At 36.0% G+C, this 105,312-nt stretch overlaps 3 protein-coding genes across 4 annotated transcripts; all 3 read left to right on the top strand.

Moving 5' to 3' along the window:
- The first annotated feature begins 76 nt into the window (after window positions 1-76).
- foxb2 (forkhead box B2) lies at window positions 77-1,009 on the top strand. The gene has a single exon (XM_088911883.1). It carries the CDS (start codon window positions 77-79, stop codon window positions 1,007-1,009), a length of 933 nt encoding a protein of 310 aa, XP_088768009.1.
- A 26,097-nt stretch (window positions 1,010-27,106) lies between these two features.
- Window positions 27,107-30,015, top strand: LOC148837477 (C2 calcium-dependent domain-containing protein 4C-like). The gene has a single exon (XM_088912052.1). The coding sequence runs from the start codon at window positions 27,147-27,149 to the stop codon at window positions 28,488-28,490; it is 1,344 nt and encodes a 447-aa protein (XP_088768178.1). The 5' UTR covers window positions 27,107-27,146; the 3' UTR covers window positions 28,491-30,015.
- A 2,071-nt stretch (window positions 30,016-32,086) lies between these two features.
- Window positions 32,087-103,542, top strand: vps13a (vacuolar protein sorting 13 homolog A). 2 transcript variants are annotated; one of them, XM_088910682.1, is made up of 72 exons: window positions 32,087-32,222; window positions 39,621-39,664; window positions 40,188-40,230; window positions 43,143-43,238; window positions 43,865-43,966; window positions 44,182-44,291; window positions 44,385-44,444; window positions 45,769-45,828; window positions 46,208-46,288; window positions 46,748-46,805; window positions 49,537-49,664; window positions 49,891-49,997; window positions 50,142-50,313; window positions 50,437-50,499; window positions 52,480-52,612; window positions 53,692-53,786; window positions 54,035-54,177; window positions 55,202-55,403; window positions 55,684-55,798; window positions 57,198-57,334; window positions 57,577-57,709; window positions 59,582-59,699; window positions 60,585-60,729; window positions 61,179-61,263; window positions 61,476-61,648; window positions 61,917-62,073; window positions 62,908-62,987; window positions 63,487-63,546; window positions 63,931-64,099; window positions 64,900-65,016; window positions 65,959-66,062; window positions 66,158-66,325; window positions 68,152-68,459; window positions 70,086-70,233; window positions 70,534-70,684; window positions 72,562-72,686; window positions 72,769-72,938; window positions 73,886-74,112; window positions 74,683-74,915; window positions 75,608-75,700; window positions 75,953-76,306; window positions 76,995-77,096; window positions 77,525-77,677; window positions 78,213-78,474; window positions 79,109-79,269; window positions 79,389-79,492; window positions 79,584-79,869; window positions 80,617-81,015; window positions 81,149-81,253; window positions 81,756-81,902; window positions 82,298-82,429; window positions 82,644-82,777; window positions 83,876-84,002; window positions 84,176-84,405; window positions 84,864-85,017; window positions 85,111-85,257; window positions 85,700-85,781; window positions 87,592-87,661; window positions 88,561-88,675; window positions 90,754-90,867; window positions 91,632-91,777; window positions 92,137-92,218; window positions 93,015-93,128; window positions 93,417-93,492; window positions 93,791-93,954; window positions 94,064-94,109; window positions 95,243-95,366; window positions 97,440-97,554; window positions 100,718-100,803; window positions 101,143-101,266; window positions 102,032-102,106; window positions 102,355-103,542. In XM_088910682.1, the coding sequence occupies exons 1-72, from the start codon at window positions 32,123-32,125 to the stop codon at window positions 102,403-102,405; spliced, it is 9,594 nt and encodes a 3,197-aa protein (XP_088766808.1). In that variant the 5' UTR covers window positions 32,087-32,122; the 3' UTR covers window positions 102,406-103,542. The 2 variants fall into 2 exon arrangements, with proteins under 2 accessions (XP_088766808.1, XP_088766809.1); XM_088910683.1 differs by lacking the exons at window positions 100,718-100,803; window positions 101,143-101,266; window positions 102,032-102,106; window positions 102,355-103,542 and adding an exon at window positions 99,209-99,678.
- Window positions 103,543-105,312: the final 1,770 nt, after the last annotated feature.

Raw genomic sequence — 105,312 nt, 5'->3', positions numbered from 1 at the left:
ATGCTTCATGAACTTCAGATACATGTAAAGTTACTGAGATTCACGCGGTCCTGTTGTCTTTGTTAGTAAAGTCACAATGCCTCGTCCCGGAAAAAATTCTTACAGTGACCAGAAACCTCCATATTCTTATATTTCTCTAACTGCCATGGCTATCCAGAGCTCTCAAGAAAAGATGCTGCCACTCAGTGACATTTATAAGTTTATAATGGACAGATTTCCTTATTACAGGGAAAATACACAAAGATGGCAAAATTCTTTGAGACATAATCTTTCTTTTAATGACTGCTTCATTAAGATACCCCGAAGACCCGATCAACCTGGAAAAGGGAGTTTTTGGGCCCTGCATCCTGACTGTGGGGACATGTTTGAGAACGGTAGCTTTTTGAGAAGGCGAAAGAGATTTAAATTGATGCGATCTGATCACCTGGCATCCAAGAACTCTCAGATGCTCCACTATTTTCATCACCAACACCACCAGGCCAAACTGGGCATCGGGACTCCAGAGACTGCCGGAGGTGTTGGACGGCTTCCACAGTTCCAGACTTACAGCATTAACGGGGGACAGTCAAGTGGGTTTAAGCATCCATTCGCTATTGAGAATATCATAGGAAGGGACTATAAAGGTATGATGGCAAGTGGATTGCCTATTGCTTCAGTTATGCATCACCTTGGGTACCCGGTGCCAAGTCAGATTAGCAACATGGTCAATTCCATGTGGCCTCACGTCGGCATGCTAGAATCTATGGCTCCGATGCCGATTTCTTCAGACTATGGACCTTTTGGAGTACCCATGAAAACACTCTGTCATACAACTGGACAGACGATGCCAGCTGTTCCTGTCCCGATCAAACCAACCCCTTCTCTTGGTCAGGTCTCTGCCATCCCGACTCTCACGGGAAACGCGGCGCACCTCTGCCCTTCATCTGCTTCCTCACTGCTTGAAAAAACTCTTCCAGACATGACCGAGGGTAAAGGCAACTCTTTGCATCCAGCTCTCATGCTTTCTTAGAGGGCAACAAAACTGACGAACAAGGTGCAGATATTTTTAGACAGATCAAAGAACGTAACAATGTTTCTGCTTCGAATGGAGTAAGAGATAAACGGTAATGTGGCGGTCTGGGTCATATTTATAGCAAATTTACTGTAGCCCATTACACTGCAGGTAAGGCGATTCATTCTGGGGGAAAAAATAAACGGGAAGGAGTTTATTAAAGATGTGACTCAAATGTTAATTAAATGACTGAATGAATGGTAATTTAATGCTTTTTCCTGTACTTTATCTGTGCATTTCTTGCACATTTAAACGTTATTTATTTTTTTATAATGAAATGTATCTGAAGAGAGTTTTGTTAAGCAACTAACATTTTCTGAAGAAAATTATACTTAAGCAGAACAAAGTATTCAAATAAATAAATGTAGAATTATGTAAACTTTTAGAAGCTCAAAAGCCGGTCCACTTTTTACTATTTAACAGACAAATCGGATTCGTGTTTGGAAGGTGGGTTCCCATGAGATTTTAGGGGATTGTTTCTCATTATTAAATTAGTGCTGGAGGAATATGAAATTTCGATAGTATTTTGTAAAAAAGTATAAAATATTTAAAATGTGAAGTGAAGGTTAGGGTAATATGTAAAAGACACTTTAATAATGAATAACATTAGCTATACCAATTAAAAACTCATAATGCATTGTAATAGTTTATTATGAGATATTTCAAAGAGCACTTTAATGTTAACCTGGCAATCTTAATCTCATGTACATATTTTACTTTCCTATGGGAGGGAGGGTATAGGTAGGTGGTGTGAGCGATTTATACAAGAAGACTTTCTGATACAGTATGTTTACTGATTGTTAGATTTTCGTGTTTGCTAACTCGTTTGTGAACATAATAAATAATTTTGTGTATGTTACATAAACGAATTTTTTATTAAAGTGCTATGAAATCATCTTAAATCAGTGTGATTTTAATTTAAGTGGAGGTTAGAAGGACATGTTATCTTTATGCTTCATAGCGCACGTGCTCTGCTTTTAATATTAATATTATTAGTATCGATTTACTGCAAATCTATATTTTAAAAGTGTGTCTTAACTGGAGTAAATAATAATTATTTTAGCAGACACTTGTTGCACAGAAGGTCTTGAAACAATCCACGGGAAATCGCTCTTGTTTCATCTTCGAATTGTGTTCAAATGTGTTCATTGTTAACCTACTGTATATTTAATTTACGTTATTGGCGTTGTAATGTTCTAGAATCACATAGTTCTTTTATAATTGTATAGTTCATTTTTATTACGCATTACGTAAATAATAAATAACAATAAAGCATATTTAGCTGTATATGGAACAACATTTTAAACATTAAATTATATTATTATAGAAAAATATGGGGTACAATATGGGGTAGTTATTTAGCTATATCCCAGAGTTTTATACTTAAAAAGACATCTAGAAGTTTTGCTTATTTATAGTGATTTATGTGCAACGCGGATCATAAACCACGTTCCAGCAAAGCGTAACTGGTGAATAGGGATATAGTAAGATTTTGCTTCCCTCTTCACAAGCTTTATGATTAGCATGAATCATGAATCATTTATTGTATTTATATTTGTATCGTACCTGCTTTATACCTAAATATAATGCCCACTCTCGCTCCAAAAAGGGCGGCATATTTTCCTTTTCGTACGGTATATTACGGGGCAAAACAAAACTTGCTTGCTTCCTCCATTCAACAATTCATTCAGTGCGTTATCTGACGCATTCCGCAGAGGGGAAGTGCTTCGAACTGAAAATATTTTTTAAGGAAACAATACTTGGCCACAAGGTATTCTAAACGTATGAGGTCATAAAACAAAATCACTCAATTCATATGTATTCTGATTCTTTTAACACGTCACGATTAAGTGATGTGAGATCAAACGCTATATATTCTCAACACCCAGGCATTCAAGCACTAAAATCAGTTAGATAAACATTCACCATGGGTTGAAATGTTCTGTATATATTTTGCATTAAGACCTTTCACAAAATGACTAAAAACTAAAGATTCCACGATTAAAATATTTCATTAAATAAGGGACATTATTGTCAAATATTTAGGGATTTTCACAATCTTTCTGTCATATAATGCGCATTTAATATAATGCGCACTATCTGTAGCTGATCTCGTTTTTCTTCTCTGTAATAAGTTTGTATTTGGTTTTATTTTTGAAAATTTTAAATGCATTACTACATAAATGGTGAAACTTAAATTTAAGATAATCGAGATCAGTACGCCGAGTTGTGCCATTATTTCTGAGATTCTGCTAAAAATTAATTATAATTAATATAATTAATTTATATTAGGCACACATCTGTGAGACACTTCTTTTTATATTTAGGAAATAATGTTTTAAAAAACACATGATTAAAGTGATGTATCACAGCATCAATTTCCTTGAGATATTCTTTCTAATGAATGAGTTAACTTAGATTTGGTATTTTTGTTTGGGGCAGGAATTATTTTTCTCTTTTTCCAAAATGTATGCTTCAGGAAATCGGTTTTGACACCCTATTTAATTTGCAGATTTCATTGCTATTCTATATTAGGGATTCATTTCGTGGCAGTGAAATCTCTCTTTTTTAATTTTGCTGCTTAAACATTGTGGACTAATGCATCGCTGAACTTTAGGATGGGATTACTTAATTCATTCAAACAGTAAGATTAAGCTCTGGGTCTAAAGATGTTAAAAGCTTGAAGGCACACTAAATTACCTTGCTCTGCCATCTGCCACTTTTATAAAACTGTTAATATATTTTCCTATAGACATGTGAGATTGTCAGACTAGACTTGTTTAAATACTAAGTTTCTTGCAGCATTTTTACAGTTTAATATAATATGTGCATGCATGAATGTGTATAATGCATAAATATATAGAGACAATTTGATGCTGAAAAAATAAGGTTGAATCTAAAGAATCAATAAAGGTGAAATTGTTGCTTGTAGGTTCTTTAAACCATCCCTTTAGAGCTTATAACCAACATTAAGAACCCATTACGGAGAATTACACCTTTAGAAGTTCGGTTTTGGAGTGGCAGGTAAGATGTATGACTAGTCAAATGTGGAAATCCTAAATTATAATGTAATGTGTAGTGTAATGAGACAAGGGTTGAGGATAATACAATTTTAAGGAATTCAATCATTTCATGAATGAATTCCATAGAATTCAAATATATTGCATCTGTGAGCTTAACACCAACTCCTCCTACGATGTGTACACTATACACAGTGATAAAGATGTCATTCTGTAAGTAACGGAGGTGTGTGTTAATTGCTCAATCAACTAGGAAATAATACTTGGAAACAAAGTATTCTAAACAAAAGATAGAACGGAAGTTTTCAGATTATTGTTTGAAAGCTTTCAATATAAAGTTGCATTAATGTAGAACATAAAATCAGATACAAGCTTAAATTAGATCAATTTAAAATAATTACACTATAAAACCGTTGAAGAACTCTAGAATTCTGCATTTTTCAGGCAGGTCATTCGAGAAAAAGAAACTTGTCTTTTTCAGAGAATTTACCATCCTTCTCTTACAATTATCCAAAGCTATTTATCAGACAAAACTCATGCCTTATCCGGGTGTTGACATTTCTAAGAAAAAAGGAAAAATATGGGACTGCCAACCCAGTTATAAGTCAATGGTAATTGTTCAGTTAAAAACAAGTCTAAACTACACTTTTTATTTGTATTCTCAAGTCCAAAAGCCAATAGAATGGCATATATCCTGTCAATAGGAATTTGGAAACTAAATGCTAAATATACAGTAAGCTTCAAATATGTTGTAACTCTAAAAAAGTCCATAAGATCTACAACAGTGTTATACTAAATATGGCACAATGGAATATTCTTTATCCCCCAAAATGCCAGAAATCAATTCAAAATGGACAAGTCTGGATGACTGGTGGTGGATTTCTTTATAGAAAATATGATGAGATACGTATTTCGGGGATATATACAGTACATACAGGTAGTGTGGGATTCAGCTTGTGCCACTGGATGGTTATACAGTAGCTGATAGGCAGTGAAGAGCTATATTTTCAAGATTCATACCACCTGTTTAATGTAATGATGAAAAGAGTCCAGATAGCACGACTGTGCCGTGGACTATCCAACAAGTGGGTCTGAAATCCATGAAGCATGTGTTAACTATCCTTGTCCCTGAAAAAGTGTCACAGCAAGCATCGGATGGAGCAGCAATCAACTGAACCAGGACTGCTGATATCATCTACACAGTGTGCAAGCATGTTCCTGCCTCTCCTGAACCTCTAGCTCCACTCCTGAGCCATCACTGTTTCTAAGAGTTTGTAGTCTGTAAGGCCAACAGATAGCTACTGTAACAAGCCAGTTTTATTTGAATGAAATTCAGTTTTATTGGAGACAACAGATGGTGTACCACAAATGCGCAGTCATGGTGTTCACCGTAGCTGGTTCTACCACAATGGTGGCGCGGTCAAGGTAAGCAAAATGAGTGGACACAGGATTTAGGAGAGTGGAGCTAAGGAACAGCTACTGTATGCAGTCAGGAGGTGATATAGACAGAATAACCAAATAAGAGATTTTCAGAACAGTAGTAACTTTTGACAAGGTGATAATCAATAAACAAGGACATACATAGTTTTTAATTCTGGATTCTGACTTTTTCAGATGTCAGCAAAGAAGGAAGGTCAAACTGATGAATGAGTCTAGAACTCAGAAGATGAATGGATGTATCAAGTTGACTTGGCAAAGTGCCTCCGAGAGGACATTTTATTGGCCTTGGTTTTTCCTGTGGAGAAGGCAGAGAAAATCTGCAGAGATAATATACCCTAACTAAAGATGCTTCTCTCTACCTTCTTTTACATACAGAGTTAGAACTTAAATAATGTATTTCTCTTAATACATTTTGAGCCCTCCCCAATGAACAAATAATGCATGCATTGGGTATTTCTAAAAATACTTTTTCTTTATACATTTCTTTTTCATAAATGCATCTCCTATGTAATCCGTGGGTGGAAGGAATCTGATTTACATTAGTGGCCAGTATTTAAGAGAAGTAATAACAGAAAGTTCACTAAGGCTAAAGAGTTCCAAACTGTAACCAAAACAAAAATATAAAAAATACTGCTGCATAAATAAACTAAATGATTATAGCAACAAATTAACAAAGTTACAAAGCAAATTAGTATTTTTTGTAGCATCTGCACTGTCATTTTATTTAACAGACATGACATTGATGAATTCATTATGCTGATTAACATTTGTCATCAACAAGATCAATCACCTGGGGGTGTACTGTGGAGGTCACAGGCTAATAGCATGTGTGGCCATGGTTGGTAGCAATATAAGCTCTACAGAGACATGCTTTGCACCAAGTCACAGAAGCTGTTCTATAAAATTCTGTTCCATTTCTCTTATACAACCCAGGCAAGCACATGTTTGGTCACTGGTCTCTCAGCCTCAGATTCCACATAACATCTCAGATCACCTCTCAAATGTGTAATGTGGCTAGTTTAGCAAGTAGGACACTCAGCTTAACTGTTATATCTCTGTTATATCACACAAATAGCATGAGGATGTGCTTTATATTTCTGGAATTGTGGACTTCAACCACTAGATCACCAGATGATCACCCCACCAGTCTTGGTGAGATATCACAACTTGAAGTCCCCCAGATCATGGTCTATCATTGATGGTTCATGTTTGATTGCAATGTCTTGACAGGTTATGAACTGCTGACTGGGAAATCCCCAGACAGAGACAGAGAGAGCAACATTGCGCTGACTTAGTCCACTTATCCAGTATATTAATGAATTGAAGGCATTATTCCCTAGTCTAGAAAACCCGACTGGTATCTCTCAATATTTTTCTTTTTGATTTTCACTGGGTTTGACATCCAAAAGATTTAATAACCTCATCACCTGTGCCTAATCAGCTCTCTCACCATTGAGATGATTTAGTGTTTAGGCAACAAAATCAATCAAGAGGATCAAAATGATACCAAAAACTTTAATCAAAATACAAAATCTACATATTTTATTTTTCTAGAAACATATATAAATAGAATGGTAGGTTTCTTTTGATGTGCAGTATACTACTATAAGTATTGGAATTCTAGCATGCATTGAAAGTAATCTGACATATGAAAAAAAAAGATCAGGCAAATGTAAACCTTCATGCCCTGAGTCAGTCAGTCTTTTATGGCTGAAATTTCAAGATCTAAATATTTATAAGCAGTTAGGATGTTGTATTTTTCTTTCTGAGTGTTTTAGTGTTTAGCATTTGGCTCTGAGTAGATTTCTCATGATTTTTTCATCTTTGATCAGATTCTGAGTAGAACCATTTTTGTCATCACAGCACACACAGCACCTCAGTAACAGGCAAAGGTTTATTCCCTGCTGAAAGGAAAAGAAAAGAGACGCAACGTTTCAGCTGTGGAGCCTTCTTCAGGTGTCAAATTCACTCCTGAAGAAGGCTCCACAGCGGAAACGTTTGTGTCTATTAAATCTTTGCCTGTCCCTTTGCAGCCTACGCATGCTGACGCAGCTACCTACGTGAACTACCTCAGTTCCTATATGCACCACCAGCCATTGATGGATGTCAAATTGACATTATTGTGCAAAGAGTTCATGATAGTATTCACAAACCATTAAGAAAACTCTAGAAAAATATTGTTCCTCTGTCAATATTGTAGCATTATTACTCTAATGTGGAGAACTGAATTATACATTCAGCTAAGGTCCCCATGCTTACAGCCAAAATAGACACTGCTTTAAACAGAGTTACTTGTTTGGCACCAGCCTTCACATAAAGTGAAATTCTGTTCAATTGTTAAAGAAACAGGTAAACAGGAGAGGAACAGTTAGCCCTCTTGTCTGTAACTCCTCATATTTTTATAAGTGCGTACCGAACATACAGTTGCTTGCCGGGATAATCTCAGGCTCTCCCACGCCCCTGTATTGGATAAAGAGGTTAGAAAATGGTTGGACTAATGCATGGATGGATGAATAAGAACATATTACAATGAGAGGAGGCCACTCAGGGATAGCAGCAAGCAAGGATGGCATTTTCCCATTAGCTTCTATAAGGGCTTTAGACCTTTAGACCTCTTTAATTCAATCTAAATAGATACATTCCAACTTGTCAAGATTGCCAATAATGGCATTAATTTTGAAAAGCAAATTTAACTTAAGATGAAGACACAAGGCAAACAAGTTTATCACTCTATCTAGCTTCAGAGAACTGTCATTTCCCCTTTTCTGACAAAATGTATTCAACGGAAAGCAAACACTCTCTGCAATTTGAAGACAGAGATTTTTGCCATTACAGCTTTCTTCTGCGTGAAGTCTGCATGTTAGAACTATAGCAAAGGAATGTGTTGCTTGGCATTAAGTTCAGTTTCACAGATGGCGTATGATTAAAGTTCACATGCATTTATTGACATTATATTTTGTATATTTAAGTATTTTATGGAAATCTGTGGAATTCTAAGTTTGTTATTTAAAGGGAGTTTCAAATATGCTGACATGGCAGCATTTGAGCTGTACATTTGTTATAATCTGTTTAATATGCAGAGTTGGACATCATTCTGCAGACACTGCAATTGTTTCAGAAAGCACTGTTGAAAATAACTACATTTGTAATATCTACAAGTTATTTCTAAACTTCAAAACAATATAAATGGATTGACTTTGAGTTTTCCAAATGCATCACATTTTAAAATGATTGCGAATTAATTTATATAAACCCCCAAATACATACAGTAAGTTAAACAATAATTATGAGTAAAATAGTGAATTAAGTAAAGAGACTTTTTCATAATACTTTTAAGGAGTACAACATCATCAATAGCTTCTGTTCCTTGGAACAGCAATTAATGTACTGTAGCACATACTTTTACCAGAGAAGAAAGCAAAACCTTTACTTCCCTTAAAAATGTGTTGTCATGGTTTAATTTTATACAATTAAACTATAAATAACAGTCAATAACTGTTAAGGAAAGTAAAAAGATAAAGAAAGGGAACCTGCCAATTACTACATCAAAAGAAAGGAAGTTTTAATCAGGCCCCTACTGTGGAAAACAAGTGTTGAATGACTGAATGTAACGCAAATAGCCTAAAAACACATTGACATGATCCCCCGTTTATCACAACAACTAAACCCCAGTGACTTCATTGTGATGTTAATTGTACTTTTATCACTTAATGCAGGTGTCATCACTTTCTGTTTCCTTTTCTTCCATATAACACAAAAAGTCGAAATGCAACAATAGAAATGCCTTGTCATATGGGATCAATTTGGAATTGGAGGCATAGTATTTTAGTAACATTTTGGACAATTATTTTCAAATGTCACTATCAATGGTTTTCATCAAGAATCTGAAGATAATTTACACCTCATATGAAGAATTAGAAACTTTATACCACTTAGTTAAATTTTAAATATATTGGTTGCCATGGTGCAAAATTAGATGCAAAAATGTTCTTGGAGATTTCCAGTTCATATGGTTATTATCATGAGACTCCATGAACAGTTTCTTTATCTTCACTGACAGGTGAACACTGTATACGTCCAATACAAACTATATGAATATATACAAAAGGTAAGAATGAATAAATTATAACAATTGAGTTAGCTAGAATGTATATAAAATCATAAGAGGGTTCTGAATAGATTTCTATGGTAAAGACTGCACTTTGGGGTGTTATTCTGTGTGTAGAAATATTAAAAAAGTGGGAAAGATGGTGTATAGAAGACTGATGCCACCAACAATGACTGGGGACCTGAGATTTTAATCAAGGATCAGCCAGTGGCACGCACATTGCAGTGGAGGTTAGTACAACTGCCTCAAAGTGCTATGGCTTTGACTCTATGATGGGGCATCTGTGTGTGTAGATGCATGTTGTCCTTGGGGACATGGGGTTTCAGTGGGTGCACTGGTTTCCTTGAAACTCCCATAGGGATGATTACATATGTTAAATTGCCCTTTTGTTGAGTGGAGGCATCAAGGGAATGTCATACTTAAGGCCTGTACAGACTGTGTTAGTACAGTATAAGATAAGATCACTTTTTTAACCCTATACAATTTCTTGCATTAGGAATTTTTCTTTTCGCATACCCCAGCTTGCTCTCCATGAGAATAACACAGATAGAGAGAGAGAGAAGCCGGGGGTCAGAGTGCAGGGTCAGCCATTGTACAGCGCCCCTGGAGCAGTTAAGGGCCTTGCTCAGGAGACCAACGGAGTAGGATTCCTCTGCCAGCTGTGGGATTTGAACCAGCAACCTTCCAGCCACAGGTGCAGATCCTTAACCACAGAAAGCCACAGTGTCACCGTTCCGCCCAGTAGTATGGTACTATAGAAATACAACCAGATACTGTAGTCTTCTCTCATCATTCACAGCATATCAGCCATCCCAATATTCTGGAATATTAGGTTTATGAGTGTAATAATAACAGTCTGGAAATGCTGTGTTTTCAAGTAATCGGCATGCCTCTCAGCCCAAGAGTATGTAAAATAAACAACACCTTGAAAACAAAAAAAACAAGAAAAACAACACCTTGTTTCTGTGAATTTTAACATCCATGGACGATCACTGTAATGTATGTACAGTTACCATGTCACAGGGTAATATAATGCAGTTTAATGTTTTTTTGATTATCCTCATGCAGTGATTAGATTTTCTGTGTCTTGATACATAGTTTTGTTAGTAAATGCCCTTTTCTGTCTGAGGAAGAACACATTTCCTAACTGAAAATAAAATAAACTACAACGGTAAACATCTATGATAACATAAACTTACACAGTGCAAATCAATTTTTCCTCTTGTTTGAAAGTCTTTTTCATAGCAAAAGTCATTTAGAACTTTCAGTTAGTCCTTTGGTAAACACAACTGTGCTTCAAAACCCCCAAAATCAGGAAATATGAATAAACCAAATATAAATATTTAAAAACCAAGGAAGGAAAAGAAATGTTATTCAAAATTATGGAGCAATTTTTAATCATTTCGCAGTGGTGTTTTTGTACAAAACATTTTTGTTTCTCTTCAAAGAGACACTACAATAAAATTCACTTCTGTGAAACATCTGCTTTTACAAACAAGTTTTACGTAAACAATCAATTACTAATTGGATGAGTTAAAATATTGTAAAATTTGGAAACTGATGTATTTGCAAAATTACATTCACAACCTTAAAACATAATGTCTGATTAAAGGGCAGATAATTTGTCTTCTGAACACTGGAAGATATCCACTGTCATTACTCTGAATTAGAACTTAAAGCATGTCAGCATTATTCACTATAACCTAAGCTTTAAATGATGTAAAACTAGAAAGTCCCTCACAAATATATAAGCAGACAACAAAATTATACCTACTTTCCACATTGATAAATTCTGTCTTGGATTTAACCAAAAAAAGCAATATAAATAAAAATGCACATTAACCCAAACAGTATCGTCTAGTTGTATTTTTTTCTAATTGATCCCATTGCCATTTAGTATACTATCCTGAACATAAAGTGTGTGAAATCTCATCAAAGAGATGTCTTAAGTATGTGCATGATAATTGTGTCAAGTTTTAAGCACTGACTAAACAAATTGATTTGCAGAACAAAGTAAGCAGTCTCACTACAGACCTTTTTACACTTTTGGGGGGAGATTACTTGTGTGCTAATATACTAATCTTACTTTCCTTTCACCCAAATACCCCAGTTCTCTCCACAATACACCCTGCACCTGGGAATCAGCTTTTTTTGTTGTTGTTGTTGCTGTACAAGTAGTAAGGGTTGTTCTGCATGGGAGAGGGACATTTCATGACTTCAAACGCAGACATTAGATCAAGTTTTTCTCTTTTTTACATAATCCCGTCTTTGATGTCAGCAAGCCGAAGCCTCTCAGAATAGAAAGGGAAAGCTGTATAAAGAGGCCTGGTTAATTTATAAATGTGTAAGTGTTGCTGTTCTAATTCGCCTGTGTAGCATTTGCATTGTCTTCTGCTTTGCATGCTAAAGGCAAGCTTATACCAGGCAATTATAAATGGACCCTCTGAACAAATAATTGAAATGCAGAAGTTGTGGGGTATGGAGGTGTTAGGTCATACATATTCTTAGAGTGATTATTAGGGGAGGAGGTTCTCCTTCTATTTGAAAGTGTCCTGCTAGGGGTCTATCTGGAACATGTGTGCTGCTGTCCTGCAGAAACTAAGCAAGTAAACTGCGATGGATCAGAAAACATTCATACTTTTTTTGCCACCAGCGTTCTTAGTACCTTTAATGCTGCTGACAGGAAAAAAAAATGAGAATACACTTTGACGTGAGTGTCAGGGATTTTATCCTTGACTTCGGCAACATATTTAGACTTTTAAATCCTGATGTTTATTTTTAAAAAGCAATTAAGCATCGTTTATGTGTAGTCCACTATAATGTCCACAATAATAAACAGGATTTAAGCATAAAAAAGCTTGACTAAGAGCACAGATGACAGAAATCAGCAGCTCTCCACTCCTTGACTTGCTTTACTGTGTTTATGTCTCCAAAAACCAATTATCACAGCTCCTATGAATAGAGCACATACAGTACATCAGCTGCTGTAATTGCTTGTACAAAACCATGTGTTTCTCCATGTGTGTGTTTCTCCATAGCTGATATAAATATTTAATAAACATTGTAAGCATTTTCTTTTTTTCAAGTGGTTCTGAAACCCAAATTGGGGGCTCCTTAAAATATACTTTCTCTCCCTTTTCTGCCCATTGAAGACACTGTCACTGATTGTTTCACTTTGTGCCCTTATGGGTGGGCATTTTCCCTTAATAATTTCACCAATAAATCCTAAAAACCAACTGTATTTTCAAAAATCACACTGAAAATCCAACACCTCCTTAAATGCAAGAAACTACTATATAAGATGTAATACTTAACAGTTGTATAAGAAAAAGTCAACAAAAACATTTCCAAGTAGTTTTACATACATTAAACTCCTTGTTTAAAATCCAGGAAAAATCTGTCAGAAAATCACTTAAAATTGAAATTAATTGAAATTGAATTGCGGTCTTAAATTGCATTAAATATGTGCACTTTCTTATGCACCATGGTATACTCTTTTAAGTTTCCTTTGTAATATTTGGTTATATGGTTTGACCAGAATAATGCAGGTGTCTATAAGATTATTTCTCTGCTTATTATATTTGGTAAATATACTTTGTATATTGATTGAGAGATTAAATTAATACAGGTGATAAAACAATAATTTATCCACTAAAGCCAAGCACTTTCAAAGAGATGGTGTTATTGTAAGATGTTAAGGATATACTGTATTTCAGAAGAGAGGTTTTGCAGGAATCTGTGTTCATGGTTGTTCACAGTCATCCCTGCTGTCAGGCAAGATGGATGACATTGTCAGAGTGGGTCTGGTTAAGGTATAATGATGCCACACAATTAAAACAGCTGTACACTATATTTCAGATGAACATATCTAGAAATAACCCCCATGCCTCATGCTTATACAAAGCCAGTTGTTCAAGAAAATGTGGAGTTTACAGTTTGATCTGATATTTACATTTACAAAATGCAACAGTTATCTCTGTATGACAGTAATTTAAATTGTGCTGTAACATTCACAACACCATCACATGACAAAATCCATCAGAACTGTACACTACATATTCTACTTTTGTATACATCTCTTAGTCATAACAATTTTATAATGCAGTACCTGTATTTGAACAAATAATTTTAAATGGTAATCTATTAATTTCAGTTAGTATTATTAAATTGTATTCACAATTTATAGTTTATAAGTTTTTATTAGTAGTATTTTACTGGATTATTATGTACCTGACAACAAATCATATAAAATGTATTTTAAATAATCCCCCACACACCTGAAGAAAGCCGAAACATTGTGTTTCTTCCTCTTCGTCCTACAGCTCAGCATGAAATTTACTAGTAATTGTTCCTATATAATCATACTTTTTTCAAGATGGATTTCACTGTCCTAATGGAAAACTTATCACTTAAATGTTCTGGCTATGGTATATGGGATAAGACTCTGTTTTCATAATTTAAAACATAATTGAAAGGGGTTAAGGATGGGCTTCAGGTGTAATAAAGGGAATTAAAGGCTTTTATTTTATGGGGAACAAGCTATCAGCTAATTACATTGATAAATGAGTGATTTATTCATTCTCAGGGGAGTTTTTCTCCTTCAGATTAGCATACATTTGGCATGTGTTGGACCGCTTGCTATAAATTCCTGATGTTCGTATTGTTGAAGCATTCATCATCAGCTCCATGATCATGTAAAACACTGCAGGCATCAGGGGCTTGAGGGGTGATCCCCACCGAAGATTCTGCCCCACAGGATTCTTCCAAGTCAGAAAAACCTGTACTTCACTTTGATAAATGATCTGTTTGCTGCTCTTTTGATCATTCCTTTTATCAAAAACAGATTGCCTCGGTTTTAGTAATAGAAACGGTAAGACGAAAGGTTGAGTCATTTTCAGCAAACACATGCAGGAGATAAAAGTAGCCCATTAGTATACTGAAAAAGCATCATATTAGGGCAATTATTCACTCTCAGGTATCTCTCACACTAGTCACAACATCCACAGCTTACCAATAGAGTGTCTTAGGTTGTTACTGTGATTTGACTTTCACATGACTAGTAAGATTCCTCCTGTCTTTGGTTCTTCAGTTGAAACCCGTGTCAAGGCCCATGTCTTTTATGAATTAGAGCGTCACGTTATGGACGTTGAATGTATTATGATCATTTTACGTTTTGAACATTTACCATCTGTCTCTATAGGCGGTCGTAGTTCAGGTGGGTAGCTGCGTCAGCATGCGTAGGCTGCAAAGGAACAAGTAATAGGTTTATTCCATGCTGAAAAAAAGAAGAAAGAGAACACAACGTTTCGGCCGTGGAGCCTTCTTCAGGTGTTCACACCTGAAGAAGGCTCCACGGCCGAAACGTTGTGTTCTCTTTCTTCTTTTTTTCAGCATGGAATAAACCTATTACTTGTTCCTTATCTGTCTCTATAGACAACCCCGTGCAAAAAAAAAAAGAAAGTAAAAAATGTTGACAAGAAGTCTGAATCTGGGGAATTACAGGAGAATTGTCTGTGTTTTGATAAGGCTGGTAGACGCCTTTATTTTATTTCTATGTCAGAATTCCATCATGCTAAGGAAGCAGAAGAGATCTGAATTATAAAGATCCCCCTATTCTTTTCTCAAACTGCTTCCTTTGGATCGGCATTTTTTCCCTATCGGTAGGGCGGTAAAAGTTACGGTTCTATTTTCTTAGTGTTTCTGAAAATGTTCTTAATATTATGTGGATTATTTCTTTTTCAATACTGACTATTCTCTGCATCACTATCCTTCCATTTTCTAACTGCTTTATCCAATAGAGGGTCATGGAGGTGCCGGAGCCTATCCCTGCAAGGGATGGGGTACAGGACCCCAGTTCATTGCGGAGCACACACACTCACACCATGGCCAATTTTCCCAGAGGTCTGTATGTCTTTTGACTGTGGGAAGAAACCGGAGCACCTGGAGGAAACCCATATAAACACAAGAAGAACATACAAACTCCACACAGACAGCACCCCAGGAATTGTACCCAGGGCCCCACCGCTGCAACAGTAACCACTGCACCACCATGCTGCCCCTAGCATTACTCATTTAACAACAGCTGCAATTGTGCTGTAATGAAGACATCAGTACTGTCTTGATTTTCCCTTGGCTCTTTGTGCTTTTTGACTGTGAAGCTAAACTTCTGATATAACTGGGTCACCTGAAGCCCGTCATCCACATCATCCAGCCAGTGTGCTGTTTCAGCAGGTAAAAATTTACTGAGTCAAGATGTTTTAATATATCACTTTTTTTTATATATCACGTTTAAAAATTGGGATTTTGAGTCTTATGCTTCCAGATTGTCTAATTGTGCCATTTCCTTAGACTTAGACTTGAATACAGGAGACTGGTGTGTATGTGGCTTTAAAATAATTAAACCTCCGGGTGCTATCTGCATTTATTACGTAACAGACTAGTATACAGTATTATCACCATTATACATTACTATTTCTCAAGAGGGATACATTTTTTTAACAATTTTTCTAATGAATGAAAAGTTGCTTTGATAAGGAAATAGTGTCTGGATTTTAGACTGTTCAAGAGTCTAGGACCACAGCAAGAAAACTGGTCAAGGAATGCATAACACAGCTGGAATACAGTTGGATAAGAACGTATCCCTTGTATTTCTACCATGGTGTTCATAGAAAAAAATCAGAAGGAAGAAAAAGCAAAGTGAGGCTGGAAACTGGAGATGTGTCTGTATGTGCTCCTGTGTCCATTCAAGTATTGTTATATTTGTGAGGATCAAATTGTGTGAGTGTGGGAATAGTAAAATCTTTTCTTCTTTTTTATGTGCTTTTTCTGCGCTTAATTTTATTGTTTTATTGCATATTGGGAAATAAATGTTGAATGCCACCTATTTTTAACTTAAAGTGGACTAAGAAAATCCCCATCATATTACATTTATAGATTTAGATTATAGATTCATTTATAACATTTAGATATAGGAACTAAGGAATAAACTCTGACCATACTACTCTTTGCTTACACAAATGTCAGTTTTAGAGAAAGAAAGATTAGTTCACCTTCAGACAATAATAGGCAAAATACATAAAAGGTATTCAAACAAATTCAAAGAAATCTTTATTATAATTACTTTATATCATTTTTAAATATTGTGCCTACCATTTGTTTTCAATAATAGCAGAAAATATGTTTACAAATAGGCTCATAAGTCTTTAAGAACTGGAGACAAAGAACTTTTGTTTTCTATGGAAATCTTTTAAATATGAATGTAATAATGAATAAAATATGAGGTCATGAGCTGATCAGAGCATCTTCCTGAACCCTGAACACATAATAGAAGTTGCATTTGCTCCAGAGATGTGAATGAAGACTGAATCATAGATGAGATATTAATCATAATTAGACTGTCTATGATAGGTCTGGGGTGGCAAATTCTACAGGCTACTTAACGACCAACAAGAGTGCACCTTCATAATGAACTGCTTAATTCATTAATTCCCTCATTACAGGAAGGTCTTCCATAACAAGTTTAATAAAAAAAGTTACTATAATATTGTATTCTATGGCCTAGGTTGTAAATTTAGCCCTGATTGGTAATATCATTGTAAAAATTATCCTAATTGCTTAAAACACATAATTGCATTGATATATTCATACTTTAATTCCCCAAGCAGTTGGACTTGTAAGTATGCATATTACTAAGGTGTGCCCTTAGGCTTCATGTTTATTGAGTTTTAGTTTCTTTCATGAAAACAGGTTAAAGTATATGCTTGTTGCCTTCCTGTTTCCAGTTTTGTCTTTGAAACATCTTCTGTACATAAAATGCATTAACAGATAAATGCAATTAAAATAGCAATGCTTTTTTTCTGGTTATATGTTTTGGTTTTAGTGTGTTATACGAAAGCACAACCAGACACAATGCCTTTAGTAAATGAGAAAGTACAGGATCTGCAAGACCTAAATCTGGCTTGCCCTACCAATAGAAATTTACAACAGGTTTGAATTCCTAGATGCATAATTAGTCTGTTGTCCTTACGGCTTGCGATAGCTATTTTATGAACCTATGGGAAGGAATCATCAAGGGTTGTAAACTAAAATGTATATTTTTTGTCTTTATTTTGTCCTGTGCTTGTCAAAAAGCACCAAGCCAATTACCCTTTATATACACTTTACAGATTGACAAGATTCAGACTCAAAACTGTATATCTGCAATAAACCTTATATTAACTACAAACGTGTTTCTCAATTCAGATCATTCCAAAAACAGTTAAAAAGGGAGATGTGTCACAAGTAAGAGAGCTACAGTAAATAGCAATGTGATAGTGTTGTGCAGACATATGTTTATCACACATAAAATTAATATAGGGACTAACAGGGAGGTTGGTTAATTACCGCATTTATGATTAAACATCAGTATGTATTTTAATGTTTTACCGTTGGTGCCGCTTTGTAGTAAGTACTTTAATTTAAGGATTTTGGCAAGTATTTTAACTCCTCATCACATGTAGGACTATAATGAAAATTACATCTGAGAAGCATTATGTTAAATGGTGAAAATGAAGGTGTCAGGTATTTCCAGCAAATTAGAGGTCACTTCAGGAAATTGGAAGATAATAAATCTAACTCTTGAGTTCAGGCTCACTGCATTTTCCAGAGGGCTCTTCTATGTCTCCTGTCCATTATCTTGTCCAAATTATTCATGGGCTTAGTTTATACTCAATGTACTTCAGACAAATTACAATTTCTATGGGTCATCGTCCTTAATGCACCTTTGCACAGCTTTCACACCTTTTGGGATAACTGATAAATGCACGTCTGCTTGAGTTCTATTAAATTTTGTTCCGTTGTCTTTTAATTGCTTTCCATGTTAAATTTTTCAGAGTACTGAAAGTTATTCAACTAGTCAGGAACCATACCCATAGAAAATATATATTCAATTTAATGCCACTACTGTAATATATGGTTACTTGTGTAGTATATTTTCAGATAGTGTAAAGAAACAACTGTAAACAAACACCAAGAATGTACAGTATTTCCCCATTCATAATGGTGTACAATACATACACATGGTAAGCTTTTCCACAGTTTGCACAATGTAGTTTGTATTTAACACAAGATCCTGAAAACACTACTAGCTGCAGTATTCTCCATGTTAAAAAATAGGTGTATAGAGAGACAGTAAAGAAAGAAAAAACATTTACTGTATATGTCAGGAAAAATGACTTGTTCACAATAATCTCTCCAACAATTTGAGAAAATGTTTGTAACTTTACAGAAACTGTTATCCTGGCATTTACTTTCACACCTACTCCCTTAAATGAAGGTGATCACCTTAAATAAAATGTGAAACTATTATTGTTGCAATTGTGCTTCAACAAGTTCTTGACATGAAAGAAAGCAGAGCATTATGTATGACATTTAGCTTGTCCAGTCCAATCCAGACACTCCACTCAAAAATAAGTAAATGAGAGTTTATATTTTAAAGGGAATTAAATCTAAGAAGATGCAATTATGATGGCATATCTTAATGGCTTATAATTAAGGATCTTCCAGCTTGAATCTGATAGTTGTGTTTAGAAACCTGTAGGTGTTCTTTGCCTCCTAATTAGTTAGCTCCTCAGCACGCTGGGATTTCAGGATCAATTGATGTCAATGACCACAGTTCTGTGCTGGCATATGCAACATTAATAATGTGTTGTTAGTGAGAAGTACAGGCTTCTCAATTCCACATTTAAAAAAGCAGCTAACGGCAACGGGATTATGTTGCTCTAACTGAAAGGTGACACGAAATTTGATGACAACTGGTTACTACCATCATGGAAGTAGCTGGAGCACTTGACAATATGGCTCCAAGAATGACAAAACAGCCCTGTCTTCTTACTGCCCAGAGATGCAGTGTTTTTCGCCACAGTTTTTAATTAGGAAGGTAATATTTATCTGTCAATGTCAGGCGTCTGTTTAAATGAAAAAGAAACAGTGAACATGAGAAGACGCAGAGACTCAGTGGTGCCTCTGGCATAGTTGTTCCTGCACCCCCAGCCCCTGTCCCTGGTGGCAAAGTATGTTCATCAGCATCTGTTAAGACAAAAACACTCACTCAAGGTACTTCAAGCATTATAGATTGCAGATCATGAATCTGTTATACTTTTACATCATACTGAGAAGTTCAGATTTCACTTCTCACCGGGCTAATATTGTAGATGAAGAGATGCTGTCCTCTTACAATAAAGCCAAGAGACTTCAGTTCCTCGCAATCCCCAGCTCACATGACAAAGCACTGCTCCACCATTTACATTTGATAACAGCTGTGGGCCAGTACAAATGTCCTTTATTAACTAGCATACATTTATCTTTTCATTACAGGAAGCACTTAGTTATTTAGTGGAGCAGTAATGTCTTTTAATTCCCTCCAAAACAACTTGACCTAAACCTCTGTATACCAAACCTGCCTGTCAATGCCTGAGAAGCACTGAATAGTATTAATAGTAAAAGTACAAAACAACTAGGGCAAACATTTCTGTTTTTAAGGCTTACATATCACCTGGTTCGCAAAACCTGGGCTACTGTTACTGTCTTTAAATTCAGTAAACAAAGCGTGGGTATTTCTGACAAATTTATGTTTCGAAGTCAAACATTTTGAAAAATAATTAAAGAATATATCAAATTGGGTTCAGGCTGGCTGCCTTGCAAGTTTCAAGATAATTATCAAGAGGTGTTCACACCCTTGTCACTATAACTCTAAGCAAGCCCATTACTGCTGAAACAAAGAGTCAGGCCTGCTAACAAGTGAATCCCCAGCCTATTCAATACAGTAAAATTTAGACTAGATAAAAGATATGGGGAACTGAGAGATTATTGTTTTACCTGGAGTACTGCCTGCTGTAAACCCAATTTTTTTGCAGCATGTTGTGTACTGTTTACATACTGTAAGTGCCGTGTCAGTATTTGTGTTTTTGAGCTTTTTAACTCTTTTTAGGAAGCACACACTATAATTCTTCACCACAGCCAGATAACAGTACAATAATACTGTAGTTGAAGACGTTCAAGGTGTGTGGCATAAAACACATTTTTACAGCAGTAAAAATGAAAAGCCAAACTGATTTTCTTGCATAACAGGCATTTTGTTTTTCTAAAGCGAGAAAAAGTTAGTATTGTTCTATCAACAAAGCCCCTGCACATTAAAACATCCCTTTATGTCAAAAATTAAGAACTGTTAAAAATCCCTTCAAACGGCAGTAACAATTATCTACACCCTAAAAACACAAATTGTACTGAGACACTTCAGAAAAAAAGCACCCCAAGCTTAAAGAAAAACAATGAATGACATGAAGATGGGGTTATTATTTGGTTGTAAGATTATTTAATTACTTGTAAAGAAAAATGAAAGCCATGTGTAACATGGATCACATCATCCTAACTCACTCGAAGTGCTCAACAGTGGGACCCATACTGAAACAGAAAATCCTGGGCAACTCTTGAGAGGACAAGTGTAACTTTACTGAAAGATAAAGGGATTATGTTGACATTGCAATTATTACCAAGGGCAGATCACAGATTTCAAAAACTTCTCAAAATAGCTTTAACTATAGTGCTGTTACCATTGACAACAACAGGTCACTACCTAAAAGTGGTATTAATGGTCCCAAATCATTATGCTATACCACCACCTAAACATTGATGTTGCCCTGTCTAGCTAGTCTTAAGTAGTTTCTGGTGGGTATACATGCTCTTCCAGTGCTGGATGAGATAGAGCTACAATTTATCAGAAAACCTATTTTGCCAGAATCCAGTAGTTATTTATCAATTCTGATGTACAAGCTAATTACACACTCCATTACCATTGATCCACGATGTTGACATTCTCAGATATCCACATCTCACATCGGTTTGATTACCTTTATCAGGTTTACAGGTGTTATGTGATGTGCAGTTATTTTATGCTGAAAGCTGTAGAATCTGACAGGTCTCTCCTGGATTTTTAAATGCAGTTAAGCAGGTCTGGGATAATCACAGGTGTTTGCTGTCAGTAAGTAGCGCTGTTGGACTGGGGTGAAGGTGGATGAACCCCGAATGCCCGGGTGCCTTGCGCTTTGCCTGCTCGTATCACCAGTACACGTGCAAACTCCAAAGCAAGTTTCTAAAAACGGATGATGGCACGCTTTTTTGTCATCTCATACACATAAGATGAAGGAGACTGCAAACGGCAGGCACAAGACCTTCAATTTTCAATTGATACCTGTATATCAGTTTCTAATAATGCCAACATAAAAAAAAGTCTGGGTTATAATATGTGCCATATTTCCGTAGAAAAAGGCCCATTCGTGAGAAAACGTATAGTACATTTAAACTTCATTGTTTCTAAACATAGTGTACATTTCTTTAACTTAGAAACAGCTCTGATTTATATAAATACATACCCAGATTACACCTGTGTATCATAGATGAGGTCTGCGATCCTGGTGATGCGGAGGGTTATAATCCTGCATATTTTATAGAAAGATTTAAAATGTCAATGAGAAGAGATCACAAAACATGCTAACTTCTACTTATCAAAGAATTAAATGATCTGGGTGAGTCGTTACATCTCATCTGGAGCCGAAACCAGAAACCCGCCGGGCTACCCAGGAACAGAGCTGCAGACCACAGCGTTACAATATTCTGTTTCAGCTCGTGGAAACATTGTGCATCTTGCAGTGCCCTCTAGTGGCTACGGACGTAATTCCTTTAATTTACAGTACAACTCTCCTCGTTCTAAGGATCCCTCCCTAACTGCTGTACTGTACAAATAGGCAAGGATCCGTTTAATTCACCACTGAAGTACAGCACTAAGATGTGTGACCCGCGGCAGCCTTAAGTCTTATGGCTTCCGATTTTAATGTGTGCATTGAAATGCCAGTCATTTGTGCAGAAATAAAATGCCCAAACTATTAAAATTGTTTTTTGCTGCAAAGGTTAAATACAGAAATTAATTAGAAGACATTCTCTGTAAATCGACCCTTGTATGTTTTTTAAACTTGTGATTTTATAAAACTTTTTCAATTATACTGAAACTGAATTTGGCTCTTAACTAACTCCACTGACTCTAACTAGACTGGAACTAAATTGAAGGATGTGTATTCATTATGAACGGAAGCGCGGTAAATTGAAATAATTACTGTACAATTCCTCCTTGTTTGTTAAAAACCACAAAACATACTGTTCATGAATACAGTAATAAATTGTACTTCTAAACTTAAAATAATCATGGAAGAATATATAAGATAATACAGAAGGTGTAAATACTGTACTCATCATAAGGAGAAGTAAACAACAAGAATATATCTCGAAACAATAATATGTTCTCTTTGCTGTATTTTATATGGATAACTGAAAATGTAGTAAGATTAAGAATCATTCAAATAGTGATATAAAATTCTAATTCCTACTTTCTGCCACAAGGTGACAGTACCTAACTACGGACTTCTCTTGCTGCATGTGATATAGGGCAATAATGATGTAATGTATCTGGAATTATTTTATATATACGATTGATTATTGTAAAAAGACAAAGGAGAACTGTATTTCAACTTACAGAAATACAGTGGCAGCTGTTTAATTTTCATGATAAAACACGTGATAAAAGCTTTATACTTGTAAATATGCAGTTCAAATTTTTGATGGAAAAACATGATCGTCTTAGGATTGTAGCAGTAGTGATATAAAGATTCCACGACTTGTGTGATTTCTTGCCTTTCGCATTTCGCATTTGTTCTTGGCAAACTTCTGTTTCTGTTGTTTCAGAAAACGCAATTAATTACCATGGGAGAAACATACTAACGAGCTTGTTCTTAATAAACGGGCTTCGAAGCAACGTGACGCATGCTAACTGTGTCAGCATTTGTCAGTGTCAGCACTGTGTCAGACGTCGATATTTGAGTTGTCATTGAGGTTATCTTTCCTGCGATATATTTATGATGGACCACTAAAATATGCTCACAATACAAATATAAATGGCAATAGTATAGTAACACAGCAGAAAATCAGGGACCACACATTTATTCTAAACGCAGCCACTGAAAAATGAATGAGCAGAAAAATAGAACACAAAGCCTGTATCACACAAACTCGTCTGTATGGAGAAAGCAAACAGAGAAACTGATCTATGACAGAAACATGTAGAAATAAATACTATCACAAAATGGCAATTTCTCTTATTTCTTTGAAAACGTGAAAGGCTTGATTGCTAAATCTTCTGTGATTTTGAAGAACAAATGAAACATCAAGTGCCCCCTGTATTAAGTTACCTTTGTCAATTTACTTTAGTAATGGAGTTCAATGTGCAAAGTATTTCAGGAGGCACTCTAACACACTGCTATGGGGTATCATCCAGTGGAAGGAATACACACACCTGACATCTACAATAGTACAGTGCCAAGAAAAGGTCAGCTGGTCTGAGAAAAGTTACACCATGCTCATGAGCCTCAGAAGCTGGGAAAGACTATTATAAGACAAGACCCAAATTTAGGAATGATTAATTAGAGAAGCTTCCAGCTGTTCATTTTCGCTTAACAAATTTGAATATGCAAATATTCCCAGGTAGAACTGCCATTCTGATTAATGAAAAATGTAAATGTACGCCTCTTCATTGTCACTCCCAAAGAACAGCGCAGTTGTGTTGTCAATCTTTGCCTCACCGTATCTGGGCTGACCTAATAAGAGCAGTGTGGAAGATCTGAATGTATACATGAATGGTACTGCAAAGTACAAGCAGATTGTCTTGAGTCCCAGATCCTAATATCCTCAGAAAAGCCTGAAAAAAAGTCCAGTTATAACATTCCAAAGTGCTCAACAGGAATTGCAGTATAAGCTATTGTATCCCTCATGTTAGGGAATTGCTGCTTCAATGCAAACATCATTGAATTAGATTATCATTAAGCATCTGAAAATAGGTTAGCTTATTTACACTATTTGTGCAATAATTTTGGAATTATACAAATAAAGACTCTGCTCTAAATTACTTATGTACTTTAGAAAAGTACACTACACTTTACACTTAGGGCCCTACAACCTGTCATTCTATTAGGGGTTTCACCTAGGAAAATATTACAAGGAAGAAGAATGAAAGAAAGAAAAAATAATTATTATATATACGCAGTAAGGGCAGCACAGTAGCGCAGTGGTTAGCATCACTGCCTTGCAGGGCTGGGGCCTAATCTGGAATCCTGAGGTGATACTTGCATGGTGTCAATATGTTCTCCCTGTGTTTGTGTGGGTTTCTGCTAGGTGTTCTGGTTTCCTCTTACAGTCCAAAGTCATACTGGTACTGTAGGTTAGTTGGCTTCTGGGAAAACTGGCCCTAGTGTCTGTGTGTTTGTCTGCCTTGCAATGTACTGGCATCGCCTATAACATAATTGCAATATACTATATTGCACCCATTGCTTGCTGGGTGTACTGGCATCGCCTATAATATAATTGCAATATACTATATTGCACCCATTGCTTGCTGGGATAGGCTCCGGCTCCCCTGCAACCCTGAACTGGATGAAGCAGTTAGAAAATGGATAGACGGAAGAAGCCATCTGGGCAAAAAACATATCAACATTGCAGGGACATCTGCACACCAGCTGTTTTTTAGGATTTATTTTTTTTTGCTGTATTTCCAAGGACATTTTCTTTAATTTTGTCCCCACATTAACCTACATGTTTCATGCCCTCACAGGTGGACAGTGTAGATGCACTGTATGTATAGAAGGATATATACAGATCATTTCTGGGCATTAATATACAGAATATACAGTATGATATTTGGCATGTTTCCAGTATAACAGAAAATATACAGCAGTGAGAAATGATAACTGTATAATACACTACTCTAGAAGGTCACACTTTGAAACAATCAAGGTGAAAGAACCCTTTAAAGGTCTTTGATATGGATTTAGTTTAAGGGAAGTGTGCTGTCATCAAAAGCATCACACTTATGCAGTTCTACCTCTTTTAAAGACAAAACTATAAATAAAATGTATTTCACTGCAACATTCAAATCTGGCCTTTATTTTGATATTTTTTTCCCATGGATAAAACATTTTGGTCCACATTAAATGATCAATTATATTTAGCAGGCATCAATAGAATGAGTTTCGTTTTATGTGTACTGGTATATTAAATCAGAAATGTGGAAATACGTCTTATTTGACTATGATTATGATACAAAAAAATTACTGTAGAAATGCATGACTATTTTGTGATAATCAAAACCACTGATTCCTTTATTCCTTAACCACATAAAATGATCCATTTGCAGTCACTCACCCTAAGCTCCTCTGTGAGCTTTCTGGTTGGCTACAGGATGTGTTGGCTGAGTGACGCACAGACATTAGGATGCTATAAAAACACTTTAGCGACCTGCAACCTGTCATTCATTACACAGTGGTGCACCACTAATGCTCTGCCAGCACTCTAACCTAGAAGATTCCTTGACTGAGGTAAGCACACCTGGTTTAATTATTTATGTAGCCTTCAATCGCAATAAATAGGTTAGGCCTTCTATATAAGGTACAAATACACAAAGTATCTGACTAAAAAACCTCAAGGTTACATGCAACTTTAGCAAGCTCTAATTATTTATATAATATATTACACTTGGAAAAATGTAATTGGAGTGCAACACTCTGCTCAGTGTTCTGTAATATGGAAAGCATTATCCAAAGCTTCTGTTCTTTGATTGGAGCAAACTCAGTTAACTGATATAACTGAACTCAGTTAACTTAACTTATACAATCCTCAGGAACCTAAAAGTAATGGTCCATGTTCCTGAAGACTGTATATGAATGTAATCAAAATCTATATGTTCTAAATCTCCCAGTGTCATCAGTGTCATATAAAATACTATTTTGAAAAGGATGCGTTCTTAAACTAAAAATTCATTCAACAGCACAAACAACATAGTGCAGTGAGTAAGTTGCTTAGATTGCTTATTTTTGTTATTTGTTTCCATTATTTTTAATAAAACACTGTTCAAGACATAGATTTTGTTAGATCATCCCACAACAGAATGGTAGTGGTGTAACACAATTACGGTGTAATATTACAATCTAAAAATAACAAAGTACCATTTTATTATTGTTGTTATTTTTCAGACTTTTTGAATATTTATTTTGTCTTCTTAATGTGATGAGATTTATTATGTTTTTCCCATTAGTTAAAAATTATCTTGCTTTAAAAATAATAAAACACTTTAGCTATTTTTTCATGATTTTAAAAATGGTCATGGTCAGATTATTGGACAAAATAAAAATCCAGAAATTTATATTGCATATATACATACAATAACACAACAAAATAAAACAAATACAGTATAAGCAAACAATTTTCAGCTATTTTTAAAAGCTATTTTTAAATGTACTATACAGCAATATGTGTCGCTTTTTTATACTCTATATACTATACATACTGTACATATGACTATACAGTACATACTGAATATATACTTATCTCAGTTCTCTTGTTTTGCAGAGTCTCTTGATAATTAATTCTCAGAAAAGAAGACACTTTGGGTGAAATGTGGTTAATTGATAGACTTCGAGAAAGAGTTGAGAACATTCCCCTTGAAGACAACCAAGCCTTCTCGTGTGTAAAAATGGATAGCCCTTCGAAGGCAAATCTCTCGAGCAAGCTGCACAGCAATGTCTTGACTCCTGACACAATTCCTGATTTCTTTATTCCACCAAAGTTTTTTAAACACACTGGAGACGTGGAACATCTTTCAGCTAAATGTAAGGTCAGCCTCTCAACTTCTAAAAACAGTCTTAAGAATTTAACGAATACCCACATCTTTCATGTGAAGCCAGAAAGTTCCTGCAAAAATAATGAAGGCAAGGACCTTGTGAAGCTGGCTAATCAGCTTTTTATACAGATAGAGAAAGCAGACGACTGCACTCTGGAAAATATGGAGAACACCAACAAAAGCAAACAAAGAGACCTAATTTCTTCTTTTCCATCAGTGTTGTTTCCTCACACAGCAGCATGTTTCAGTCTGACAGGCTTATATGAAAGTCCTAACACACGCAGAAAAGAGTCCTTGTTTCACACAGACTTTGCAAGCTACGCCTTACAGAGGAAACAACACATAGCCAACAAAAAGTTTGCGGCTCCAAGATCAAGCAGCCACACACGCTCTACAAATATTACACACTCACTCAAGAAGCAGGGGACAACAGAAAATAACACGCCTTCCTCCAGTGAATCCTCACCCCACAGCTCCCCTGTGCTACCTCGATCATTTTCAGGCACCTGTCTCTTCAAACTGTTTGGGCAAGAGAGTTTTCTCAAGGATATTTCCAGATCCAGTTCTAAGCAGTCTCTGGGAGGGAACAGCTCCTTTTCTACTGATGAAGGTGGCTCTGGTGATACAAGTCCAGGCACTTCAGAAAAGTCTGAATCTGAAGGAAAATCAGTAGCTCCAGGTTGCTCCCTTTCCCCTCCAGTGCTGTTTCCCCTTGACCTGTTACACTGCCAAGAAAAACTACGGAGAGAACATATCATTCCTCTTCAGGGAAGGGGCTGCATCCGGCTGTCAGCAGAGTATGATTCTGGTAGCGCCACAGTCCGAGTCCGCGTGGTTTCAGTGGAGAACCTGTATGATTGCAGCTTTGAGGCAAAACACATTAATTGCTGTGTCATTGTCTGCCTCGTCCCAGGCAAACAGCAAAAGCAGCACAGCACCATAATCAAAAACAGCAAAAACCCCATTTTCAACGAGGACTTCTTTTTTGATGGGGTTACAGAAGAAGATCTCCAAAGTATGTCCTTGAAATTTAAGGTCATTAACAAAGCCTCCAGCCTCAAGCGGGACACACTTCTGGGTGTTATCTCAAAGCCTCTTTCCCAGTTATTGCCTTTATGAAAACAAAATGTGCAGATATTCAATACAACGTATCCAGCATTCATGAAAAAGAAGGACACGTGACTCCTTTTAATTCATATGTAACAGTTCTGAAGATGTTTTATTTTCTTAGTATTTTAAAGTATGTGTGAAGGCTTTTGATTCATCCACACGCTATTTCAGAGTATCTATGCTTTTGGAATCTTCCTTATTGAGTATTTATTATGTTCTAAAGCTCCTTAACATAACATTTCCTTCCGCAGGGATGTATTGAATGAGAATCTGTTCTTTAAGTACAGTATGTTACATTCATTTAGGAACTGACATACAGATTAGGTGGGTACACCTGATACTACCTAATTGAGTATACCCGTTGATAAAAGACAAGGGACTGATTTACACTCCAGAGGTGAATATAAATATATTTTACTGAATTATATTTATTATCCCCACAAATGTTTGACTTTTACTCATCATCATTAAATAAAATGGAATAAACCAGAACTCATTTTCTGAAACTAGCAACTACAACTTTTCTGTGTCATTGATCCCTTAGATGCTGGCTTAACACATGCAAGTTCTTGTTTTCAAAACACCATTTGTTAAAAAGATGACAATAACTTCTCACAGAATTATTCTTTCGTGTTTTGTGATTCTGGACAAGATTTTTTTCTCGAGTTGTCATTTGGTAGAAACAGCTTTTAAAACACAAACAAGCATGTTAATACTGTATTAATCTTCACTCTTGGATTCTCATACAGCTGCTTCTTTGAGTCGTACCTATAAACAGCCTCAGCTTCACTACTGGCACTTGAGATTTTTTGTTAAAACAAGTAATAGACTGGGCTTTACCAAGGAACAGAACATATGATGAGCACTCCAAGGCCCTGTAATCAGCACTGCTTCGAGCTAAGTAAGCCACTAGCTCAATTATGTTCTTTTTCTTTAATTGTCTTTCAGGCAGAGTTCCTTACTATTTTCAGACTTAATTATATTGCTTCTTTGCAGACTACTTGCTCATTGCTGTCTACAGTAAACTGCTCATCAAGAGCCAGTTGTACTTAACAATGTGTTTCTGACTACATAAAAAATGAAGGATGATATACTGTATATGTATATCTATTTCCCATTTAGATTATAATAAGCTTATTTTTTATTTAGTAACTACATATATCTCAAAGGCAGTGGGGACAAGTAAACCCTGAATTATGACTAAGTATGCTGTCTCAAAAATCTTATAAATACAGTATATACTGAGAGGCATTAGAAATGCAATAAATGCTACTGGTTCAAATACTTATTTTAGCATTTTTAAGATAGTTTTGTACCACCTTTTCACATGTAAAAGTGTTAACAATTCTGTCTGCCTCAATACACTTTTTTTTCTGGTAACATGGCTGTACGGCCCAGTTATGTTTCCCTTATGTATAAATGTGTTGTGCTGTGTGTGATTTTGTACATTTAGCAAGCAGACACTTGTGTGCAAAACCTTCTGTGTATCTGACTTCAATTATATTGTAGAGGAGAATAAAATCATATTTACAGATATTTTCTGTTGTGTGCTACTTTTGCAGACAATGGATAACTGGCATTTGTTATCAATGAGTTTAATAAGCGAATTAAATTAATATAGTATCCTTGAAAAATAAACAAATGACTTGAAAATCTTTGAGAATTTTTTGGAAAATTTGAAAACATTTCAGGAGAGCGGACTGTGAAAGAATAAAACAGAAATTAAGAGAGTGAGAATGGAGTAGGATAAGCATGGAATTTGTAGAGAACAGGTGATTAAAATGTAAAGATATTGTGCTAGATCCACAGAACAAATTGATCCTGAGAGTAACCTTATCAAAGGCTAGAAAGCTTTAAAAATCACTTTAATAAATTAATTCAGACAAATCAGCAGAAAGATAGCAGTTAAGAAAATTATATAAAAAGAACTAGATCCAATTAGAGAAAAGGAGTATAATAGATTACAAGCATGGGTAAAAATGGATAATCTAAAGCCAAAGAAAAAATGTTGCAATAGTGTAATATATTTGTGTTGGAGTAAAATACAAATTATATTGAGGCTTGACAAAACTAAACCCGGTAGACCATCTTACTTCTAATGCTGTTCATGTAACAGTATGGAAACAATAAAGAGAAGTAAACTAAACATTTGTGTGGCCTCAAGAATCTAGAGGAAAGTCAAGAAAGAAAGGTGGGTCTTTGACAAATAACATAGCTCTAGTCAATTCGAAAAACAACATTATATTCTTTCTCTCTGTGTGTCACAAATACGATTCTAAAATATCTTTCTGAGAACTATCACATTTCTTAATTAAAAACCATTTCTATCACTTGCTGCCCACACAATGAGAGCACTTTGAACACTATACTGTACATTTCTTTGTTCCTCTGGTACAGAGCTTTGCCAGGTTCCCTGTAATTATTTGTCATTTACACTCTGATGCAACCACCCTTCAAAGCTCTTATATACTGTACTACCACATTATCATTGCCAGTTCTGTTTATTTAGCATGTGACAAATACACTGGATGTTACCTGACCTAAAGCTTTTAATTTTGCCTCTGTTTTGCAAATGTATTTGAACTTGCAAAACCCAAAGAAAGATGCTGATAAAATTCTTATGATCATTTACAACCATGAAACACAGTATATGAAAACAAGATAGAAGAAAATAGTGCTGTTGTGGAAGGAGAATGTATCAGTATTTTTGCTTATTGACGTTAGTACAAAATGAGCATGTAGTCATATTTGACATTTGTCATGAGGTTATTTTTTGCACAAAGATACCCACTTACCTTAAGGTCAGGGTTTTAAAACAGACGGCTGGCATTTGGGTGCAAGTAGAGAATTCCCAGGATGGCACAGATACCTGCAGAGGGGTTTCATGGAAACTGTTGACGGGGGAAGTTGTAACTGCTGAGATACAGTATAAGGACTATCCCGCTGCACTTCAGTTCTCTGGTTTTAAATGTAACACAGTTCTCCAACATGCCTTTTAATTGAATTCCGGAAAATATCTCTCAGCTGGTGCTTTGTTGTGATGGCAATGTAGTGACAGTAGCATTGCTGCCTTGCAGTGCTGGGACCCTGCATTTAACTCCAGACCTGGGGTGCTACAGTATGTGCAGGGTTTCCTCCCATGTGTCCGTCTCAGAATTATTCTGAACAAAAAAAAAAACATTAAAAGCAGTTAAAATAAATCAAATAAAAACCGTGTTGGCCCTAATTTCTGCCAGTAAAGCAATCGTTTTGCTGCAATATCTTCATTATCCTAAACTCATTATCCTGATGGTTACAGAGCGTTATAACCAGAAATGTGTGTTTCGTTACTAAACATCGTATTAAATATTTAATGATTTATTGTAGTCTATTAAATACTGTGAACATTTTAATTTTCTTCATGCGAGGTTTAGGCTAATTTCCCAAATTCAAGGCGTTTAGATCTTCCAAGTTCACCGGCACATCCAACTTTGTTAATTCGTGAACGCGCGTGCCATGTGGGACGCGCGTTCCCGATTCAATGCTCAGTACCGACTCCGCGCATAAGACCTCCTCTCTAGTTCCGGTGTGGTTATTTCAGGAAATCTAGATAGTTTCGAGGTGGGCTGACAACATGGTTTCTTTGGAGTGAAGACAGCAACATGGTGTTCGAGTCTGTGGTGGTTGATGTGCTGAACAGGTTTCTCGGCGACTACGTGGTGAACCTGGACAGCTCGCAGCTCAAACTAGGGATATGGGGAGGTAAAAACTGCGATGATATGTGATCGTTTGTGTCCTCAGCGTTTCCAGAGACATAGCTTCTTGCCAGCTGTCATTATCACTGCCGCCGAGCGTAGAACAGTGTATAGCCTAACGAGTTGGCCACTTGTATTACTAAGTTTGTTACACTGTGCATTTTGTTCCCATATTTTAACTGTTAATTTCAGACGATCACAGTGTGAATTATCTTCCATAGATCCTTTTAAATCGGTATGCATTCTTGCTGTCATCATCCCTAGTTAACATTGGGCACGCCTGTTTACGGTAGACCGTATTATAACGATAGCAGTGTCTACTAAATACATCTAGCTTTTCCAACTCTTTACTATTTAAATGAAGGTTCACAGGATACATTTTGTAAGTGGAGGTGAAAATAAAATCAGTGTCCGAGCGTCTTTGTAATGCGAAGATGTGTTTGAGATCACGACTTTGAAGCGGTGTTTTCCTCACCCGGCCCGGGGAGTTAAGGTCACTGGAAATTAATTGCTCTGGTGGCCCGGGTGTTGAGAGAGGTAACGTGCTCGGGAGGAAAAGACGCCAAGTCACCGTCCGAGGCATTGGCTTATGTTTTTTATTAAGGTTTACATGTTACTTTACACTTCCCTCTCCTATTTCGTCAGTGAATGGTTAGGCTAGTTAGGTTTGCATTCCTGGCTGGTGTTCTTCGACTGTCCATCCTAAATATATCGGGGATATACTGGGGGTGGGTCATTCTGCATGCTTTAACCGCACCCTTACAGTGCGGTAGCCTCCTGTGTTACTTAAGCTACTTCACATTGTGACACTGACAGTACATAGTCCCTGTTTTTATGAATAACAGCCACACAGTAACTGACATGTTATTGTATGCCCATCGCTACATTCTGTATGTAGTTCCTGCTTTATAGTAGTGGTAGTAGTCGGAGTGATGTTAAACTTGATCTTATTAAGATTACTATGTGTGTTATTATAACAGTGGTCTTAGCAGTTGTGCTATTAATTACTTTGTATGTGGTTAAACATTCCACACTTTCTATAAAATAGACGCGTGAGAACAATATGTGCATTTGGAAAAATGCCCTTGATCTGTGAACACAAAGATGCGTGCCTTCACATGTTTTGTTGGCATTGAGGGACGTTCTTTGTTTCGAGAAAAAGTGAAATATCAGGTAGAGTTTTTGAAGATTTTTCTTGGTGTAATGGAAGAAAAAACTTGTCCTGTTTAATATCCTATATTAAACAATTATCCTGTTGTTATGTAGTAAACAGGCTTGAGAAATGGACACACCACAGAGGCCGTTTGTGTGGTATTATCCGCAGCTGTAGGAAACGTAAATTGGGAGAGATGGATAGATTTTTTTACCAAGATACTGTAAGTAAAATAGAAAGTGTGCGAACAGTATCAACATGAGTACTGCACATCCACTTCTCTGTGTCCTGTATAAGCTGGAATGGAGAAACAGCAGCACTGTTGTTGTTTAATTGGTATTATTGTTATAGATTGATTTTTTTATGACAGTTAAGATGTTTGATGTGTTTTGCTGTGCTGGGAAGCTGTTATAAAAGAGAGTGATTAGTCAGCTTTTTGTATTAACTTAACTATTTACTGTTACTTTGTTATTTAATGTCTTAATATTTGCCTCCCAGCTGGTTCATATAGGTTCTTGGATGATAGACTCTTGTTTTAAGTTGTGCTGCTTGTTTTAATACACGGTGCTTTGTGAACATGTCACAGTGCTTGCATTGTTGAATAATTAACAAGCTGTTTTTATGTAGGAACCTTTACAATTTAATGTTGCTGCTCTAAACAGCTAACTGCGTTCTGTAGGCAGACCATGCTCAAGTATAGCTACAAGGAGACTCTGAAATCCTATCAGGCTGCATTAAAGAGGCCTAAAGCCAAGAGATTTCAATGGAATCAGCTTGGCGGTGTGCATTTATAGCACACCAGTTTCAAGTACATTAATTGATTCATCTAGCACAGGGCTAAGAAACTATGCTGGTGCATTAAATCTACCCTACTGTGAAATGCTGATGTTATTTAGATGAAGTATTTTATAACAGGACAGCTTCGGTCAGTTTTCTAAAGTGGTTCCTTCTGCTTTAGAGAAGAATTAACCAATACAAATTTAAATTAGCAAAATATTTGCTGAATACACTGTGGTGTGAATTACTATTTGTGGGTACTGTGTCTGATAACCTCAGTTGTTTACTCTGGTATAGAATTCAAAGAGTGCGAAATGGAGTCTGTACATCTCGCTTTTGAACAGAATTGATCTTTCATTGTGAGTAGGCTCTATGAAACAGTAAGGCAGTATTTTATTGCAAATGCATAAGTACTGTACCTTTCATAAATGGTAATACTCCAAGAGATCTACAGCAGAAAATTGTTTTTCTTAGTTTTTTAAACCTGTAATTTTAACAAATGTATAGCTAAAAGTATTTTCCTTTTAGTGACCACATTTTGCCAGCTAGTTAAGTGTTTATATATACTGTATGGACATATTTTGTATAGCAGTTAAATAATCTTTGTATTTTCACTGATTTTTTAACAGGGCAAAGTGTTGTGCTGCGCTGAATTAACACTGTTGTTTGATAAGCTTTTACGTATTATTTTAAACTACATGAGCAATTATCATTTTAAGAAATCTGCCATCATGCCTTGCAGAAGAAAAGCATTTGCAACAGAGCCTAACGTGTACAACTACCCTCTTTATTTGGAATTACAGCTCTCCAGGTTCCTGGGCCTGTTCTCCCCGAGTCCATCCCGGGCTATGGAGCAGGGGGATATTCAGTACTGTGCAGTGGGTTTGGTGCTTTGCTTGTTGCACCTGTGCAGACTGGGAACTCTGAGCTCATGGCTCAAGTCCAGGGGTCCAGGCACTCTACAATGGCAATGCTAGACCTAGAAATACTGTTGATTTTCAGGGGTACAACAGTAGTAAGTCTCTGAGCACTGTGTCCCAAAAATTACCATGCAGTAAATTAAGAAAGAGAAAACAAAGGGTGCTATTGTGAAGCTTAGAAGAAGTGAAGTGGTTAACAGAGCAGGGAAAAAGATATGAATCATTTGTCACTGTGGTAACGAAGCTTTCCCCTGTTGCCGTCATATTTGTGTTTCTAAAGGGTGCTTGCTTTGCTAAGGTAGGGATTCTGTCAGAAACATGAGTGTGGTGTGGAAAATAGCTGAGCCAGGAGCTACACAAGTATTGCCTCTGTTTTGACTCATGAGTATAATATAATACATGAGACAGCTTCCCTGATAGGGTCCACTTAGCTGAAACACAGTACATCATAACTTAATGAAGTTGGGATTCAGAATGTACAGCGAGCGGGCACCAATGATATTGAACAAGATCTTAGGAAGCTGGCCTTTGTGTTAACACCCTTGAAATTAATTTTTGAGTGACTTTCAACTAATCCTGTCAAAATAAAACAACCATGTATTAGATTGCTTATGTACCAGTGCATTCTATTAATTTTAAAAAATATTTTTAAAATATGACCTCGCTTAGATACTCCATACATGTTTTACATTCATGCTTTCCTAGTGCTGTGTGATGCTTTACTCATCACGCAAAACACCAGTTTTTATGAAGTTCAAGCAGGTGCCTGAGTCAGCATGTGTAGGCTGCAAAGGAACAGGTACAGTTTTATTCCATGCAGAAAAGAAAAGAGACACTGTTTTGGCTGTGGAGGCTTCGTCAGGCCTGTCTTCTTCAGTGTCACACACCCAAAACTTTGTGTCTCTTTTCTTTTCAGCATGGAACAAACCTTTACTTGTATTTATGTTTTGTGTAGTTCATTATTTTCAGCTGCATTTTTCTAGAACCATTTGTCATAAAAATAGAATGTTTATGTTGCCTAAATTAAACATACAAACATGAGAAGGGATACGAGTGAAAAAGGTGGTGAGTACAGTGAGTCCAAACTACTTGGCACAGGATGTGGAAAGTTTTCATCTTCCCAAATTCTTTGGAGTACAAAAAGTACTCCAGTACTATAATTGGTTATGGTTCACTGCAATATTTTATTGTCACATTAGAATAAAATGTATGTGCCTGTTATTCAGTTTAAGAATTTAAAGAGATAAAGGATTTAAACTAGCTTACAGTACTGTAGCTATGTTGTAGTGTTTTGAGGTCAGATTTCAAAGTTCTTTTTATGTTAATTTTTTGGCATGTGCATGAAGGATGAACATTTGTTTGATCACTTTATAAAAGAAATAGCATTTAAGCTCTTGAACATGGGTGTTGTAGTTATGTGAATTTATATTTATGTTCTGTGTAGTATTGTTGAAATTCATTTTGACATACAAGTGAAAGAACCAAGGAACATACTCATGTACATTTGAATATTTTTTTGATAGAGATGTAACTTCCTTCTCAAGCTCTACTCAATTTCTTAATTGTTTGGTAAATGTGTTCTGTGGTCTGTTACATTGTGTGTTTGGATTATTTACTACAGAACTATATCTATTAAAGCAGCAGTGCAGTGTAGAAAAGCACTAAAAATAATAGAAACATATAACCTTGACTTCTAAGGGAATGAATGCACCCATACCAAGCCAGATCAATGCACTCCATAACATTATGGAACCTCCAGAACTATTCATTGTTGGAACCAAGAACCCAGGGCTGTTAACATGGTAAAGGAAGATTAATCTGATTCTACTGCTGTTCTCCACTGCGGGATAGTTCATTGCTAATGGACTTCGCACCATTGGACAAAAACTTGCATTGCCAAGTGAGCTGGTTGTGTACTGCAGCCTGACTATGGTGTCCTGCTCTGTGGATTTCTTGAAGGACCGTTGTTAATCCAACAGCCTACTCGCCCTGTTTTGCAGTCAGTTGATCTGCAGTTCTTCACCTGTTGTATCTTGAGCCTCAAATCACCCACACTATTTTTTTCCCCAAAGTCCCTGAATTGTCTTCTTGGAGGGATACTAGCCATACTGTAATTGTGGACAATCAACCATCCAGTGTTTGTATACATCATCCTAAGAATGCTGGGATGACATTTGCTTTATTAACGCATGATCTTTGCCAGTGTAGAAGCCCTTACTTTCAATATGTTTGCTTTTGTGGTCCTGGATTGGCTTTTCGTTCTGTCCTGTTTCTGTTTTTTTGTCCACTAGCTCTGTGGCATATGTGTCAGTAGCACTTGATGGAAATTATTATAGTTACGTCTTCTCTGTTTGATTATATTAGGTGAACTGTGCTGCTAAATGAAATATCAGAACATTTCCTAGAATCATGTGTTACCAGAATCAAGACCTTTAATTACAAATTGTGCACACCAGCATCTAAAAAAATTCTACTCCACAGGTCCTGTCTGGTGCAGTTTTCAGTACTGTAGCAGCAGAGGCTGACAGGACTTAAAGGCAGTAATGTTAGATTCTGGTTTTTGCTTGGCTAAGCAAACACTGTTGCCAGGCAACTAGATCTTGCTTTTTGTGTACATGTTTGCACAGTTTAGAATTTGTAACTGTGAATTTTTTTATAATTGGTGAAAAATGTTATAATCTTCTGGTTTTGTTAAGGACATAAGATTAGATGGTAGAATATTTGGCCTTGAAATGGACCTGGCTAATAAGGGATTTTTTAAGAGCTAGTCTCTGGAACTGATGTTTTGTTCCTATGCAATTAATAGTCCCCAGTTTATTCCCAGTTGAGATGGATAACTCAGTGTAGCTAAAATAAAAACAAGTTTTGGAGAACAGATGATAATATGATAAGTAAAGCACCTTACTAAATCACTAGATTACATGCATAGTTTTACACGAGAAGCATAAGATTTACATTAATTAAGGGTTAGTATTTTAGTGAAAGAAATGTTTGCAGTTTGTAATAGTCAGTTATAGTTTTCCTTCCCTCTGAACTGTGCGGAATTGTTGTTCAGGGTAGTTGATGGAATTTACAGCAACAGTCACAGACCTTGAGAAAGCTATCAGTACTGCACATTCACGTAACTTACTACATTATGGTGTAGTTTCAGTTTCATAAGGCTCAGATGCAAAGCATTTTGATTGGTAGTGATGTTTAGACATTCAAATGCTACAGTATTTTAAAGTATTTAAAAAAAGTATTGTAAAATGCTACAGTATTTTAAAAGTGAATTAATATGTGTTATAACTGTTACTTTTATAATTGTTACTTTAAGTACAGCTGGTAGAATACCATTGGCTCTGAAGTTTAAACATGTACTGTATGTTTTTAGAAAAATAATACATTTTTATTATTATTGTATACAGCTTCAGGATATTGTTTAAATAGCTTTGGCATAATTTTGGTTTAATTGATCTTTCGTGACTGACTGCAATGCGTTTGTTGTATAAGCATTAAATCACCTCATTAATGGTTAGACATTTGATTGGGCACTGGAGATGAGGTGACTTCACCTGCTGAAATGTCAAGACACGTGAACTTTACAAAAGAAAAACTCAGGAAGTAACCCATGTACCTCAGTTGTCAAGAGAACGAGTCCTTTGTACGTTCAGTACCTTGGAGAAATTCTTCAAATTCATTCAACTGCAGTTGTGCCATGACTTTTTTTTTTAATGATGATGATCTGGACTGGAGTGTCGAGTCACTACAGAACTCCACTTGTAGTGATGAATTCTAGGCTGATTTTACAGCACTGTATTGCTCAGTTCCTGGTATCTCAACGGCTGCCCCCTTTCCCGGTATATCCTATTGGGAAACCATGCAGTGCACATCCTCGTGCTGCTTGTGTAAAACCAGCTTCTTGCAAGATGAGAATATGACGGTTATGCTCTGGATACCCCATTCATCAGACTTGAGTCTCATGGTAAATCTGTGAGGTTACGTACGGCATCTACTATAGGGCTCAGGGAGTTGTATACAGCTAGTGCTTGTCCAGGCTGTAGAAGACGAAGGTGATGGGATCTTACAAAACAGCTTAACCCAGTGCAGAACAGGCTGTGCAGATAAGCAGCTTGTATGGCTTCTGCTAGTGGCCACACACACACACACTACTAGCCTGTAGTTTACACTGCTAATCAGTCCTCTTCATGAGAAAACATTTTTAGCAAATGGTAATCAGTTTACCAATGTCTGTTCAATAAAATGGCAGCGCACCTGTTACTTAAAAGATTTTTAATTTTCCTGCTAACTATGAATTTGCTGTAGGTACGGTATAAACAATGTTTTTTAATAATATATTTTATTAGAAAGATGTCTAGCTCACAAATGTCTATATTGAACTCAAAAGAGGGCAGTGCTTTCTTGTTGCAATGTTGGTCTCTCCTCTCTCACAAAAAGTACAATTTCTAACTTTTCCTAGAGCTGTCACAGTGAAACAACTGTTTTGATTAATCCAGTCATGTGGATATATTGTTCTTCTTACACATTTTACATTTTTTCCATTTTCTTTTTCTAGGTGATGCTGTACTCAAAAATCTTGATATCAAAGAAAATGCATTGGTAAGTGTTTAACAGTTTTGGCAATAAACAAAAATCTAGTATTATGCTAGGTCTTGTATTTGAATACTCTTGTTGCTCTCTTTCTCTGTCCCAAACAAATAGATGTTGTGTATGATTCCATAAGAAATGTTCAGAAATCAAGTGAAATGCATGCAATATCTTTGTTTATTAGGTTTTACACCAGGTGTCACACCCACTTTGATGATTGATGTATTTCATATTTAATAGATCAGGTGGGTAGCTGCGTCAGCATGCGTAGGCTGCAAAGGAACAAGTAATAAGTTTATTCCATGCTGAAAAAAAGAAGAAAGAGAACACAACGTTTCGGCCGTGGAGCCTGCTTCAGGAAACAGGCTCCACGGCCGAAACGTTGTGTTCTCTTTCTTCTTTTTTTCAGCATGGAATAAACCTATTACTTGTTCCTTTAATATTAAATAGTTTTAATTCTTGTTAATACTTCTCTGTCATAGTGACAAATGCTCTTTTTTGACAAAAAGTAATTCCCCATTTTTTTTTCTTTCAGAGCCAATTGGATATTCCGTTTAAAGTTCGAGCAGGACATATAGGTAAGAAAGTTTGGCTATCGGTAAGGTTTTCTTCAGCTTAATTGCATTATATAATCTTGTTTTGTTTTGTAACTTTTTGTAGTTTACATTTGGTAAATTAGGGGAATGCTGTTAATTAAAAAATTGGTGGAGTTTCAACTGTATTATCTGACTATTTGTTTTCTATATGATACATTTAAAAAAATGAAAATTCTTCTTTCAAGAAACGTCTGAATATTATCATCAGGTCACATCTCTGAAGGAAATGCTAGCTAGGTTAAATGTCTTCCTCCTGTTTGCAAACTCTTACTTTCTTAACTGGTGCTGTTCTGCATCTTACTCATGGACTGTGTGTGATATGGCAATTGAACACATTTCTTGGTGTTAGACGTTCATTTTTTTTGCTGGATTGAAATTTGACCTTTCAGGAGCAATGTGAATCTTCAGGGATCTGAGCTTAATAACTTTATTAAATCTTTGATGTCTTGGCTTCTTTAAGGGAAAACACACTGGCTTATTCTAGATTTTAATTATTTATATATTATTTCATACCCAGCCAGTCGTTGGTTGGATTATAATCTGTCCATTTCAGTTTAAAAAAAATGTATTCAAACTGAAAAATAGCAAAGCAAACAAACTTAACTGCTCCCACAGAATGGTGTGTACCTCAAAAAAGATAAGTTGGGTTATAAATGGGAGGCCATTCAAAACATCTAGCCAGTTTGGTTTTGAGTAACTTATTTATCATCTGTTTGTTAGAAAATGATTGGTGAATGAATTCCACAACAATGGAAAGTATGAAACTAGACCCCGGCATTTGCAACACAGAACCCCCAGCACATGAATAAGTGAAAGGTTAAGGCTTTTTTTTCAGAAATATGCTAGAAGAAAAAAACTCTGATAGCCAGTAAGACAAAAAAAGTACATTATAAGTTGTAAGTTTAAAAATGACAAATAGTAAAACAATAGCTGTTTATATCTTAATTTAGTCATCAGAGCACTGTATTTTTCTCCTAAATGCTTATTATTAAAGAGGATCAGTGAAAATATGTTTGTGCTATTAATGCCAGTGTTTCAAAGAATATATTAAGAACATAAGACGGATTATAAACAAGGTTTCTGTTTATTGCATCTAGACAATTTTGTTGCTAGTGATGGATTGATCTCATCCAGATGTTTCTTGAAAGATACCAGCTTTTGATGATTCTGATCTATTGATTCACGTTAAGGTTAGGTTTAGTTCTTCTGCCTCTCAGTGTAGGACATTTATTTAAGCCAAGTAAGCTGCAATATCTTTCCTTGTGAGCAGTAGACCAAAATAATGTACAGATTTACAGAATATGCTTAATGGGGTCATACTAGTAAATTGTACAATTATCATAGAGTTTCTTGTTTTTAATTCTGAACGTTTAATTAAATATGCTAATATTGCTTGTCTTACTACTTCCTCTCATGAAGTTATCTTCATAAATAAAAAGTAAACACAGAAAAAGTACTGTAACTCTTCAAGATGAATGTTTTCCATTTTGTATGTATTGTTTGTGGATTTACTGTACTACATAACCTGTCCATAATACTCTACTTGTCCTCATTAAATGTATGTCTTATTATTTTTATAAACTTTGTGAAAAGTTGAATTTATGACAGAGGTAATGTTATACTTTTAAATACATTTGGTACCCTGTTACTAACTATAGGGTTAGAGAACAATCTTTGTCCTTCATACTCCTCATGAGCCCTCTTGATATGAAGCTTAAGTAATCTTGCAGCCTTGCAAAGTTTTATTCAAAGTTCAGAGTGTATGGGTGTTAAAAGGCGATAACGTGTAATGCACTGTTGATCACCAATAAAAATCACATTACACACTTACTATTATTGTTATTAGGAAAATAACAGGCAATACTTGAGCTAAAAATGAAACTTCTACACTCTGCAGGCTTGCTTACACAAATTACATTTCAGTTTATGATTTATTCACACTGCTTTATTGACTACAGCACTAGAAAATATTTCTAAATAGTTTTTATGTGTTATGTGATACAGAACGTAATGTGAGGTGTTTTCTCTCAGGCTTGCAGGTGAAATAAATATCACGATGAGGCTTCTCTGATTCCTGATTAATATGTCAGACTTGTTGCCTAGCCCTCTGAATCCTCTGGGAACAACTCCTTAAATGAAGGAGACATTGATGCTTGACACCTGTAAGAAATCTGCATCGCATCTAGTATTTCAAAAGACATTTCCATGGGTAGATGCTTTCTGTTTAATGATACACATTCATCATTTGAAGTGTACATTTGTGTGGTTGATTGAAGAAACTTTCACCTCAGGCTATTGACACTAGACTTTTCTTCTAGGATGCTGAAGAGGATGCTGTGTCACTTTTTATTAATAACTATGTATAGTGTATTTCTAGTGATTAAGAGCGGTGTATGTTATTTTTTTAATAGTTGAAAAGATGAATAGAAGTGTTCGCCTAACTTCTAGGTCTCTGCTATGTGTAATATTTAGTATGGGATTAAAATAGAAAAGGAATACATTAGATCATTTCATAACACCTCGTGATCACTAGTCTAGGTACATGTAAATTAATGTTGGAAGATGCAGCACAGAAAGGTGGAGAGACTATTTAAAGCTGTGTAGGTTGCCTCCAATATTTATCCTGATCTTTTTAATGCATTTCTTAAAATAGTAAGGCATCCTTGCAAAATTGAAGTGGACAAATGACCTGCAATGTGCATTAAAACAATGAAGAAATGCACATCTGAATTCTCCATTCTAAACATGGTTCAGCATGTTCCTTGTTTCTCATGAAAAGTTCCCTTTCTGATGCCTATTGCAATTCTTATGCTTTTTGCTATTGTTATGAGGCTAGATATTTTGTTGCATAACTAAATCCTTCACACAACTTTTAAATGCTTGTTGTTTCTCAGGAAAGCTTGAATTGAAGATACCATGGAAAAATCTATATTCTCAGTCAGTGGAAGCCACTCTTGATGGAGTATACCTTCTGATTGTTCCTACTGCCAGTAAGACTTTGAATATGATATTTGTAAACTCGTTTTATTTGGTATCTGTCTGTCGGGAAGGGATTAGATCTGTTACCTTTTGTTTCCTGCTCACCCTTGTACTGTATATTGTCAGTACCTTAATTGTCAGGTTCTGGCACAAACCGGTTTCTCTGCACTTGATTTGATGAGTCTTGTATTAGGAATGTCCCAACAAGAAGACTTGCAAAAGAATGTACTTATGAGAAACCTTTTATTCTCATGAAGTAAATTTATGCAAGAAGGTTGGGCTAATATGTGCCCTGTGATTTACTAAGTTGCTGTATACACAAATACTGAAAATATTACTTTGTACACAGTATTTCTTTCTCCTGGAGGGGATGCTCTGAAAAAATAAGCATTTACTCATTAACTGTTAAGTTTGATACCTCCATGCACTGTCTTTGAAAAGTCTATATGGAAAAAGAAATTTCTTATAAAAAGTGATAGCTTCCAAAGAATTAGATCATCAGATGACAAGTTTCAATTTATTTTTCTGAATAGGAGTTTCAGATGTATAATGTATAAAGAGCAATCAGATAGTAAACTACATACTGATGTTTCAGTTGCTTTGGTACTAATCCTTATTTTTAATACCTGCCTCTTAGGTATAAAATATGATGCAGAAAAAGAAGAGAAACAGTTACAAGAGGCGCGACAAAGGGAGCTGCAACGAATTGAAGACACTAAACTGAAAGCAGCTGAACAAGGTAGATTTGCGGGCACTGAAGACTTGCTGATGTTTTGTGCTCTTTTCATTTGTTCTGCTGAACCTCAAACATGTTTAACGCTGACAATTTCTGGGGAGCTGTTTCCATGCTCGGTGACCCCAAGATACAAGTTGAACAAGTAAAGCTTGTTTGAAGGCTAAGGAAATGCCCTTTAATATTGTGCAATTAATGCATGTATTTTATTTTGCATGCAGCAAATCCCAAATTAGAAAAACAGGACACTTTTGTTGAAAAGCTCGTCACTCAGGTAATTAAAAACCTGCAGGTGAAGATCTCCAACATCCATGTGCGATATGAAGATGATGTAAGTACCTGGACTGTATCTTCTCTAAAACAAATATTTTGTTGTTTTTTATTTTAATAAAAGATAATTAAAACACACATTCCTTTTTTTCAGATTACTAATCCCAGTTCACCTTTGTCATTTGGAGTATCTCTTCAGAATCTCAGCCTTCAGGTGCTGTATGTTTACATTAATTATTGTAAGAATTGCTCTATATAGAAGCTTTAGGGAATCCTCTCTGGTTGGAATAGAATGCACAGATCCCTTGTGTATTCTTTATTTGGGATTTGGAGGGGGAGTTCAGTTTATTAGTAGGCATCTGGTGTTTTGGGGTATTAACTAAACTTCAGTGAAATGCACTGAAACATTGGTTTCTCGTTGGTAAATAAATTAGATGTGACAATGTTACATTCAAAGTCGTAACAAGCTTAAAATTGCCTGTAACCCAATGTCTCATTTGCTACACTTTTATTTGTTTCTTATGTTAAGAAAATAATACAAATTATAACGATTAATTTATTTGATATTCTGAGATCCAACAAAAGGGTGTTCATAGGAATGACCCTGCAGTATTTACAGCCAGTATACAGGTTTTTCTTTCTTTAACAGAAACTTTGTTGCTTTAATACCCCATTGCTGGCTAGGTTTGTACACACCGCTGCAGTGAAGGATAGTGGGATCAGGGCTCAGGACTAGCCACTGAATGTTGGTGGGTGACTTAGATTGCGCCAGTAAAAGTCCCTGCTGTGTAAAAGGGCATAAATAAGAGTTGGATGAAAGTGACAATGAAAATAAAATAATACAGAAATTGTATATTAACAGTATTACAAATTGTTTTTGAAAGCCAAGGCTAAAGTCAGTGCCTCCCTGGCATTAGATGCAGTTTTCAAGTAAGAAAATAAAGACATTGCATGGCAGACTAAGTACATGAACAGCTGTGCACGATGGCAGAGGTCACCCTTACCTCCTTCACTGCCCAGTTGATTTGGAACACTGTGCTTCCAGCCTTTCTAAGCAAGATGCACGACAGTAAACCAAGAGTCCGACCTGCAAAATGGTTCCTCTCCTCTTTTCCTGTCTTCTGCCTAAGAATATATTGCATGTTCTCACTTACTGTGCCTTGTCCCTTCTTGATTACATACAAATATGTAGTGCTATAAATTTCTAATTCCAATAAATGTCCCTCATGTTTTCTGGCAGTTAATTTTTTCTGATAAACATAAACATTAGAAAATACTTTCCTCTGTCCAAAGTTATTTAATTTACAGTTGAACATTTTTAGAATGGTTTTAAGCAAGACACGTTATCCAATTCCTATTTCACTGGGGGTATGAATACATCTGGAGAGTACTGTATGTGATTTAATATTAGGATCATATTTGCATTTCCATTTTCTTTCTCAAAATTTATGACAAGCAGTGTCTTGTCCCCTTAAAAGCAGTATTTAAGTCCCATTAAAACAAAGCAGTGTTGTAATTCAGCTGTCATCTTCCTGCAGACAGCAGATGAGAATTGGAACCCATGTCTACTGGATGAAAAAGCCAAGTTATTTTTTAAGGTGCAGTTGTCTTTGATTGGTTGGTTAATTGAGCAATTTAATTTGCTAATTGTTATTTCCAGTATTAAATTGCTATAATTTAAGTAAATAAAAATAGTTTGTAATAAGCCTTTTAATAAGAATTGAGATTCATATTTTGAAAACAGCAAGTAAAAAAAAAAGTTTACAAAAACTACTTTGTTTTTTCTCATTTTGAATGGTACTGTTTAACATAAAATATATAGTTTCCAAACCTGTAACTGTAGTCAAGAAGTCCTTTTTTAAATTAAATTTTAATTTTGTTCTCCATGTGACTGCAGCAAGGGTTACTGTAACTCTTGCTTTAAAATACTGTAGATGTTTAATATGTTTATAATGTTAGATGGTGGTTTGTTTGCAGCTTGTTCGTCTGGATAATCTCTTTGCATATTGGAATGTAAATTCAGAACTCTACTCAGTTCACAGCCCTGGAGAAGCCCTGGTGAGTAATCGGTCACATTGGCATCAGGTTTTGTCTGCTTTTCATGCAACAAATACCATTTTTACTAATAAAACAAACTTTTTTTCCTTTTGATTGTTTAGGATTTTGTGGCAGGAAGACAGGAAGTAGCAGATTGTAATTGTAGCCACTCACTTTGCACATTAAAAGAGCAAAGCAAGTTTCCAAACTTAGCACCTTCTTTTATGTTAGAGAACTGATAACCTAATAAATGGTATAGGTACACAACTGGCAAATAATGACTATATTTTATACTACATTCTATACAGAAGGAGAAGACACCATTCGTTTGTTCTTCATGCTCCACATGTGCTACTTTTAAGATAATTTAAAGTGTTCACAAATGAACAATTTTATGTGACTGAAAACTGTTTCAGAAATTTGTGCTCTTAATGTTAAAGGTTCTGTTTCTAATTTCTTATTTGTTCTTTTTCTATTTAGAGAAGTTTGAAGACCAGCATTGCAATGCACAATTTGATACCACAGGACTATGATTTTAGTAAGCAACAGTATCTCTTCGAATTGTATATCGAATTATAGTTATACTCTAGTTCCTTCCTGTGAAAGAAGTGGTTTGGGAGGCCAATCTAAATCCAAAGGAAGGAGTTAGAGATATCCAGTACACAATGGTGTCTTCAGGATACAAAGTATTGCAAATTGCCATTTTAAGTTACCTTAATAAATTTTGGCAGGATTATTTAATTATAGTTGGGTTGCAGGAAAAAGACTCTTTTGAACTGTAAAAAGACTCAAACTCAAACTTGCCAAACATAATTTGAATAACATTTGGAAAAACATTTATTGTAGTCAACTGAAATTAATATCTGGCTTTTTGGACATGTTTATCAGAGTTATTTTTGGTGTTAAAAAGATAAAGCTCTTATTGAGAAAGCACTGTACCTATTGTGAAATATTTGGGGTGTCTATAATGTTTGGGCACGGTTTTGCATGTATAGGTCCTGGAACCCTTGGATTCCAGCTGTTTCTACTGAGTATCCCATTGTTGGCTGAAAATGGACATTGACAAAGGAATGGTTTTGCACTGACTGGCCATCTCAGTTTATGGAAACTTTGTGATTCAGAGTCAAGATGACTGTTCACAAATGGAAACCAAAGAGTCTGAAGAACTTAGAGGAATTTGATATGGAGGAATGTTAATAAAGTTCTCCGCAAAAGTGTGAGAAACTCATAGTACACCACAGGAGGCATCTAGTCAGTGTAATCCCTGCCAGAGGAAGATTTACAAAATGCTAACTATAGAGTTGTGAATAAATTCACATTCATTCATTATTTCTATTTCATAACAGTTATGAATAAGTGGGAGGACTCTGCAATTTGTTTGGGTTGCTTTATTTATTGCTTTATATATCTCAGAAATATATACTGATGGAAAAAAGACACGCAGCGTTTTCTGTAATGAGAATACTATTGTGTTACAGCTTATGTAGTTTCACAAAAAAGTTGTCAGTTTTTTTTAAGCCCTCTGACCAGCAATACAGCTTGTGCAGTGAGGCATTGCAACTTGCCAATCACACGAAAGCTCGTTAGGTGAACTTTTACACAACGAGGTCCAGGTGGAACAATGCCTGATCAGGTCACCTTTAAAAAGGCCTTAATTCAAAGCTTGGGACACTGCAAGAAAAAGACCTCACTCAGTCAGTTTTCTGTGCATTCCATAATGCCTCGAATGTCACCAGAAGCAAGGGAGAGGGCCATTGGCATGCTGCAGGCAGGCATGTCATGTGCCAGCGGTGCCAGACACTATGGAGTAAGCCGCTCCACTGTATCCTGACTGCAGAGAAGGTTTCAGCAGACCGGCAGGATAGATGACCTTCCAAGATCCGGTCGCCTTAGAGTGACTACACTGACAGATCAGACTGGTCCATTCGAGACATCGTTTCAGATCTGCCACCCGTACTGGTGCTGAAACTGCCGGCAGACACTGTTACGACCCCAAGTGTCTAGGGGTAAAGGGGTGTAACATTTAGGATAATTCTTTTGGAAGCAGGGGGGTTTTGGTGAGGGACTAGGAAGCGTGATAACAGGGGTAAGGAACTAGAGTGGTGCCAAAGGAAAGAAAATAACAAACAAAATGGAGCTGGCTAGGACAGTGAGGGAAAGCTAATCTGACTACAAAAGAAAACCCGAAACACACGGTCTTCGGCATCTTCAACACCCTAGCTTACCTGCACTGACTACCCAAAACCATACAAGACAAATGGCACTCACCCGTACTAAACTAGTGTACTAATACAAAATCAACTAAGTGTGTAAGTGTACCCAACAACCTAAACTAACCTTATATACAAAAGTTCACACAAAAACACAAGTGAACCAGGAATACAAATAAGGGAAAACAAGAGTAATCAACAGGAGCAGGGTACAAAAGAACACAAAAGTTGAACATGTAACACTGGAGCAAGGTAATGGCAAAACAAGGATGAACACACAAACAAACGAAAGTACAAAGAAACTAACAAAAAACAACAAAACAACAAAGCCAAAGCTATACGAAAATATACACACACAAAGCAAAACAAACCAACAAACGAAGCAGAAGCAATAACCAGAAACGAAGCGAAGCGAAGCGAAGCGATAACCAAAACCAAACGGGACCGAAGTCAAACGAAAAAGGCCTCTCCTTGCTGAAAACCTCCATGTTATATGCTGAATAAGATGTGTTCTGATTGGCTGAGAGCTAATTGATGATGACGTCATACTGAAAGTATGGTGTAATGGTGGGCCAATGGGGAAGGGAGAACAATCAAGGGTCACCAGTGTGGACATAACAGAAAAAACACACACAGAACACACACGGGGACGTAACACACTGGGAATGCCCGCATCAGTGACAGGACAGTGAGGCTCCATGCTGCTGGCATTAAAGCAAGGCAACCTGTCAGAGGGCCTCAGCTCACACCTCCTAGATGTCACACCCGACTGGTTTGGGCCAGACAGAGGCTGCGACAACTCGTCAGCAGTGGCATCAGGTCCTCTTCACGGATGAGTCACTCTTCAGCCTGTTCCATGCGGACGGGAGGGCCAGAGTGTGGAGGAGGAGGTGTTGCGTTTCTTTTTACCATCAGTATATATCAAATCATCAGTTAATTTTAGGAATATTTTTTCACTTCTTTTCTAAGCAATCAATTAACCAAACGAACCATTGCAAATACTGTTAGAATAAATATTTTTTTTCAAAATGTTTTGAAATATTATTTGTTCGTTTATAGTATTTCGTCCAATATCGACCAGAGCTAAACTTCGTATGAATCCACGTGCAGACATTGACTTTTCCTCACCAAAAATGGACTTGGTCGTTAACCTCCCAGAAGTTGCCATTGATCTCAACAGACCTCAGGTAAGTTACTGTATAAGTTGAATTAGATTTAACGTTGTAATCAACTAGAAGAGGCTGAGTGCATAACAGATAGAACTATAGTCATTAACAGATAAAACTATAGTAAATATTAACTAGATATGGAGGATTAAGTTCTGCATCAATGGTTTAACTATGGTGAAGAATCTGCAGGGGGAATTCAACAAATAATTAATCTGTTTTTCATTGTTGAAATATTGTATTTCAGTACATAAGCATTTTGGAGCTTCTTGGATCCGTGGATATGATGTCAAGAAATTTGCCATACAGGAAGTACCGACCAGATGTTCCTGTTCACACAAATGCTTACCAATGGTATTCCAGTTTTCTAAATATATACAATAAATGCGCTTGCTTTCAGTGAAAGTTTTTTGTTGCTGTATGCCAATATGGTCATTTGTATTTCCCAACAGGAGATGTCTTCAATTGAATCTAAATTCATGTTTTCTTTGCAACCAGGTGGCAGTACGTAATAACAGGAATATTGGAGGTGAATGTAAAGCCTGGTCTTCACATGTGGTCATGGCACCACATCCGGAAGCACAGACAGGAAGTGAAGAAGTACAAAGAATTGTATAAAATGAAAATAACCAGCAAGAAGCCAAGTGAGGATCTTTTAAAGAGCCTTGAGGTTTGTAATAATTGTATTGGTAATGCTCCTAAAATCAAATTAATCAAAAACTGCAGTTGATCGGATGTTTTTGTATCTTAAGGCTCTATGTATTGATCTGTTGCTTCTTCTCTGCATTTTCAGCAACCTGAAAGAACATTGGATTTATTTAACATTACGCTGGCGCGTCAGCAGGCTGAAATGGAGGTGCGTTCCATACCTTGCTATCATATATATTGATATCGTTGACCTGTTTGGGTTCATCGTTTTGAAAATACAGTGGAATAACAGTCCATTGATCATGAATTACTTCAAGACGGTTTAGAGCAGTGGTTCTCAAACTGTGGTACACGTACTCAGGTGGTACACCCCCAGGTGGTACACCAGATGACCCTGGATTTTTGGTGTGTGCACTGAAAAATTGGGAATTAAAAATTGAATAATTAAAAATTATGTAAATTTTTCATCTGTAATTTACTTAATCAGTTTCAGAAAGCTTGAGAGGGGTTTTCATATTTTCTATTTTAATAAAGTTAGTTTGTGTCAAATACGCAGCCTATGTACTTAACTATGTCGATACAGCGCTAATACTCGAGTGTTCATACTCCTCTCGAGCTGTCGGAGACGCAGCTTAGCACCACATTTGCCAACAGAACAAGTGATCGAAAATGAATACCTCACAAAAATCAAGTATTATGTAATGGCTGAAAGGAATAGACGCCGAGAGTACTGACACCAGCTTCAATAGATCATGCAAACCCGTTGAGAACGAGGAGGATTATACATCGGCCACTAAGGTTACCATATTTGAACATCAAAAAAAGAGGACACCCTGAGGAACTTTGCTATTGCCTTGTCTGGGAAGGGGGTCCGGATGGAGAGGGTTTTCAAAATATCCCACTTTTTATGTTCATTGGTAAAGTAAGTGTGATTATGTTTAACTGTTTGAAATGCATAAGTCCCCTCTGCTGTGATAACAGTATCGTCTGTTTTGCTGCCAGATTTGACTAAATAATCTGTTAATTTGGTTGACAGACTCTCCTTGAATTGCCTTTTTGTGTTTGTCTGAATCAACATGAGCTTGCAAGTCAAGTACACCTTTATTTGCTACGGAGACAAAAGTACCGGGCTTACACACCAAACATTCAGCTTCCCAGTCTTCTCTGCCACTTTGAAAATACAGAAATTAATTTTTTAGTTGTGCTGTGAATTTACACTTTTGCTTTGGCATTTTGTTTGAGGGTAGGAAAACGAGAAACGAAATAGGGAGCCTTTCGAGGGAATGCTTCTGCACTTCACAGACTGAGTAAAGACACTGATATTGAGGCCCAATTTCGCTCTCTCATTACAAAATCATACACATACAGGATGAAAACTGAAAGACAATGTGGGTTGTGAAGCGAACTAGAGAAGTTAAGAAATTCTCTCTCTATCTTTATAACTTTTGTAATTATTCTTCATGGTGATGTATATATGGGGTCAAAAATCCGGACATTTTTGGATATTTGAAAATTCCCACCGGACGGAGATATAAGGATCAAAATAGAGGACATGGCTGGGAAAATCTGGACATATTACGTATCGGCCACCAACACTAGCTCTTCTGCTGAACCTGACAAAGACAGCACTGCTAGTGTTAGCAAGCGTCGGAAAATGCCTACAAGGCAGTACGATCCAAATTAACTAAGTGCTAAGTGCTATTTTTATTATATATGTGTGTGTGCGCGCACGCTCATGTTGGTCATTAAGATTTTCTGGGGTTCGTATGAGAAGATGACTTGGAGGTGGTACTTGAATGCTTTGGTTTGATCAGGGGTGGTACTTGGTTCAAAAAGTTTGAGAACCACTGGTTTAGAGAACAACAGAGGCTTAGTGGCACAGAAAATAGAGAAATCTCTTATAGTACAGGAGGCTTTTTACTAATTAATTTATATTTTGAGATTTACTTCCACTTCATCACTGGGGAGTTGATGAGGCTGCAGACTGAAATGTGTCTTCAGTAATGGTCCGTGTTGTGGGGAAATCTCATTTTCAAATGTTTATGGTGGCACTTCTGTCCACAGAATTCTTTGTAGTTATCCTCTGGAATTCACAAATAGTCTTGATATTCACACACATGAAATATATGGAAAATTGAACACCATTCTTGCTTTTTTGTGATCAAAATGTCATTTTGTTTATTTGTAGGCTACAAAAGCAGGGATTAGGATCTACAGGCCGGGTGTGAAAGTGGAGGAACAAGAATCGGGGGGCTGGCTTGGGTGGATGTGGAGCTGGTCAGGAGAGAAAGAAACTCCCAAAAAAGAAGCCAAATCTGGAGGCAAGTTGCCTTATTGATCTGAGCGAGTCTGACACTCGCCAGTAAGGTTGAAGAAATGGGGAAAAATTCTCTGTAATATACATAGTCTTCAAGAAGGGTCGTGTTGCTTTTTTTAATACAACATTCATTAGAGGTACACTAATAATGGATTTAAGGTGGCACAGTTTATGGAATGGGTCTTAATAAATACTTGATCAATCTCATAATATTTACTGTAGAATCACAGCATATCCATTCAGTAGAACTGGAGCATGTTAAGAATTCCTTTGGGAATGACCCAAAACACAGTAGGAGATAAAGTAGTAATAAAGATAAACATAGGAAGGAATATTGGAAGTAAATATAGTTATTCATAGTTTCAGACATTAGAAAAAGTTCTGCAAGGCAGTGAATTATTAATGATGAAAGACAAAAGAAAGCAAGTATTATCAGTACAGATTGCTATGGTTTAATCATGTAAATCTGACAGGTATACAAATGACCTAGTAACATAATTAAAATTTGCTAAGTAAAAGGAGAATTTTTACTTATCTGTCAGTAGAAATCCAGTCCCTCGCCTGCATTAACAGGGCATTAACAGATTAAGTCTGACAGTCTTATGTAGTTCTAGTTGGAAAGATCTGATAAGAAATACATGCTTTGTTCTTATTTTGTTTGGCTTCTTTGTTCATCGTGGTAAACAAGTAGAATTCAAACACAATATGCTAAGAATCCTCCAGTCCTTTAAGTGTCATGCCTGAAATCTGTTATGTATTTTCTTTCTTCCCATTTTTGTCTTGGGAAAAGCTACAGTCTTGTAAGTGTTAAGGAATTTCAGTCTTTTAAATTAAGATTGAAATACCAAAGTTTTTCACTTTATAGCTGTACTACAGTCTTTATTCAACATTGATTAACATTATTCCATTGTAGATTGTTCTCCATTTCATCCCATAAATTACACAGCATAACATTACATTTAGTGAGGTGTGCTTCTCATCCTTTTCAAAAGGATGGTTTCAACCAGGTTGCCATTACTGTCATAAACAGTTCCATATTGAAAAAAACAACAAATCAAAGATATTTGTATAACTCTGTTTCAGGGTTTGATGAGCTGATGACACCTGCAGAAAAAGCTAAACTGTACCAAGCAATCGGATACAGTGAAGCTACTGTTGATCCCACACTGCCAAAAGATGTGAGTTACTTTTTATATACTGTCTTTAATGATCTGTTGTCATGAACAGATTTAAGAATATAATACAGTATATTTTAAATACCTATTGAAAACCTGGTACAAAATATCAGGTAACATTTAATGACCATCTCTCTAAAATCATTATTCTGCACATAAAACCTTTGTAGACAACTATGATATCATTGTGTACAAAAATTAGCAGAATAAAAGGAACAGCTTAACATTTTGGATCATTTTATTTTTTACAGTTTGAAGACAAGAGGATTTCTTTCCAGTTGTTGAACCTGTCCATTTCAATCAAAGAAAGTCAGAAAAAGGTGGACATCATCAAACTTGCCGTGACTGACTTAAGTGCAATGCTGACACAGAGGCCTGGTGCTCAAGCAATGAAGTAAGTGTGAAATTCTCCTGTCTAAATTAGGCTTTTACATCTCGTAATGATTTCTACATGAATTGTTTATCCAATTAAGTGAACCAAACCATGCGAAATGCAGTTTTTTAGTAAAATGTGCAGACCTAAGGTTTTGATTCTTTTTAAATACATCTCTCACACACTCAGTCGGTTTCTTTCCCTGGCGCTAAACTACAGTAGATCACACCTCTGACATTTTTTATGTTGCATGCTTAATACTCAAGATTACTTTATTGACATCCTGCACATTAATTACAGCATCTTTAAGCATAACGTATGCTGGAGTGTATTTTCCTTAACTATTTATTGCATTACAGTACATTTATTAATGCAGATTGTTAGGCTGTTTTTTTTAACAATGCGTTTCCCAATTTTTTCGCCAGTCATCTTTCACAATGTGCTGTTCTGTAGAGTACAGTTACTGCCTGCAGCTCACCTTTGAAAAGGTATTAGACTAATAAGTAGTGTATCCATTTGAAAACCACCATTTTGAATAGCAATGCATTTTACACACAGTTCAAATGAACAATTAAGGGTTTATTCAATGCTGAAAAGAGACACTTTTGGCTGTGGAGCCTCCTTCAGGTGTCTATGGTTCAAATACTTCAATAGTTCAAATTATGCTACATTCAGAGTATTTCTGATGGCCAGTTACTTAGTTAATTTGTCACAATGTGCATTTTTCACCAGGATTTGCATTTAGAAAGGTAAAGTTCCGTTAGAAGTAGTGGGCAATCTGGTTGCTTGGTAGTAGCTTTCAGAAATTTTTTGTGCGCCAAATGTCAAGAAATGCCCAATGTCCTTTGAGGTGGATTCCATGTTCGTTCCATGCTGGGTAAGCAACTTGGGAACTCATCTTGGTGTATTTCATGCTTTTTTCTTCTTAAGAAATGTAGAATTCTTCTTCATCGTCTTTATCTTTATAAGGTATAAATACCTTTATATTCTTTAGTTTAAGAATAAAATTGCTTTGATATCTGTATTTTGGAATTTATCCTTTTAGAATATCTGCAAAGTTGAGTTCATTTGAAGTCACCGGGTTGCCAAGGAATAAACTGGTGCCGACCCTGCTGTCGTCGCGAAATGTAGCCCTAGAAAACAAGAATCCACTGCTGAGCGTCATGTTTGAGACCAACCCTGTCGATGAGAGTGCAGACCAGAGGTTAAGAATAGAGTCTCAGCCTCTAGAAATTGTGTACGATGCTGTGAGTATCTCTGGGTATATTTATTTGTATTAAAAAGAGGTTCACTCAACTGAATGAGTAAATTAAAAGGTTAATTGTCCTCCAGCACATACAGTACATTAAACATCATATGTTTCAAGAGGAAGTCATATTCATTTATAATGAACACTGATACTAAATGTCTTGCTTGAAAAAGATATATATATATACTTTTATTTTATAATCCTCATGAAGGAATATTTTCAATGCGTGTTCCATGTATCATGCTAATCATGCTAATTTGTCCTTTTTTTTGTTTCAGTTGACAGTGAACAGCATGTCAGACTTTTTCAGGCCACCTGAAGAGTTGCAGCTTGACGAACTGACTTCCGCCACTTTGATGAAATTGGAACAATTCAGGGACAGGACATCAACAGGTTAATGTTGAAAATGTTCAATTCTGAATTCCAGAGACTGAGGAATGATTTTGGTAGTGTCGTTTAACATGAAGTTATATTAGATTACTAGTCATGAGGTTAAGGATCTAAATGTGCTACCAAAGCTCTGTACGTAATTGCTATTACTAGTCATGCTTTTGTTAACCTTAGACAAAATTAAGATTATATACTGTAGATTAATGGCAGATGAATTTTAGTCAGTTTAACTTAAAAGTTAAATTTAATTCCGTAGTGAAAAGTAGAAGGAAAATAAAACAGTATTTTGGCTTCAGAGCCTATTAAGGTGTGCTTTTCATTCTGTCCATTTTCCTTCTGCTTTTCAGCATGAAAGCAATCTCTATTTGTTCCTCTGTAGCTTGCACACTTCCATAGCTCCGCTCTCAAATCTTTCATTTATACCCACTTTGCAGCTGAAGGTAGTGTAGTAAAAGAGTTACTGCCACAAGGAAGCCATAATTATTTGGCTAGCCAATAGACTTCTTCTATGTGGTGAATTTTTGATGTTGAAAAGCACGAAAGGATAAAAGGTTATGAGCCACAGGTCTCTGACACTTATCCATAAATTGATGACACACTGCTGGAGTCCTTTGAAGCTGTGAGAAGAGAAAAGATTGATGCTCAACCACTGATCTCACTCAGGATGAGGGCTGGATCAACTTCAAGAGCTTTCTACGTCATGTCGGTCACTACACCACACTTCCTTTTCATTCTGTTGTATATGTCATCAGTCCCACACAGTGCCATTCATGGAATCTTAAAACAAAAAGTTTCTGGATAGTTAAATTACTGTTTATGTTCAGGCCTTTTTGGATCATGTAGTTATTACTAACGGTAACGGTAATGGTCATGGCAACACATTTCTGGGTTTTTATGAGGGCTGTAGCTAAGAGCTGGTTTCGTCAAGCAGCTGATATAAAGCCTAATTGTCCTTATGCAAATTGTTTTTTTTTTCTTTGTATGAGTTAAATGGTAGAAAGATTCAAATAAATTAACATGCATAAAACAATGTTCTTGCCTCTAGTGATTTACAGTATATTAAAAAAACAGTAGCAGGTTTGTTTTTTTTAATTCCTGTTTCTGTGTTAATGCTTTAGATGTACTTCTTTTGACATTTGCTGTTGGCATTTAATGTAAATTGCTTGCATACACTTGTTACTGTATGAAGCAATACAACCAGTGCAATATCCACTTAATGTAATGCAATATTTCCATGTTTGAGCTTGTTTTGTAGTTAGTACTAATGATAGAAAAACCCAATTACCTTGGTATCATATTTATTTAGCATACATCTAGTAAAAATTATTTTCTATGGACAGTTTCAACTTCTTTTTGGTAAATATTGTGTGTTTCATATAAGATGTATTGTCTTTATCTTTAGGCCTTATGTATGTTATTGAGACACAGAAAGTTTTGGATCTGAAAATAAACCTCATGGCTTCATATGTAATTGTTCCACAAACTGGCTTCTATGATTCTTCTAAAAACCTGGTAGTCTTGGACCTTGGACATTTCAAGGTAAATGGGTTTCATTTTGTTTTTTATCAGAAAGTTTTTAGGAGGTCTTTTCATGAATAATTGGTGTTTATATTTTTATATAGGTCATGTAATTGACTTTAGACACTGTTTAGATGGTTTACTGTTTATGTTGCTTAGAAAAGATAGATACTTTATTGATCCCATGAGGGAAAAGGGAAGAGTTGTGAACAAATGTAGTCTCTCTAAGACTATTAACTTTTCACCTCTTTTTTTTTGTAAAGGTCACCAGTAAAAGTCGCAAAGATCTGCCCCAGCTAACAGTGGGACAGAGCACTATTGAGGATATTATGTCTAGAGCCTATGACAGCTTTGATGTGCAGCTAAGCAGCTTGCAGTTGCTTTACAGTAAACCAGGTAAGTTTTTAGGAAAGCATGCATTTATTTTTAAATGCACGTGCATAGCCTACAGTATAAAACGTAGATGTTTGGTTGCAATTTGGTACACAATTTTTTGCAAAGTCACTGGTGTGCTCATACAGTAAGTGTTTTCTGCAAAGAAATGATCCACTTTGACAGGATGTCAAAAGTGTTTAATGTAGGTTTTCTTATGCAGAGCTTTAGTTTCTCTTCTGATGTTACAAGGTTCATTCTTCACTATTCTAATTCCAGCTTATATAGTGACAGATCCTCCTCCTTATCTGTTGGGCTCTGGAACAAAATGCAGCAAAAAATGTTCCTCACATTGTCTCAAATGTTTGACTCGCCTGTGATCAAGACAGAATCTGGTCTCATTAGAGCAAAATACCAGAAGTTGATGGTTCACTGTAGTTGAGCACAATCTTATGTGAATTATCCCCGGATGCTTTGGTTTTCGAAATATTTTATATCCAGATTTATTTAACCAGGAAAAAGTACAATATACCGTAAATCACATTCTGTCATAGCAAGTAAGCTAGTAAGGAACAATTGAAAAAAACATAAGCAAAAATGTATAACATTAGCCAAGTGCTCATACATAGTTACTGTTTAGATAAGTGCCCAAAGATATACTTCACGCTATTTGATCTCAAATTGGGGATCTTGATCAATGGAGCAAAATAAACAGATATAATGACATGCTATTTATGTAAGCGAACAGTAAATTACAGAATTACAATTGTTTATTTTATAAATACGGTAAATAATAAGGTTTTCTTTTCAGTCTTTTTAATAATTCATAAAGAATACAGCTAGGGGGCCACAGCTTAAGGATCTTCTGAAGTGCCTATCAACGATAAGTGATACCTGAGCTGACTGTTTAGAAATTCCTGTTGTATTTGGAATGACACTGCTGATTTGTACAGTTCACAAAAGGTCACTTGCAAGGTTGTGAGAATATGGTAATATTGCCAGTGGTTTGTTTCTGACTGTACATACTGTACAAAGAGGTCGTGATGCTGAAGTCCCACTTCCAAGCATCGTTGATGCAACTGCTAATGGCGTCATTACTTCTACAGTGTCTACTATGACTTCTGCTATTGGTTTACCAGTGTTTTGCACAACGTAAGACAGGGTCATTTTATTTATAATCTGATGTGCCACATAAAATTCACCAAAACATATACATTTTGTAATGAGTGATGAATAAATGCAAAGTGATCAGTTAAAGGCGTAGAGACAAATGTAACATGACTGTCACAATCTGAAATATTGATCAAAACGCAGAGTTTTACATACCAGTCATTTCCAGATTCTAGTCCTTGAGAACCAGAATATGATGCTGTAGAAAATGATGCTGATTTTTGTGGACCTGCGATGGACTCGCATCTTATCCAGTTAGGGGTGCAAATGTCTGCTCTGTTTTGTCTTGTGCTCTATTCTTCCAAGATTTGGCTTCATGTTGCTGTCACGCCAAGTTCTTTGAATAATCATTGAGATCAAAGCAGCATTTCTGTTTAACTGGGTTTGGGAAGTGTTGCTTATTTTGTTAACTGGATTAAATATTTTGCTTATCCCATGGGTAAATTAATGTTTTGTCCATGAGCAGTCCATGAGTTAATTTGTGATTGAATATGCATTATGTTCTTTAAGTGCCATGCACACACAATGTTGATCCACCATTTCAGATTGCAAGGTCTAAGAAAAATAAAAGCTCTCAGAATTGTTTTTAAAAGGAAAAGTCATTTTTCGCAAGTTCTGATGTGAAAATAGTGCTTTGTAACCAGGTGCTTTGTACTTCGTGTCTAAATAAGATGTACTTTTTCAAGTAATTTTAGTAAATTTGCAGCGTATGTATTTTTGTTTCAGATGAAAATTGGAAGAAAGTGCGGAAACTAAAACAATCTCCTCTTCACATTTTGGAACCTGTTGATTTGAAAGTGATCTTCAGCAGAGCTATGGTTGTAACAGATTCAAGGATGCCTAAGTAAGTTCTTACTTGGTGCACCCCTTACCATATATATATATAATTGTCTATATAAATTAGACATGTAATCGTACTGAACATATCACTTTTGGTCTTCACTGCATTTTTTATGGCTAAAAATTTCTGAACATTATTTCAGAATTTTTACACACTTTAAATGTAGAGATCTGGTTCTGTCACCTAGAATCCGAGTCATAGCACACATGTTTTAGCTCAAAATGATAATGATAAAAATAAGGTGGCATAGTTCCAACCTTTGTTTGAATTTCTAAATTTAATTACAGGAATAAACTGGTCAGCTTTTGATGGGAGACATTTTCCATGTCTGACACTAACATGGAAAAATATGCTGTGTCAGTTATTAGTGAGTTAATTAAATGTCTCCAGGTTCTGTCAAAATAATGAAATCAAAACAATTTTGTTTCCGTTTACCAATGTGGTAAACAGTCTCACAGCTTAAATAAAAACTGACAAAACCCCTGCATTGTAAAATATGTTTTCTAACTTGTTTGCTTAGTGATTACAGATCATTTTGATGAATGCATTTTGTCTGCAATAAGGTCATATTCAAAGGTGGTATTTCACTGATATATTTCAGTGTTATTTGGAGGTGTATATGAATAGACAACAATTTTATTGAATTCAGTAGTTTCAGTATATATCTAAAAATATCTAAAAATCATTGGTATGGAACCATAAGGCTTTATAGTTTTGAGTTCACAAGGATGTTCAAAGATGTACAATTGAACCTCAGGGAGTCTACTTCAAATATACCATAAACTATTGTGGATTCAGTCTTGTTGCTGCAGACTTGATCAAACATTCATAGCCAGATTTGATGCATCTTTGCAGTTTGGTCCAAGTTTGCATTTCTCTTCCCTGTAGATTCAAAGTGTCGGGCGAGTTGCCCTTGCTTTCAGTTCGCATTTCAGACGAGAAGGTGAGAGGTGTGCTGGCATTAATTGATAGCATCCCATTTCCAGAAAGTCGTCCTGCCCCACGTGCCTCTACATCTCATAGTGCTCCCAAGGTAAACAGAGTTTTTTTATGTGCTTTGGAAGTGTTCTTTTAATGTACTCCTACTTGCCCTGATATAACATTACAAGAGGTTATTGTCTTATGTACTGTAGCATTATTCTACACATGTTACACTGTTGTGTTACAACAGAAGTTCTAAGGACCTTACAAGTTAAAAGTAGATTTAGGCTATTGTGTAAAGTATTTTGTTTATATCCAGATTAAGCCAAGGTTTATTTTTTATAACCTTACATTGCCACTTAGTGATCACATTGCACATGTGGTTGACCTTTCTTAAGCAATTTGGAATCCATTTTTTCCTTCAGATTACCTTCAGATTTGCCTGTTTTGCTGGGGGCATACAGTATGTGTATTGAATGAATGACTTCAGAGACATTGATGTATTGTATTCATTAGGGTCTGTAAAATGATAGTGTGTCGTCTTCTTTCACTTTATTGCAGGTTGCCAAACAAACATTTACTCCTCAGTTAACACCAAGAAACCAGCCCATGGCTAGTCTTCGATCTTCCATAGTTTTTGAGTCAGGTGTGGTTTCATTTTTACGCTGTTTTTCTTTCAAAGATATAATAAGTAATAATTCAGTCTATAGAAGTGATTGTTGTCTGCTTTATTTGTTCAGAGGTCATGCGAGTTGATATAGATTGGTTGGAATTTGTATTTTTTAATGTGGTCTCCAGACTTTATTGTTTAAAAAGCATCAGTATACTAAAAAAATGCTGACCATTGCCTGTTCTCAGAATCCGAGGAAGAGTTTTATGATGCCCCAAGCTCTCCCGTTGAGGATTTACCATTTTTTGAAGCAAGAACGGGTTCTCTGGAAAGATCCGTTTCAGTGAAGAAGAAATCGGCAGTGAGGCACGATCCCAAGAAAAACATGACACAATTCCAGATGTCCTTTGAAATCAATGAAGTATGTTTCTTTCGTATTCTGTAAATGTAAATTGAATTTATCTGCTTTAATTCATCTTTGATAACGTAGTTAAATTTTAACTTCCATTGCAGTGTGATCTATTTAGTCTTTGAGAAATATTTAATTAGAGTACTTTTCCATCGGATACAAAAATGATATAGAGCGGGTCTTTCATTAATGTATTAATGTTATTACTTTTAGTTTTCTTTTAATGCGCATGGTGAACTTCAATAAGGTTTGTAATTATTGTTCTCATTGATTTACGCAGCTGTCGGTACAGATATGCCGTCTTTCTGGAGACAAAGAGCTGACAGTCTTGCACCTGGACATCGAGGGACTTGGTACAGAACTTAATTTACGAACATTTGATATGACATCCAACACTTTTCTGAGAGAGATCTGCTTGAAATGTCCAGAATATATGGGTAGGTGAACAAAAGAGAACTGGTTTTCCTTTAACTCTCTATCGTCTACAGAACACTTGAGGCGGATGTAGAGTAACCTGTGTTACCCATCACTGTTATTGACTGCATTGTATATACTGTAATGCTCAGCTTGGGGGAGAGCTCTGATCATACTTTCCTGAAAAATTTTACTAAGAGGATTGTGATCTTAGTGAAAATCTTACTTCACTAAAAAATTAAGGTCAAAGGCACAAATTTGCCTGGTGTGTCCCTAGATAGAGAGAATTAGATCAATTACAAAAGCCAGATGTGTGTTATTTATGAAATGAACATACATGTTAAAGAGTGGCTTGGTGCTTAGATGTGGTGCCACACTGCTCTAAGATGCTGAGTTCAATTCTGGCTTTGAGCTTCTTTTGATGTGGAATTTTCATAATCTTTCTAGTTTTCCAGTGGCATTTCTACAGGTACTCTTGTTTCCTCAAAGTCCTCAAAACCTCTATAAGTTACTTTCAGTTGTCCCTCACAGGGTTCCATCCCTGGTGTTCAAGAGGAAGGGTGGTGAGCACCCTGCCCCATGAGGCTTTATGAGAAGTGGCTCTGGTCATGATCAGGATGCTTGGGTTTGGGATAAGTTTCCTCTAGAAAATTCCACACTATGTGTTTTGAGCACAATATCATGGTGGCGATTCTAAATGAAGATCCCACCTGACTCTTTCATAAATGCTATCAGGGTGTACCCACTACCTACAATATACAGGTTTTGGGAGTCTATGATGGCGAACCTTTGAGTGTACGTATGTGATTAACGAGATTGACGCTAAGATGATGAATTCATTTTTGCATTTTTTATAGATACTGAAGATAAACCAGTTCACATTATCACAACTCTAGACAATACAGAGGACGATCTTCTCACCTTAGAGTATACTAAGGTATCCATCAAAAGTTATGTTGGAAGCATTAATAAGGCTTTTGATAAATGTCAGTTTTGTACTTACTGTATGGTACAGATAACTGCAAAGTATTTTTTAAGTTTTTATCTGTAGGTACTAAACTGCCAAATACTGTAAGCATTTTGAAAATGAGATATTGAAAATTAGCAGTTTAGTTGTAATCCTAGAACTAGAATCCTAGAACTGTCCTAATCAAACTATTATGTTTTATTCCTAGCATAAAAACTAAATGTGCTGGTTTCCTGTCAGCATCATCTAATACAGTATCACTAAAAACAAGATAATATTGCAAAACTGTCTAGTTCAAGTGTCTTTGATCACATACTGTATTAGGAATAAAGTTAAACTGATTTTTGTAAACAAAGTTTATAAGACTTTTTATCTAAATTTATTTTGATTCAGTACACGTTATGTTTTTCCAGTTTATAGCAGGCTTTTCTGTTTCACTAAAAATGACATTTATGTTCTCTTTTTGCAGGCAGATAAGAATGGGCCAGAGTTCAGAACTGCTTATAAAAATACAGAGCAGCTTATAAAGGTAATTCTACTTAATTTATTGCACTTTTTTTCAAATTTCCATTACCTGATAAACTGTACAATAGTTCTACATCAGCTTTCATCAGTTTTTCTACATCATCATCAGTTTTAGGTATTCATTTATTGCTGTTATCTAAATCTTAAAATCTTTCATAATACTTTTTATTCAGAATGAATACTGCTGTATTCTGCTGTATTTGTGAAACTACTACAAGGTGGTGGCTAGCTTTGGAACACAAAGGCATTTTTTCTTTTTAAATTAACCCCCCTGGACTGTAAATTAAGTGGAACTAATTTACAAGCTTCTTTATACAGTGTATTTTTTGGAAGTTTAATATTAAATATAGTGTGTTTTACAAATATTTTTCCTTCCGATTTTTTTTAGGTGAACTTTTCATCATTAGATGTGCACTTGCACATAGAAGCTCTGTTGAATAGCATTAACTTCTTGAACAACCTCCTACCAGTGTCAGAGAAGAAAGACACAATAGAAGAACCAGCCTTTGCTGCAGGAGAGGAGAAGAAAGAAGAGTCTAGTCTAGCCAAAAAACTGAGTATGAGCAATCAGTGATTATATTGCCTGTATTGGGACAATGTAAAATGACATACTGTACCTAGAAGGTAGAAAATTCTGATTGTGTTGGGGTTGTTCAATTAATCTATATAAATAATAGGCAGGAAAAACGATATCTCCTTCACTAGTCTGCAGTGCAAGATTTCTGCTGAATACAGTCTTTCTGTTTCAGTCTTTTCTTATTCAGTGCTGGATTTTCTTCAAACTTGATTTCAGAACCGCATAGTATGATTATGTGGGGAAATGCCTGTTTGGGGCTATGATGGGAACATTATATTATGTTCTTTTGCAGCGTAATGAACAAATAGATTGCATTAGTTGTTAAACTTTTAATTTGTATACATCAGTTATAGCACTGCAGTCTCACAGCTCTCACATTTTGGTTTTGATGCCAGACTGGGGTGCCTTCTGTCTGGCATATGTTCTGCTCATGTTTTATATGGATTTTCATCTGGCCTCTGAAAGCCTTGCTGGCTAGGTATGATTGGCTACTCTAAATTGTCCCTTTCTCTGTAGTCCTGTGCTCAACTGGTATCTCATTCAGGGAAAGCTCAGTCATGTGATCTTAGTCCCGCTTCAGCCTCGTGTTCTCAGGATACGGTGTGGTTTTCCTAGACCTCACTAAGACATATGTCTGTCTAATAAAGGATGAATGTGTCAATTATTTATTAATCTGCATGCATGCCCAATTTCCTGATACTAAGGTCCTGTGTTCTACCTGTACCTACAATAGGGTGGATTATGAAAATGATTTCACTGTGAATTTTGTTTGCTTCATAGCTCCTAAGAAGTCCAAATTTGAAGACGTAATCAGTTTGCATGTCCGTGCAGACTTGTCCTGCTTGAAAGTGTTTATCCGAGGACAGAAGGGACACATTTCGGAGATAAGTGTTGAAGGTATGGCAGCAGACTAAATGGTCAAGCACACCAATAACTAAATCATTAATAAAGCATGAACACTTTTTTTATTGACTGTTATTTTATTAATTCACATTCACAATCATTGCCAGTTTAAGACATCAAGATGTCTAAGGTAAACAAGGTTTTTTTTATATGTTAATTTGAAATAAGATATACTGGTGATGGTGATGACTAGTCAGGAAGCTTAATGGCATCAACACCTCTCTATGCAGGTGTATTATGGTTTTCCAAGCTGTCAGATTACTAAACACTACCCCTACCACTGGCTCACACTGATGTTTTTTTTTCTAAGATGTATGTTATTTAACTTGTTGTTGTTGTTGCCGCTGTTCTGTGTTTATGTTTTTTATGTTTTTTCATTAATGTCTTTGTATTGGAGCATACATGCAAATAAGCATTTCATTGCATTTGTGCATATGACCATAAACTGAACTGAACTCCTTCACATTAAATTCACCTGGAAATAAAATTGTAAAATACTGAAGTCTCAGTCTAATTGTTTACATCTCATGTGTCTTTTGTTTACTTTTAAATTTTATTTAGCTTAGGGAAATACGTAATGGAGCTTTTCGAAGCATCCTGTGGGGAAAAATTGTAAACTTTGCCAAAGTAAAGACAATAGCCAATTAAAAAAATATTTGGAGAGAGTTTTATCTGAAAATTTCCTAAAACCTTGAATAAATACCTTAAGAAACTAGAAATGCAAACAAAGTGATAGGAATTGATCTGGAGATGATTTGGTCCATTTTTTGCGTGTGGATAACAGACATTCAAAGATTAAAATGTATTGATTCTTTAAGCTAATGGATTTCCTTGTGTTAACAAAGTCACTGTAGTGCCATCTCCTGGGAATTTCTGGTCAGTGCTTATTTCAATGTGCAGCTTCATTAAATCTTGCTATCTTTTTTGATTTAACAGGTTTGGACTCTGAAGTTATGATGAGAAAGAAATCTGTAGAAGTACTGGCAAAGTTGAAGAACATTGTCATTTTAGATTGTGATAAAGAAGCTCTGTATAAAAAAGTAAGTTTTTTGTTTAAAAATTAAAATGATGTTCTTACTGTGCATGAAACGTTAAGTGTATAGTACTGAATTTGTTTCCTCTGTGTTCCTTGAAGGCTGTATCCATTGTTGGCAAAGAAGTCTTCAGCTTTCGGATGATCTCCCATGTTGATGCTACTGAAGGTGATGCTTACACAGATATGAATATAGTTGACAGCTGTGTCTCCTTAACTGTTGGGTGCATCCAAGTCATCTTTGTAAACAAGTTTGTTTCCTCTATATTGGTAAGTGTTTTATTTAAATAATAATGAATCATTCCTTACACTTATATAGCGCTTTTCTGGACACTGCCCTCAAAGCACTTTACAGGTAATGGGGACTCCCCTCCACCACTACCAATGTGCAGCACCAACCTGAGTGATGCGACAGCAGCCATGGTGCGACAGTATGCTCCCCACATACCAGCTATCAGAGTGATGAAGCCAGTTCATAGATGGGGATTATTAGGAGGCCATGACTGGTAAAGGCCAATGGGAAATTGTCCCAGGACGCCGGGGTAACATCCTTTTTCAATAAACACCCTGGGATTTTTAATGACCACAGAGTCAGGACTTCAGTTTTTTGTCACATCTGAAGGGCAGTGCCTTTTTACAGTATAGTGTCCCCTTCACTATACTGGGGTATTAGGACCCAGATAGACCACAGGGTCAACACCCCCTGCTGGCCCCACTAACACCTCTTCCAGCAGCAACTTTAATTTTTCCCAGGAGGCCCCTCACCTGCTTAACTTTACTGGGTTGTTAGTTGTGAGTTTCAGGGTGATATGGCTGCTGGCTATATCAATTAAACAATTAAAGATTGTTTTAGTTATTTTTTATATCTTAGGTCTTCGTGGTGGCATTATGATTATTGCAGCCTTCTCATAACTTGAGTTCTGGTCAGCTTGAGATTGTGGTCTGGGCAGTGGCCACGGTGTACACTCATTTGTGGAACTCACATGTGGGTTTTCACCAGGTGCTGTGGTTTCCTCCCACTATCCAAACACATTCTGTTCTGGTCAATGGCCTTCTGTACACGTGTTGTTTTTGCCTGTTGGGTTAGGCTCACTGAGACCCTTCATGGTTAAGGGATTTTCCAAAAATGAATACATGGAGTTATAGTTCAAGACAAATACAGTATATAATGTTGTCTATGATCTATACAGTATATATAATATATATAGATATATTGTACAGTATATACTGTATAATTTTCCTAATGTAAGTAATAATAATTAAAAAAAACATGAGAAATATCTTGATTTACAAATAAAGTGACACATTTGCTGTTGGCCATGAGTTTTCTTTACCATAAAAGCCTGGCCATTAATATATGCTGATACACATGCGTTATACATTTGCTGACAAAAATGGGATTTTAGTTTGTTTCAGGAAACATATTGGATAATTCACAGTAAATTTTCTTTAAAAATATTAATAGATCTAATAAATATCATCAAACAAGATAATTCATTATATATAATCTACTTGTAAGAAACAATATACTGATTTAGCTTTGTTGATTTTTGCTGTTATGCATTATAAATGAATCTGTTGTTAGTTTAACAACTAGAGCATTCACTGTCAAAATCTGCTCACCTGACAATTGAACATTTTGTTTTGTTGGTTTTTCAGCCTATTATACAGGCTGGAGGAGCTCTGTATCCATTAATATGGACGTTTGGTCCTTTTGTGCACGTTCAAAGCCTTCTTGCCTGTCTCTTCGATTAATTTAATGATTGCTTTCAACTCAGATACCCTTTCATTCATTCACGATACCATTTTAAAGTAGAAATCATAGTCCTATAATGAATGAAGTGGCTGTGGCTCTTGCCTCCACATCGCTAGTGATAGCCTGTCTGCAAGTGAGTACCTCACATACAGTATACATTGTATGTATTGTGCATTATACATGTAATTCATTTTTCATAATACTAATGCAGATACATTGTAGATGGCCCTCCCATTTTTCTAATTATGCTTATGACATTATGGGTTTGTATGATCTCTGACATTTTTGAGCTCTAAGTAGTTTGTGCAGGAAGCCTTAATGTTGTTTGTTTTGAATACAGGCCTTCATAAATAACTTCCAGACGGCTAAGGAGGCATTAACTGAAGTCACAGTTCAAGCAGCAGAAAAGGCTGCTACTGGAGTGCTGGAGCTTGCAGAGAGGAGCACACGGATTTCACTGGACATTGATGTGAAGGCTCCTGTTGTTTTTGTACCTCAGTCTTCAGTCTCGAGGAATGTGATAGTGGCTGATTTTGGTCTTGTGACTGTAAAGAATAGGTTTTCAATGGTAGAAACCAAATCTCAGTTCAAAATTCCACCAGTGATTGACGGCATGAAAGTTGGGCTCAGCAACCTAAAATTATACAGGTATGAAGTCTTTTTTTGTATCATTTTGTAAAGGCTAAATAACAGCATTTGTTTGGAAGACTGAGACCTCCTGGTGACAAAGAAGGTGTAAAGATGTGCAAAGCCACCTGGAAGTATTCAGACCTTTCCTACGGTGTCCCATTTGATGCCTATCCATTTTTTAAAATTAATGTTTTACTCAAGACCTGAATGTTCACACTGAAGACTTTAAGGATGAGATTTGTTTCAGTAAACATCAGCATAAACTAGAGATAAAAAATGAAAAATGAAAAATTTGATTGCACAAGTACTGTGGCCTATGAATATTAGGCAGAAGCAGCAATTATAGCCGCAAGACTTTTTGAGCAAGTCTCTCCCAGGTTTGCTCACCAGCTTAGTGCTGTTTTTGCACATTGTTCTTGGCAGCTTTACTCAAGCTCCTTCAAGTTGTTTGATCACGTGTGGATAACAGCTTTTAAGTCTTTCCGCATATTCTCAATAAGATTCAAGTCCGGACTTCACTGCCCTACTCAAGGACATTCACCGTCTTATTTTTAAGCCACTCCAGTGTAGCTTTATCCTTGTGCTTTGGATTATTATCCTATTAAAAGATGACTTTTTGCCTTTTTGAGTTTGGGTCTCAGGTAGAATTTTCTAGTACTTTGCTCCACCTACTGTACCCGTTAGTCTTGAGAAACAGACTATACGGTACTAACCTGTATGATAGGCCCTATATGATATGCTGTGCTGGGCATTGCATCAGATATAACACATTCACATTCTTACTGAAACCTTTTAGTTTTGACTTGTCTGTCCACAAAACACACGTTTGCAGTATCACTTAGATGTGGGATTTCCCACCCCACGTGGGATTTCAGATGTGCTGTTTTCAGTTCCATATAAGCCTGCTTTGTGGAGGAACAAACTGTTCCTCTTCATCATGATCAAAGAAGTGTTAAGGGTCTTGATTTTTTTTACCCTTCTTCTGAGCTGCGAGTTTCTCCTATATATTTTATCCCTGGGTTGTTTAGAAAGCTCCTTGGTCTTCAAGGTTGACACATGACTTCGAATTCGCTACCTGACTGAGGCACCTTAGAGAGACAAGTGTATTTATTCAGAAATCATGTGAAACTCTATTACTGCACACAAAAAGTGGGCACTCAAGCTCATTAAGGTAATTTTGTGCACCTGTATTAGATTTGCCAAAGCAGAGGGTTTGAATTTATGCAATCATGACTCTTCCATTTTCTGTATTTTCTGTTGACTTCTTTCTGATTTAAGCTTCAAGTGTGTAGAGTAGGTTGTGTATATAACAAATATTAACTGCTGTTTCAAAGTGTCATGACTGCACGCTTTAAAACTTCCAAATGTTAAAACTGTACAAGGGTCTGAATACTTTTTAATGATAAGGGCATAGTGGCCAGACAGGAGTCTCTTGTGTCCTGAGGTCTGGCTGAGGTAGAGATAGCTGGAGGCTTTAGGTTATTACTGACAAATGTACAGAGCCAATTGGCAATTGGAAAATTAAAATGTTTTTGGTAATTCTTGAGTCATCAGGTTCAAGATAAATCTTATTATAATTCCTTTTAAAGAGTCCAAAAGACTGTTTAGAAGGAGGTGTTATCAGGCTTTTTGTTTTTCGAATAGAACAACGTATGAGAACAACAATTTTCAGCATGAAATTCAGTTACTGAAGCCTGTAAACCTGGATTTGGAAATTGAGCGTAATTTGTCTGCATCCTGGTACCACAACATTCCAGACATCAACATAAAAGCTCACCTCAAACCAATGAACGTAAGTGAAACAATCTTTGATATGAAGTATTACTATCCGCCGGTGTAACAGTATTTGAAATAGCTACATACTACAGTTGTAATTCTGGGCTTTAGGTGATTTTTTATTAATCAGTTGGTTAGTATAAAATATAATTTCTTGATAAGTTTGAACTGCTATACAATAAATGCACAATTGTCTGTAAAAATATCATACTTGAATACTTGCATTCCTGTATGTACATAAATACAGGTAGTAAATATTGTATATACTTATATAAGATGAAAGAGCCTATTTTTACTGTTTATTTTTATTTGTTAGCTTGTACTCGGCCAGGATGACCTGACTGTTGTATTGAGAACTCTGAATGAAAACCTGTCAGAAAGTCCTGACAACCCAGCTCTTCCAGGCCCAGTGGATAAGTCAGATACTGTGTCTACAAAGGATTCACAGATATCACAGAATTCTGGAGGTATGCTTTGTCACACCTTTCATGTATTTATAAAGCTGGTCAAAGCCAGGTAATAACACCAAAAAGTGTCTGTAAATGACATAAAATAAAATGTCTTGAAGGTCATTTAAAATCACTAAAGAGCACCTGTAAAAACAGTGGTGTGCAATTTTGACAAATTTTTAGAAAATTCAAAAATAGGTGAAATTATAAATATTGTAACAGCATTACAAGTAATACAAATCGGGACATGGCAGGCATTTGGCAAATTGACAGCAGCAGTACTACCCTGTAGCCTGGTCTTGTCAAATCTCCAGAGCTAAATGAGGCTCTGCCTGGCTTCACTATTCCCTCTAGATTGCAAATTCCAAAGTGGTGGCCCAGTATAGTGACCAGGAACACTGCTGTAGGAGGTGTCATCCTTTGGATGAGGCCTTTTACATACAGTACAGGTCCTGCCAGCTTGGTCATTTTGGATGTTAGGAAAAAAAAGAGATGTTCTCTACCTAACCGCTGACATGCTGTGTAGTAGTGCAGCTGGCAAATAGTGACTGTTGCACATCATTCAGCTGGGTCCTATGTTTCAGTGGTGGATGATGTTAGTCCATTTGGGATGAACAGCTGTATATACATGGAAATAGTAATTCTGAAATTGCCATTAACTTAAATTCAACATGGATATGTTCGAAGTATTACTGTAGTAAAGCCTTGATATTCATGACTTTTATATTAGGGCACAAATTGGTGACCAAATTTGACTATTTAGTGTATAAATGTGGGCACCCACTTGCGCCTGTTCATTTCACAGATTTACTGTACTTTACCCGATCTGCATTGGTCTCTGTAGTAAAGGTATAGCTAGGTTAACAGAGTTAACATGTATATGTAGCAGTGAATCATGGGTTGAGCAAAATATTTAGATCTGTTTTGTGTATAGACTTAACAGAGTAATGTTTATATGTGAGTGTTGTGTGGTGATATAAAAGAAATATTAAATAAAAAACCTTAGTGGTCCCTTAATTTGTCCATCTTAGTTCTCACATCTCTCAGAAAAGGAGAAATTAAAGAAAAAGAGAAGTAGTTTTTGTCTTTCTTACAGTAAAGCAGTGCTGCATTTTTTATAGTAACAGATATGCAAATTAAAGAAAATGTGCTTTACCAAGAATGAAAATGAACTCTAATACAGGGTAAGCTATAATATAACAGTGATCTAATTTATTTGCTTGTATATGCAGTGACTTGAATTATAGAGGAAAAGCTTTCAATTTCCAGTATTAATTTTCATTAAAGAGAATACCAACACTATTTCTGAACACTACTGACACTATTTCTGAAATAGTTAACATTCATAACAAAAATATTATTATAGAAATACTGGTTTCATGATCTGTGGAAATGTCCTCTATTTTCCCCATAAGTGTTAAGTTCCATACTCACCTTTTTGGAGATTCTGCAGATGCAGCTCACGAAGTTATCCTGGAATGCTAATCCTGGGGACATTTTACCTTATATGCATTTTAGTTTTTTTGTTGTTGTGGAGTGTGTATGAAGGAATTATGACACTGTCTCTTAGCTAATTCAAGAAAAGTAATTTTATCAAAAATGTTAAGGCTGATAAAGAGCAGACTGCTTGGGGTCCCTCGATTCAAGGCATTTATCTTGAGTGCTCAGGGGAGCAATGCAAGAACGCAGGGAAACAAATAACTGACTTCATAGGAGCCTTTAAGAAGGGGATAGATGGTTTTTTCAGTTATTAAGCTATAGGCAACAACATTAGTATTATTAGTATTTGGGGCAAAAAAGGTTCCTGTTTTATCATCATTCTGTAAAATGGAAGCTTGTTTATAATACTTTGTGTTGCTTTTTTATTAATTGTGTTGTGTAATTTTTTTCCCCAGGGAATACAGTTGTTACTGCCGCTGTTGTGGAGTCACAAAAACCAACAAAATTAAAAACCACCCTCAGGCTGGATTTTAAATTTGATTCATTGACATTGGTATTATACAGCCCAAATGGAAGCGAGGTACCAGAAACATCTTATACAAGTTTGATATATAAGTTTCTGGAGCATTAAGTGAAATTTAACTTTAATTTCTTGAACCTAGGTTCAGATATTGGATTCAAGAGATGAGCTCCTGAAACTGGCTGAGTTCAAGCTTGGATTGATTTCAACAGCTGTGCAGATGTTTTCTGATAGTTCCATGAAAGCTTCTGTCAAACTTTCCAATTGTCTTCTGGATGATAAGCGGCAGAGAGTAAACAAAATTACTCCAAGGTAAAGATGCTACCTTGTGGTCCTTGCTGTTTTTTCAGTTCTTCTAGTACAGTTGCCCTAAAAAGGTTTTGGCTTCTTCAGACAATCAGTTTGAAGTGTTGCAGTGTCTTGCAAAGGTGTGGACAAAAGTCCATTGAGGTCCCATTTGATGTACTGTATGAATGATGTACAGTAAAAGTGAATATTTTTAATTAAAACTTGAATTCTCAAACTGAATGCTTTTATAGATGGAAAGGTTAAATGTCAGAAAAGGCAAAATGTTACAATTTTGTGGCGTCTGAACATGAAACATTTTACTATTTGTTTGCAGTAGTTAAAAAATTTGTATTCACTATTTGTAATTTTAAAAAATAAGACATCATTGGACATGGATGAGGTACTGGTGCTGTACTGTATGTTCTCATTATATAAAAGTGGAAAACTCTTCTTGAAGCTCCTGCAAAATGTCCCCCAACAATCACGCCTCTTTCAGAGTCTCTTAAGTTTCCTCTTGCTGCCAAGCTAGACATAATTATTGGCTGCTAGGCCTGTCCAGTATATTTATACATGATCCTAAGATTACTTGCTCAATGCATGAGCAACAACTGTGTGGAAGTCCTTGCTTTCAATGCACCTGGTGTCTGTCATTTACCCAGCTGTTTCCTTTTTTTTTTTGCTACTACCTATATATGTTTACTGAGATCGTCTAGAACATCTGCATCCTTCACTCATGGTAGTTTCATTTTGAAATGTACGTTTTCAGTTTACCAAAACTGTTGTTACTCGATTTTAATGCGCGGTGTATTCTGTCCACTCCTGTTGAATCATTGCATCAAGTGAGACTTTGCCTGGTCTCTCTTGCTCTTTGTTGTTTTTCGTGTATTATTCATGCACAGTACATGTGAATGTGTGTTAAATTGATTACAGGTACCATTTAAATATGTGTTGTGATATTCCATGTTCTCCAGGATGGTGGAAATGAAGGCCGGTGCTGAGAAGAATGTGATGGTGGAAGTCAACTACAAGCAGGGGAGGGAGGGAACAGTCCTCGACACAATTGTTCAAGACATATACCTCTGCGCTAGCATGGAGTTCTTACTCACTGTCGCCGACATCTTTGTCAAGGCCAGCCAGCAAGGTTTCTCCACACCACAGAAAACCAATAAGCAAACCACCACCACATCTAAAGAACCAGGTTAGCAAGAACTTCCCTCCATCCATTTTCTGGTCAATCCCCTCCAGGGTAATTCGCAAGCAAATTTATGTCTTTAATGAGACAAATGTTCATTTCTTGCATTTGCTAAAACCGCAAACATACTGTATTGTGAATTTTATAATGTAACATTCATTAGAAGCATTTACTTTCAAATGTGATTTTCTAAATGTTTAGTTTTTTATCTGCAAGGACTTTCTCACCATTTCACAGATTTATCCTGTAGTTGTTTGCACATAATTTAAGGTAGTTGTGAAGGTATGATGTCAGATGATTAGAATATTGAAACAGATACAATGCCACTTTTAAGAAAGGTAAAATCTAATAAGCACAGATGTGCCTTTGTTAAATATCAATTTTTTGACATGAGAATGAGTACTGAAGAATTGTGAATAAGGCTTTGGATGTTTGAAACAATATGGATACATTTTCATGGTATCAGAAACCTACTTTTGTCTGATTTTTCGCTTTGATTCTAAGTAGAGCCTGCATATTTTTATTTTGTGAGGGTGGCAATATTTCTTTAACATATACTGCATTTTATGTTAACAGCTCCTGCACAACTGCTGGCCAAAACTGAAATGAATGTGCTGGTGAAGAATCCAGAGATAGTGTTTGTTGCAGATCTGACTCGAGCGGATGCCCCAGCTTTAGTGATGACAGCCCAGTGTGAAGTCTGTATGAAGACTGATCCAGAGCATCAGAAGATGACAGCCGCCATTAAGGATCTAAAGATTGTCGCATGTCCTTTTTTAAGAGAGATCAGGAAAAATAACATCACTACAGTAGGTTTCACAAAATCAAAATTCATGAGAGTTAGATCATTGAAATACATGTCGAAACGATCAGTTGATGAACAGAATTAAGATAGTTGTTTCTTTTGGGTTTTTAATTCTGCCAATTTAATCTTTGATTCTTAGGTGAAATACAAACTGATATAATTAAGATTGATTCCACTGGCTTGGGAATAAGTTACAGTTTTATAAAGCACTTTTTTCTGAATTATTTAGTTTTTTTAGTAGTTTCTTTTGTTTTAAGCTTGGGGCTACCCAAATAAAAATGTTTCTTATTAGAGATATACTAAGGAACTTGGCTTCATCTGGATTTGAGGTATTTTTACCGTAACACACACTCTTGAAACCTCCAATAGGTGTAGAACCTTCAATACCCTCCTGTATGAATTGCGGACAATAACGTTTGTATTTCCTGCTTTCTGATAGTTTGCTGATTCAATTTGTATTAATTATTAATCCTTCTACATAATTGCAAGGCATGTCTCACAAGATAAGATAAACAAGACAATATTAAATATTTATTTATTGGAACTACTATACAGTACCTTCATCAAAACTGCAGTCTAATAAAATATTTCAAATAAAGACATTACATTATTGGTACAGGTGTTACTAAATCTGGTGAAGCGTGTTCTACAGCACCCTTTTTTAAATCTCTTGTAATTAAACATCTCTTGTTTTAGGTTCTTCAGCCATGCGAAGTGTTTTTCCAAAGTGTACAGTCACCGTCCACACCACAAAAACTGGAACTCACAATACAGGCTCTTGCACTCAAGGCAAGAATATTCTTTGTTCCTTAGTACTTACTATTCTTAGTCCTTTCTCTTATAAGCTAATGTGAGCTTTGTGAGTCCTTATCAAACAGGTGTAATCTTTGTATCATTAATCCCCTTGTGAGATATTCATCAATTTGGTATACTGAACCTGAAATGTTCTCTCTGCTTTTGTTTACATGATTTCTTCATGACATTAGATTTCGGAAAAGTAAGGCGTGTACCTCATCTTTGTTTTTATTGCTATTTTTTTAGGTTTCACCAATTATCATCAACACCGTAATAACAATTACTTCAGCCTTATCCCCCACTGCAGAAACTCCCCAGGAGCTAGAGAGCCCCGTCCCACCCAATCTGTGGGATAAGAAGGAATGGAAAGAGCTGAAACTTTGGTTCTTGGATGAGGAAAATGGTGATGACTCTTATTCTGTGACTCCTCTAGTTCCTCAGGGTGAATCCCTGCAAATGTCTATAAACTCAATATTACTGACTCTGGAAGCTGGAGTTGGACACAGGACTGTCCCTATGCTTCTTGCAAAGTCATCATTTTGTGGAAGTGTGAAAGACTGGAGTACTCTCATTAATCTCCAGAGTCATCTGAATTTAGAGGTAAGAGCCTTTTTGTGTTTGAACAATAATTGGTTTAATTGCCATAATAAAACCTGCTTATTAGAAGGGAACTGAGTTCCCATTTCTCAGACCGGTTCTGAAATTTTGGTAACAAAATAAATGTATTGATGTTACAGAACAAAATTAGAAAATGTAAAATTCAATACAAAATCGTGAACTTTGTGAAAGTACTGTAAGTCGCCATGTTGCCGCAAACTTGCATTCAAGTTCCCATGAACTATGACGTGAAGTGTCCCTTCCTGCTCACTAGTCTCCATAAAGACTAATGCAATGTAATGTACGAGCAAGTAAATACAGGTTGTGCAACAGACATTTCACTGCAGAATTGTTCCAACGTGATCTACATGCAGACATCACAAGTAAGTAAATATTTCCTGGAGGATTGTGTTAATTGTTTAATTGTTGTGAACTTGATACAGGTTACATAAGATGTGTACCATGCTTATAGTGAAGGCAGAAAACGGGGTATGCTTTTAAGTATAAAATTTGCACTAATACCAAAGTAAGGTATGAATGAGTTTGACCAGCATTGTGTTTTTAAGTAATTAAGTAATGAAATAGATGACTCTAGTGAAAAATGTGCTGTCTGTTCTGAACTTTCTAAACTGTTTTGTTTAAAGTCTGTGTATCAGTGCAGTTGTAAAAGCTTGCTTCTTGCCGGTCTCAGGTCCACTATTACAATGAGGTTATGGGTGTGTGGGAGCCTCTGCTTGAGCCGTTGGAGGAAGAGTCTAGTGACGGCTTCCGCCCATGGACCTTGGGGATTAAGGTAACTCCATCATCTGAAGAGTCTTGATAGATTTGTTTTTTAAAAGATACTTTCTGGTGAAATTGAATTTGTAAAGAACAAAAATAATCCTGTATTTTCAACTTTGTAAAACCTTTCTGCCGATTAATAAAGACTTGAGACTAAAATGTTTATGTGCATTATTACTTTACAGGTGTTTCTGATAACTAAACAAGTTTGCTTCCGATTTGATCTTTGATCTTTGATCTCGATTTTTCAGATGAGTTACAAAACAGTTAGATTCACAATTTTCAGCTGCTGTTTCAAATTACCTTTTAATTTTAATTAAGATGTTTAAGGCTTTTTATAAGAAAAATCCTTTTAATAAGCTTCAAGATATTTTTGCATCACTGATGTTTTCCTTATAGACCACACCATATGTCTACACGTGTTTTTTTTGTATGTTTTAGATGAAAAAGAAGCCTGTCAAGTACACTGCAATATCTGATGAAGTGGATTATAATGTCCCAGATTATAAAACTGTAATCACCATCAATTCAAAAGATCAGTTGAACATTACTCTGTCCAAATGTGGACTGGGAATGCTTAGCAATCTCGGCACGGTAAGGAACGTTTAGCCTATATGGAAACCATTACCGGAATACTGATAGCCAATGACTTATAAAGGACTGAAAGATAAAGGACTTCTAAAGACTTATAAAGGACTAAAAGAGGCAAATGTTAACATGGTTTTATATACCATCATGAATAGTTTCACCTGAAATGGATATTTCCTTCCAGGAATGGATAGGTCTTTCTATTATTTATGTTTTGTTCTAAGGACTTTGAAATTCTAAATGTAAAGACTAATGTTCGTAGTGTTGTCATAATGTTCCTTAAAAGATATTAAGTTGAAATCCTACAGATTTATAAGATTTTTTCAAATGCTGTGACTATTTCTAATATTGCAATGTCTTAACAGACTTTAAATTATACTTAAATGTTATGGCACTTTGTTAGGAGCAATCAGCTATGAGCAACCAACACTCAAATGAAATGAATGAAATACTCTTACATTGTCTTTTTAAAACAGTGTATATATTTGTTGTCCTTTATTACAATGCAATGATAATTTTAACGTTTGCTTATTTCTTGAAGGCCTTTGCAGTAGCAGCTACACAAACAGCAGAAAACTTCCAGAAAGATCAAGCACCATTTGTGATAAACAACTGCTTGGGTCTCCCTGTGACAGTAGCGCATGGTGATGTTTTTAATGTGGTGGGCAAAGATTCAAGAAACAATAGTTTTGAGATGCAGGTCAGAGAGAGTGTTAACATGGATTATGCCAGGACAATGAGTGAACACGACCAGTTCACAGCTATGACCAGCCTGAGTGGAAAGAACTACTACATACAACCTAGTAAGATATTCACATAAATTGCACATACCATGGTTTGAATCTTTTAATGAAATTAAGTGGAGTGGAACAACAATAAGAAGAAAGGCTTGTCGATATACAGAATGCTGTTAATACTAAGTTATAGTAAGGCCTTTTTTGACCATTCTACTGATTGAAGTTAAAGAGTTTGTAAGGGTTCCATTGAAGTTAAATGGCTCTGGGGGGGAAAAAAAGCTACAAAAGAGAACGAACAACAGAGATTGTCTAATCCTTCAAGAGTAGATCAGTAAAGGTGTACAAATCAGTTAATGGTGCCAAACTACACATTTGATCTGGTAAATATCAATATTTTAGGGAAAAGGTAACCTACAGTTGCCCTATCGGCGGGCAGATGATATCATGTAATATCACCAAAAAGTGTCTGCTGAAACCTACTGTAATTAAGATCGTAGACTGGGAACGTTAAGGACCAAACAAGAGTGAAAAGGATTAAACACCAGGGGTCTGTGCTTAGTCAGTTATGAAAAGCATAAACATGGCAAAATGCTGGAAATGCTGAAACTCCTGAAAAATGGGAATGTTACAGTATATCCATTCCTATGTAACTCCGTACAACATGCTCGAAATGACCCTGTCCATCTTACTTTATTTGCAGCTCCCCTTGGTCACTCTGCAGCCAGTAGAATTCCTCTCATCAAAGTAGGCCAAGGTCTGTACAGCGTCATGCACAAGGATTCGACAGTGATGCGCTTCATTGTTTGTCAGATCTATTCCGTGGAAGGCAGTAAGGTCATAACAATTCGTTCTCCATTTCAGGTGAGTTCATTTCGGACCGAGGAATGTTCATGCATTGTAAATGTCATTAAAGAGCAATATTTCTCAAGCTTTTATAGTGATGGCATCTGGTTTTGTTTTGTTTTTTTCTTTTGCTTTAGATCAAAAATCATTTTTCCTTGCCGTTTCGTGTTTATGAAGGCGACATGTTTTTGGGAACGGCTTCACCTCAGGAAGATTTCTGCATTCCTTTACCATCATACAGGTATTTGTTATACATTGATTAGCGATGGGGTTTTTTTATTTTTTTAAATATTGCATTAAACAACATAGTTTTGCTGTGTTTTTGTTTTCAGATCAGTCCTTAATCTACAGCCCATAACCGAGGGTGAAGAAACCTATGAGAAATCTGAAGGATTTACTTACGAATCTGTCACACAACAAACTGGACAATGTGTACCGCAGGAATGTCATTGCTCTGGACACAGTGACCGCCTCATGGTCATTAATATGGTCCCAGTCCAAGACACCTTAACCTCCAGCAGCACAGAGGAGAAGTTTGATGAACCTTACATTTTACACTTGTGGCCTACGGTTCTTCTCCGGAATTTGTTACCTTACCCAATTACCTTCTCCCTTAAGGTTTGTTAATCGATCTATTTTATAACCAGAGCTTTTCAGCCTCCATTGCCATTTCTTGGGGAGCCAGCGGGTGCTTGTTTTAAGTGCTCCTGCCTGTCAGTTTTTAATTATTGTACCATTTTTGTGTATATATCAAGCATCTTTATGCAGCAAAAGCAACATTTTAATTTAGCACATTTTATTTATTTTGGCGGTGTTTTGGAATCATAGTGTTTAACATAATGTTACAGGCACTCATTTCTGGGAATACACTTGTACCTCGGTATAGGAACGTTCGGTATACGAATTTTCGCTAATCTGAACATGAATAATTTGTACCTTGTAATTCGTTACAAAAAATCCGTATTTTGAAGTTCAAAAGTGACCGACTTTGGCCAAGAACCTTCTGCGAACCTTTGAATTCAGCACCAGCTGTTTGTTACCGCACAGGCGCAAGTCATTATGCTTAAGGACGCCATGAGGCCGAAAGCTTGTGATCTCATTTTCAAAGTGTTTTTTGTGTTTGTTTTGTAGTTCCTGTTCTTATCTTATCTCTTATGGTCCCTTAGAGTTTGGAATGTGTTTGTAATTGCAGTGCACCATTTGGAACGGAAAGGATAGAAAGCTGTATGTAAAGGCTAAACTATGATATCTGATTGAGTTAAGAACCATTTTCAGGGATATTTCTTTCTTTGTAGAGATTAATGCATCTCCAAAAAAGCCAAAAACTGTTGTAATTTCTCTGCCTTTTTACTTTTTCTCTTTAAGGAGAATGTAAACTCTTCCTCTACCATGCTCGAAGAGGGCCATTCTGCCCAGATTCATAATGCCATAATGGATCAGTCTAAACTGGAGCTTCACTTGCTGGATTATCTTAATCAGAAATGGAAAGGGGAGTACTGCATTAGAAGACAAGAGGAAGAAATCAGCTTCATTGCTTTCAGCTCTGTCAATGAAGAGGAAAAGATGGAGCTTGATATTGCAGTCCATGTGACATACAACACAGGGCAGACCATTATCGGATTGTACTCCCCTTACTGGATGGTTAATAAAACAGGTCGGCTGTTGCAGTACAAAGCTGACGATGTCCATCGGAAACATCCAAAAGACTACAATAAACCACTCCTTTTCTCTTTCAAACCTCGGAACTTTTTTCAGAATAACAAGGTATAGTCTTACATGTTAATTTTTTTTTAATTGTTTATTTCTATATTTTCTGAAAGGGTGGTATGAATTTTTGGACTTCACCTTTTCCACATTATATGTACTGTACATGTATACATTTGATACTCTCTTAAAGGTGCAACTCATGGTGTCCGATAGTGAGCTATCTGACGAATTCTCGCTTGATACTGTTGGGAGCTATGGTGATGTGAAATGCAAAGGCAGGACTAAAGACTATTTGGTAAGATCTGACACTATTCCAGTTGTAAAACCAGCAATTTGAAGCATTTCAAAATAAAACAATTCTTCATTGCATGAACCACCTTGCATTTTGCCTTGTTTAGTACTCACAAGTTTTTAGCAATACATTTTAAGACCTGAAAAATTGTAGAAAAACGTCTTCACCCTTTCCACTTTTAACTATTTTATTTCTTTAATAAAAGTATTGTACGTCAAACCATGCTTATTTAGTAATTCAATCATTCTTTAAAAAGGGAAATCTATGGAGTGCCAAAAATTAGAATTGCCACATCATGTCTAAAATAAAATCAGCTAGGCACTATTACTTGTTAAGAGGAATCGGTGATCAGTAACATTAGGAAAGGTAACTTTGTTAAGGATATGAGCGTTATTCCTTAAACTAAATGAATAATGAAAACGTTGAAAATGAAGGGTGTCAATGCTATTGGATATGTGTTTAATCTGCTGTGCACTCACCTGTTTTGTGTTTGTAATTATTGTAGGTTGGAGTGAAAATCGATGCCAGTAGCTTTAGCCTCACAAGGATTGTTACCTTTGTGCCATTTTACACGCTGGTCAACAGAACAAAGCACCACATTCAAATCACAGAAGAAGGTCAAAAGGAATGGACAGTCGCTGACCCTGATCAGGTATGATTGATGGAAATGTTATCTACGTGTATAGTTACAGTTCTACTATCTGTAGGCAATCATGATGATTTCTGTTCCACAGTCCGCAAAACAAGGAATGTAGCAGAAAGTAGGAGCCGTTCAGCATAATCCTATAATTCTCTTGGCTGCCCAATTAATTCTAGAATCTAAAGATTCTGCTCCTTTTGAACATTCTTTCTTTTTTGTAAACGGCCATGTATTGTGTTTATTTTAGTATAGAAAACTATTAAAATCCACTTTCTGCTGGTGAAAGGAATCACCTTAAACTGAATCATGCAGATTATTCTATTTTTTACAGCTTCATTTAAAATATGAAACATTTGCACTTCAGTTAGAATTGTGACTACTATTTGAAAATTCTTTTTTTTTTACAGCAAGGTGTACCATTTTGGCCTGAGAAAGATTCAAAAAAACTAATGATTAAAGTTAAGGAATGTCTCTCTCCACCACAAACAATAGATTTCCATAAGCAGGAAAACTGTCTTCTATTGCACCTGGACAACAAGGTGAGAATTTTAAAGTAAATTATAAAAAATATTGGAATCTGCTTTCTAAAGCACTTTTCTTTTAGCTTCCTGTTTCTTATATAAAATATATACATTTGTAATGCAACAATCTTTTTAAAAGTCTTAATTTTTTTTGTTATGTTGTTATATATATATAGTATATAACTGTATGTTTTCTTATAGTGTTTTATTCAGTGTTTCTTTTCATCCACAGCTTGGTGGCATCATTGTGGATGTTAACCTCACTGAACATTCCACTGTCATCAGATTCTCTGACTACCATGATGGTGCGGCACCATTTCTGATCATAAATCACACTAAAGCAGAGACTTTAGAATTCTATCAGAGGTGAGGTTTTATCAGATTGTACTAGTTATTGTATATTCTAATATATGCCTGGATCACTATTCAGGTTTTCACGTTCGCTATCAAGAAAGAACAGCACAGAGAGTGAATAACATTAGACCGATAAGCATAGTGTGATGTCATATTAATTAATTAAAGATCTTGTTCAGTTTCTCCACACCTGTCCAGTGTTCGAAGTGGAGAGCTGAAAGATTCACCCAGCTGGGTTACAGATGACCTTTTGGATAACAGACAATTTAAAAGAAATGAATGGTAAAAGATTTAGGAACATAGGATATTGGCTATTTGCCTGCTTCTGATTAGTGGTCAGATGTTCAAGTAACAGATGAAAGATGGTATTGCTTCCTATCTACGGTGAAAGAAATACTCTATAACACAGTAATGCCAAGCCATGGCAGTGCTTTGTTCTTTCTCCTTATTATAGGTGCACTGCTGTGGATTCTTACACATCTGGAATATGATTTTTTCCTGATTCACCATAAGGCTCAAACAAGTGCTTACAGAGTCAGCAGTCACAGTTGTCACACATTCAGTTATCTTAATTACACAACTGTGCATAATGTAGAATCTGGTGTCACAGCTCATGTTGCACACGCAGTGTACAGAAGGAAGTGGGGAGTCATTACTCTTCCCAGTCAGCCAGAAGCTGGACATAATGTACATAAAACACTATCACAGACTGGTCTGCGCTGTGTAAGCTAGTGTTGACTGTAGTTTTGCTAGGGCTGTATGTGCTTCTTTCAGATCCAGATATCGATTTATGACCTGTCCATCTGTAATTGCTTTTTTAAGGAGTGATCCATTCTAGTTTTCAAAATACCCTCAACTGTATTTCCGTGGGCATCATTTTTATCTGAACTGATGTACTGATATCAGTTCTAAGAAGTCATACAAATATAGTGCACATGCTGATAGAAATGCTGTACTTGCAGTTCTAGGGTTTAGTTCTTATTTGCCCTGCTTAATAACTGAAAAACCTTGTCAGTATATTTGGCGATGAACACAGTTGCACCATTTTAAATAATCAATTGATTTTTTTAAATTGAATTGGTATTGATTTTGTCCTGTCACGCATTGCAGTACCCAGAAAGAAAAGGATGAGCTACAGCCAGGTAACGCTGTGTACTACACCTGGACTGAGCCAACTGGTTCACGGATTCTGAAGTGGAGGTGTGGGAAATACACAGGAGAACTGAAAAATGAAGAGGTGTGCACATAACTCGTTTTTCAGATTTGTTTGTTTGTTTTCTCTTTGTTTAAGTTTTCATTTTTCTGCTGTCCCCCTTTTTGCTTAGTAATAGGGAGATAAGGTTTCTGTTCTAAATTGGAAAATGGCTGTTCTTGGAAAGTAAGAGTAATTTTTTTCCCCCTTTCTTGTAGGACAAACTGAATGACTTGGACGGTGAAGGAAAGCTTTTCTTGATATCATTCTACGAAGGACTGCAGCGTGTAGCATTGTTCACAGAGGACAACCATGTCTACAAGCTCCTTTGTGAAAGTGAAAAGGCTGAGCTTGCAGAGCAAGAAATCTTTCTGTCCTTACAGAATATGGGAGTCTCACTGGTTAATAATAATACTAAACAAGAAGTTTCCTTCATAGGGATAACAAGGCAAGCTGAAACATATCTAGAGATGGTTCTGTACAGTTAAACATTTTCCCTGTTCAGATTCATGTACATGATAAGATTATTTAGCATTAAGTTTGCAGAAACTTTTATTCAACTATCCTTCAGAACTTATTTTACAAAATGAAAAGGTAGATTTTGATAATTTCATTGCTTTACATAAGTTAACATTATTGTTTTAATTTAAAAAAATCTAATAGTTGCAAAAATATTTTTATATTTTAATTTAATTTTTATCTTCCTTTTTACAGTAAGAATAGGAATTATATGGTGGTAATTTTTAGTGTTAAAGTACAGTATTTGCTAGAAAAAAACATGTTGAATATGTTTCGACTGCATGGAATTTAGTCACAAAATACAGGAACCTTTGAGTTATGTCCTTTACCAAGTGTATAACTAGCTATTTACTGACATATTTTTAATGTATCAATTCTACTGAACAGTTCTGACATTGTGTGGGAATCAAAAGCCAAAAGCAAGTCCAGATGGAAACCTATGAGTATCAAGTACACAGAGTTGTTGGAGAAGACCTTTCAAGAATATATTGATAAAGGACCTGTTGATTGTCTTATTAAAGACTTGGACACTAACCTTCAGGTTAGTTTTGAATGTCGTGTTTGTTAGATCACAGTTCCTTTTGCTTAGTTTCTGTCAAAAGCTTAGGTTCTGTATGTTCTATTTTTTTCGTAGGTGTATTTAACTCCAAATGGCACAGATATGAAAATGTTGGCTCCCCACGAAGCTCCAATCCGGAGAAACTTCTTGCCAGCTGTGAAAGTGGAATACAGTGTGTCTGCTCGCCAGAAAGCTTATCGAGTCCAGATTAACAGAATACAGGTGAAAACAGTCTACAACTAAATTCTTAACTTTCAGAAATTAATAGTCTGGTGGGTCTTTGTTGCAGACATTACATTAGCAATGTGAACATTTCAACGTAATATAAAATGCTTTTGTTAAACCTCATCTGATTGCGTTGGCAAACGTTCTGAAACCGAGTTTCAATCAAAAGTGTCATAATTGGGTCAAAAAAGCAATTATTCTGATATGCACATGGATAATGTAAGCCCTACTTCACATAATGGCACATTCCTTTGAAACATTAACCCGATTTCTCATACAGTAAATGTCCTTCAGAATATTAAAATTTATGTTGCTGAAACATTCCAAAAACAATAGTCAAACACGTTTGTATCATGCAACATTTTATCATTCCCTGGAACACTTTTGGTGGAAATCGGCATCTTAACAGAAATTATTTCATTAACCTGTGACTTCCCAGATTCAAAACCAGCTTCCCGGAGCCATCTTTCCCTTTGTGTTTTACCCCATAAAACCTCCAAAGTCTGTCACAATGGATTCAGGTCAGTAAAGGTTAACTCTGAAATATTTTTAATGTTATCTTAATCCCGCCAAGTAATGCACAACTATATTGATAGAAACAGCCGAGGCAAAATAAAGAAACCGCTGTAAGAAATTGTGCCCATTGTAAAAGCAACCGGAAAAGAAATTTGAGTACAAAAAGATTTGTGAATATATTCTTTCATTGTTACTCATTTTTGTCATCTTTGAACATTTCTTCATTGAATTTTAAGTGCATCTTTACATAAGCCAGTATCTGCATTTTGACTTGACTGTTTTTGTCTTTTGTTTCAGCACAATCTAATGGGGGGGGTTATCATTTTAGAATTTATTAAATGGAAAAGAAAGAAAAAAAAGCCCCGATTTAAGGGAAATACTTTCGTTAGACTTTTCTTGTTTATTTAGTTGAGGTCTAAGTAGTATAACTATATCATCCTCAAAAAAATAGATTTTTATATACCCTAAATACATTTTAATTTTATCATTTGTTGCATGTTTAGTTTTAAAAAAAATTTCTGGATAGTGAAGTAGTTATGACAAAGAATGAATATGCTGTAATGAATTGGAAACCTGATTGAAATTTGCAAGCTGATTTTGACTGATATTTAATCTCACTTTCAGTCATTTTTCATTTTATTGAGCAGTACTTCACCATATGTTGTTCTTACAGTATATATTTATTGTAATGTAAGGAATTAGTGGTGTGATGAGCTGTCATGTAGACTTTTCATGCTTTGTGTGATGCCTACAGCCAGTAACATTTGTTTGAAAAGTCTGCTTGGGGTGTAAAAATAAACTAGAATATAGATCATTATGTAAGGTAATGTGGCTTTAATACTGTAGTTGAAAGCTAAAGTACTCCTTCCACCTCTATTTTACCTGATAAGAACTTCATTTGACATTCAGTTTCATTGTCTGCCCCGTTGTATTTATAACTTAATTGTCTTCATCTTTACCTGCCAACCTTTTTTATCCTCAGCACAATCACTTTTCTTGATTTTTATTATTTTTTTAAATACATACTAGGAGAACTGGAATTAACTTTGCCACAAACACCTTCATGTGTACAAATATTCTCTCTTAAAACGAAGTAGCTGGTTTTGTACACAGGTACACTATTGCAGTGCCATTAAACATTAAGCTTGGGAGACTTGTGCTTTATCAGTATGATCAGTATGTCTTACAATTGAATGTCTGTCGAGTGTTATATTTAGCTACATTTATATACAGTATGAATAGACCATGGTCAGCCCGTAATAAAATATTATTTAAAACGGTCAAAAACTTGGAAAAAATTGTTTTCAGGTTATTAATTTGAATTTAGAAGCCTGATCTTACTTAGGATAGTAGTCAATACAATCTGAGAGCTATACTTTATACAGTGTCATTGGTACTTGTATAATACAGATGAAACATTGGATTCACACATGGGTGATGCCCTCAAATTGACCTCAAGAAAGCTGCTTGTCAATCAACAGTGGGAGCGTTGGTAGATTTGAATTTTAAATCTTAAAAAGGCTCTGCAGAAGTTTGTAATGAAATTTTTCCAAATGTAAACCTATAAATTTTCTCTCTTGTAAAAATTAGCCTGCTATTACTTTTGTAGTCAGGGAGCACTTACCAAAGCAACTTGTTCTTTCATTGTCTTAGTATATTTATGGTCATTAATGCAAGGTAATAATTCATGTCTAGCTCTTATACATAGTGTACAGTTGCTGAATTCCATTCAAAGCATGAGGGCAGGAAAAGACACAGGAATCTGTTCGTTTTCTGTTTCTTACCCGTTTTCTAACGTTGTGCTGTTTTATACAGAACCTAAACCTCTGACGGATGTCAGCATTGTGACAAGGTCCGCAGGACATTCTGATATATCTCGCATCAAGTGAGTTTGAATTTTTTTTTCTTCATAAAGAATTTATATGTTCCTTATACATAAAGTATCTTCAGCCATTTTGTGAGGACAAAATCACATACTTAGTATATGTTTCTAAAGGTACTGTAATTCATTGTGAACTTTGGGCTTATTTAAACGTCTTTTTTCACACCTAAATTGCATCCAGTTGTACCTTTTGATGGCCTGTTTATGTCTGGAAGTCTTGGAACTACAACAAAACCCACAATTGCCAAATCTCACCAAAAATGTTATTAGCAAAACGAAAAAGACTCTAAAAGAGAAAACAATCAAAAGATGTAACCAAGATTTGCATTCTTTTTGTGCCTCCCTCCACGTGCTTGATTAAATGTGCGCTTACGTGGTGATTAATAATTAATATCTTTATTATGTCAGCTAGTAAAGGTTTGGTCCTTATTTGGGATTGGTTGGCCTTGCAAAATCGTAACCTCTGTTACATCTGGAATGCCGTGGCATCAGTGAGGTATACACCCCATTCACTGTTGGTACTTAACTTTCTATACAATACTGCAGGGCTTGTGGCCTGTGTAAGGATCAGTAGCTCCATGAGGAGGCTGGTCAGAGGAGCCTGGCTATATTCTTTCATTTCCCTTGTTTGTATACAGGGATCATCCTTGTGAGCTGAGATATTGACACAACTGGCGATTTTAAATCAGATAAGACAGTATTATTAAAAATAACTGATCATTCAAAATGTGTATAAGAATATATGCAAGGAGTAATACACACCTTGGTGAGTTTGTGAAACAAAACAGATGTTTTTGAAAACGGATTCATTGCTAGAATTAATTCATGGGCATATCTTCAGGTTGTGATTTTTTTTTTCTGGCCTGTACCGGTATTGAGAATTGTGGTTTTTTCTTTTGTAGATATTTCAAGGTGTTGATTCAAGAAATGGATTTGAAGTTAGATCTGGGATTCTTGTATGCTATTTTAGATCTTTTTACCCAAGAAAATGCCAATGCGGTTTCATCTGAGCAAGAGGTAGGAATAAAGTTTTAGCTGTTTTAGCTCTGGTCATGAGATGAAATGCATTAATGAAAAGAAATGTAATAAAAAATTCATTGCACGATGTCACAATTATCTTCAGCATGCTAATGCAGTTGGAGTTGCTTATTACAAAGAATCTGCTTACAAAGACTTTTTTTAAAATTCAATCTTTTTTTATTCATTCTTTCATAATTTGCATGACTATGGTTGTAGGCATATAACACTTTGTATACAGTACTGTGAAAAAGTAAGTACACCCCATGAAAAGGTGTGTATTTTCAACATATTTGCATGTATGGATATTTGATCTTCGTTTCAACAATATTGATAGATAAAGTTGATCTAATTTAACAAATAATGAAAATTATTCTTTGCAATCATTCATTCAACAAAAAAAGTCAGAAATGCAATTGTGTGCTGTGGAAAAAATAGGCACACCCCCTAGCTTCAATATTTGGTGTTGCCCCCTTTGGCAGAAATCACTTCTTGTAGGCGTTTCTTGTAATTGTCTATCAGTCTCCTACATCGACTGGGATAATTTTTTGCCCACTCCTCCTTACAGAACTCCTTCAACTGCGTGATGTTTGAGGGCTTTCTTGCAAGTACTGCCCACTTCAAGTCCCCCCACAGCATTTCTATGGGGTTAAGTCCTTGTTGCAAGGTCCACTTATGGTTCAGCTTCAGCTTTTTGAAAGATGGGCCTCACATTCTCCTCAAGTATTCTCTGGTACAATGTGGAATTCATGGTTGACTCTAAGATGGCACACTGGCCAGGCCCTGAGGCAGAAAAGCAGCCCCAAACCATAATGCTTCCACCACCGTGCTTTACAGTTGGTATGAGGTTCTTTTGGTCAAAGGCAGTTTTTGGTTTTCGCCAAACATGACGTCTGGCATTGTGGCCAAGCAGCTCTACCTTTGTCTCATCTGTCCAAAGCACATTGTTCCAATAGTCCTGATCTTCACCTAGGTGTTATCTGGCAAACTTCAGTCGTGCATCTATATTCTTTTTTTTGAGAGCAAAGGCTTCTTCTTTCCTCACCCTGCATGTAGGGCAAAGTCGTGCAGTCTCTTTCGGATGGTTGATTTATGCACTTTGACATTGACTAAGGCAAGACTTAAATCCCTTGATGTTATCCTGGGGTTCTTGGAGACTTCCTGCAGCATCTTTTGGTCAGCTCTTGGGCTGAATTTGGTGGGACAACCCGGCCTGGATAGTTTGCTAGTGGTTTGAAATTTTCTCCATTTGTAGATCTTTTGGACAGTGGAGTGATTGACTACAAATAGCTCGGAAATGGCTTTAAAACCCCTCCCAGACTCATAGGCATCAACAGGCTTTCTTCTGAGGGCCTCAGAGAGCTCTTTTGATCTTGGCACGATGTAGCCACACACCTCAATTGCTAAGATCAAACCAGACCACAGGTTTCTGATGTTTATATAAGGCAGTGTCCTCCAAGTTACTCTCTAATGATGTTCTAATCATTTACCACCTGTTTTGGTGCACCTGATTCTAATTTTTGGCATTTGATGCAGTGATAAAGGTAGGGGTTTACTAACTTTTTCCATGCAAGGAAATTGCATTTCTGTTGATTTAAACAGTACAAATTAGTGCAAAATGTAATTCTTAAATGTTATTTTTTAAAATCAGATCACCTTTATCTATCAGTATTCTTGAAATGACGATCAAATATCCTTTTGTCCAAAACCGTAAAGAAAGACAAACCTTTTACTTTTTCACACCACTGTATACCCTGTATGTATTTGTATATCCTGATAAGTACATTGTTTTCGTATACAATATTATGTACAATGTGCATTCTAATTTTTTTCAGTTAATTACTGTTTTAATTAATATATGGTGTATTTTTTCCATATCCTGAAATACAATATACAAAGAATTTGTCAACTCTCCTAATGTATTTTGAATTGATTTTTAAAAATGCAAAACATTTGACGTGCACTCACATGAAGAGTAGTTTTCCAGTGATTCTGTTGTAACTATCTGTATGCGCTAATTTCTTTGAATTTTTGAAATGCTGAATGACATCTGTCTTAATTAAATTTATGTTTCTTAGGTGGAGTTGTTTGGGAAGGACCTTGAGTACCTTAAAACGGAACTGAATCATGTATCGGCCACAGACACTTCAGCAATTAGTCTTTATGAGTATTTTCACATCTCTCCCATCAAAGTGAGCAGAATATTTTTAACTTCTGTTTTTATGGTCAATAGTAAGATTAACTTATGAAAACAAATCCCTCTGAGAATAACGTTTATGATGGAGTGAATCAGGAAACTGTGATAATGACAGGGAAGAACAATAATTGGTATGCAAGCACCCTTGCTATTAATAGTGGTTGGCAGCATAATGTTCAATAAGACCTAAGAGGTCTTGTACAGTATGTCAGCTTTTATAGTGCATGTACAACACAGCTACAATATATACTGTACACTGTGCTTGTCTGTGCAGACTAAGATTGGATTGTCTCTTATATGGAGACAAAAGTTGATTTCATTTTCCCCCTCTATCCAGTTTTTGTCCCAAGATCACTACAAAGTTATGTTGTCAGGTTATGAATGACCTCTTCATGTTAAAGCTGAATGCTCCAGGCTGACTGTTGCTTTAGATTTCTTCTTTGAATCAGTTGTTTTGTATAACTACTTTTGTCTGTTCTGAAATAATCCGTTGCTTTGAAAATATAGTTTGATTTAAAATTATCTCTACTTTGGTTTAGCAAAAACCTTAATATGATCATAAGAAAGGTTACCAACAAGATGAAAGACCTCCAAATGATTTGCATTGAAAGTTTTTCCAAAGAGAATGTTTTGGATGTAATAAAGTACTGAACTATTTGAACAATTATGTATTTTTTAGCTCCAGAATGTGTAGCCTTTGATATTTTATGTCACTTATACTGTGAAACTTGCTTAACATTGTCACATTTTGTCTTCTAGCTACATTTAAGTTTTTCACTAAGCAGTGGTGGTGAAGATGGTAATAAAGAAAAGCGAAATTCAGAACTTATTCCCATTCAGTCCCTCAACCTGCTGCTTAAAAGCATTGGAGCCACTTTAACTGATGTCCAGGATGTTGTGTTTAAGTACGAAGTACTTTTACCTCTTACTTAGTGTGCTGTCATTGTCCTGTGTGTATATATGTGACTAAAATAGTGTTTAATATTTGACAGCATTCTGTAGGGCAGCTGTGTTTTTCTTACATCTTTTGTAAAATTTATATATTTCTTGGCAATTAATTCAATTGTAAAGTATTGCATTTTGCTAGAATCAAGAATTAAATATTTATTAGACATATTTATAGATTTGCAAATATCAAACTGTTAACAATATATTGTCACAAGTCTATATTTTATATCAATTTATAATTGTATACATAATAGTTGTATTTCACATTACATAAACATTAATTTGCTGCAATATTAATCTCAATCTTTCCTCTTAGACTAGCTTTCTTTGAGATGAACTTTCAGTTCTGCACAACCCAGCAGCTACAATGGGAGGTCATCAGACATTACTCTAAACAGGTACAGTAGATCCCATTTCTGCACTAATATGACATTTTAAGGAAACAGAAAGATAGATAAGTGGGTGAAGTGCAGTTCTCTGAAAGTCTATACCTAAAAATGTGTAGTGAAACTCCTTTAACAATTGTGTAAAGATCCCCCATAATAAAAATAATAATCATCATCATCATCCTGACATTTGCTACCTTCCAGTAAATTTCTGTTTACTTCTGTTTCTGTTTGTTTCATAAACAAGAGATAAGTGACAGAGGGAGGAGATCAGAGGAAGAAAAGATAGGGAAGCTTATTATAAAGATAGGGAGTTTTATCAGTCTCTTACAGTGTTTAACCTATTCTGCACAACTAGCTCAATGATAAGCTCTTGCGACATACACTGTACCACTGAGCAAAGCCTAACAATAACACAAGATCAAGAAATATTTTTTTTTTGGAACTGAGACTTAGATTATAATGTCTCTGTTGAGTCTGGTGCAAGTTTTATATATAATAAATATATAAATGTTTATATGAAGGATTTTAAGATAAGTTATTGCCATCTGGGGTGCTCAGGTACATCCAGACACAGTTGTTTGTCCCAAAACAATTGAGGGGAACTGTGAGAGTCGCAGTTCTCCATGACGGAGAATTTATAAAGTAATAGTTTCAAAAACAAAGTAACCAGTAATACATTTACCAGATGTTGGTTATGGATTTATTGATTTTCCACATACATTTGGATGTACTGTATACTGTATATAATCTGTAAAACTGATACAAATTTGAAGAATGTTTTTTTTTATTGCATTTCTTTTTTAAGGCAATCAAGCAAATGTATGTGCTTGTCCTTGGACTGGACGTCTTGGGAAATCCATTCGGGTTAATACGAGACTTGTCAGAAGGAGTTGAAGCTTTTTTCTATGAGCCCTACCAGGTTGTTTTTTCATTTTCATGCATTTTTCCCTCACACTTGGAAAAGAAATGATTTGGATAAGGCAAACAATGCATAATGAAAATGTGTTCCTCAGTGATGAAGTTTGGTGCAATTTAGGCTACATTGAACTGTGTTTTTATCATTCAAATGTGGCAGTGTAGTTCTAAGTTTACAAATTCAAGTCCTTTGTACAGATTAATATTATTTGATCCTACAGCTGTGGTTGAGCATCACATGGAAGACTGTAACTTGCCCTTTGTATAAATTGTTCTGTGCTTTACTCCACAGGGAGCTATTCAAGGTCCTGAGGAGTTTGTAGAAGGAATGGCACTAGGAGTTAAAGCCCTAGTGGGAGGGGCCGTAGGTAGGTCTTCTGTTCTGATTAATTCTTTTGCATTTTGTACGAAGGGAAAGTTACTGTTGATTTGATCAACATCCCCTACCACCACCACCACCCTCCCATCTGCACATTTTGTGTTTACCAGTTTAGATGGCTCTAAATTGAAATATACAAAGATGACAAAAACCAGAGTGGAAGCACTGCATTTTACATCACAGATCTGGAGTTCTGGAAGCTCCATGCAGTGTGTTTAAAGTGGGGGGGGGGGGGGGGTCCCGCCCCCCCGGGAAGAGCTGACAGACTGCACTGTTGCTTCCCTCAGGCGGTATAGCTGGGGCAGCGTCCAGGATCACTGGCGCCATGGCGAAAGGGGTAGCAGCCATGACTATGGACGAGGAGTACCAGCAGAAACGCAGAGAGGAGATGAACAAAGAGCCCAGCGGCTTCCGGGAGGGTATAACCCGTGGAGGAAAAGGTTTGGTATCGGTAAGTTCTGCAACCGTCTTTAACACTTCGGCATATTTCTTACTGCCTGATCTGCGCTATTTACAGTACATGCAGTGAGTGCTTTTAATATTTTTTTAATTTTCTTCAGGGATTTGTCAGTGGTATCACAGGGATAGTCACAAAACCCATAAAAGGTGAGAAATGCTCTTTTTTTTCCCCCTAATTTTTTGAGTATTTAAAAATCAAGAGGCAATTTGTTTGAGAAACTTTTTTTAACAGTTTGCTTTAAAAAAAACACTGGGGAATTATTTCAAAACAAGAAATATCCCTCCATCCATTTTCTTACTGCTCCATCCAGTTCAGGATCGCACGGATGCCAGAGCCTAGAAAGCCACAGGCATAAGGCAGGATATATCCTGGATGTGACACCATTCCGTTGCAGGGCAGACAAACTCACACCAGGACCAAATTTTCCAAAAGCCAATTAATCTACCAGTAGGTCCTTGGACTCTGGGAGGAAATCAGAATACACAGGTGAAACCCACACAAAAAACTGGGGAAAAATAAATATCCAGTAAATAATCAATGAATATGTTCAGCACCTTTTCTCTCTGATTCCAATTAAATATACGTATTTTGTACACACCGCTGTGTGGTTTTTAAGTTTTGATCTGAGTATCTTTTTATAGAAAATGCATAAGTAGAGGAGTTTGCCATACGTACTGTACATGTACTTTGGGAACCTTATTTGTGTCAATCTCTCAAGACATACACAGTAAAGCAGACGACACAGTAAGACAAACGCCACACAATGTAGACAGTACATTACAAACATAGTAAATAATAACAACCAGAACAATAAATACATTGTAGAGAACAATGAATATGTGGTAGTGGGGGTAAAAAAGCCAAAAAACATGGTAGTCCATGCAATCAGTGCATAGTGCAGAGTTGCATTGAGTTCTGAGACATTGCAGTTCCCTGTTAGGGATGTGCACTGCAGTCGGATAGAGATGGTGAATGTGCAGTGTAATGCATACTGGTCATTTTTAATGTGCTCCATATGCAGTAACTTCCTAACTTCTTACTGCAAAAATACATTTTCTGTTGAATTTTCAGGCAAAGGAAGTATGCATACCTGGGATTTCATTTAATTTTTACTACTTAATAACACAAATTACAAATGAGTAAATTACTAATTAGTTAATAAGTCTTTCCAAGCTTCCCAAGGATTTAGAAATCTAATGATCAGTAATCGCACCTTGCAAGTGGCAGAGTCTGTAGGAGCAGTTTATGGGCAGGGATGATGTGGATGTCCTCTGTGTAGGGGCTCAGAAGGAAGGAGCTGCTGGCTTCTTCAAAGGAATGGGCAAAGGACTCGTGGGGGCAGTAACACGACCGACCGGAGGCATCATCGACATGGCTAGCAGCACCTTTCAGGGCATTAAGAGGTACAAAGTGATTTGTGTTCCCACAGGCCTTAATACCTTAGCAGAGTAAGACGATGACTACATGCTCTACTCCTTCTTTTTTTTTTAGCACAGTATGACATTTTTCAGTAACAATTAAATGTATATAGAATTTAGTTACCATGAATTTTAGTAGAATTGGGTTGAATCTTTCTTTCCGTAAAAATACAAGACTTGCCTATCACCATACACAATGGTAAATCCCAAGTAGTAGATGGGGGCCTGTTTAGTCCAGTTTTTCCTTTCTAGGTTTCAAACATTCAAAATATGAACAAACAAATCAAAGAATCAGGCTACGTTTTCAGTTTGAAAAGAGACACACTGTGAAAATGAAAACATTACCAAGCTAGTGCTGGGTTTGATGTCCTTGAGCGTTAACCCAGTCCTTGCAGGTTTAACATCTGGATGTGAGCTGCCTCTGGACACCCCCCTGTGGGATATTCTAAACTGTTCTGTGTAGCTGCTGCCAGCTGGTGAAGTTTGGCAGGTTCACTTTTAACACTGGGTACCTTGTATTTTTAAGAAGACATGATTTACGTTTGTTATTTCAAAGAACAGTACTACTCAGACTCAGCCAGTAAATCCATATTGAATGTTTTTTTTTTCTCTTGATGAGAGCAGTGTGATGAGGAGCTGCAAACTTAAAAGATAAACATTTATTCAAATTAACTATGAACTAAATGCATTACAGCACAGTCTCCCACACCCTTGGAAAGAGGCTCAGTGTTTGTCAGGATTGTCAGAACCGATTTTCTGATCCTGTCCTACTACATCTGATTTATTACACCATCCCGTGTTCTAGGTCTTAGTGCTAGACTTATATTTGGTGGGTAGTTGCAGAAAATAATAATAATAATTCTTTACACTTACTGTATATAGCGCTTTTCTGGACACTCTACTCAAAGTGCTTTACAGGTAATGGGGACTCTCCTCCACCACCAACAATGTGCAGCCCCACCTGGATGATGCGACAGTAGCTATAGTGCCCCAGTACGCTCACCACACATCAGTTACTGTATACTGTATGTGGGTAGGAGAACAGAGTAATGAAGCCAGTTCATACAGTAGATGAGGATTATTTGGAGGCCATGATTGGTAAAGGCCAATGGGAAATCTGGCCAGGATGCCTGGGTAACACCCCTACGCTTTCCGAGAAACTCCCTGGGATTTTCAGTAACCACAGAGAGTCAGGACCTCGGTTTTACATCTCATCCAAAAGACAGCACCTTTTTACAGTATAGTGTCCCTGTCCCTGTGGAGGTCTCCCATCCAGGTACTGACCAGGCTCACACCTGCTTAGCTTCAGTGGGTTGTCAGTGGTGAGTTGCAGGGTGATATGGCTGCTGGCCATTAAACAACGTCCAACCTGATGTGGAGCTCTCCAACCTGCATAGCTGTCTAGACAATATAATTGCTCAGCCAGCTGTCTGTCCTTGCCATCTGGCTACTGGTCTGTAATGACTAAATGGTACAGAGTGTTCCAAGGCTAAAGTATGCTCCATATTTGTCTAACTAGTATAATCTCCAGGAGACAGCAATATTATTTGTAAGAACAGTAAAAACAAGAACACGGGCAGGACTTCACCCTAAATTCCTTATGCAAGTACCTCCTTTTTTCGGTTCTGAACCAAAAAGTCCCAAAGTCATCTTCATTTCAGCAGTGTGATTCAGCTATATTAAAGTGCCTTATAGTTCTCATGTTATCCTGTGCTATGAGTAGTGAACATATTCCTGTTTTTTTCTAAAAGGAGATAAATGTTTACTGCTAGATTTCACACCTTTAGAATGCAAAAAGATCAAAATTTTCATTGGCTCTAGTCTTTAAGAATATTCATCTTCCCTGTCTACATTAATGCCGTTGTCTTTGTAAGGCTGAATTTTGTATTAGTTTGTGTTGTTAAGTTGTTAAAAATTCTAACATATCCTTTAATTTTGTTGGTTCATCACATCCTTTATGGAGCAAAAGGTCCACAAGTGTAACATAACCAAGACTGCCACAGTGATGCAGCTTCACTTTTTTTTCTGCATCACTTCCTTGGTTTTAATGCTTTATAGGGCAACAGAAACATCCCAAGATGTGGAGAGTCTGCGGCCTCCACGCTTCATCCATGAAGACGGAGTCATCAGGCCTTACAAGGAGAGAGAGGGGGTTGGCAGCCAGATGTTACAGGTGATTTCTTCATGTCCTTTTCCTGTGATTGAAGAGAGAAGGTAGGCTATATTATCCTCTCTGGGCACAAAGGAACCTCGTGCATTTGTCCAGTTGAACTGAAGCCTTTGATGCCAAAACATCATCGAGACTCCGAATTGTGGTGTGTTCTTTGGGTTGTCCATTGTAATTGGTAACATTTTGAATATTTGCACTGCTAGTGCTTGCTTTTATAATGCATGAGAAGTCCGAAAACAAATCAAGCTTACAACTACACGTGTCCCTTGAATGATGTTCTTAGCAAGAATTAATACCATTGTTTATATTTCTTAAGTCATCTATTTATCAAATCATGATAGCTGTTGTTTCAGGCTCCTCTTGTTCATTCAATAAAACATAATATAATTAAGGGTTCAGTTTTTTAATTTAGTTTATCCTAATTTATTAGGTATTTAATAAGTCTTAACATCTGAAGCCAGTAATAAATCAGTTTTCACACATTAAACGTGTTTAATTTTAGAACCAGTAGAGCATTTAACTAAGTTTCATGTGCTGTAAGGATGTGTGTGCTCATTGGCTAGTTCCTTCGATGTTTCCCTCCAAATGTAATGCCAGGATCATGCCTTTCACTGCTCTTGTGATGATAGACAGTGCTGTGACTTCTTAGGAGCTTGTCAGCAGGTGCGCTCACATCATTTGGAGGTTACACAAACAGGTTCAATCGACAGGTTGAAAATTATATACGTTTGCTTGCCATTATTAACTGATAAAGATGTCAGTATTGCTGCGCTGCTGTAGGTGGCAGCCTGTCCTTTATTGCTCCAGTTTCTGCTTTTAAATTGCATTTAAACAAAGCACCTTCACACGCAAACGGATCCCAGTGCTCAAATTCAGTACCTGGGTGATCCAGTATCAGAATAAATGATAGCAGTGTTCGTTGCAGTAGCATTTTTGGCATCTGATAGAAAATGGAGCAAGTAAATTAGCAACGTCCTACCATGCTCTGCTTACAGTATATTCAGTTTGCGGTGTGAATCAGCAAACTAAACTGCAAACAGAAAATAATTGTGTGTTAAAAAAATCCTTGTTGCTCAGTTTAAAAAATTGCAAAAGTACCCTTTGCCTAGAAAAGTTAAAGCCCAGGCTTTTTTGTTGTTTACCAGCTTACTGCAGAAGTGAATTTTAAGGCAGTTAGCAAACAAAAATAAAGTCAGTGTTTCAAACCATACGGCATATTTTTAGAATTTTCTTATTTACAAAAAGTCAAAGATTTAGTTTTTAAACTGAACCCTTAAATAGAATTAGAAATGTAATATAAAATGTATAATATTTCTGTTAATGTTTCTTTACTAATTGGCTATTTTTATTTTTCTCACCATACAGTATGTCATATATAATTTCATGTTGATTGAAAACAGGAGCTTAATTAAATTTCACTCAGTTGCCTCAAAGCTTTATTTATCATATCATCTTTAGGATAAAAATCATGTTTTAATCTTTGACCATTCCAAATGGCAAACTTTTAGGAGCTAAATTTTTTAAAAAATCCAAACCATTGGTTATACAGTACAGTATGTATCTTCTTTAATGCCATTTGCGCCCTATGACTGCAAAGCCCGCATGATTGAACTTACATTGGCTATGTTTTCTCTTTCCTCTTTTGTCATGCTTGCAGAAAAGAATGGCCTGCACTCAGTGGATTAGGACTGACAGTGATGATGATGATGATGATGATGACAGCTAGAATAAGATTGCTAAGTGCTAGCGGTGCATGCATTCAACATAGCTTTCAGTGGTAGCTGTCACTCATACAGTCAGTTTGTGCTATCCATTGTATGATTGTAATGTCCTCAACTCTGCACCATAAAAGACTGCCAAGGGACTCTTTAACAGAGAATGTTAAGTGTCTGTTATAGATGTTTTATAAGAAAAAAACTTGGTTTGGAAATAATTTAGGAGTTGATCTACATAACATTTGTCATTTCCTTTGTAGTGAGTCTTTGTCTCCTATGGTTTTTAAAGAATCCCTTTGCTTTTCTGTCACTCATTCTCATGTCACTTCTATGCCGTTTCCTTTTGGGCTGTAATTTTCTGCTCGTGAAAACATTGATTTGTGAATTTAAACTTAATAAAATGCATTTTGAAACACTGCTTTTTAATTGTTTACTATTTTCAGGACACAAATCTCAGGAATAAAGCTTTTATTTTAAAAACATTTTTGAAACAACTATGGACACGCTGTTGTATTTTGTTTTTTGCAGGAAAGCCTGTAACCTTTTAAGAATTTCTTAAATATGTTCTCACTTCCAAGCTTTTTCCAAGCTGTCTGTTGTGTAAATAGATGTTTTGGTGATCAATGGGAGATTTGCTTTAGGACTCTGCTAATGGTAGTTTTGTCATGTTAATATGAACATACAGTAAAAGAAAAATGAACACTGGGGAGCAATGCTGAGCACAGTCCTCCAAGACGTTTTGGTTTGTTCAGAGACTGTTCATCAACACATTTTCATGAATGTGTTGAACAAGAGGTTACCTGTAGTTAGTAAGTGTTGGTGACGACGAATTATATTCAGATTATTCAATAACATGTTGTATCTGTAAACGGTTTATACTGGTTGTGCCAGAGTATTCTGGAAGGTTTCAGATGTTGACATTAATCTTCTGAGCAAATTTCTAATTTTCCATTGATGAAGACGAAGTACAGTTTTGTTTCACGTATGACTGCTTCATTGGATTATGTAGGACAACACACACACACACACACACTACGTATTTGGCAGTTTCTCTCTATTTTCATCAGATCTACAGAGGTTCAGGTTTGTGTTCAGAAATAATTCATTACAGGTAAAAAATGGAATTTAATTATTACATGACTAATAATAAAAACTAAAAAAAAAACACTATATAAAAAATCTTTTTACACTTCTTAAGGCTGTTATAATAATATGTGATACTATTTTAGTTTAAAAATGTTTATAATACTATTAAAAGGAGTGGTTGCTGAAATACAAAATAGATTTAAATACATTTGCTACAGCAGTTTTTAAAGTGCAATTAGTATTCCACCACACCACTCCAAAGGGGACAATGTAGTACTTTTCTTACTATTCATGTGTGTTCAGAATATAACTGATAAAAAATCCCTGTACACTCATCATGTCTCCATTTCCTTTCTTTAATTTAGAAAATAGAAAATGGAAGATTTGCCAAATATAAATACTTTGCTCATGCCAAGGTGAATGATTCAGACATTTTAATGATCACAAAAAGGTAATTGATTTTTTCCTCTTTGCTTTGTAGTTTTTTGCAGTATTTTCAGGTGTAAACGAACATGTATAGTGAATGACATTACAAATATCAAAAAATGAAATTACATAATTTTGTATTTCTTACATTACCTGTTTGAACTTGACATTTTTGTTATAAATTACTTTCTAAATTTAAGTATTCTAAGCTACTTTTGATTAGCTGAATTTTTATTTCTGCTTTTCAAATGATGTTTTATATCCGTTTTTAATCAAGGCATGCACTGTAAATGAAATATTTTCTTCTGAAATTTCAAGATTACGTTTTGTGGATATCAACATCTCAACTATTTTTTCTTTGTAGCTGCATATTCTTTGTGACGAAAGGAACGTTTGGACAGCTGACCTGCGAGTGGCAGTACTGCTTTGATGAATTTACCAAAGAACCCATAATTGTTGATGGAAGGCGGCTGCGTATCGAAGCAAAGGTAATTATTGAGTTCTGCGATATGCGCATATTTATCATTTCTTGAATGATGCTTAACATGATAAAAGTTTTCTCCTTTAACTGATAAATCATTAGAAAATTTTCTGTAGATTCTGTACACCGCTAACAGAGTGGATACGTGACTCATAACTCCTTTACTATGTATTGGGGAAGAGAAACCGTAAAGGTGCATTTTGGTGAACACCGGAGAGATGTAAAATATCCCCATTCTTGATAACACCTTTAGTCAGGGTTGTTAAACTTGAGTAGAGTAGGATCTTTTGAGTTGTATTATTTAAATTTATTTTAGCAGTTTATCCCATTACAATTTTCAGAAGAATGCATTTGTTTCTGGGAGATGTACTTTTAAGAAGTTGAACACTGGCAAAAAGTGTTCAATTTGTCCAGTTTGTCAGGCTGTTTTGCCAGCTCAATAACTGAGAGCTTGAGTTGAACAAGGCCAGAACACACTACAGTCATCACGCAGCTGAACTTGACACTCCTTTTCTGGATTGTTCGGTGCTCTTTCTTCACTGTAGACTTTTCTCCCGAGTTATTGTCTGGTGTAAAGCAAAACATGTACCCCTGAAGAGGTACAGCATCTTTATTGCAATTGCACTGTTTTTGTCTGTGTACTGTATAATGTGTCTATATAATACAAAACCAGTAGGTACAACTTTTCAAGAGTTTTAGAAATGGTACATGTACTTGTCCAAAGACCTGAATATCTAATGTTTCTGGGGTTTTTTTTACAAATGCTGCCTAGGAGAGAGTGAAATCTGTGTTTCATGCCAAAGAGTTTGGGAAGATAATAAACTTCAAAACACCTGAAATTGCCAAGGTATTTCGTTATTTCCTTACTTTATGTATTTTGTCCGATAGCAAACAATTTAGTGATGTCCTGGGTAGAACAAATTAGAACTGATTTAAGAACTGATTTGCACATGTAGAGGCTATATTAGTATAGAAATAGAATCATATATACAAGTAGGGTTTAAATACTACTTTGTATACATCTTAGAAAATGTGCCCACAACATTTTTGCATGTATTCCTAGTTATGTTATCTAAATGCAGACTTTTTTAACAGTGGGTACTTGCCAAATTAGAAGATGCAAGAGAGAGCCTGCCCAAATGCTGAAAGCTCCCAGCAGAAGACTGCTTGATGAAAAATGAACATCAAATCCACATTTCTCCCTTTTAGTGCCTTTGATGTTCCTGCATGCATGAGATGGATAACCATGCTGTGCAAAATGTTTAATGTTATACTAACTGAGTTTGTAAACAGTAAATTTTACTTTGTGAATTTTATTTCTAATCTGTTTATATGCGATTTCAGGAGGTTGTGCCTAATTTTCTAGTCTTCTTTGCAAAGTGCGCAGTTTCTTGGTATTAAAATTAATGGCCCTGGTGTTGTCACAACATCAACAACAGCACTGTGGTTTCACATTGAATTTTAATAGCAGTCGCTCTTGACACTACCAGATAATCAAGTGCCACACTTATTATTGTCCAGATGAAAGTGCCAGCAAATTTTCCCTTTACACCTCCATTTTTATTTTTTAAATATAATTCTGAAGTCTTTTCTAATTGCTGATGTTATGAGTAGCATTTCAGAGAGCTTTATCCCGTTACGGATGTTTTCTATTGAATGTATTTCAGTTTAATCCCATAAAGAGAAAACTCCTTGTTTTCATATCTGTTTAATTATTTTCTGTTTAGGCAAAAGTTCCTGCATGTTGATACTGTTATGAATAGCAGTATGCTATGTACAGAAGCATGTTATTTTTATAGCCCACAAGATGCATCTTTTCTTCTTTGGAGTTTTTACTGGTTTTGTTGTATATTGTTCAAATCTATCAAAAATATAACAATATCAAAAAGGTTCTTTTGGGTTTTACATAGTACCATTGGACTGTACATTCAGTCCTAACGAAAAAAATGTGTATATTAAGAACATCTCTTAAGTTGTAATTTACAAAGCTGTAAAGTTAAAAGTGATAAAATTTAATCGACTACTACTCAGAGTTATACATTAATAGCCATACCAGACAAAAGTGTGTTATTTTTTTGTTTTTGTTCATTTAACCTAACAGTGGGGACACATTTTTCATAAAGCTCATAATCGTTGAATGTTCCTTTGCTTTAAGTGTTCAGAAATAAACAGGCAAAGTGAAGTGTATTGTGTACTATAATGGTGATCACTGGTGATGTCTGGACTGTTCCCAACAATTGTTCCTTAACCTTGCATTTTTTAATAAAGACCGAATTAATCTACCGATCTGCTCTTCAATTGTTGTTTATACCAAAATAAATTTGTGATTGATTACATTACAACATTTTCCAATTGCAACCACAATTTAGTTAAAGCCAGAAATGAACAAAAAAAAAAGACTTAAATTGCACTTAGGTAGTTGGTCAGGCTTCTACATTTACAGCAATTGTATATGGTTTCCAACATGTGGTTTATGGGCTTCATGATCCAGAAGTAACCTTCCCAAATTTGCCAAAACCGTAATTCCCAAAATTCATTCATCTTGCATTTCTACACAAGCAGAAGGATTTTCACCAAACCAAGATGTTTCCAATCATGGACAAAAAGTTCAGCTTTTGATTTGCTTACACAGAGATAATTCTTCCAGTAGTCTTGTGGATAGTCTAATTGTTTTTTTTGAGAATCGTGAGGAGCAACACTGCTCTTCTGAGAGAGCAATGGTTTCTTACTGGCTGCTCTCTCATGAAAAAGCATTCCTGTTCAATCTTTTCCTGGTGGCTGAGGTAAGATCAGTCACATTAGCCACAGCAAGAGAAGACATTAGCCGGTAGATCCTTTTTTAGAGCCAGTAGATTTTACTCTGGGATTCTTTTGCAGGGCTGATCTTGGGGAGATCTTGGCAGGACAACCAGTACTGAGTAGAGTCACTGTGTTTTTGAATGTTTTAGTTTCATTAAACATACTGATAATGTTTAGAAAATTGATTTTTACCTCTTTCCAGACTAATGAGCAACAACTGCTCTTTGTTTGAGGTCCTCTGAAATCTTTTTTGATTGTAGCATGATACGTATTCCCATAACTGTATGGTGAAAACCAAATATGCCAAATTTTTAACCATTATATAGTACAGGGCAGCACAAATTAAGGCCTTGTTTGTCACCCAAATTACTAATCCACCCAATTATAATTATCCTCTTAATTGTGCAAAATAAACTCATTAAGGGGTTCACTCATTAATTCACACACACTGATTTTTCTTAATACAACATTGCATCTAAACACATTGGAGTGGTAAATATAAAAACCTCTGGTTATTTAAGAAATACCTGTTTTGTTTAAACAAGGATATCATGGTAAGAAATTGTAAGTCCCATAATTAAATTTGCAGCTTACAAATGTTTTTGACACTATAATCTGTGTAATGATTTCATCAGTTGTATGTCTACAGGTTAATAGAGAGAGAGTTTAATATTTCACAATATTGTTACAAAAGGAGGTTACAAAAATAGAGAAAATCAAGAAATGATTTGGCAGGTAAATCAATAAGTAAAATAATCATAACCTCCAACTTGTAAATAATTTTTGCCAAGAATATACCCATGCAGCTAGTATAGTAAGAGGCACATGTATTCTTTGTTCTCTGGTACAGCTTTGGTGATGAGGCAGTAGGGTTGAACAAATATTTATTAATAATGACCACAGACACTAAACTACACACACAACATAAACATACAGCACAGAAGTTATGCTATTTACAAATTTACAATTAAAGCATCTCAGAGGCCTAATATCCTCACCACCAAGTATTTGACACTTAATGCCTACAAAGGCCAAAAGAAGAGAAAAGCTTTCTTCTAAAGTAAACAAAATTCAACATGCAGCTAAAACTCTCCTATGTAAATGGCAGAAGCCACAAAATGATTGGGAACCTATCTCCTTAGTCTAAAAATGCACCCAGGATAGGTCCTTTATAACTTATACTTCCAATCTGATCTTTCCGGAAGATCTGACTAAGGAGCTCTTGCCTTCGATATCTTTCTCCTCTACCCTCTC

This window comes from Atractosteus spatula, chromosome 3 (genome assembly GCF_055471065.1).
Source record: "Atractosteus spatula isolate fAtrSpa1 chromosome 3, fAtrSpa1.hap1, whole genome shotgun sequence".
In the NCBI taxonomy this organism is placed as follows: Eukaryota; Metazoa; Chordata; class Actinopteri; order Semionotiformes; family Lepisosteidae; genus Atractosteus; species Atractosteus spatula.
The sequence above is the reverse complement of the archived record's forward strand: the minus strand, read 5'-3'. Positions and strand labels throughout refer to the sequence as shown.

Bases quoted from the DNA above. Each gene is read 5' to 3' on its own strand.
- foxb2 (XM_088911883.1), top strand. From the start codon at position 77: ATGCCTCGTCCCGGAAAAAATTCTTACAGTGACCAGAAACCTCCATAT.
- LOC148837477 (XM_088912052.1), top strand. From the start codon at position 27,147: ATGTGGTTAATTGATAGACTTCGAGAAAGAGTTGAGAACATTCCCCTT.
- vps13a (XM_088910682.1), top strand. From the start codon at position 32,123: ATGGTGTTCGAGTCTGTGGTGGTTGATGTGCTGAACAGGTTTCTCGGC. The intron at 61,264-61,475 runs GTGTGGTTTCAT...GCCTGTTCTCAG, and splicing joins TTCCATAGTTTTTGAGTCAG to AATCCGAGGAAGAGTTTTAT. The intron at 93,955-94,063 runs GTAAGTTCTGCA...AATTTTCTTCAG, and splicing joins GAGGAAAAGGTTTGGTATCG to GGATTTGTCAGTGGTATCAC.